The following is a 144179-nucleotide window of genomic DNA, read 5'->3' on the forward strand; positions in this document are numbered from 1 at the left end:
ATTTTATGTACATTTTATTTTAAAAGAAAATAAACAGTCTGTTATTGTTTGGAATATTGAGACAAATATAGCTTGCCAAGCATTGTTATTCATGTTTGGGATATGAGACTATCATATTTTTGTTTACTGTATGTTTATTTAATCCATCTCCATTTATAATTTCTCTCTGTTTCCATTTTTTTTTCTCTCTCTCTCTGGTATGTACAGATACTAATTGCATTATCCTGAGAAGCTGAAGTGGGGTAGAACCCTAGAAGCGTGATTTGTAGACATCAAATATGGTTTTGGAATATTAGTGTTAAACCCCACATTTCAGTGTTATGTTTTACGAGCTGTAACACTGCCAAGCTTACAAATCTAAACACTGCAGTAAGTGCCAGCAGGAATGCCTAGCAAGCAGAATGATGCTAAAATGCCATGAAAGTCCGATATTACCATCTAATCTGTCAGTTTGGAGTTTTGATCAGTGAAAGAATGAACTGCAGTCAGAGGTCAGACTGTTGGAGTGCCGGCCTGCTGACAAGTTGACTGTCCGTGGGGGGCTAATGAGAACACACCACAAAGTGAACGGAACAAAGGCAGACAGATTCAGGAACTGCTTTGTTGACTGGCATCAATAATGTTAAGGCACTTGCTCGTGGATTTCTGGTGTAATTTTGGCTGATACTGCATAAAATAAATCACAAAAGACTTCAATGGCCAATATCCTCAATGTTATGCTATGAATTTTACATTGATTGGTAAACGACACATACCTGGTTCTGAACAAAACAGTCTGAAGATTAGAGAAACTAAAACTTTAAGAGTCTAGAAAGGAGGTAAAATATGGAGGTGGGGGCCCCTTATCACCTTATGCGTGTACACATTAATGGTAAAGACAAGGATAACTGGATTATTATATATAAATAAAACAAGTAGGCCAGACATAGGAATGAAAATGAATGAGCAGTAAATTTAGAACAGTTAAGAAAAATGTCTTTATTCAAAAAGTGATTAGCAATAATCTAGGGAGTAAAGTAGAAGAAAAAGTATTGGGATTATTAAAAATACACACAGATGCCACTATGGGAGAATTAATGATCAAGAAAGTTCAGATTCGATGGGGCGAATGATCTTTCCTCATCCGCAGAGTTTCTGGTGTTATATGTGTCTGTGGAGGTAATCACAGGAAAGTGGAAGAATATCAAGCACCGTGGGCCATGTTCTGAATGGCCCAGCAGCTCAGGTGATGAACAAGCCTTGCTGAGTTTAAGAGTTACACTAGCACAACAGTGTGGGTGGAGAATGGCCAGTAATTCAAGAGTATATGCCTATAATCAGTTATTTCTTATAGCATGTGCACACAGTGCTATTGTTCACAAAAGAACACAGCAACATCAAGCCATTATGAAGCATGCTGTTCTTTGCCTCGGTTCAACCATGGGTCACATGCATTGCAATAGACAGACACTTTTGATCCCATTGAACAATATAAGGTTCTCGATTTCACTGAATACTTAGATCAGTTTATACAATAGAAAGTGCTAAGGTCCATGTGGAGAAAAGAAATCAATGCATTTTTGCTATACAGCAAAAGCTTTCAAAATGTCAAATGTTCCTTTTGACTGGGAGGGGAAAAAAGATACATTTTTGGAAACTTGGTTTCTTCAGCTATATTTTAACCACAAACAGTATCCTTGCTGCACACTGGGGTTGAAAATTCCAGTTAACAAAATATACTTCAGTAAAGGGGTGTAGACAGTGGGGCATATACAGTATTGTGATCCAGTTGTCAGATTTTGACCCACCAGATACTAAGACTTCAATAATTCAATTTTCATGTATTAGTGTATTCCTGTAAACATAAATTCTGGGACCACTGTACACTCCCTTTTACCCAAGTACAGTATGGCTAATGGAATTTCGAGCCCTATGCCTCACTCCAGTATCTTGGTCATAACCATTGGATATGTTACTGAGGTCTTGGCTTTCCTCGAAAGATAAATGTAGAAATATATTACATCCTGATTCATCTATTGTCCTGTAACAAGCAAATAAATGAAACCTGATATCACTGCAGAGCAAATCATGTGGTATTATACCAGTTTGTGTGATACAATATCTCACAAATTCAATATTTATTGGTGGTAGCCTACTATCCATCACTACCTTTAATCATCATACTGTCACCAAGGAACAGAACAGCAAACACATCCCTCTATGCTAACTTTCACTATGCCTAGGAGAGCATTTGCTAAATTATGTGAAGAGTTTGAAAACTTGATGGCATCTTTTCACACCTCATTAAATGCACAAGGGCAGTTATCAGCAGAAGACCAATAACCATATCTAGGGAGACATCAGTCAGTTTCATTGCTTCCAGTGAGCTCTGCAAATTGACATTGTAAAGTGGGGTAACTGTGCGTATTTTGTGGTTGAACATGGCAGCCAATTTGTGCACAGCGATGTCCCACAAACAGCCATGAATTGAACTGCTGTCAAGTGTAATGATTGTGGTTGTAGACAAATGCAGAAGTTGATGTTGTGCATATCAATGTCTCTCAGACAGATATGCTTATCTGGAGGATTGTTGATTCCAACACCAGCAGAAACTCCCTACAACCTGTTTAGCTTTTTAAAACCTACTATTTACAGATTGTGGTCCTCTAGGCAGAGTGACACGAGTGATGCTTATTCACAATTCAGAATTAGGCCTTTTTTTTAGTTCGGGAGCCAACTGCCAGCACTGGATGCCAGATGTACTACACTTCTGGTCAGCGTGGGTCCACAGCCCACCCACACTCTAAGCAAAGCAGCGTTTTACCAGGGCGCATTGTAAGATTCTTCTGTATCTTTCATATTAGAATGACAAGTAGCAAAACAATCAGAATTTTTTTTGCCCTGTGCAATATACATATGGAATAATTTGATATGGTGCATTCCGTGGGTTGCTTCTTGCATACTGCACATTTTGTCTTGGTGGTTCTGTTCCTGCCTGACTAGGTGCTCTTCTAGATTGGGAACTTGCAATGGTGGGTGGCTGTAGAACTCACAGTGAGTATTCAGGGAGCTCAGTCCACTATCTGTAACAGTGATTGAGTATAATAGACTTGTCATGACTTGACTACGGTTACATTATACGTTTGCTACTTCATGCATGTCACTGACAGCGGCATCTCCTCAACATGATCAATAATCTGTATATCCGAATAAACTAGACATGTTCCTTCATGGCTAGATATAACCACTCTCCAAAACAACTAAAGCCAGTGATAATTAAGTAGGGTGGGGTGAGACAATGAAGAGATTTCAAAACCAGGACAAGATCCTACATCTATCCTTAAAGTGACTAATGCACAGATAAAAGTTCCAGAGATTGTGGAGTGAGATAAGAGTTTAAGTGGGCAATGAACCTCAGGGGGATAAAAGCAGTCTTCATGATAGACTGGAGAAAGGGTTTGAAACTTAGCTCTGGGTCAAGCAGAAAGCTATTGTCTGCTTGAGCCAGGCAGGAAAGCTAATGTGAGATTAAATGGAATAGTCAATAATATTATTCTGAACTGGAAAATCCTCATCAGAAGTTGTCCGGCAGGCAGTAGACAAAAATAAATATTCATTATAACTTTATGCAACTATATTTTGGAGGAAAGTGCACGGCGCACAATGTTACTAAATTAGCATGCCAACTGCAGTGAACCTCTCCTGCCTATCAACCAGTGCCAGGCCTGTGTGTGGCTGCCAAGGTTGGCCATAAATGTCAAGAACCTGTTCTTTATGTTTCTGCTAATTAGTAGCTGCAGATTATTTCAGAAGTTTAGAGAGAAGATGTAATGGAGTGTGCATTGGATAGAAAAGACAGCCTGTCACATTCATGCACACACAAACTGCAGGAGGCTTTGCAAGGCTAGACTTTCTACATTTAAACAACTTTGGTGAGCAAACAGCAATGTTACTTTAACTGAACTTGGTTTGCACTTGGAGTAGGAGATTCTGGATGAAGTTTTCAGGCATAGACATTGAGTGAGTGAATGGGAGACCGTGAGTAATAATGTAACTCACACACACACATACATACATATTCACTTTGCTGTGTGTATTTGTTTAATGATAATAATGTAGTAAACTGCAATCAGAGTTGCAGTGTTATGCATGCTGTATCAATACTTCATGGTGGAAGGTTGGATTGCAGATCTTTTTAATTTGTTGTGTTCTTCTGTAGGGTGAAAATCAATTCTCAGAACCGCAAGCATACTAAAGAACAATAATTTACATTTATACAGTGCCTTTCATGTTGGGAAGATGTCTCAAAGCACTTTAAACAGTTGACTGGAAACTAGCAGGGTGGGGATGTGGGAGGTGGGAGATGGGGGGTGGGGGGGGGACAATTAGTGTGGGGGGGAGGGGAATCAATGTAATGGTGCCTCAATTCGATTCAAATGTGCATGTCAAACTTAAGTGACTCAGCATTTTGTAGGCAAACATTTGGGTAGCAGGGTGTCTCACGCTTATTGAAACTGATCAGCATGCTTGAGAGTGTCCAAACCTGACTGAGAGTTCCACATTTGTATGGTACCTGAACATGAAAATTTCCCTGTGTTTGGAATGAAATTCATACTCTCCTGTAAGAAAGCACCCTGCTTACCTTATCCTGGAGACTATTAGGTGCTGTCTTGGGATCCCAGAGTTTGCATTGGGGTCTTGCTGGAGTTTAACCAGTTTAAACTGCATAACTCGTCATTGAAAGCACTGTTTGGCAAGCTTTCTGCTGCTTATCCGGGTAGAACCACTCTCCCTGTTAGGGCTTTGGGTTGCCGGTTAACAGGAACTGAGTGGGAAGAATTCCTGCTTCCAGTTTGGCCCTCCAAGTTCTGCCATTGGAGTCCTGTAGCTCAGTGGTTAGAGCACTCGCTTCGCAAGCGATTCCTGACAGGGTGAAATGTTGGGCAAGTTTCTTTACTCCGCATGCCTCTGTTTACCTAGCAATAAGTAGGAACCCAGTTGTTAGTTGATTGGCGGATCACTTTTCTGGGGGTAATAAATCCTTCAAAAAAAATTGTCACTTCAATCCACAACTATTTTTGGGACACTGCTGTGTGCAATTGGCTGCCACGTTTCACCCACAAATATACAGTCAATTCACTTTACAGTATATTCTGTGAAGCGTTTTGAGACGTCTTGAAGACATGATAAGGCACTATATCAAATGCAAGGATTATTCTTATTCTTATTGAGCCTGACTGGCTAGTCTGTCATCAGCAGTGTCCTGGAAGACAGCACATGCAACACAGAGAATTAACCCAATTCCAACATTCTGTTGCCAACCCACCTGGCTCAGGAGGAGTACCGGACTGCAGAGACTGGCATAGAGGCTAGACTTGATATAAATATTCCATTGTCAAGCATGTCACCTTATTATCAGCTCAGTATCAAAGAAATCCCAATTACATACATCCAAGAAAGATAGTCAGTCACTAGATAATGAAGACATCTTAAGAAAAATAGGTGTTTTATAAATATACAAATAGTGACTCACCCAACCTAAGACAGGAGTGAAAATGTGGACCTCGTTGCCTGAGAACTGGTTGAAGCAGATAGTAGAGATGCATTTAAGAAGAAGTTAGATATACACATGAGCGAGAAGGGAATAGATGAATGTTGGAGGGAGTAAGGAGTGGGCGGAGACTCGTGGAGTATAAAGATCAGCATGGACTGGCTGGGCTAAATGGCTTGTTTCTGTGTTGTACATTCTATGTAAATCAATGTCAACCTTACTTCACGCCTGAAGTAACATAACCTCTTGGGTCCTTAACAGTTTCTGGGTGTCAGTCCATTTGATGATTGGGTTATTTCCACCATTGTGGAAATGTGTGGAACTAATGTCTAATGTGTGGGACATGTTAACAACTCAGTCTAGACATGCAGTCTAGACAATAACTGCATGTGGATGCCCTTATAATTGACAACTAATGAAAAGGAATCCAGAAGCCCCCATGATCCTTTTCATTTGATGTTCTTTATACAGTTAAGGGCACTTGTAATTTTCTCCACATGCGTTTCGCCCACAAAATACAAGGTGAATCCACTTTACAATATATTCTGTGGAGCACTTTGGGACACCACAATGATGTGATAAGGCCCTATATCCAATGCAAAGATTATTTTATCATATATTATTATGTAGTTGCACGAGGTTCATCCAACCGGCAAACATTGTGCATGGGTTGTTGTCATGACCCGCAAATTAGAAATAGTGTGCCACAATTTCATTGTGCACAGGTTGTGGTTGATCATACTTTGCTTGATGCCTATGATGGATCGCTTAAGATTATGAATTTTTGGCATCTCTTTGCCAAAACCTGTCACATCTTGTTTGGGATTGCATGAGACAGGAGTGTCCAATGAATTGGTGGCTAATGGCCACAGAAGGAAATGAAGAAATGGAGCTCCACGCTGGTAGACCAGCAATTATTTCCTCCCCCTGTGCTTAGAATTAAGGTCTGTAGCAGCAATAAATGTGCAAAATACTAATTATTTGTAGCGTGTTACTATTTTTCCTATTACTATTTTTGCATTATTTTTAATTCTATTACCGATCAGCAAATTTATCAGTAAAGGTTTTCAAGGTAAGACTTATTTGAGTTTCTACATTTCAGAAAATTTATAGCAATATCATTGAACAGGGGCCCAAACTAAGCTACATTCTTGAGATTCGATTCCATATTAGGAAGAGGACTTGCACTTAAAAGAGCCCAAACCTCCAAGGCTTCAACAAATGAAGACGATCAAGGAAGAAGCTACGATAAACAGGAAGAGAATCAATCCTGGTCATTTGATTATACGAGAGTCTGTCCGAATGGATATTGAACAGAGCATGTTGATAAACAATTGTATTTTATTGGTTTCAAACCATGACAATAATAATCCTTACATTTGGCATAGTACCTTTCCGTTGCGAGGACGTTTCAAAGCGCTTTACGGGATATACTGTAAAATAATGTGACTGTGTGTTTGTGGGGGAGTGTGGCAGGCAATTTGTATGCAGTAGTATCCCACAAAGAGCTATGAAGTGAAAGATCAATTTATTTGGGGAATTTTTGGACAGGATACCAGGAGAAACTTCCTTCTCTTTTAGACTAGTGCTATGGAATCTTTAACATCTACCTGAACAGGTAGACAAGGTGTCAGTGTGACATTTCATCCGAAGGACGGCACCTCCAGCAATGCAGCACATCCCCGAGCACTGCATTGGAGTGCCAGCTTAGGCTATATGAGTTCCAAATCCTGATGTAGGGCTTGAACACCAACCTTTTGATTCAGAGGCTGCAAACTCAGCAAGGCTGACACATTATATATAGAGTTGGTCAAACCCCTTGTCGGGACTTTGAGCTCATACCCTAGGCTGAAGGTCCGGTGCAATGCTGGAATTGCTGCATTGCCAGAGGTGCCATCGTTAAGATAAGACATTAACCAAGGTTTACCGTCTGACTGTTCAGGTGGATGTTAAAGATCCCATAGCACTATTCAAATAGAAGCTACTGGTCTCCCAGGCAGGGAATTAAGCCCTGGTCTCCAGTGTGACAGGTAGGAATACTAACCACTATATTACCGAGGGCAAAAAGAAGAGGAATCTCTCCTGGTGTCCTGGCCAATGAGATATAATTGGCCATTCATTTCATGGCTGTTCGTGGGACATTGCTGTTTGCAAATTGACTGCTGAGTTTGGCTACAAAATACCCAGTCACTACCTTTAATCGTAAGATACCTGTGAAACACTTTGAGAGATATTTTGATATGTAATAAGACGCTATATAAAACGTAATTTCCCCTCCCCCATCCCAACCTACTTGGTCCCCACCCCTCCCAAATCCAATCCCCTGCTTGGGTGCAAACCCTCGACTCTCCAGCATTTTGGGACGTCCTCCGGACATGAAAGGCACTATATAAATCCAATTTGTTGCTGTTATTGTTATTGTATGGGGAAGAGCAGCGGAAAGGGATAAGAAGAATAACTCCATATGGGGAGCTAGCACCAGCATACATGGCCAAGTGGTCTTATTCTGTGCAGTGAACATTCTATGATTCTAGTTTTTCTGATCTTCATACCAAATTATTTACTCAGATCTGAATGGTTAGAACCAGAACAAAGCACTTGAAGATTTGCTGGTGGAGAAGCAAACGAGCCATCAAAATGAATAGAAACTAAAAGCATAAAATCCAAATGAAGTGGAGGAACATACACATAGATTCAATCCCACGCCAATAGCTAAAAATAGTGACCTTATTGTTACTCCTTTATAATGGGAAATCCCACCATGCCTGAGGGAAAGAAGTAGTTTTTCTTTGCCTTTGGAACCACGCTCTTCCCATAATGTTTGGAAATTACCGTTGAACTGAAGCTTTTTCTCTCTCTCTGACACATGCAGAAACCCATTACCATACATAAACATATCCAAACCAGACTGAAAGTTCCAAATATGTATGCTACTTACACATGGAAATTTCCTTGTGTCTGGAATGGTATACACACTCTCTCCCTGGAGGGATGTATCCTGCTTATCTAATTCCAGAGAGTATTAGGTGCAGGTTGGCAACAGCAAAGGTCTGGGGACACCCAAAGCATTTGGGTACTGCTGGAGTTTAACCAGATAAAAAAATCACATAGCTTACCATTGAGGGAACTGTGTGCAAGGTTGCTGCTGCTTGTCCAGCTAGGGCCACCCTATCTGTTATGAATTTGGCTTGCAGCATTAACAAGAACCAAGGAGGAAGAATCCTTTCCTTTTCAAGTCCTGCCAACAAGCCAGGATGATTGGTCTGTCAACAGCAATTTTGTGAAGTGCTGTAGACCTGCTTGGCTCAGGAACTAGATAACTGAGGCTGTCACATTGACTTGATTTTGTCATTCCATTGGCAAGCACGTCACCACGTGGTTTTAGCTGGTTAGACTCCAGCGGTACCCCAACACACATTCTGGGGTGTCCATGTCTGGGCCAATATGTACCTCAAATTAGGTAAGCAGGACACATCCCTCCAGCGAGAGAATGTGCATTCCATTCCAGACATTAGTAGTGCCATAGATGGCCTGCATAGAACTCTCAGTTTGGTTTGGGTTTCAACATGTGCCAGTCAGAACGCCCCCAAAAGAACATGTCATCCTGGAGTCAGCGCTGGCAACCCTGTTTACCTCCCCTAAAGGAGGATACTCAGAGCAGCTTGAAATAGAAAGGAAGCACAACACTTTTAACAACTGGAATGACCACTGATCAAGATCCATGTGTTGTCAAGGTAAAACTATTGTGATTGACAGAAAAAGAACAAGAAGTTGTAGGAAATGTACGTGAAGTAAACCCAATGTTGGATACCCTCATCTAGCAAAAGTACTTAGCTGTAGTAACTCACCAACGTAGAAGGTTTGATCTGATGAAAAGTAACTACGGGGGTGGTGAAGAACACTCTTTAAGCCTCCCACACCTGGCAATGGTTTATGGTGCCCAAAGTACATGTCATGCGGATTAAAACATTGTTCTTTCACCTCTAGGACCTGAGCTTGAATTTTGCCCAGACTGATGGAATGAAGAACTTTCTCTCTGCTAACTGTAAACACAAAATAATTTGGAGCAGTTGAAATCTAATTTCTACTTCCTCTAAATCCACATTTTAAAACTACCTATAATTCACCACTAATTAGTACTAAAGTGTGACTCTCACTCAGAGAGCTCACAAGGATGGCTGAAATAGGACATTGAAAAGGTCTTGTGGTGTAATCTTATTTACTGTGTTTTAAGTGCAAAATTATTGATTTATGAGGCAAAATTATGTGGGAAGTTGTAAAGCCCCATTTTAAATTACATATAGTTAGGATGTCACTGTGGGCTATTACCCAGAAATAAACGAGATGAAAGAAAGCAATGGCACCCCACAGATGTGATGTTACATAACACTTCCCACTGAATTGCTGTTATGTGTAATCTACTGAACAATAAAATAATTAACACTGTTTGGAGGCACATTATACGAGGATAAAGCTCATGCTCAAACTAATTTTATGCATCATATCTTGACACCCCTACCTGTACACTTGGCTATGGGACAAATTAACTGAAAAAAGGTAGGAATGAAAATGGATGCAAACAGAGAAGTTCAACACCTAATACACTAACTCAAGGAACAAGGACAAGCTGGCTAACACCAAGCTGAGACTGCAACATGGACATGTACTGTATAGTCTTGCGGCACCTTGTTTTAAGAAATACAACTGTATAAATGGATAAGAGGAATGTACAGCAAATTGTGATTAGATTAATTACTTTCAGTGGAGGAGCTGGCACCAGCCTAGGCTGAATTGCTTCTTTCTCTGCTGCAATTTTTATGATTCTTTCTAGCTTTACCAGATTTTTTCACCATAGTTATGAAGAATCATACAAAGACCATTACTCTCTGTAATGTAGGCGTATTATTACATAACCCTTATAAGGTAATTTTCTCTGTTATTTTAAAATAATTAACGGAGCTCCGAAACTCTACCCGTTGATGAAATGTATGGGATAGTGGCTTGATCATTGATAGAGAAAATAAAGAAAATGATAGAGAATATCATTTTTGCTCTCAGCAGCCAAATGGTTAGAATTGCCAACAGAAATTTATAGACCCTTCAACCCATTGTAACAGCAAGAAGTAGTTGGGAATCCAGCAGGAATGACTTTCATCCATTGGTGTTAAAGATCCATGGTACAATTCGAAAAGAAAAGGGAGTTTCTCCCTGTGTCCCAGCCAACAATCCCGCAAATAAAAAGGGGATTCACTCCATGGTTGTTTGTGGGACATTGCTGTGCACAAAATGGCGCTGTGTTTCACCCACAAAATACACAGTCAGTCCACTTTACAGTATATCCAGTCAATCCACTTTACAGTATATCCAGTCAATCCACTTTACAGTATATCAAATGCAAGGATTATATTTATTATCCAACATTGCGATGAGCCTGTCATGGAGTATAAATGTAGCTTTTGATCCGAACACTATGGAAACCAAATGCATGATTAACTTTCTACTTTGAGTCTGTAGTAGCACTGGTAACTCAGTTTGCTCTATGCAGCTTATTTGTCTCGAAATACTGGATTTTTTAAACATTTACTTCTTATACTATTGGAGCTAGAACCTATCACCTCTGAAAAAATGTACACAGGAAGGATCTGAATAGAATATTTACACAATATACACACAGGGAATGGAACTACTCACTCGCCCAGTTCATTCAGTGAGTACTTTGAGTTATAAAAAACGGGACAGTCCCAGTTTTGCATCCTGCTTTGGGCTAAGTTAGGTGATTTTAGAAATGGGCAAAACTAGTAGTGTTACAGTTCAGTCATCCCTCTCATGGTTCGCTCCCTCTCTAGCCTCCTTCAAGGCACATCTCAAATGTATCTCTTTGACCGTGCTTTGGGTTATCTTTCCCCTCCCCATTCCCCTTGGCTCCCACCCTCTGCTTGGGTGGCAAGCCAGCATTATCAAGCATTTTGAGATATCCTGAAAGCGCTTCACAGAATTTTTTGTAAACTGTACTGACTGTGTATTTTGTAGGTGAGCACAGCACCCAATTTGCACATCTAACAAGCATCTCTGAAGCGAGTGAGCAAACTTAACAGCAGGAGGACCAAGAGAAGCTCCATTCTCTTTTCTTTGGTCAGCCTAGTGACTGACACATGCGGAAATCCATTACCATGATTAAGAGTGTCCAAACCAAGCTGAGATAGACTGTTGGAATGGAATGCACACTCTCTCCCTTCTCTTTTTGAATAGGTTCATGGGATCTTTAATGTTCTCCTCAAAACAGGCAGACATAATAGTAATAATAATGATAATCCTTGCTTTGGAGTCCTCGTGGAGTCCTGTAGCTCAGTGGTTGAGCACTCGCTTTGCAAGCGAGAGACCTGAGTTCAATTCCAGGCAGGGCGAAACCTTGGGCAAGTTTCCTTACTTCACACGCCTAATAATAATCCCTCCAAAACCAAAAACAATAATAAATTGGTCATTTTCAATCCACGACTGTTTGTGGGACATTGCTGTGCGCAATTGGCTGCCGCGTTCGCCCACAAATATACAGTCAATTCACTTTACAGTGTGTTCTGTGAAGCGCTTTGGGACGTCCTACCGACGTGAAAAGCGCTATATCAAATGCAAGGATTATTATTATTATATTATTGATATAGCACCTTATCACGTCTTTGAGATGTCTCAAAGAGATTCACAGAATATACTGCAAAGTGAATTGGCTGTATATTTTGTGGCGAGACATAGCCTCTGGTTAATACCTCATCAAAGAATGGCACTTACGACAATACAGTGCTCCCCAGAACTGCAATGGAATGTCAGTCCAGACTATGAACTCAAAGTCCCAGTGTCAACCCACAAACCTTTGGCTCAAAGCTGAGAAGACTACCAACTGAGACTGACGTTCAATGTAAGTCTGTTGCCTCAGATCAGAAGATTTGCTAGGGAAGACCAAGATTCATACTTCAGCGTTAAAAAGAAAAATAGTCACAAGTTTACAACTTGCTGTAAGTACAGGGTAAGTTACTCTGCAAGGCTGAACATGCACAAACTGGAAGAATAATTGCTACAACTAGCATAAATATTATTCACCTATGGTAAATAACTACTTGTTTTTCTATTACCACAATAACTATTCATATTTCCTGTGACTACAGTAAAACAATGCGGTTTGACACTCAGCTTTTACAGTAGTTTTAGTACAGTTTCTATGCTTTTCTTTGGCACAAACACCACATGCATCTTTGACAAATATAAATACATTTGTTGTTATGTACATTCTGTACATTCAGTTTCTATGTTATATCTCCTCCAAAACCCTTTTTGTATAAAAAGCTTTCTCACATAAAATTGTATTTTTGAAGAAACAGGAACCAAATTATATTTAGTATATTTCATCACGTCAAATATGTCACTATAAACAATGGGTGCATTTGAGGGTCTCCACCTGATTTGGGCAGCCACATTCTTTACCGAACAAGTTGTTGCTGGGTCTTCTGTGAATTGTGTGCTCAACAGACTATTTTAACAGCGTAGATATTTACTGTAATAAATGCAAAAAAGAGAAGCACACATCCTCTTGTTCTGTTCAAAGTATTTCAGGCAGTGACATTTTGCCAAATGAGTGATTCCGGTATCTGAGACCTGGCACTCACAACTGACACTGGGGATTTGCACATTTTTAATTTTGTCTTTTTTTGGTCTAATTCATTTTTTCTCTGCCATCTGTGTCTCTCTTTCATTTTAATGTCACTCTTTTAGTTTACTTCTTCATTACTACTGTTCACTGTTTGTCTACAAATACACAGTTACTAAGCTTCACAGTAAAATCCTGTGAAGCGCTTTGAGATACCTCAACAACATGATAAGGCACAATACCAAATGCAAGGATTATTGATACATTTCTCTTACTGTCTAGCTTTTGTTGAAGATAACAAAAGATGTTTGATGAGGAAGTCTCTTTGGCTCATTCTTCCCAAATACCAACCCTACCATCTACCCATTACAATATCAAGCTGTTTCTTAAATGAGTCCAGTGTCCTGGCATCAACCGCCCTTCCTGGTAATCTCTTCCAGTCGTTAATTATTGTCCTAGTCAAGAAATACTGTACTTCCTGGTTTGTGTCCTGAAATTGCCTTTGTCCTCTTGTCCTGCTGTTTCAGTGCATCTGAAAATATTGTTCTAGGTTTATTTAGCTATTAATTGCTCATTTTGCCCATGCTGAGATTAGTGAGCTATGCTCATTCCCCGATCTCTGTTCAAAACTTTGAACAGTGTTTGTTAGGTTATTAAAAACTAGTCAGCTGTGCAACAGCCCAAATCAAAGGTTTGTTTTTTTTCCCTGGGCCCATTGAAAAGGATGTGAAGCAGGCAGTACAAACCTGTCCTCCTTCTCCACTTCACTGTGACCAAACAACTCTATTTCTGGCAGTAGTACTGAAGCATGTAAAGGCTCAGGATAAGTACGAATGTGCATTTTTGCAGCCCTCTTCTTTGTTTGATACCAAGTTACTTGAAACAAACAGCATTCCGCAGACAAACAAACAGGGGCAACAGCTTAGTACTGAGTCCCTTCAGGCTCCATCAAAGACCTGGATAGAACACACTGAAACTTCATTGTAACAATATCCTTTTTATTGCTGTCCAGAGTGCACCCATTAATGCACACTGAACACCCAGTGAGACTGTGGGCAATCCGATATGTTACATGATGTGAGACTTTAACAACTTCAAAGTAAATATTTGTGCAAGCATGATCATAATTTCTTTTATTTTGGGGTTTAATTGTGAATTGTATATAGAATCAATAGGTTGAGAGTTAGCTGGGAATGAGTTACAAGGCTGTAATTATAGAAAAGGCTTCAAATGACATTGTGAACTACAAGAGAATTTTTGCAAATCCTTCAAGCCCTGAAAGAAATTTTAGCTTTTGACTTATTTGAAGGGATTGTTTTATACAATGCAATACTAATTCTTTATTCTAAAACCTATATTCAATCTTTTCCCCATTTTGATCCAGGCAACGAGACTGAGACAGCATGACCTACGACTCCCAGCCGTTCCAGCTGTTACCAGGCGTTCAGTAGAACTTTACTGTGTTACAGCGACTTGGGACATCCTCCTGACGTGAAAGGCGCTATACAAGTGTAATTTTGTATTTTTGTATTACAGTGCTCAGTGAGTATTGGGAATGAACAGCAATGATTGGTTTCTATCTGTATCTTATTGTATTGATGTCCACAGAAGAAGAGAATGGATGGGATAGAACATGCCAAGAGAAAAACTGAAAGAAATCTAGGAGTGTTAGTTAACTCATAGCTCACTTTGTGAAAACAGTGTGAGGCAGCAATAAATGGGGACAACAGGATGCTGGGCTATATTATAATAATAATAATAATAATAATAATATATTGCCATATTAGTTGAATTCAGATCCTCAGAAGTCATACAATATGATGTATGGTTTCGGTCACACCTAGAGTACTGCACAATTCTGGATGAAACAACATAAAGGGGTTGCTGAGGCCCTAGAGACAGCGCAGAGAATGATCCCCAGTGTTAGAGGAATGAGCTACGAGCAACAATTAGACAGGCTAGGACTCTTCAGTCTTGAAACAAGATATCTCAGAGGAGAATGCACAAAGGTATTTAAGATTTTTATATGGGACTGAAAAAATAAACCAAGAACAATATTTTCTGATGCACTGACCCAGCTGGACAAGAGGACCCAATTTCAGGGTTTCAAAAGACTCATTTAAGGAACAACTTGAAACTGCAATGAGAAATGGTAGGGTTGTATTGGGGAAGAATGAGACCAAATGAATGAGGTTGCTGGATTCATTTAAAAAACACCTTGATACAGTCGTGGGAGAGTGAGAGGGTGGGTATTCTGGAAGGGTAGATAAAATAGCCCCATGAAGAGAGGAAAAAATCAGCCAGGGTTCCCGCTAATAATAATAATAATCCTTGCTTCTGATAGAGCACCTTATCATGTCTTCTAGACATCTCAAAGCACTTCACAGAATATACTGTAAAGTGAATTGACTGTATATTTTGTGGATGAAAACAACAACAAGATTGCATTTGTATAGCGCCTTTCACGTCAGGAGCATGTCCCAAGGTGCTGGACAGTGTACAGCATTTCAGACCCGAGCTGGGGTCAAGGGAGAGAAGGGAGGGGAGGGGAAGGAGGGGTGACCAATGGCATGGTCGAAGAGGAGAATTTTGAGGCAGGACTTGAAGGAGGCTAAGGAGGGGACGAGGCGGAGTGATTAGGGGATGGAGTTCCAGAGATTGGGGGCAGAGTGACTGAAGGCTCTCCTGCCAATGGTGAGGAGGGTGGGTCAGGGGACGTGGAGCAGGCCAGAGCCGGCTGAGCGGAGGGAGCGGGCGGGTTGGTAGGGGGTTAGGCGATCACAGAGGTAGGGTGGGGCGAGGCCATTGAGTGCTTTGTAGGTGAGGACCAGGATTTTGAACTGGATCCTCTGAAGGATAGGGAGCCAATGGAGTCGGGGGAGAATGGGGGAGATGGGGTCATGGAGTTTGGTGCGGAAGACGACACGGGCTGCAGAGTTCTGGATTATCTGCAGCCTGTGGAGGGAGGAGTTGGGAAGGCTGACAAGCAGGGCGTTTACATAGTCAAGCCTTGAGGTGATGAAGGCATGAACAAGAGTTTCAGTGGCCTGAGGGGTGAGGTAGTGGTGGAGTCGGGTGATGTTACAAAGGTGAGGGAAGGCAGAGCGGGTAATGGCTTGGATGTGGGGAAGAAAGGACAGTTGAGGGTCGAACAAGACACCTAGGATCCCAGCCATTTGTGCACAGCAGTGCCCCACAAACTGTTGTGGATTGAGTCACCAATTTTTTTAAATTTTTTTGAAGGATTTATTACCCCTGGAAAATGCTATCCGCCAATCAACTAACAACCTGCTACTTACTGCTAGGTAAACAGAGGCGTGTGGAGTAAGGAAATTTGCCCAACATTTCGCCCTGGCAGGAATCGAACCCAGGTCTCGAATCTAGAATTAAGTGACATTTGCTGGAGATGCAAGTGTATTGACATCAGGTGAGGATAGAAACCATTTGACCATGAAGCCTTCCATTGTTCCATCGCCTGCTACCACTCACTGTCAAGACTTACATAGTCTAGGAAATGATCATTTAGATGAGATTCTTGAGGGCAGCCAGCAGCTGTGCAACTACACGACAACCCAACAGAATCAAAAAAGGAGTCACAAGCCTTCAGGAGAGGAGGGAGAACATTGGAGAAGTAAAATTAGTGAGAAAAAACAGTAAATAAAAAGTGGAGAGTGCTGGGAAAACTCAGCAGGTCAGGCAGCATCTATTGAGAAAGGAAAGTGAGTCAATGTTTCGGGTCCACGACACTTCGTCAGAACTGGGGCATGTTGGGAGGGAGAGGCTTTTAAGGGCTAACAGAGAGGGGGGAGGCAGGGCAAGGAAGGCAAAGGAGAAAATGGGGTGGAGAACAGGGACACACCTTTTGACAAATCTTTTCTCTCTTTGGTCTGCCTATTTTGTTGCAATTCCCCCCCCCACTTTGTTTTATATTATTAACACCTCTTTAACCCATCAGCCCCTGACCTCTACCCCATTGTCTCTTGTCTTCCTTGTCCTGTCTCCCCCTTCTCTATTATCCCTTAAAAGCCTCTCCCTCCCAACAAGCCCCAGTTCTGACGAAGGGTCATGCACCCGAAACGTTGACTCACTTTCCTTTCTCTATAGATGCTGCCTGACCTGCTGAGTTTTCCCAGCGACTTCTGTTTTTGTTCCAGTTTTCCAGCATCTGCAGTATTTTGTGTTTAGTAAATAAAAAGTATTTATTTATTGAATGTTTCAACATGCATTACTAAATTATATTTTATAAACTATCATTGCAGTAACCAATATAAACCATCATCTGCACTTAAACATTGCTTCATAATGAAAGTAAAATAACCTGATAGACTCCCTTGTTCAGCTACTTCCTCAAAGTAACTGAGAAGGATAGACACAGGATCCCTATAATAAATAATGATACAGGGATCATCTACTCTGTAGGGACATCTTATGCCTCTCTTTTACTTATTTATTTTACTCCACACCTCAGGCACTGACAGCATCAGCATCCAAGGATACACATTCCACCTCATTAAGCCAGTCTGCAACCTTGGCGTCTTGTTTGACCCTCAACTATTCTTTGTACCCCACATCTGTGCCTTGACCCGATCTGCCTTCCCCGATCTCTGCAACATCGCCCTGCTCCACCACTGTTTAACACCGCAGGCTGCCAAAACCCTCATACACGTATTCATAACATCCAGGGTTGACTGTGCAAACTCCTTGCTTGTTGGCTACCCCAACTCCTCCCTCCATAGGCTGCAGATCATCCAGAACTCTGCAGTCCTCTCCGGCATCAGGCTCCATGATCCTATTACCCCCATCCTCGCCCGACTCCATTCACTTCCCATCACTCAGAGGATACAGTTCAAGATCCTGATCCTCACCTTCAGAACCCTCCATGGCCTTTCTCCCCCCACCTCTGCAATCTCCTAGCCCCCTACCAACCTGCCCGCTCCCTCCGTTCAGTGGACTCTGGCCTGCTTGATGTCCCCCGCCCCACCATTGGCAGGTGAGCATTCAGCCACTCTGCCCCCACCCTCTGGAATTCTATCCCAAATCTGATCTCTCAGGTCAATTGAGGAGGCTGAAATTAATCCTTCCCATCCCTTTTGTGAATATCATAGATTAAACCGCATTCTGTACATTTTGTTTTTAATTTTTTGGTGCTCATCAATTCAAGGCTTCTCAAAGCTTCACATCTGCTCACCAATTATCAACATTAGCCTCTTCCTGCTCAGCTATAGTGCCCTCAGCTGCAAAGTGAAGCTCACTCGATCCTGACCCAGCAATGTGATTGATCCCATAATCAGGACAGGAATACAGTACCACTGTACAACAACAACAACAAGATTCCATTTATTGAGCGCCTTTCACATCAGGAGGACGTCCCAAGGCGCTGGACAGTTAGGTCAGGACCCGAGCAGGGGGGAAATGGTGAGGGGAGGGAAGGGAGGGAGCGAGGAGGGGGTAGAGATTTGAGAGAGGAGCTGAAGGCACGGTCAAAGAGAAAGGTCTTGAGACCGGCCTTGAAGGAGGAAAGGGAGGAGGCGGCGAAGGCACTGGGGGATAGAGTTCCAGAGCCTAGGGGCTGAGAGGCTGAAGGCCCGGACACCGATGGTAGGGCGGTTGGGGCAGGGGATGTGGAGCAGACCGGAGCCAGAGGAACGGAGGGTACGGGCAGGTAAGTGGGGGGATAGTAGGTTGGAGAGGTAGGAGGGAGCAAGGCCGTGAATGGCCTTGTAGGTGAGGATGAGGATCTTGAAATCGATCCTCTGGGGGATGGGGAGCCAGTGGAGGCGAGCGAGGGTGGGAGTGATGTGTTCCCAAGCCTGGTGCGGGACAGTACACGAGCTGCAGAGTTCTGAATGACCTGCAGCGTGTGGAGGGAGATGCCGGGAAGGCCGGCGAGGAGAGAGTTCCCATAGTCAATGTAAACGCAAATGCAAATATGGGGTCTGCACAAGTGCTGGCACAGTGGGATGTACGGTGACCAGAGTTGCCGGCTGCTAGTATAATGTAAACTGTAAACAGTGTGACATTTCCCACTCCCCTCACCAACCTTCATATAACCACTCTGAGATTGCCAGTTTAGTGCCAAATCCGGGATGTTATTTTTGACTGCGGAAGCATGGTGATTAAAAGCTGGGTTGAGACTGTCCAAGTGCATTTTACACAGAAAAGTCTTTCGTTCCATCAATCTGGCCGGGATTCAAATCTACATCCTAGAGGTGAAAGGGCAGGGTGCTTTACCTGACTGGCACTGTTTGATGTTGACAATGGGTGGCCAAAATGGGAAAGCGTTCTGTTTCCTGACATCCCTTGATTTGATGAGCACACGCTACACAGTTACACAGCGAGACGCTCAGTTCAATTGGAGTCATTATATTAGCAGCCGGCAACTCTGGTCACCGTACATCCCACTGTGCCAGCACTTGTGCAGACCCCATATTTGCATTTGCACTGTGCATGTATCAAAGACCGTGTTGCAGTAAGAGTTAACCTGATTTTCAGACACTTGCAACAATATCATTAATGGGGTGTTATCACATTGATTAAATATGGTAAAAAAACAATCAGCAGTCATCACTGGTCTTGGGGATGAACTTTCCCCCATCATTTACTCATGACTATATTAACTGGTTTTGGACCAATATGGTATTGTAGTATCAAAGCCACAATTTCTACTCCATACGTCAAAACCCCACTTATGTGAATTAGTATAATGTCAAGTGCTCAGTGTAAGGTTTCCGAGAGGCTACCTCGCATGAAGAGCGCTGCATAAATACAAGTTGTTGTAGTTGTGCTCTGGAGGCAAAACTGTGTTCCATTTTGGTGGTGACTCAGATTCTGGAATCAGCACTCATTTCGAAAATTGATGCTGGGGAAATAAGGTGGATCTTCTGGGAGAAGGTGAGGGAACTTAAGACTGTGATGGGGCCAGAGGTTAGTCAGCTGAAGAACTTCCGATTTGAGATAATTAACACATAAATCTACGTGCCCCACTCCCCCCAACACCGGAATACCAAACATTCAATGATAAAATACAACACAATATTTGGATAACAGAAAGAAAATGCTTAATAGCAACACATTTGGCCATTTGACATCCATTCTTAATTAATTTGGGTCCTGATGTTTGATGATAAGATTGTATAATGGATTAAATATAATTATTGTTCAATTGTCAGCAACAATAGGACAATATTTTGGCTTCTGAATCTCTAGGCCAACTTCCACTGTTACGCAGCACCACAGAACAGTGAAGTGAATGCTGCCCTAAAGACTTTTATTGGATTGCCAGATGCAACTGGTAAAGTGTTTAAATTTCTGGGAGGTGATCCGAACATGAACTGCGAGCCCTAATACATGATTGATTTTTTTTCAGTCTGGATTAACCAGTAGTTCTGAAACAATAACGGGACCCGAGGTCTCATGCTCTCCGAAAATCTTTGTTACTTGATATGCTTCATGCTGCTGCCCCTGAAATCCTGAAGAACAGCCTTGTGTGCATTCAGATGGGCAATACAATTAGAGGTGCACACAGGCTGTAGGCTCTAACTCCTGTTTGTAGTTTTTAAAGGTCCATTATTTGCAATGTAGAATATTTTATATTTGCCAATGAGGCGATGTGATACCACTAAAATACTGTATGCATGCATGCATACAGTATTTACGTTTTGTATGTGAGAGGTGGAGTAGTGGATGATTTTTACATTAGTTCTGCCCACAGGCACTGCATTGGTCTTTCCCACCTTTGAGATGAGACATTAAACCAAGGTTCTATCTGTGTGTTCAGATGAACTTTGAAGATCCCATGGTACAATTCAAAAAGAGAAGGGAATTTCTCCTGCTGTCCTGGCCAACAATTCCCCAAATAAACTTGGTCATTCAAAATGCACAGTTGCTTCATTTCAAAGTAAATCCTGTAAAATGAATCGTTCCTCCCAAGATGAAAGGTGCTTTATCAAATGCAAGGATTATTGTTATTATTACATTATTATTACTTTATTATTAGAAGACCTAACTCACAATCTGGGCACACTGTGTGTCTGTGTGTGTACGTGTGGGGGAGTGGGGGATGGCGGTTGCTGGGTCAGGGAGCTTGATGTAACTCCCCGAACAGTGACATTTCTGATCATTTGAAATCCCACACATGGGTGAGGGAGATATCTGTAGCTGAGTACTAATAGGCTTGACCTTGTTTGTGCAGATAGGAGTGCGAGTTCTGAGATAACCCAATTGTAGCTGAATTGAGGACTTGTACCTGGCTCCGCATGAGCAAGACCCAAACCTGTTTGTAATCGTTCACACTAGGCAGGCAAGTACATTCCTGAAAAATACTCTTTGTTGACTCTGAAGCAACTTTCATCACACTTGCCTGTGGGATTTTCAACCTTGCATAAAAGGCCCTGGAGGTTTTCCAAGCGTATCTGTTGTCACAAGTGCTGAGTCTCTCTGGATGCTAGTTGAGATTATCCCTCAATGAAGCCTAACGCAACATTATGCTAACAGCAATAGCAATAGTGTGAAGTTGGACAATTTCCAAGCTATGATGGGGTAGGTTGTTTTACGTTTTACATAGTGAGAGTACTGGTTATGTGGCTTTGGTGTTAATGTCACTTAGAACTGATAAAGTGCAATGTGTGGGTTTCCCAACAAAATGTTTTCATTAAGATGGAACCTTTATATAACTCCAGCGCTCAGTGATATCCACAAGCTAGCCATTTGCTCAGTATTTAGAGGAGCTTAGCGCAACTGAATGTCCTCTAACATTAGACAGCTCTCGTGCCAGCTGCCAGACAATAAGCAAACAAAATATCCAGCACGTCCCTTTAGCTAGTCAACCAACACAATTAACGGTAACTCTTCGTCAATTGATTTATTTAAGACTTTCTGATGCTTTCCGAACAGAGGGATGCCCACAGCACTGAGACAAATACCAAGCTCCCAGAAAGCTTTTGAGTGCCAGAGTTAATACAATTAGTTTGAACTCCAAAAACATTTTGACTGCCATAAAAAAAAGATTACAACTATAAAATCTGGTCATTCTGAATAACTAAGATCCAGTGATATAATATTCTATCATTTTTTAAATAGCTACATTGGATGATCAAATACACTACAATACACTTACAATATAATTTATATATTGCCTTCCGAATTGGGAGGACATTTAAAAAAAATTGTTTACAGTGTTGACTGAAGCAAATAGGCAAAGTCGAGGTAAGCAGAACTACACAAAGGCTGTGGACAAAGAGGACTCAGTAAGCAGCAATCTAGGTCAGAAGGTCATGATGAGTACGAGCTGCATGTTTAGACTTGAGCTCCCAATCTTGGCTGCTTCAGCATGGTATTGTACTGGAGGAACGTGCACTGTCAGAGGTCTTGGCCTTTGGATGAGATGTTCAACTAAATCCCATCTGTGAGTTCAGGTAGACCTTAAGCATTCTCATTTGAAAAGAGAAGAGAGTCTCTACTACAGTTCTGGCCAACAATCCTCCCGTTTAATTGAGTATTTACCTCAGGACTGTGTGTGGGATAATGATTTATTAACAAAACAGTCATTATACGTTAATAGTGATAAGCTGGGAAGCATTTCAATGTGATAAGGGCTTGTAAGAATACAATTTACATTTATATAGCACCTTTCACATCCCAAATTGTTCAAAGAAAGTCTTTTATTAGGTTCTGCAAACATATTTCCATAATTTCTATCAATGAGGGATAGAATATTTTCCATAGAACCTGTGAATGGTGTGAGAACAAGCTAATTATAGGCAAAGAATTCACCTGATAGTGTCTAATAAAAATAAAAACATGCTCACTCGCTACTATGCTAGCGTTAAGCATTGGGTTTTATTTCTGATCTTTGGGAATTAAAGGGAAACTCCAGGTTGCACATAACGTATCTAATGCGAGCAACATTCCTCTGATATCTAGTTCTGGCACTAATATTTCTTTATCTTTTCATCTGCACAGGAAAAAACCAAGTAGTGGGGGATTTTCCACTTACTGATTGTTTGGAGAAGTCTTTAGCGAAGTTTATCACGATAGTAATGTTAAAGATCCACACTGTTAACTGATGCCTGATACAGAGATCTCAGAGTTCAGCTTGTTTTTGCATTCATTTCCTTCTGATCAGAGTGCAGGATAGACATTAACACCCAACCTCCTCTTCTGTTTTAAGTATTAAAACAGCCTCATGTATGAAATCTAGTTTAAAAGCACCTTCCTATGTTGACATTTTCGGTTTCCTATGGAGTTTAGCCAACAATATCAAGCTGCCTGACATCATTAGGCAACAAAGAGCTGTTAGCAATTTCTCCAGAACTAAATGGATGTTCTTAGCAAGTGGTGAATACTTGCTTTGATTCTGGACTTTCCTGTTTTATTGAAATGATAAAGCAAATTAGTGCTGAAATTGTAGGAGTAAACAGCATGCTACTCAGAGACTGATTGCTGGATTTTCCCCCTCAAAGGGCTCAGATATGGTATCACAACAACAACAAGTTGCATTAATATTGCGCCCTTCACGCTGGATGGCATCTTGGAGCATTTAACAGTGGCGGAGCCCGATACCAAGCCAGAGGCAGGGGAAAGGTGACTGTAGGCACGGTCGAAGAGCAAGGTCTTCAAGCGTGACCTAAAAAGAGGGAGAGAGGGGACAAGGTGAAGGGATTGAGGGAAGAGTTCCACAGCTTTGAGGTGTAGTGGCTGAAAGCACGGCCGCCGATGGTGGGGCAGAAGGTCCGGGGAACAAGGAGGAGGCCCGGAGCCAGTTGAGCAGAGGCAGCAGGTAGTGGTGCAGGGTGAGAGCAGGCTTGAAAGATACGTGGGTGTCATGGCGTAAAGGTATTTGAATACAAGAGTGTCGCAAGCTGAACACCAACTCTCAAATCTAACTGGGGTAAGGGTGGGGCAGTCAGTGAGGGTTTGTACTAATCTGAATGTCAGGGGATCAGACTGAAGTTACAGTGACTTAGTTCACGTTATGCATTGCAACAGCTGGGGAACCTGGAGTAAGGCAATCTTCCAGCTGCCGTGCTGGGGAGCAATTTTGACCCAAGGAAGTGAACTTGTATTTGGAGTGGATGTGAGGCTTTCACATGGAGATCTTAAAATGACTTAAATAAACAAATAATCTTTGCATTTGATATATCACCTTATCAAGATGTGTCAAAGCGTTTCACAGGATATACTATATAAAGTGGATTGTATATTTTGTGGGCGAAATGCGGCAGCCAGTTGCCCACAGTAATGTACCAACAAACAGCCATGGAATTAATGACCAATTTTCTCTGGGCGATTGTTGGCCAAGACACCGGGAGAAACTCCATTATCTTTTCAAATAACGGATGGGATCTTTAACTTGAACAGGAAGACGGGACTTCGGTTCAATGTCTCATCCAAAGGGCGGAACCTCTGACAAAGCAACACTCTACCAGTACTGCATTGGCTTAGACTATGTGATTCCAAGTCCTGACGTGGGGCTTGAACCCACAATCTTCTGTCTCAGGGGTCACAGTGCTACCTCTGAGCCAGGTTGACACGACCGACTTGACTTACAAGGACTGAGGTGTGAGAAGTCATCTGAAAGTGCAGTCAGCTACCACACTTTTTAACCTGTAAAATAAAATCCCACTTCGTGTGAATTTCTAGTTCTGCTTCTCTCTTTATCCTTCCAAGAGCTTTTCTCCTCATCTATTCTATTAATCCCTGGTTTACTTAAACTGCTTCCAATCTGACCTGATTATTTCAGCACATGTGTTTGCAGGATATAATACAATTCACATTCATATTAAAGCCTTTCATGTCAGGAGGTCATCTCATAGCTTTTCACAGTGCTGGCTGGGCACCTGAGCTGGGAATGGGAGCCGAGGAGGGAAAAGATTTCCTAAAGCATGGTCGAAGAAGTAGGGCTTAAGAGGTGCCATGAATGACGGGAGGGAGGATGAAGTGAAAAGTTTTAGCTTTCCACAGGAAGTGAGGTTGCTCATGTGATATAGAGCTGCTTCATTTCCCCCTCACCCTCTCTTTATCTCTTTTGCTCTGCTTTATTTCCAAGGTGCAGGGACTGTATATGTATCACATGATACAAGTTCCTATGAAAATGAAGAAAAAAGATTGGCAAAATACACTGCTATTTAGCTTTTCAATCTTTCTCACCGACAGCTCAGCAAAACGCCACCTCTGGTGCAATGAGGCCTATAAGGGTTAAATTATCTGAGAGTTCCATCTGACTGTTCTGGAGAGTGTCCAGTAACACAAATGGAGGAAAGCGTAACAATAATATGAAATCATCTGGACATTACATGTTATTTATGGTGCAATTATTCCAGATAACAACTGGATAATCACATTAAACGACTGAATCGCAACCGAATCAAAGATCAGTGTAACTTGGGCCGAGTATAAGTAAGCATATCTTGTAGGCTGAGAAAGCAGTAATTATGGACAAATTAATTTCCTGGTAACACTTCCTGTTTTGAAGGATGCAGTCCTGAGCAACCAACGACTGTTCAAGCAGAGGTGATATGACTGAAAGCTACAGTTATTCTACCCTCCTCCATTAGCGGTGCACAGGAAACTCAGGTTGCAAAAACTGGCAATTTCAATTGCTGTTCTAGATCTCCTAAATACTTCGGCCCCAAACACATGAACAGTGTACAAACCAGTAAAAGACACAATCAAATCTGATGAATAATTATAGCACAGCACCATGAAGTAATCAACATTGTGTTGTGTTTTCCTTGACTTGTCTCCTTGCCTCAGGCTGTAAGCCTGGTTCATTTGGTTTTGATTCTGTCCTCTGAGTCAAAAGGTTGTGGGTACAAAATCCACGTCAGGACTTTGAACTCATAATCTATGCTGATTACTCCAATGCAGCGCTGGGAATTCACTATATTGTTGGAGGTGTCGTCCTTCAGATGATATGTTAATCCGAGGTCCCACCTGCCTGTTCAGGTGGACGTTAAAGATTCAATGGCACTATTCAAAATAACAAGGGAACTTCTGCTGGTGTCCTGGCCAAGAAACCACTAAATAAAATCAATCATTCATTTATGGTTGTTTCTGGGATGTTGATGCATGTATTGGCTTTCACTTTCGCCTACAGAATACATAAGTCACTACACTTTACAATAATTCCTGTGAAGGTACTTTGAGACATATCGATGACTTGATAACGCGCAATATCAAATGCAAGAGTTTTTATTATTATAATTATTATTATTCCCTTTTCTATTTGTTGGTGAACCCTACATCAATAGGACCAAGGAGCAGCTGAATGGGCAGGTGGATATTGGCTTCTGACTATGACGCTGCTATTTAAGGTCATTCAGTAGATCAAAGAGTAACATACGCTTGAGGTTAGATAGACTGATGCTCTTACATTTCCCATGTTAGGTTACCACTCATGGCTAAGACTAGGTGGAAGTTCTGGACTCAGCAATCTAATTCAGCATTTATACAATTAGCACTGACTGGACATGCTGGAAACACCAACATTAGATTTTGTCATCTATCCGAAATAAGCAGTATACAGGAACGTCATTATAGGTCCAATATCTCATGGACTGCATTACAACTGGTAAAATATAACTGTCTTCTGAGTCATAAGGTCACTACTGATGCATCACTGATGTCACTTCCTCACAAACTACACTTGCTCTCTATGCACAGGAAGCCCCACTAACATCACATCCTTTGAGAAGCAATGCTTCCTGGACCATAACAGGATTCTTCTCTATTTTTCAGCACTGACGTAAGATGACTGAGGTGTAGGACCAATCTCCACACTCTACCTGGTCACTGGATCCCAATCTCAGTGTTCCCGCAGTGTTTCAGCGCCTTGGGACGTCCTCCTGACGTGAAAGGCGCTTTATAAATGGAATCTTGTTGTTGTTGTTGTTGTTCCCGATCTTACTGTGTTCCTGATCTCACTATGTTCCTGATCTCATTATACTCCTGATCACACTTTGTCCTATGTTCACTATGTCCAGCACCTTGAGTCATCCTCCCTCCCAATGTGAAAGGCGCTATGCAAATGTAATTTTGTATTATGTTGTATGTTCCAATCTGTGTTCTTGATCTCAAGGTGTCCCTGATCCTAAACTCAGTATATTCCTGATCCCCATCTCGCTGTGTAGAGGTCAGGAAATTTCCCTTGTGCAAATGCACTATCGCTTTGGGAAAGGAGGTCAATGGGGTCTGCTTGTAGCTGAACTGGCTGCAAAGGTGACATGCTTGTCACAATTGACCTCAAGCAAGGTGGGTCCAGGGCACTGCTGATGACAGGCCAGCCAGCCTTGCACATTGACAGCACTAGAGGGCCAGACCAATCACTAGGACAGACATCCTGACCATTCAGCTCCTGTTAACCCTGCAAAGCCCTAACAGGTAGGGTGGACAAGCAGCAGGGGGCATGCCAGATAGGCAAGTATGTGGTTTCAGTTAGTTAAACTCCAATAGTGCCCCAACACATTCTCTGGGTTGCCCAAGACATGGCTCTGGCCAATCTCCACTTAATACTCTCCAAAATTAGTTAAGAAGGGTAGGTCCCTCCAGGAAGAGAGTGCGCACTCCATTCAAGATGCAGAGACATTTCCACGTGTAAGCACATACACATATGAAACTAAGTCTGGTTTGGATATTCTTAAGTATGCTGATAGATTTCCGTGTGTGTCCGACAACCACAAAACAAAATCACTTGCTTAAGAAAGAACTTGCATAAGAAAGAAAGAACTTGTCTTAACATGGTTAAGCTCTTCACAAGTAATTACTTTTGAGTGTAGTGACTATTTTACGGTGAGGAGGCTCTGGGAGAAACTTCTCTTTTTGAATAGTGTCATGGGATCTTTAACATCCACCTAAAGAACAGGCAGAGGGAACCTCGGTTTAATAACTCAAAGGATGTCACCTCTGATAATGTAAAGCTTCCCTAGTATTGCACCAGACTTTCAGCCTAGACTATTAATGCTGATGTGGGGTTTAAACCCACAGCTTTCTGACCCAGAGGAAAGAGTGTTAGCAACCGAGACAAATGGCCTGAGACACAGCGTATAACTTTCAAACTTTTTTTTCACCATTTTGTATCCTACTGATTAATGACTGTCCTGATAGGAATGACGCTTTTACATTGTGTCCAAGAATGCTGAATATAAAGCTCTTGAGTTTCCAGGTCCCTTCTCTAAATGTCTGTGTTTCTGGTTCAGGGGCACTTGCGTTGCAGCAGCTTGGAACGGTGGGAAAGGGCGGGACCCTTAGTCCTGCCCTACCCATCTGATTAGTCAGGAACACAAAACAATTTCCTTCCAATCTGTGCCCATTTCCTCTCTGAAGAAGCTGTGAATCAATGTTTCCTTACTGCCTTCATGTCCCACCCACCCACATCCTGAGACCACCCTTCCAGGCTCAAATGGACACTTAACTCTTCCAGGGCCAAACAAATTACACTGTCCTTCACAGGGCTACTGGGATAGGGGTGATGGTTGTGGGGGTAGGAGAAACATCATTTGGAATATTCAAGGAAGTCCAGTTGTTGAAGTATCTAAAATTTCTATTTTAAAGTCTGTTAAGAAATTGATATCTTACTGCAGCCTTGAGAAGTTAAGGATCCCATTAGTTAATACATAGAGACCGCTCAAACAATCTCATGTCTGTTTCTTTTGCAATGTTAAATGGCTACACTTCATTTTTTCTTTGCCAAATGGAAAGTAAAAGCTCCACCAGCACAGGCACTTAATGCAAACAGCCACTCTCTACATGTAATGACTAGGATGGGGGAGGGAGGGGGGAGGTGGATGTTTGACAGAGGGGAACCAAATTATGGGGATTACTTCCTTTGGGAATTTTATCTTTTTCTTTTCCTGCTCTCATAATATGCATCGGGATCAAAGAGAAACAGAACTCGTTTTTGATTCTCCTTCTGCGGGAGGGCAAAGCTGATGTATTTCAGCTTTTCTTCATCACTCCCCTGAGTTACTTTGCATCCAGTTTTGACTCTGACACGGAAAGATTTATTTGCTAGCGTCAGCTGCTACAAAAACAGACACACCTTATACACAAACAGAGCCAAATAAGACTTGCAAGCTACGCATTCAGCTTATGATTTCCTAACCTTAGAAGTGAGTTCCGTGGGTAAAAAGTTATTAAAACAGAGAGGAGATGGCTTATCTGAAAGGAAACAGTAAATACTGTTGTTTTTTTGTGCTCGCTTCACTCACTGCTTCTGCACAGTCCTATGCTCCGGCTACTGTAACCTGTGCCCATACATGCAAATTAGTATGAAGTGAACAACTTAAGTATTGTACAGTACTGCACTGTATCTTTCTTACAAAAGCTCCTGACAATTCTCTCTGCCTTGCTCTGGATTTTAAAGACATTCCACATTTGCACAAGAATGTTGGAGTTTCTTGTAGAAGATTCATGCAGCTCCCTGAATGAGTTTAACTGACACAGATTAATATTCTACAGCAGCCTGGAGAAAATGTACATAATAAACGGAAACTCTCGCTTCTTTTCAAATAGTGTCATAAAACCCTTAACATCAATCTGAAGAACATGCAGAAGGGACCTCTGTTTAATTCCTCATCCTTTACTAGCTGAGGCTGCATGTCTGACAATGCCCCAGCCCTGAACTGGAGCGTCAGACTAGACTGCAAGCTCAAAGTCCCAAAGCGGAACTCGAACCAACAACCTTCTGACCCAGAGGTGAGAGTGCTACCAACCGAGCACCTTGTTGACGGGGATAAAAATCAAGCAAACCATTTGCTGAGTGCACATAAAGTCAGAATTCAACATCAGTCTGAAAACAAAACCCTAAGTGTAAGAATCAAGTAAATGAAAGTATAAGTGAGTTCATTATAAGAGTGCCTTTTAGTAAAAATCAACAAGGAATGACTCACACTATCAGAGCTGATCTAGTAACAGGTACTGCATTGGTGTGAGATTATTAACTTTTTCTACATTGGCACTAATCCATTTTTTTTAACCTCGCTGCAAGAGTTTCAACTTTTTCACGTAATAACCATTGGCTGAGGAGCGGGGAGTCCATTGACCCGTGCCAGCGTTCGGTCAGGCACGCTTGCTGCCAGCTGATTGATAGCATGGTATTGTCTTCCCGCATTGTGTGCTTGGGTCTCAGCAGTTCCGCTCAGCTTACTTCCTTGGCCAAGGGTCTAGGATACAGCGGTGGGAGGCAGCAGAGGGGAGGAGCCAAAAAGAGAGGTCTAAGAAAAAAAGAAACCGTTTTCAAAAGGGCTCTTAGGTTTAAATGGGGGGTAATTTCATGATTTTGGCACCGATGGCTTAGAGGAAAAAGGATACTATAGCTTTAATCAGTCATTGTGAATAGAAGTGATAATTCTCATCCCAAGATGATCTGCCAGAAACCAGTTTCCTGATTAGGCTGACAGCTTCCCCATCAAGAACAATTGCTCGCCAAATCCACAGAGCAAGATCTCTCGTCTGCCAAGAATCATCACTTGCTGCCTTAGAAAGACTTATTCTTTCACTGAAAACAACCTCTGGCTTTCCCTCTTCTGAACTCTGCACTGTATTTCTAGAATAAGTACCTCCTCTTCTAAGATGGAAATCACTAATGCTTGAGAATCAAGGATCACCTTTATGGACAGAAGTCTGAAGGAGATTTCGAAAGCAATCATATAAATTAAAATGGACATAAAGGTGTGGAATACCTTAGTTTTGGTGGGAGCAGAAAGTCTGATGTTCCGCCAAGTGAGAGAGCAATAAAAATAATAAAAATAATAATAATCCTTGCATTTGATATAGCATCTTATGTCGGGAGAACATCTCAAAGTGTTTCACAGGATTTACTGTAAAATGGAGTATTTTGTAGGCGAACACGGCAGCCAATTTGTGCAGTGCAATGTCCCACAAACTAACACTGCAATAGAGATCCTTTCAGTTCCTACTTCATGATTCCAAATAACATCACAACATTGGAGTGTTTATTTTATTTTACTGAATAACCTCCTGATTGCAAACTTTTGTATTTGTGAAATTTGTTCTTTCTTACTATGTTTGCTATGGTTATAAATATGTTTTGAAACATTCATTTTCACCGAATTAATGTTATACTCATGCTTTAAATTGCAAAAAGTGACTATCCCCAAGAGCCCCATAAATTCATGCATGGAAATTCTTACCTAGAATACCTCCCAGTTGCAGGATTCAGTTTGTCAGGAAATCGTTTTTGTACAATAGGCGATAAAACAGCACAGCTTAAACTACATTCAGTGCTGGAGCACACGATCATGGCATGAAGACTGTATTCAACGTGCTTTCTCCTTTAACGAGCCCAGAAATCAACTTGCTGATATACAGGTTACACAGAACTTTGGAATTCAAACAAATCTTTAAGTCCTGTTCGATTTAACTTAAAGGCAAAACTGCGCCACTCTGTGCCTTAAGCTCCCAATAAGACAACGGAGACTCTAGGTTACAATTACATTTACCACAAAAAAAACTAATCCTCATAAAAATGTATTCAACTTAGTCAGTGCAGCATCACTGAAGAACGACTGATGTAAATGATGTTTAGCCCCACCTTAAACCGAATGAGCCACTGTCTCTCATTAACCTCTGCACAGTCAACATTTGTATTGAGTTGCTCATTTACTCTATTCACATACACCTGATGAAAGGAGCCCTGTGTATTTGTTGTGTTTTTTAATGATCTCTGCAGATTAGTGACTAATAATGCAGTGACTGTAGTTTTGACTCTAACATTGAATGAGATGAGAGCATAACACTGTTCAATAAAAGACATGCATCTTGCTTGCCAGTTTTTTTGGATGTTACTGTGTTTTTAGTATGCATTTGCTCACAAATTACACAGTCACTCATCTTTATAGTGTATCCTGTGAAACGTTTTCAGATATCCTCCTGAAATAAAAAAACGCACTATATTAAATGTAAATATTATTATTAATTTGGGTTTCTTAGTCTGTGAATAAAATGGCTTTTAATACTCAAGTCTTAATTTTTTGTTTTGAATCCTGGTTTGGGAATAATGTAAATGAAACTCTTATTTATAATCTTTACTGCAACCAGACACTACTAGTCACTGGGCTGAAGGTAACCACCTTACCTCCTCTTTATCTATCCCACTTTCCCCTCCCCTTCTCTATGCTTGGTATTCAACTCATTGTGCAGTGCTCCAAGACACTATCCTGTGTGAAGGTGCTATATAAATCCAAGTTGTTGGTGTATTGTAGATCCATCCCCAATCTGTTTCCTAATCTACATGTTGTATTCCATTTAACGCATTAATAGTAAGCCTTATATTTGATATAAGCTTTTCATGTCAGGCAGACGTTTCAAAACACTTGTCAGATATCAAATGACCAACTAGTGACTGTCTTCCTTTAGTGGGGGATGTAAGCAAGGTCTCTTTGGTAATTAGTTAGATCCAAGTAACATGCTTGGCAATGGAATTTTGGAATCAAGTCAATCAAGTGGTCTCGGTGGTTTAATTTCTGAGTCAGACGGGCGAGTCCACAGTATTCCAAGGAATTGACAATGACAGACGAGAGAGCCTGGTAGATCAGGTAGCCTCGGAAGAGCAGACCAGTCACTGGGGGCAGGGATTCTTTCCACTCAGCAACTATTAACTCTGCAAGCCAAAGCCTAAACAAGTTGGGCGGTCTTAGTTAGATAAGTAGCAGGAAACCTTGCCCGACAATGTTTTCAATGGCAAACTGAGCGGTTTTAGTTGGTTAATCTCCAGTAGTATGTATCCTAGTGCAAACTCTGAGTCCCCAAGCATTGGCTACGGTCAACCTGTGCATGATGCTTTTCAGAATCAAGTATCAGGGTGTGTCCCTCTTGGTAAAGAATGTGTATTCCATTCCAGATACAAGGAAATTTCCATGTGTAGCTGGCCCATTTTTGTCAAACTTTCAGTCTGGTTTGGTTAATCTTAAACATAGTGATGTGATTTCACATGCGCAACACAAAGTGTAAGACAAATGCAAATAGTTTGGTGTTGACACCCAAGCACCTTATATGTCTTTGTCTCTGAGTCAGAAGATTGTGGGTTCAAGCAACACGTTAAGACTTTGATCTCATAGCTGACACTCTAATACAGTACTTCAATGCTCCAAGGCTGAAGGGGTCTGTGCTCTAGGTGTCCTTTGCCTGTCTGGCTGTATTAAGGTGACCAACTATTTTCCTCAACCTTGCTAAGCCAGTCCGGAACCTTGAGGTCTTGTTCAACCCTCAACTATCCTTTCTACCCCATATTCGCACCATGACCCGCTCTGCCTTCACCAACCTCCGCAATGTCGCCCGGCTCCGATACTGTCTCAAACCGCAGACCACCGAAACCCTCATGATAATAATAATCCTTGCATTTGAAATTGTGCCTTATCACATCGTTGAGACGTCTTGAAGTGCTTCACAGAATATACTGTAAAGTGATTTGACTGTTTATTTTGTGGGCAAAACGCGGCAGCCAATTGCGCACATTGGTCGTGGTTTGAAATGACCAATTGATTATTTTTTGGAAGGATTATCCCGGAAAAGCGATCCACCAATTGACTAACAACCAGGTTCCTACATACTGCTAGGTAAACAGAAGCGTGTGGAGTAACGAAACTTGCCCAATGTTTCGCCCTTTCATACATGCCTTCATTTCATCGAGGCTCGACTATGCAAACTCACTGCTTGTCGGCCTCCACAACTCCTCCCTCCACAGACTGTAGATTATCCAGAACTCTGCAGCCCGTGTCCTCTCCTGCACTAGGCTCCATGACCCTATCACCCCCAACCTTGCCCAACTCTATTGGATTCCCATCACACAGAGGAAGGATACAGTTCAAGATCCTGGTCCTCACCTTCAAAGCCCTCCAAGGTCTTGCTCCCCCCTACCTCTCCGACCTCCTAAACCCCTACCATCCTGTTCGCTCCCTCCGCTCAGTGGGCTCCGGCCTGCTTCACGTCCCCTGCCTTGCTCGCCTCACTATTGGCGGTGGGCCTTCCGCCACTCTGCCCCACCCTCTGGAACTCCATCCGCAGTCCTTCCGTCTTGCCCCCTCCCTCGCCACCTTCAAGACCTACCTTAAGACCTTCCTCTTTGACCGTGCTTTCGATCTCCCTGCTTCCCCGCCTGCCCGACCCCACCCTGACTCTCAGCTCGGGTCCGTAACTCTGTCTGTCCAGCACCTTGGAACATCCTCCCGACATGAAAGGCACTATATAAATGTAATTTTGTTGTTATTGTTGTTGAAGTTTGGGGCTGGCACTGCCTCACTCTTGCCTCTTTTTATCCTCTGTTGGTTTGATATCAGCTTTATGCTCACCACTCCTTTGGGGCTTTTGCAAATTCCTGCATTCCTCAGTATCTGTGGCGATGTGAAACACGTTACTGATCTTTTTATTTGTTATTTGTTTCCAACCCACACAATGTCCAGTTGCTGTTGAGACTTTATTCCGGTCTCCCTTGCTGTGTTTACCTTTTGTCTTGTGTCTCATCATCCTATCAACTGAGCCAAACCTGTTAACAACTTCAGTGCTTCATTCCCAGCTGCTGAGGTGATGAATTAACATAACGGTGTCTAAATGACTAAATTGTAGCTAAGGCTACTGCCAGCAGTAATTGTTGCCCAGGTATCTCTACAATACTCTGATTGAGAGCAGAACCATGGCAAACATTGGCCATGAGGTACAAACAATCCAGCAAATATGACATTTCCCATCAACTTCCGCAATATTTACCTGTTGTCCTGTGGTTAAAACAGAGTTTGCAGCATTTAAGAGTGTGAATGTCAGTGCCTTGGGACGTCCTCCCGACGTGAAAGGCGCTATACAAATGTAATCTTGTTGTTGTTGTTGTTGTTGAATAGTTAACACATAGGCGCACATTACGATGCAATGCAAACTTTGACCCGTTGTTGTCACCACCAATAAGTGTAACATCAAAGGTAGCCTGTAGCTCAGCTAACTGCAGTACTCAACACAGAAAATATGCAAACAAATTAGCTCTTAACGAATTCAGCAAAAACCTTATCTTTTCACTTCGAATATCTTACCCACTAAGTTCCATTCTCTTGGCTATGGTATTAATATGTGTGTACATTCACAAGTGAATTGCTGCCATCTATCACTCACTCTCTGTGAAATAACACAGTGAGTCACGCAACAGCCGTAGTTTTTACATTTCACGGTGTTTTCGGCTCATCTCTAAAAGCACAGCAGATTGTCAACAAAATGCGAAACTGAAAAGGCCCGGTCTTTGCCACGAAATCCAAATGTAGTTGATCATCTGTGTGCGGAGTCAGCCTGGCTCAGTTGGTAGCATTCTCTCCTCTGAGTCCAAAGGTTGTGGGTTCAAACCCCATGTTGGGATTTTGATCTCATAGTCTAGGTTGATACTCCAAATTAATGCTGGAGAAGCGCTGCATTGTTGGAGGTGCCATCCTTTGGATGAGACAAGGTCTTGTTTGGGTGCATGTTACAAATCCGTGGCTCTATTTGAAAAGAGAAGGGTGTTTCTCCCTAGTGTCCAGGGCAACAATCCTTTGTTATTCACTTCATAGCTGTTTATGGGATATTACTGTGCACAAACTGGCTGCCATGTTCACCTACAAATTACACAGATAGTATACTTTACAATAAACCTGTGAAGTACTTGTAAACATTCTCTTGAGGTGGAAGGCCCTATATTTAATGCAAGTATTATAAGATGATTGCAAATTAAACCTAAAAGAACATGTCCACATTCAATATGCACATGCATACATTTTCAAGCAAGAGTAACTGAACAATGACAGATCCAGGCGCAGTGAAGCCAATTATAGCACCCCATTAACATGTTGACCAAGGTCAAGAAACTTAGCAAAACCGTGGATTGTGCCTGGGACCTTCAAGCCCTATCGTTCCAACCTGTGTTTTACCACCTCAGCCTAAGGAGCTAAAACCTCAGCTATCGGTTCTAGCTGCAATTGAAACTTGACCAAATAATGATTTTCTTTAAGCATTTGAAAATTTCTAGTTAGACTTAAGCAAGTGTACATTGCACCAAGAATTGTTCCCAAGATTATTTAAAAGATTGTTTGATTTATTTCTTTTTGTGGGTATGAGCCAAGTGGAAACATTTTGTCATGTAATAGTAAGAACGCCTCTCATGTTAATGTTTCAGATTACATACTTGCTCTGCCAGGAAATCACACTGACATCTAAACAGAGTTTGTTATCACTGGTAAATTTTTTCTTCTGTGCTCATATGGGATTTCCCATGATATAAATCACTGCTGATCGTAGCCATGCTGTAACTCAGTCAGATAGTAAGAAGACGCCAGCTAACACCCAATGGGAAGTGAAGAATTAGCTTTCCTTGTTTTGCTTATGTTTGTCTATTTACAGTTGATACAAAGTGCAAAACAACACAAATTAACAGCCGCTAATGTACTGCATTTCATTGAAGGTGGAGCCTCTGATCATTTAATATACAGTCAATTCACTTTACAATGTGTTCTGTGAAGCGCTTTGGGACGTCCTCCTGACGTATCAAATGCAAGGATTATTATTATTATTATTATTTAATTTCTTAGGCTACATGTAAAATATGTACATTATAGTATATTATAATTTGTTTTATTATGTTATGAGAAAAATTCTATTTTCAATTACCTTGAATGTCTAGACAATGGGGGCTTCATTTGAGAAATTCGTAAACCGTTACATCAGTATTTTGTTTGCAAATATCAGATTGTACAAATCACAGACGATTTGTAAGTTCTGAACAACAAGAGGAAAAGTCTGAAAAGGGATTCAGTTTTGTTCAGACTTTCCCGGGTTGGGATTTGTAACTTGTCACTTTGCAAATCTTGTGCAAATCTTGCAATCTTATATTCACAAAAAAGAATTAACACAAATTAGATAAACTAGAACTAATTCAAACTAGAACAAGAAAAACTAGAACTAACTCAAACAGACAAACTAGAAATAAGACATATAACCCCCAATGTAATGCAATTAGAAAAGCTAATAGAATGCCAGGATATATAGCCAGAACAGAATAAAAATTGCACTTCAATTAGGCTATGGTTGCACAGTACACTGGTCAGACCACTACTGGAATTTTGTGCTTGTATTGCTCAGTGTACTGCAGAAAGATTTATTTGCATTAGAAATGATAAAGAACAGTGTAAAAAGACTGAACCCAAGAGTAAAGGGATCAGCTTTGAAGAAGGATCGGAGAAAAGTAAACTTTTCTATGTGGAAGGAAGGAAGTTAAACAACTCACTAAAGTATATAACATATTAAATAATATTGACAAAGCAGTTCACTTGGTAACCGCACAGTAAGTTATTAAAATATAAGAAGTACTGTAACAATACAATCATGATTTCAATTAATTATTTTCTTTATCAATCTATATTTTTCTTGTTCTTTTTTGTATTTGATCAAATAATCAAATAATACTAATAGATTGGCAGAGCACAACCCAATGAAAAACTATATGGAAAGTCCGGTTAACAATGAAATGCTTCTGCCAGTCTTAACTTTAACTAAGCATTCAGACTTACAATAAAATGCAATTTACACTTATATACCATGTCAGGAGGACATCCCTAAACACCTGACAATTCTGGCTGGACACAGGAGCTGCCTTGGAGCTTTAGTAAGGAATGAATCGAAATAGACCCAAACGTGTTCTCTTGGCTGTATTATCTTAATATTACAGTAACTGTACAGAGTGGAAGTACATATTTAGGGAAGTGAATTGGTCACAGTTTCATATTCACACACAATAAAACTTGTGAAACAGATGGAATGCTGAATATTCGGCGTCTGCTGAATAAATTGCGATGACATTGATTGCTACAACATGAGAAAGTGCGGTGAGAAAGAGGACAGATCAGTGGTGGATGGCTGAGAATGATTTTGGTCTGGCCCTTCATTATATCCTTTAAAGTACGCACACTTGTAACTTCTGTAATCAAACAGCTTCTTATTATGAAGCGAGATATTCACTTACAGTGATCTTGTTGAGGTTCACAATTGCAGCCATTATAAAGTATAGCCATGCACAACTTGAGCACCAGGTATGCCAACAAAAAAAACTATACTTGAAAGTCATTATCTGTCAAATACTTAGAAACATTTTGACATGTGCTACAAAAGACCAGTTCTTTCTTTTCTTTAGAACAGCAAACTACATATTGCAATTCAGGTGAGATTGCTTAAATTTGCCCACGATCCATATTTAGTTTATTTTAAAACAATCTAGTGGAGGAAGTTTTTTGTTTACATTAAGTAAACTTATACCATTTGAAAGTTGAATTTGAATTGAATTTGTATCCACAGTGAACAAATCTGGAATCACTATCATATCATCAATAGAATTTGGGAGACCTCTGATTTTTGTTGCACACTGACATGTCATTGTGTTATGATGGATTATTTTTTACGAGCAAGAGGTCAAGAAAGTACTGTAATCCAAATCAATGTTATTCAGAACTTCTTTTCAATCTCTATGAATAATCAATCTATTCAACTACTCTGCACAGTCTAGTTTTTCAGTAGTAAAGGGGCATTGCTATTATAGATGTAAACAGTCAGAGTATGGTTGTAGAGTTAGATTTGATATAGTGTTATTACATCGTCAAAACATCTCAAAGCTCTTCAGAGGATTTTTCTGTAAAGTACAGTTACTGTGTATTTTGTAGGTGAAATGCGCCAGTCATTGTTCCATAAACAGCCATGAAGTGAATGACTAATTTATCTGGGTGATTTAGATCACAATATTCATCTGGATGAAAAAGGCCCTTCGGCCCATCTAATCTCATCCTACGATTGGCAAGGACACAGGATTTCAAGCGCCATAAGATCTTTAACGTCCCCCTAAACAGATAAACTAAATGAAACACTTGCCAAATTATTTTCTCAAACATGCCTTGATGTCAACTAGAGGTTTAAATTCTTTCAGTTATCACCATCAGTAGAAGATTAGTTTAGAGATTGCTACAAGATTTTATTTCTGGCGGCCTTTTTGTACTTTGCGTCTCTTTGGTTGATTGTGTTGTTTATTAAAGTTATGAAAATTAGTGCGAGGAAATGGAGGATCCGGCATCAGCTTTAAATACTCGCAAGTCAGATAGAGCATTAAATACTCACAGGTCACGTAGGAACTCTTATCTACACCTTTGTTGCCTTCCGTCTGGATTTCCCAAATGCACTCCTTGCTGATCTTCCTAGCTCAACCATCCACAAATTCCAACTTATCAAAAACTCCACCACCCACACCATCACCTGCAGCAGTTTCTGCATATGTTTCAACAACAACAAAATGCATTTATATAGTGCCCTTCATACAGGGTGGTGGCTCTGAGCCAGGGGGAGGTGAGTAAGCAGTCAAAGAGGATGCTTCGTCACTCGCGATCTGAAAGTGGGAAAAGATGGGGTTGGACGGAGGGATTGAGGGAGAGAGTTACAAAATCTCAGGGCGTAGTGGCTGAAATCAGAGCCACTGATAATGGAGCATAGGGGATGAGGGACAAGTAGGGGGCTTGCCAAGTGGAGGCAGCAGTGGAGTGAGGAATAAGCAGGTCAGAGAAGTACGAAGGTGCCAAGGGCATGAAGGGGCTTATAGACGAGTGTGAAGATCTTAAAGTCGATTTGTTCTGCCATAGTGAGCCAGCGGAGCCTGGCAATGATTGATGTGATGGGGGTTTAGAGTTTAGGGGAGTGTAGAGTGGGTGAGTATATGGGCGGCAGAGTTTTCAATTAATTGGATTTTCTGTCTGGATTTCTTAAATGCACTCCTTGCTGATTTCCCTAGCTCAACCATCCATAAAGTCTAACTTATCAAAAACTCCACCACCCTCATCATCACCTATACCATGCATCAGTCCAGGCTTCACTGTCTCTGTCTCCCAGCTGATCCCCTTCAAGATCCCCACCTCACCTACAAACCCCTTCACATCTTAGCCCCTCGCTATATCTCTGAACTCCTCGTACTCCACTCCTGTGCAGTGCTGGGTTACTCTGTATTGTCGGAAATGCCATCCTTTAGAAAAAACATTGAAAGGCATTCTGAAATTGCAAGGTGTTAATAATAATAATAATAATCCTTGGATTTGATATAGCGCCTTTCATGTTGTTGAGACATCTCAAAGGGCTTCCCAGGTTATATTGTAAAGTGGAGTGACTGTATTTTGTGAGCAAAATGTGGCAGCCTGTTGCGCATAGCAATGTCCCACAAACAGCCATGTTGGAGTCCTGTAGCTCAGTGGTTAGAGCATTCGCTTTGCAAGTGAGAGACCTGAGTTCAATTCCAGGCAGAGGGCGAAACCTTGGGCAAGTTTCCTTACTAAACACGCCTAATAATAATCCCTCCAAAACAAAAAACAATAATAAATGGGTCATTTTCAATCTACGACTGTTTGTGGGACATTGCTGTGCGCAATTGGCTGCCGCGTTCGCCCACAAATATACAGTCAATTCACTTTACAGTGTGTTCTGTGAAGCGCTTTGGGACGTCCTCCCGACGTGAAAAGCGCTATATCAAATGCAAGGATTATTATTATTATTATGTGAGTGACCAACTTTATTTGGGGAATTGTTGGCCAGAAAACCAGGAGAAACTCCCTTCTCTTTTCAAATAGTGCCATGGGATCTTTAACATCCACCTGAACAGACAGACGGGACCTCAGTTTAGTGTCTGATCTGAAGGATGGCACCTCCGACAATGTAACATCCACCCAGCAAGGCACTGGAGTGTCAGCTTAGACTATATAATTTCAAATCCTGATTTGGGGCTTGAATCCACAACCTTCTGACTTAGAGGCGAGAGTGCTAACCACTGTGCCAGACTGATTCGTTTATAAAAAAATAGTTCTTTAAGTGGACGTTTTCTGACAGGTCTAGTTATCAGATCAGCATTTTTCTTGCTTGAAGGAATGTATGTGATGAATCTGTCTGCTTTGTTCCACTATAAACTCTACCAGTAAAGGCTGTGGTCTGAATTGTTTATATACAGGGAATATTTGGCTCCAAATGCATCATTCTCAGCCATCCACTGATCTGTCCTCTTCCAGCTCTGTGTGGGTGAGTGCAGTCTGAAAACACTCTGACCCAGACTGTGATGGTAAATGTTTTGTATTGGGGCTGAGCGACTTGGCATTTTTGGCAAACAAATAAATAAAGTGAAGTTGGGAAGTTTACCTGGACTCAGAGAGAACAGTCTGAATAAGTAAGTACAGGGGCAGACGTGTCCTCATGTAAAATATCGACAAGGTGGTGAAATACGTGGAGGCCGCTGACAGCTGTGCTACAACTCTGAGGCCAGAAAGAGGCTGTAATCATGAAGGGAAACACGCTGAGCTGAAAGAACAAACTCTCTGGACCTGTCTGCCACAGGGGTCAGCGGGTCACCTGGAGCTGGTGTAGGCAGCTTAGCAGATTGGATGCTTGCACTGCCCGTCCAACATCATTTAGACAAACAAGCAGATGGCAGGTGTCACTGGTGACAAAGAGCCATCTGTGCTGCGAGGATTGTCCTCTCCATTCTCTCTCAGACCACTTCATTAAACCATCTTCTATCAACTTCCCAGGGAGGTTGTCCTGCCTCCCTCTGCCATTGGGGGCCCACTGTCATGCTTTAAAAAACAGGCTCACTGCTCTCTGATATCTATCTGCCCAGAGAAGCAGCAATTCTCTGCATTACAGTGTTAACCGATTTATAATAATAATCCTTGCATTTCTGATGCAGCCCTTTTTATGTCATGAGGACATCTCAAAGTACTTCACAGGATTCACTGTGAAATGTAGTGGCCGTGACTTCCCCTGAACGCAATCCTTCAAATAATATTTTACTGAAGTTTTTAGAATGATTAATATTCTGTCAGAGCCCATAAAACTAAAGCATCCAGGGGCTGTGATACCTTCCCACCAGAATCTTTTCACTTTACCCAATTACTATCTACAAGTGCCACATTCTATAATACTTTATAGCTCAAATGAAAGAGAAAGCGCGACATCCATTTGTGAAAGGCTTCAGCCTTGCGATTCAAACGTTGCCCTTTTCACTCCCTTTGACGGTGCACACAGAGCCACAATGGTCCATCCTGCCTGTCGATTTCTGCACTTTGTGACTTGTAGGTGTTTTGTTACGCGAATGAATAAAACTTCCTTAAGAACACTTCAGTGAAGTTTTACAGAATGTTTCAAGGTGGGGGCGGGGGGGGGGGAATTGATGCGGAGTAACTCTGGTAAAGAATGCATTGTTATGCGCACTGCAATTGGACTGTCCAAATCATCTGCAATAATGAGATAGCCTTCTTCTACTGTGTTGAATGGGAAAAGTGAGACAGAAGGAATATTACTCAGAGCCCCTCTGAGAAGCAGTAGGCTTGGGAGTTGCGCTGTCAGGAGCCTGGTAGATTTATGGAGGTGACCACAATTCAGTGTGTCTGAGGGGAAGGGATCAGAAGCTCATCAATAATTTCTTGAAGGAAAGTGAAACCACCAGTGATGGCACTTACAGACTCCAACGAGGTGCCTTAGAAACCTCTTGCAGGCATTCCTGAGAAAATAAGAGCACTCACGGAATAATGGCCTGGAAAAGCATTCGCTTCTCCATGTGCAACAAGGGATCAGGATACGGTCAGCCTTTAAACTAGTTTTCACACTTCATTTTAACAAGTCTGGCTATTCACCCTGGAGTCAGTGAAACAACAGAAGAGAAAAACAAATCTAATCTAGCAAGTTTGGGCAAATGCTTTTGTAGTTGAAATACATTGCTAGGCTCCAATACAATACAATACAATTTACATTTATATAGCGCCTTTCAAGTCAGGAGGATGTCTCAAAAGCTGGACAAAGCTGGATGGGCACCCGAGCCGGGAGTGAGAGCCGAGGGGGCGTGGGGAAGGGAAAAAGTTAAGTTTTGAGACGTGCCTTAAATGAAGGGAGGGAGTCGGAGGATGGAGTAATATACAGAATTTCAATTCTCTTTGGAACTGTTTATCATCTACCCTTAAGTGCACTCTGCTCCCTTTTATTCCTTCAATTTTCTCTCCTGATGGCACTAACACGCCCAGGGCTGAGGTTGGAAGGTGTTTTAAAGTTTGTCACTCGGGTAACTATTCTTCATGTGTGAGCTGGATACTGAGTGTTGGCAATGGGGCAACAACAACATCATGAAGATTACATTTGTATAGCGCCTTTCACGTCGGGAGAACATCCCAAGGTGCTGGACAGTGACAGCATTTCAGACCCGAGCTGGGGTTGGGGGGGGAGAAGGGAGGGGAAGGGGGGATGACCGATCGCATGGTCGACGAGGAGAGTTTTGAGGCGGGACTTGAAGGAGGCTAAGGAGGGGGCGAGGCGGAGTGATTGGGGGATGGAATTCCAAAGGTTGGGGGAAGATTTACTGAAGGCTCTCCCGCTAATGGTGGAGCAGGTGGGTTGAGGAACGTGGAGCAGACCGGAGCCGGCTGAGCAGAGGGAGCGGCCGGGTTGGTAGGGAGTTAGGAGGTGTAGAGGTAGGGTGGGGCGAGGCCATGGAGGGCTTTGTAGATGACGACCAGGATCTTAAACTGGATCCTCTGAAGGATAGGGAGCCAGTGGAGTTGGGCAAGAGTGGGGGAGATGGGGTCATGGAGTTTGATGCGGGAGAGGACACGGACTGCAGAGTTCTGGATTATCTGCATTCTGTGGAGGGAGGAGTTGGGAAGGCCGACAAGCAGGGCGTTTGCATAGTCAAGCCTGGAGGCAAATCCAAATTGAACCTTTTAAAATGATGACAAGGCTTTAACTCTGAAACCAGTACAGAGTGGCACATTCTATTATAGAAGTGGACTGGCATTGGACCCAAGACGTTTGTGACCGAGTTCGGGGGCAGGTTGTTCACCTGTGGCCAAACATTAACTGAGACAATGACCGGGCAGAATTTCAATGATATGATAATTATCACTGGCAATAATTATCACTTTAATGTTTGCAGTCCTTTGTAACAATCCATTTGCTAATATTTTAGACTACGATGTGAAAGTAGAGATTTAACTTCAAATGTGTGACTTCTACCTAGCTTTATCACATAAAATAACAATTACTAACTACATGTACCACTGGATTTGCCCACAAAATAATAGTCAGTCCACTTTACAGTAAATCCTGTGAAGCGATGCAAGGCTTATTATTATTGTTATTATTTTTACTATTATTATGTAGCAACTCCATTCCTCTCTCTCGCTCTGCTCGAACTGTAACATTATACACTTCACATGCTCCATAATATCTCTCACACCCATAGCTCCCTCTTTCTGCTCATATTATAATAATAATTCTTGCATTTGATATAGCATATTTCACTTCAGGAGGATGTCTCATAGCACTTAATAAGATTTACTGGAAAGTGTAATGACAATGTATTTTGTGAATACAGCAGCTAATTTGTACACGGCCATGTCCCACAAATAACCATGAAGTGAGTGACCAATTTTATTTGGGGGATTGTTGGCCAGGATACCAGGATCCCTTCTCTTTTCGAATAGTGCCATGGGATCTTAAAGTCCACATAGAGAAGGACAGACAGTACTTAAGGTTTAACCTGGTTCGAGTCCTATCTGACAAACCGCCTTCACTTTGTCTCTTCAAATGGTTTCTCCTCCCATCTGGCCTCATCACCCCAGAGCTCCATCCTTGGTCCCTTCCTCTTCCTCATTTACATGCTCCCTTTGGTGATGTCATCCGCAGACCTGGGGTAAACTTCCACATTTATGCGGGATGACACACAAGCTGCGACTCCAGGTCTGCCGATGTTCTGTCGGACTGTCTGGTGTACATCAGGGCCTGGATGAGCGCAAACATCTTATTCCTAAATATTGACAAGACAGAAGCCGTACTCCTTGGTTCCTGTCAACATCTTCTGTCCTGTGGTTTTGACCACATCAACCTCTTCAGCCTATCCTCAGACTCACCGAATCAGTGCGCAACCTGGTCAGGCATTAGGTTTGACCCACAGCTGTCCTTCCTTACCCACATCTGGTCGCTGACCAGGATCGCCTTCCTCTACCTCCACCACATTGCCCACCTCTGACCATACCTTACCCCAGACGCAGCGGAAACTCTCATCCATGCGTTCATCTCCTCCCAATTCGACTTTTCAAATACTCTCTTTGCCGTTCTACCCAACTCCACCAAGCAAAGGATCGAGCTAATCCAAAACTCCGATGCCCGTGTACTCACCTGCACTAAACACTGTACCCAAATTACACCAGTTCTAGCCAGGCTCCACTGGCTACCTATTACCGAACGGATTGATTTGAGGATCCTCACACTCGTTTTGAAATCCCTTCATGCCCTAGCACCTCTCTACCTCTCCGACCTGTTTACTCCCCAACCCACTACCGGTTGCCTCTGATTGACTGGCTCCGACCTTCTGCATGTCCCTTGTGTCCTCTATTCCACCATCGGTGGCCACACTTTCACCCATCACGCCCCGAATACTCTTCTTCTATTCCTCCATCTTGCACCTTCCTTCCCCATCTTCAGGTCGGGCCTGAAGACCTTCCTATTTGACCGTACCTCTCCTCCCCCCAGCTCGACGTTGTGCAAGTCACTGTCAAGCGCTCTGGGACACTATCCTGTGTGAGGGCTGCTATATAGATGCAAGTTGTTGTTGTCATCTACCTGTCTGTTTGTCCATCTGTCTACCTGTATACTGGTCTGTCTCTATAATTTCTTGCACATGCTATCTTTCATCTCTGTTCTGTCGTGTGACAAAACAGAACTGTCTATCCAATGCACAGCACTTGCCAGCACAGACACATACATTAGCTCAATTGTTTTGCTGCTGTAATATTGCATTAATGGCTGCTGCTATTACAGACCTATTATTCTTTATTTGAAACAGGCTGCACGTGACTAAGAACCACTACAATAAGTACCAGACGTCTAGTATTTATTGCTTCGACTGAGGTATGTTCTCCAGCCAATAGTGTGGGTGGTTCAGTGCTGTTCAGGCACTTTAATGTACATCTCAGGTACTGTGTCCTATCAGGCCTCACAAAGGAAAGCCAAGAGAGAAGTGTTGCATATCGCTTTAATGACTTAATTGGCAATTGGACATTGACAATGAGAAGCAAGCAAGTATAAAAGGATTCTGGGACAGTGACTGAGCAGATTGTGGAAGAGAGTGAAGTGTAAGGTTTAAATAAAGAAACTAGTGAATTGAAACTGTGTTCTGGATTTACAAACATTACAAGAGGCAACAGCAGCAATATGATGAAGCGAAAGAGATCACACTTAGTAAATCCAGAAGATTAATAAATAATTTACCAGAAAGGAGAATATCATATCACAGATCCTAAACAATGATTCAGAATGATAATTCCTGACCTTTGTCTATTGACTAAAGTTACAGTCTTGACAATAATTTTCATGTTGTCCAAACCATGGCTATTAAGCAGCTCACAGCTGTTCTTTTTATCTGGTCTGGTATCAGAAGCAGGTAAATAAGAGGCAGTCAGCACTAGCAGCAATATGAGACAAAGATGAGAAAGAGGAGCTGCTTTCGACAGCCAGAAAATTTGCTTTGCTCTAACTAGACGGCAGGAAAGCTCAGAGACTGCAGTTCCTGTTAAGACATTGCCCTTGAAAACTACCACACACATATTTACCAATCCGCAATCATTCATTTAATGAAGCTTCCAAAGAATTAATGCTGTGGTTTACTGAAATAAATAGTCTTCAAAAATATAAATATTTTACATCAAGTTATATTAAAATCACTACTGTGTTGGTTTCATCAAGCCCCATGTACTAACAAGCACCAGATGAACAGTAAATGGGATACTGGTAACTGTAATAGCACATAATTATATTGGAGAGGATACGACTCTCTATTTATAGATCCACAGTGCATAGTAATTAGTTGTTTTAACTGGATTGCAACTTTGATGGTTGATTAATCAAAAGAATTGTTCTCCCAACTCGCACTCAGTTCCAAATTTGGCTCCGAGCCACTGTTTTAATAGAAAAAGGGGAAAAAATACACAAATTTACAATTTGCACTTTAAACAAAGCCTGTAAAACTCCCAACATAATTTTTAGCATTCGCATTATTGCACAAAGTTTTTTCTTTCTTCCCAGAATCGCAGTTGTGAATGCTTGACAGGAAGTGAATAGTGATTTACAAAATTGGGCCATTCCACTTAACTCTTGAGCAAAACTGATTCGAGTTATTTACACTGCACTGGTGTCTTTGTAGCTTTGTAGCTATGTGAGACCCGTTTCTTTACTTTGAACTCGCTCAGCTCAGTTCTGATCTGTTTATAGAACCTGGGAGAGAGAAGAGGAACCAGAGGAGCAGCTCCAGTTGATCTCTTGTTTATATTGTGTCATTTAATCATGGTATCTGCCTGTATCAAAAACGGAGTCAGTCTGACATGCCTGTAATCTTTATTTCATAAAGTGTAAATGTTCATTTTTACCTTGGAGGGTGAAAGGTTGTTGCTGCATGCAACATTTATTAGGACCATGTTTTACAGTGCAATAAAGTAGAGCAGCCACCTGGGGTTAATTAAATAGTTTGTTTCAACAACCCCAGATGCAGTGTAAACAGTGTGGTTGCAGCATTTATGAACTGTAAGATGCTGTTGCTCGCCTGTGGCCTGTTGTGTCCTTCTGACTCTGAGCACTCTGAAGCTGCGTTTCTACATTGGATGTGGGGGCAAGCAGCGATTTGCACAGCTCTGACATCCACTCACACGCTCTTTACTGAAATCCCTGACTCTCCAGTGCCTTGAGACGTCCTCCCGACTTGAAAGGCGATATACAAATTTAATTTTGTATTGTGTTGTAAGAGAGGACAGGGTTCCAGCGGCAGAGAAAGGCACTTTCACTTTGTAAAGAGAAAGAAACTTTGGCACACTTAACATTTCCTGTCAATAATAGCTTTTTAAAATGAGTTGAGCTCAGATGTTGGTGTTTCAGCAGTATTCAGTCAAAATGGTGGGGGTGGGAGGAAAGCCTCCCTATTCAGTGGATGGTTGGGTGGGGATGATGGGAGCTCCCTTCAATATGTAACGATAGTATTTTATCACTGATTCTTTGAGGCCTTGGCTAAGATGCTGCTACTAGGCAGGTTTGAGGAAGTGCTTCCGAGTGCGCTGCACCCAGACCAAGCCCCTTCCTTAGGGCGAGCAATTAGCCAGCGCTGCTTGGAGGCTTTTGAACGCCATTTCCTGTGCCACCCAATTACAGAGCCATGGCTTTGTGTGTTCTTTGGACGCTCAGATGGCCTTTGATCAAGGCAGCTGGCAATTCCTGTTTGCCACTCTGAGCAGGGGGAGTGGGAGGGAGAAGGAATTAGGGAAGTGTGTGCCCATTTTATTTTATCCCACACTACACATCAGGCTATCGTGTTCCTACTCAGTGTATCACATCCTGTTTCCCAGGTAACTACCAGTTGCATGAGCAACCCATGCAGAGGTTTCTATTTTTAACACTTGAGGGAGGAGCTGGGTGAGCAATGACAGCACTCAGTTAGTTAAGTATTTTTTATCCACCAAACATTCTACAGTATTTACTGCCCAAATAAAATTGTCATTCTCTTCATGGCTGTTCGTGGGACATGGTTGTGTGCAAACCATGTCTGGTATAGTTTGATAGCACTCTCGCCTCTGGATTAGAAACCATAGCAAAAAATAAGAAAGAATAAACATCATGAATACAAAACTTTGCAATTGGAAGGTTATTGGGGAAGTTAGATTGGTCTGTGGTAATATCCTAATATACATTCCAATGTAATATATGGTATTACATAATATAATAAATAGTCCAATGTTGTAATGTCATTTGGAATCAACTGAAAGGATCTCCACTGCAATGTTATTTTGTGGGATATTGCACTGTGCAAAGTGACTGCTGCATTCACCTACAAAGTCACTCCACTTTATAGTAAATCCTGTGAAGTGCTTTGAGACGTGTGATACAGTACTATATGAAATGCAGAGGATTATTTTTATTAAAATTCCACATTGATGTAAACTTGCACTTTTTTCTCACCATTTCCGATTAGGAGCATTTACCATTCCTCAAAATGTAATTTGTTGTTGTTGATCTGGATAATTCCTTAATTCAGGATTCAGTTTGAAGCTGTTTTTCTGCAGTTTTTAAAGCACCTACATTTAATTAAGACTGAATTCAAGAATTGCCCAACATTTGCACTTTGCTAAAAGCTAAGAAAAAAGTTCAAGTTTAGACCCAGGTGTCATTTCACCTCCAGGTGGTGGTGCTCAGGATCCAATGTGATCGATCATCAGACAAAAGCTTAAACTCATGTATTTTTCAGTCTGTTATAGTTTATTCTGCTGTATCCCAATGTAAACATGTAACAAAAGGGTTGCTGTTTTTTGCAATTCTCACGTGCTAGACACTGATACCTTAAGGAAGCTATCACTTGCATCCATATACTAATTTGTGGTATTGTGTGTCAGTCTGACTCAGTTGGCAGCACTCTTGCCTTTAGGTTGTGGATTCCAACCCCATGTTGGGAATTTGAACTCACATAGTTTAGGCTAAGACTTCAACGTAGTATTGGGTGTGTGCTGCATTGTTGGAGGTGCCATTCTTCAGATGAGACGTTAATCCGAAGTCCCGTTTGCCTGTTCTGATGGACGTTAAAGATCCCATGGCACTATTCAGTAAAAGAAGGGAGTTTCTCCCAGTGCCTTGGCCAACAACCTTCCAAATAATGTTGGTCACTCACTTCATGAATGTTTATGGGACATTCCTGGGTGCAAATTGGCTGCTGTGTTCGCTCACAAAACTTTTCATCACAAAACAAACTTTATAGTGGAGTGTGAAACACTTTAAATGTCCTCCTGACATGAAAGGCCCTATACCAAATGCAAGGTTTATTATTATTATAAGAAGGTAAATCCTGGGAGGCAAATGCGAGTCAGTTAGCTAGTTTTAAAGGTATGTCATACCCATTATAGAATGATTCTTGCATTTTATTTCTGGTGTATTTGTATGTTGTGTTTGGTAGGTGATAGCAAAAAATACATTCAATACCAGGTGTAAAAGGTTATAATAATAATAATCATTGCATTTGATATAGCGCTTTTCACGTTTTCTAGACATCTCAAAGCGCTTCACAGAATATACTGTAAAGTGAATTGACTGTATATTTGTGGGCAAAACGTGGCAGCCAATTGCGCACAGGAGTGTCCCACAAACAGTCGTGGATTGAAGTGACCAATTTATTATTGTTTTTTTTCTTGAGGGATTATTATCAGGCGTGTGGAGTAAGGAAACTTGCCCAAGGTTTCACCCTGCCAGGAATCAAACCCAGGTCTCTCGCTTGCAAGGCGAGTGCTCTAACCACGGAGCTACAGGACACCACAAAAGATTGTAGAGGATCCCTATGATTTCAAGCAGGTGTTGCTAATTTATTAGGGAGGGATTTGTAATTTCCTACAACTCTGCTGTAGTACTGCTGTGCTGTCTACTGGGGAATGCCTGTACTGCAGCAAACACAGTGTACAGAAATACTTCTGATGGGATTGCACATTTCTCAGATATTATCAAAAAAACAAAAATGTGCAACACTGGACTCAATCAGTGATCTATTTGTTTTTGCGCTTGGTTTGTTAGCCGCATATCCTAAAATAGGGTGCATCCCTTCAATGGAGTGAGGGTACATTCCATTCCAGACCCAGGAACATTTCATGTGTAGGTGGCATACATATATGGAACTTTCAGTCTGGTTTGGTTATTCCTAAGCATGGTGATGGGTTTCCTCATATGTCGGACGAAAAAGAAAATTGGTAGAAGATGTTGCATTTCGGAAACCTAGTACAGGAGGAAACCATTCAGCCCATCCAGCCTTCATGTCCACTATATGAACTGGTTTACTGCCAGATGTGGCCCCAGTGTTTCCTGGATTGAACCTCAGCAGGGTTCACTCAGCCTCTTGACACTCCGAGAGGTTCAGCAGTGTAAACTGAGACCCACAAATAGAGGGTTTCCATGCCCAACAGTGAGTGAATATTGTGGCAGTCTCTCTCACTTGGTAATTTTTATAACTAACTTATTGCCAATTAGAAAATGCCAGATGCAATGTTAATACTCATTTAACCAGTCAAGTTGCCACGTTGTATTTTCTAATAAAGACTGAACTGAACAATAGCCGATCACCCTCAAAGGCCACAAGGACTGTGTATTGTGGACTCCCTTCACCTTTTGATGATGCCATTGAGATCTTTAAAAAACACAGCTGAATAGACAGACAGAATCTTGTTTTAACTTTTCACATGAAAATTGATATTTCCAGCAGTGCATTGCTCCCCAAGCACTATATTGAAGGCTTGAGACTGAAAGGCCATCTCCTCACAGGGCACCTTTTTATTCTCCTGCTTTGCTCTCCACAACTGGTGGCCAACCCATGGCCTGTGGGTCACACTAGTCTAGGAGAGTCTATTTAAATCGATATTTTGTTTCTAGTTTTCTCTTGATTGAATATTTCTTGATTTTGACATAAAACAAGAAATATTCAATCAAGAAAATGTATTTTGTTGGCTGACCAAAAGGGTTGGCGACCACTGCTCTACACTTTGGCTGCTTTTAGGTATCACAAAGTCCAATCCTATCAATCAGGACAACTAAGATAGATTTAGATTTGCATTTCCCACTAAATATTGCAAATTACCCTCCCTCTCAGTTGTTCAGAACATAACACCAAGGTCATTAGAAGGTCTACTTTCGCTCACAAATATAAAAACAGCTGAATGGACAGACAGAACCTTGTTTTAACTTTTCAAACACAAATATACAGTCAATTCACTTTACAGCATATTCTGTGAAGCGTTTTGAGACATCTAGAAGACATGAAAAGCGCTATATCAAATGCAAGGATTATTATATTATTATTATTTATACAGTCAATTTGCTTTACAGTATATTCCATGAAGCGCTTTGAGACGTCTAGAAAACGTGAAAAGCGCTATATCAAATGCAAGGATTATTATTACTACTGAATTACACATATATGATAAATAACTCCATTAAGTGTGAGTGATAAAAAGTATTCCCAATTCGATCTACTCAATAGCTGTTAAGCTACAATTAACATTGGCACACATGCACAGACGGCAGTGCCAAGTAATTTATTTGAATGTTTACATGTTCCTGCTTCCTGTATTTTTATGTTTAGTCCATGTGAATGTTCGACTTCTTCACTGCAATTGCCTACGTGCCCTTGTCTGTGAGCCCCAGCATTTTCCTGTAACCAGTTGCAGCATAGCTCTCATAGAAGGAATTAACTGAAGAGGAAATGGGTAATGTGCTGTGTGGGCATAAAGAAGACATCAGCAACACTGTGATACCTGGGCATGGATTGGCATAAGGAGTACACAGATATGTTTTGGGGGTTAGCTGGATTTCTAATACATGTAGAAATGCATCACCATGTTTAAGAACATCCAAACCAGATTGGGAGTTCCATGTATGCATGCCATTGAACCATGGACATTCCTGTGTCTGGAAAGGAATGCATCGCCTGCTTCATGTTCTCTGTCCAACCCACCCCACTACCAGTGAGTGAGCTTTCAGCCTAGAGCGCAGAGTCCTTCTGACTTGCCCCTTCCTTGTTCAAGTCCATCTGAAGACCTACCTCTTTGACCGCACTTTCAGTCATGTTTCCCCTTCCCATCCCCTCAATTCCCACCTGCAACTCGAATGCCCAGTCAATATTGTTAAACGTCTTGGGACATTATCCCAATTTGAAAGATGCTATCTAAATCTAAACTTGTATTGTTGTATCATCACATGAAGTCCGCCACAGAAGATTGATTTAATACCAACATACCACATCACCTTGGAGCCCATTCAGATCCAAGTAGACCTCTCTCACGTGCCACCCCCCCTCCCCCACCACTTGAGGATAGTTCACAGATACAGTATATGGCGTGGACTGTGTATAAACAGATAGACAGTTTACTATATCGTGTTACAGACTTTTGCTTAAGATCAGACTGAATAACATTCTACAATTCTGAGTTTGGAGTCTTACAATAAGGTATTATTTAATGCAGCTCAATACAGAATAGAAAAATACAGGGGAGGAATACATATCAGTTTTGCATTATGTAATTAGCTATTATTGAAGCATCAATATCTCAGAGCCCAAATAAGGTTGGTTTATCTTACCAGGTGAGAGTTTGGCAAATTGTTGAATTCAGTCCTAACCTACAAATGCAACCACTACTCTCTATAGTCCTGTGAAGCGTTTTGAGATATGTCAACCATAAAATTCAAAGATTATATTCATTAATAGCCAGTTCTTAAAATAAGTTACAGAAAATCAGGTTAAAAATTAAAGCCGTATCCGAGATTTGCCAAATTTTGCGCATTCTGAAATTTAGGCCCAGGTATAATTTCTCCTCATGTGCCTATGGTAGCCAGTAGCTGACTTTGCTGGTCTTTGATGAAAGGCAAGCACCAATCAAACATAGATAAGCACTTCCACTTGTTTATCTTCCTTGCGCAGTCTGCCTTATGACTGCCCAAGTAGCATGGCCTGTCTCAAACACAAAACAGGCTCTTACACCATAACAGTGATTAGAACATTCCACACTGCAATAATCCATTCATATTGATTCATATCAGATCATTCAATCAATTTAATTCAATTTAATTCAATCTGAGAGCGTGGGTGGAGTGGCCAATGGCAAGTACAAAATTGCATATTGGATGTCAGCCTGATTTAGTCGCTAGCTCTCTTACCTCAGGACTTCGAATTCAGTCCAGGCTGACACTGCACTACAGTTGTGGGAGTGTCGCATTGTTGAAGGTGATGTCCTTCCGATATGACAATCAACTAAGGTTCTGTCTGCTTCTATTAACCCTTCAAGCCAAAGCCCTTTTTCGGTAGCATAGTCTACTTGGACAAGCAGTGGGAAGCTGCCAACCAACCTGCGCCTAGTATTCCCTGGAATTAGGTAAGGAGGGTGTGTTTCCCCAAGGAAAGAGTATAATAATAATAATAATAATAATAATCCTTGCATTTGATATAGCGCTTTTCATGTTTCTAGATGTCTCAAAGCGCTTCACAGAATAGACTGTAAAGTGAATTGACCGTATATTTGGGGGCGAAATGCAGCAGCCAATTGCGCACAGCAGTGTCCCACAAACAATTGTGGTTTGAAGTGACTGATTTATTATTGTTTTATTTTCTTGAGGGATTATTATCAGGCATGTGGAGTAAGGAAACTTGCCCAAGGTTTCACCCTGCTGGGAATCGAATCCAGGTCTCTTGCTTGCAAAGCGAGTGCTCTAACCACTAAGCTACAGGACTCCACTGTATGCATTCCATTTCAGAAACAAAAATTCCCATGCACTGGTGGCATACATGGAACTCTCAGTCTGGTTTGGATACTCTTAAACATGGTAGATTTCTGCTCGAGTGGATGTATCACCCGGCTGATCAAAAAATACGATTGACTGTAAAAATTGAACTGAATATCTACATTGAATGAAAATGAAAGCTGTAACAGGAAGGACTGTATCTTAATCATGCAGGTGCCTTGTACTGCCTGGAATATCATTACACATGCATTGGCTTATTTCCAAGCAATTTGCCAAATCTTGTCTGAATCATCTTGTCACATTACGTTTGGGGCTGATTCAGTCCCTGAGAACAGCAGGTGGATGTGAGCATTTTGTAATCTTAATAAATTGATAAAATGACATTTATGACGGCCCGAGGAATCCCATTGAAAATCTAATGAAAATGTAAATGAAGAGCAGCAACCTGGTAAAGCAGTTAACCTGAGGCTCCATTACAAGGACTTTTGGTGTGTTTCAGATATATTTTAACGCCTAGAACATTTAAAAAGGAATCAGAGTATAGTCTGCAGAGTTCTGCGCTGTCACTGTAGAAACCTTAGAAATTCCACCTGAGTCTAAGCTGGCACTATTTATGTAGCATTTCAGAGCGTATAGAGTTGGCCAAATTGTTCAATTCATTCTTAATTTTGAAAGTGTTTTTTTCTCGAGTTCTTAAAAGAACTTACAGAAACCAGCTTTAAGACTGTATTTAAGAATCTGGTAAATTCTGGATATCCTGAAATGCTACATAGTCAAACAACAACTTTCTGCCCCTAATAAGGTATACCGCCCCTCATGCAGGTTAGCATCCCAGAATGTTTGACAATGGCGGAGCCTGACACCAAACTGAGGGAAAGGGGGAGGCGACCATAGACATGGTCACAGAGGAAGGTCTTCTTGCACGACCGGAATATGGGGAAGGAAGATGCAAGATGGAGGAATAGAAGAAGTTTGTTCCAGAATTTCAGGCCGTAGTGGCTGAAAGTGCAGCCACCGATGGTGGAACGGAGGACACGATGGACATGCAGAAGGCTGGAACCAGTCAAGTGGAGGTAGCGGGTAGTGGGTTGGGGGGTACGCAGGTTGGAGAGGTAGGGAGGTGCCAGGACATGAAGGGATTTGAAAATGAGTGTGAGGATCTTGAAATTGATCTGTTCAACGATAGGGAGCCAGTGGAGCCTGGCTAGAACTGGGTTGATGAGGATACGGAGTTTAGTATGGGTGAGTATGTGGGCAGCGGAGTTTTAGATCAACTGGATCCTTTGCTTGGTGGATCTGGGTAGAACGGCAAAGAGTACATTTGAAAAGTTGCGTTGGGAGTTGACGAATGCATGGATGAGTGTTTCAGCTGCATCTGGGGTAAGGTACGGTCGGAGGTGGGCAATATGGCGGTGGTGGAAGGGGGTCCTGGTCACGAACTAGATGTGGGGAAGGAAGGATAGCTGTGGGTTGCGCATCGGTTTGGTAAATACCCAAACACACACTCTGGGGATCCAAAACTGTGTCTCTTGCCAACCTGTGCCTCATACTCTATTAGTGCATCCCTCCAGGAAAAGAGTGTGCATTCCATTCTAAACACAGGGACATGTCCATGTATAGGTGGCAGACATGTGTGGAACTCTCAGTCTGATTTGGATACTCTTAACGATGGTGATGGGTTTCCGAATATATCAGTCCAATATTTGGCTGACCAAATAGTGACACTGATCATAGAACCATAACAGCTGAACTCCAGAAGTCAGAACAGTGACAGGGCAGAGACTTGGTGCAAACCGTGTAGTACGTGTAGTAATCTTGTTCACACCATCTTTATTAGCCTGTAAGGCGTGTCTGTAAACATTTTATAAGGATTACCCCTTTAAAGGATCCTAGTAATCTATCCTAATGGGGAGTATAATTTAACCCAGTAACTTTGAATGTTGTAAATTATAAGGATGTAATAACCTCTTGTTGGTCTCTAGGGTCATATGGCCTTATCCTATTCTGTCTTTTTATTATCACCCCCTTTCTTATTTATTTTAGTGCCAGCCTGGCTCTGTTGGTAGTACGTTTGCCTCTGATTTTAGATGTTCGGGTACCACATTAGGACTTTGAGCTCATAGTCTATACTATCACTCCAATAAAGTCCTGTGGGAGCAATGCACGGTCAGATGTGCCGTCTTTTGGTTGAGATATTGATCTGATATCCTGTCTGCCTGTCTAGGGTGATGTTAAAGATCTCATGGCACTATTCAAAAAGAGAAGGGAGTTTCTCTCAGTATCCTGGCCAGTAATCCTCCAAATAATAAACTGGTCACTTGCTTCATGGCTGTTTGTGGGACGTTGCTGTGGCTTCCATAATCTCCTACAAAGACACAGTCACTACACTTTGCAGTAAACCCTGTGAAGCGCTTTGATATATTTGGACGGAATAAGGCACTGTATCGCATATAAGGATTATTATGTTACTCTCTGTTAATTGCCATTCCCATGTCAAAATAACTCCTAATAGATATGCTGTGCATTTCTGAAGTATGTTCATTTCAACATAGGGGTGGAAAAATATGACATTCCATGTGAAAATTATGACAACAACGACAATTAAATCAGTATTATTTTATTCAATGCTCTCTGCCCTGCTTTGCTGATAATTATCGCCTGTGATATTTTATCACATTGTTGGAAATTCTGCCTGTCAGTATTTCGGTTGATCCCTGGCTGAATAGTGAATAATCTATCCGCTCAGGGGCTTGGTCAAACCAGTTGGGCCCAAAACTACCCACAACGGGAATTGAACTTGCTGACTGCTTCACTTCCATGCTGGTTTGTGGAATATTAGCTTAACTCAATGTTTAACTGAACTTTGAAAGTTTATTCAATATCCTGTCACCCAACCGCAGTCCTCGGGCAATTGTTCAAAAGCGGCTGCAGACTTGCTTTGGGCCCAACCACTGTCAAAAAGTGTGTATTGAGGGGACGGGAATGATACATGAATAAGTCCTCAACGTAGAAGTTTATTGATCCTTGCTCTGAAGGCAACAAGTATAATATTACAGCAATTGTGGTTAGTGCACTGCTTCTAATGTCATGTGAAACTAACAATAAAGGACCCTATAATTGCTCGTATTGTCCATCCTGAAACAAATAACTTTGCTATACAACAACTCTTTCTCAACCTACTAATATATACAGAAACATCTGTAGCAGCTAATGAATGTACTATAACAATGACAACAAGTTGCATTTATATAGCACCCTTCTTGCAAGATAGCATCTCGGAGTGTTGCACAGTTGAACGCTGAGCAAGGGAGAAGGGGAAGCAGGGGGTGTGGTTGAAGAGGTATGGCATTTAAAGGTAGATAATAAGTAGGTCAGGCAGAGGGATTGAGATAGGGAGTTCCAGAGGATGGCGGTGAAAGTAACAAAGGCCTGTTAGCCTTGCTATATCCTGTCAATGAGCATTGATAAAGCTGCTTTCCTATCAGGTGAGACAATCTTGTGACTTGGGCAAAGTGTTGTGCTACAATTTCAGAAACAGCTATTTGTGATTTTTCTCTCCATCGATCACACATTTATATATTTCTCGAGCCACAATCTAGAAGTCAACATTCAAAAGCCGGTTCTATGTCCCATTGCCACCTCCCTCCACAAGCTGCAGGTCATTCAGAACTCTGCAGCTCGTGTACTGTCCCGCACCAGGCTTCGGGACCATATCACTCTCACCCTCGCTCGCCTCCACTGGCTCCCCATCCCCCAGAGGATTGATTTCAAGATCCTCATCCTCACCTACAAGGCCATTCACGGCCTTGCTCCCTCCTACCTCTCCAACCTACTATGCCCCTACCTACCTGCCCGTACCCTCCGTTCCTCCGGCTCCGGTCTGCTCCACGTCCCCCGCCCCAATCGCCCTACCATCGGTGGTCGAGCTTTCAGCCTCTCAGCCCCAAGGCTCTGGAACTCCATCCCCAGTGCCTTCGCCTTGCTTCCTCCCTTTCCTCCTTCAAGGCCGGTCTCAAAACCTTTCTCTTTGACCGAGCCTTCAGCTCCCCTCTCGACTCTCTTCCCCCTCCTCGCTCGCTCCCTCCCTTCCCTCCCCTCACCCTGACCATTTCCTCCCTCCTCGCTTCCTGCCTTTCTTCCCCTCACTCTGACCATCTCCCCCCTGCTCGGGTCATGACCCAACTGTGCAGCGCCTTGGGACGTCCTCCTGACGTGAAAGGCGCTTTATAAATGGAATCTTGTTGTTGTTGTTGTTGTTGAGAAGGAAGGGACTGCCTTCTTGAGAAATAATAAGTGGAAGGGATTCCAGAAATCCAAAGGTTGGCGATGACTCACATCAATGAGCTTCCTGTTAAATTATCAAACAATCTGTTGGCGCTACTTGTTTCTTTTTTCACAAAGAACATGACTAACAAAATATTCTGGCATTGGCAGAATTGTACAAAATGAGTACAACAACTTGCTGATCCAGGACTATTTCTTGATAGCATAAAAAAGCAAAGCATTGGTTCATGCTGGGAGTCTCATTACCACCTAACCCAAGCTGGCAAGACTTCTGTTCACCTTCGAACAACTACTTACTTGTGAAAGTTCTGCCAGATATTTTTGAAGAATGCAGACAAAGGTCCCCCACATTTAAAAATACAGCACTGAAAATTCCCCACCCGATGGAAAAGGAGGGGCAAGCCACTCCTCAGCCACATTAAGCAAACTAGTTCTCTCCTGATCTGCCACAAGCATGAACCCAAACACACATGTCTTTATAAAGGTCCCGAAAATGTATGTCTGTCTGCCTCCCCCCATAAGAGGGGGAGCGGCAGGGAATGAGGTAAAGGCTCACTGTCCTGAAAAATGACTAGCCCACCTGTGCAACTGCTTTCAATAGATAAAGTGAACAGAACCTGGAAGGGACTCCGCAATGATGGGTTGGACTAGTCAGATACACCATATACATCTATGGATTTATGTTCTATGGGACGTGTGTTTGGGTAAACCTAGGTGCACATTGGGGCACCATCTGAAAGTAGCAAGTGTGCCTTATCAAGGGTACGAACATGGATAATATAGAATGCAATGGGTACCAGGCTGTGAGCAGAAGGGGTTCTGCCTTCAGGAGAAGGTGTTGAAAAAGTATGTTTAGAGTTCACGGGGTGCAGAGGCACGCTGAAGCATTGTGACAATTCTATGAAGACTAAAATTCCATCTACTCTGTGCAATCTTAAACTTTTAGACAAAATGGTTTTACAGACTGAGCTAAGGTGGAATTTGAGCCTTTAGATCTAGAGATGATGAGATTGAATGTGTATTTTACGTTGATCCGATCACTGCTTTGTACTGTTGTGAACAAGTGAGAACAGGTTGGCTTATCATTTGCTTCACAAAGATGCTGAATCTCTAAAAGGCTTCAAACTAATTTAAATTCAGATTTTTAAAAATTCATCTGGGAATGTAACATTTATTGCCCATCCTTGTTTTCTCCGAGAAAGTGGTGTTGGGGATACTCTTTAAACTGCTCCAATCCTTGTAGTGATGGTGCTCTAACCACTGACCTACAGGTGGAGTCCCTTAGCTCAGCGGTTAGAGAACTCACCTCGCAAGCGAGAGACCTGGGTTTGATTCCTGGCAGGGCAAAACCTTGGGTAAGTTTCCTTACTCCACTTGCCTGATAATAAATCCTCAAGAAAACTAAATAAATAATAAATTGGTCATTTTAATCCATGACTGTTTGTGGGACACTGCTGTGCGCAATTACCTGCAGCGTTTTGTCCACAAATGTACAGTCAATTCACTTTGCAGTATATTCTGTGAAGCGCTTTGAGACGTCTAGAAGACATGTAAAGCGCTATATCAAATGCAAGGATTATTATTATTATTATTCCATCATGGTGTTGGGTAGGGAGTTCCAAGTTTGTGACCCAGCGATGTGGAAGGACCTGCGATATGTGACCAAGTCAGGACAGGACGAAATGATGGTGTTTCCATGTTCTTCTCCAGGATGGTGGAGGTTGCAGGGCTTGGAAGGTGCTGTCAAAGCAAGATTGGTGAGTTGACAAGATCACAAGATTAGTTCAGATGAAAAGGCCTTCAGCTCATCTTATCTCATCCCACCAGACGATGCCTATATCTCACTCATAGTGTAAAACCATATCCCAAACTATCTGTTTTCTATATGCACTATGTATAGCAGGAAATCTTTACAATAGTTTCTATTTAATGTACTCGTAAATACCCTTGAATATGATTCACTGAGTTCAAAGATGAAAGTAAGATGCATTAATGTAAATTTATTAATAAAATACACTTTAACTATGAGCTTGGCTCAATTGATAACACCCTCATCTCTGATTCAGACGATTATGGAGTTCCAGCCCCCTGTTGGGACTCTGAGCTCACAGTCTAAGACTGAGGTAATTGAGTGTACAATGCTGGGAGAGAATTGACAGCAGTGCCAACTTTCAATTCCCTGGCACTCTGCGTAAACAGAGGGAGTTACTCCCTATGTCTTGGCCAACAATTCTCCAGATAAATCGATCATTCATCTTAGGGTGGTTTGCGAGATATTGATGTGCACAAATTAATTGCTGTGTTTGCCGACAAATTCAAATCAATTCAATTAATAGAAATCCTGTAAAGTGCTTTGAAATGTTTTGATGTTATTGGCATTGCACCGAATGCAACAACGACTTGCTGAATTTGTATCATGCCCTTCATGTGGATAGCATCTTGGAGTGCTTCTATATACTGTATGATACTGTATTATTAGAGGGCAACCCTGTTAGGGTGCGGTTCCCCCAGGGTCAAATATCTCAGAAGCTGCATTATAAGTGAAACATGGCCAACTTCCTTTGTGAACTGATGTCAGGGTCACTTCCTGCACTTGCTCACATGTGCAGCACACAGGAAATGGCATCAAGGATGCTATTGCATGTGATGCACAGGAAGTGTCATCGGCCATCAATTTTTTATCGCGAGCCGATGTCTGGGTTAATCTGGGTCCATAGGATACAAGCACTAGAAGCAAGGCCCTGCTAAATCGGGGAGTGGAGCTATACTAGAATTCCCTCTGTATTTTCTTTGCAAATGGTGAGGATATGATCCCGGGATTTTTTTTTGCTATATGTTAAGAATGCTGACCACTCACTCAACACATCCCCTAAAATATATATTTAAGCACTTCCCCCAGGAATACCTTGTATTTATAATTGCTGTATGGTGTGTGCTGATAGCGCCCATGTACTTGTCAGTTCTATCTCTGTAAATCTCAGTGTTTTTCCTTACAGTCATAGGTACTGCCAGATCTGGATGGTAACCGTGGTTACAGTCGACAAGCATTTCCTCACATTAAGCAACATTTCTTGGAAAATTCATTTCAAAGCACCTCAAAAAGCACAAAGTGTTCAAAGAGTTAATGGTCTATAATGTAAAGTGCATTAATAAATCCATCAATTCATATTCAACATTTTGTGTTAGAAATTACCATTATAGAATCTTAAAGAATTTGAATTTGGGTTATGTCTATCTATGCAAATATTGAAAGTCAGTTTCCTTTTTAAAACAAAGCATTGTTTATTCAGCAAGAGCCAAAGTCAATGCGTGTTCTGTGGTTTTTCCTAACAAGATCACTCCCAGCAACAATGCAAACCATTTCCTTTGTTGTTCTTCAAAAACAACCCTGATGAACACAACACTTAACGGATCTTTAATGGCCACGATTAGTGCTTTTCATTGTTTATCAGCTTTTTAAAGAACTTATTTCTTCTCTTTGTACCTTTGCCTGGCATCGCACGCGATTTCCCAGCCATTGCTACACTATGATGCCTTTCAATTTCTCCTTTTTCCATCCTATGGAATACAAGCACTCTCGGTGCCTACTCCTAATGCCTCTTCCTGTCTCCCACTAAGACTGGAAACCCTTAAGGTGGGAATGATAAAGAAAAATGTTTTCCCACCCTGCGTAACAGCAACAATGACTCGTGTTTATCTAATGCCCTTCACACAGGATAACATCTTGGATGCTGATCATTTGAGAAGGCTTGAAGGGTGTAGGAATCAGGATAGATAGCATTGAGTTGCTGGGAGCTGGAGAGTTTGTACTGTTCACTTGGATCAATATCGTGCTGTTTTGTTTCATTATCCTCAGAGGTCATAAGCACAGAACTTTGTTTTCTGTCATTCCAACATGTATGTTATCTCCGTCAGAGACTATGTGGCTTGGGTAGCAGTCATGGTAAAGCACATTGGGATTGAAATGTCAGCCTCTTTAAATTTGAAGTTCCTCCTTCCATTGTGACTTCCAGGTTGTGAGTGAAATTGCAACAGAAATTCGAGCACATTCACTAAAAAATAAATCATAAGCAACATAACTCATGACCTCAAAAGCTGACAAAAATACATTTAGCCGACTTTTTGGATCTTTTCTTTTCTTGGCCAAGAGGGAATCTGAGAGAGATCTTGAGGTGTCAGTTGACTCATTGCTCACCATGCCAAAACAGTGCGAGGCAACAAATAAACAAGACAAACAGGATGCTGGGCTACATTGCCAAATAAATTGGGCTTAGATCCCCAGACGTCATACTCAGGCTATACTGTGCTGTGGTCAGGCTACACATATTTCTGGTGGCCGCAACATAAACAGTTGCCCAAGCTCTAAAGGCAGTGCAGACAACAGCAATAAGGATGATCCCCAGTGTTAGAGGAATGAGCTACGAACAACAATTAGTCAAGCTGGGATTCTACAGTCTTGAGAGGAGACAACTCAGAGCAAATCTTATAGAGGTGTATAAATGATTAAATTGATAACTATTATTTCATGCCCTTAATGATAGGATGATCCTAACTAGATAAGCAACAGGAAACTTGCTAGACAGTGCTTTTAATATCAAGCTGAGGGGTTTTAGCTGGTTAACCTCCAGCAGTACTCCAAACGCACACTCCAGGGTTCCCATTGCCTTGGCTCTCGCCAACCTGAGCCTAACATTTTCTGGAATAGGTAAGCAGTGTGTCCCTCCAGTGCATGGAAATTTTGACGTACAGGTGGCATACATAGAACTCTGTTTGGTTTGGATACTCTTAAGGATGGTGATGGTTTTCTACATGTGGCAGACACATACCCAGATGATCAAAACAAACTGTTGATGAAGGAGCTCAGCCAATATTTCCACTGTAGAAAGTGAGATCCAGTCGAAGGCTTTCACAGTAAAATCTTAATTTCTAAAGTAATTTCACTAAATCAGAGATTTATTATAATAGGAATTCACACCCTCAACTACAGACTATATACTAAAACCCCAGCTAGCCAGACTAATGATGGGGGGAGATCTGGTCCATTGAGCTGGAATTTCCGGCTATGTGTAATTACAATGACATTTACTGGCATTTTTCAGTACTAGGATTATTTTTATGCGCGAATAAGCTATTTTCTGCTCACGGGATTCAAACAATCTGAGTCAAAGTTGATATCTTTGGCAATTGTGAAGGCCAGCAAGGATGGTGAAAAAATCACATGGAATGCTCAGCGTGGCGTTAACTTGTGCTGGAGAGTTGATCTGATGGGAGTCTACACAGGGGCTCATGGAAATTTTGGTTCTGCTAAACTTTTTAAAAAAATTTCATACCCGATCTGGCTAGATTCAATTCTGGATAGCCAGAGTCCAGTAAGCCAGGAGTCTACTGTAGATTAAATTAGCAGCAGATACCCCATCAACATTCACAGTGCAATAAAAACCTGTTAGTCAAGGTGGCTTAAGAGGAGAACATATTTGGATGGTTTCCATGCTGCGAAAATGGGAAACAAGTTGCCCAAAGAAATGTGATGGCACAGAAAATGGAAAGGGTGCAAAAAGATTTGATGCAACAAAGTGTTTGGAAGAAAAGGAACAAAGAGCTAAATATACCGCAAAAGTCAACGAAGTGCAGTGCAGAAAAGTTCCAAACATCCTCAATGGCTAAATGACTTGGACTTTACATTATAGAATGTACAGCATAATATAATTGAACAATATTTTTAAGTTTGCAGGAAGAATTAATTTGCAGTATAAATTATGTATCCATTGTTTAATCATAGGAGACCACTAATTTAATCCTGGCTTTTGAATACACCAGTTATACAGAATTATAAAAAGTGATGCAACATGGAAACAGACTATTCAGTCCAAGTAGTCTGGGCTGGTATTTATAATAACAATAATAATAATCCTTGCATTTGATATAGCGCTTTTCTAGACTTCTCAAAGCGCTTCACAGAATATGCTGTAAAGTGAATGGACCGTATATTTGTGGGCGAAACGCGGCAGTCAAATGCGCACAGCAGTGTTCCACAAACAGACGTGGATTGAAAATGACCAATTTATTATTCTTTTTGTTTTTGGAGGGATTATTATTTGGCATGTGGAGTAAGGAAACTTGCCCAAGGTTTCGCCCTTTGAATTGAATTGGAATTGAACCCAGGTGTCTCGCTTGCAAAGCGGGTGCTCTAACCACTGAGCTACAGGACTCCCCGTAGGACTCCTGGCGGTTGCATGCACATACATCCCAAACTACCTATGTACCATATCCCATAATGTTATTGCCTAAAAGAAAAAGATCTAATCTGTGTTTGAAAGAATCAATAATTCCTGCTTCAACCATTTCCCTAGGGAGCCTGTTCCACAGATTCACTATTCGCTCACTGAAATAGTGTTTGCGTAGATTCCCCCCTTTAATCACAGGCCGTGTCCTCTGGTTTTACTATTCCGGACTAGTTGAAATAGCCAGTTATGATCTATATTGCTAGTCCCTTCAGAATCTTAAAGACAGCGATCATGTCGCCTCTCAATCTTTTCTTTTCCAGCATGAACATGCCCAATTTGCTTAGTCGCTCCTCATAGTCCAGTCCTTCCATTTTTTCAATCATTTTGATTGTCCTCCTTTGTATCAGGAATTGATACAGAAATACAGAATTGATATCAGAAATTGTTTCACCCCTTTAGAACAGCTCATTATAACAGGGACCTATTGTAAATTTATTTTCACAGTGAGCTTGCTGTGACCTGGTTGTAATCAGTAACGGGGTCTGATTTGTGAGACTTACAAAAAGCGATGGGAAATGCTGATTGTTACTTTTGTTTAGTTTGTGATAATTCCAAAATGGTTAAATGCAATCTGCAAAAGAGCAAATAAGAGGCAAAAGAGCAAAACTCCATCTCCCCAAGACTTTGCCCTGCAGACATCCTTTTAACACATATTGGCAGTTCTTATAGTTGTTATAGTAATAATAATCTTTACATTTGATAGAGCGCCTAATTATGTCACTGAAACATCTGAAAGTGCTTTGCAGGAAATACTGTAGAGTGTAATGACTGTATTTTGTAGGTAGTTTATGGAAATTGCAATTCACAAACATCACAAAATGAACCAAAATATTGCTAATGGTTTCACAAATGTGGCATGGCAAATCCCACTGAGGCACTTCCATCTAACTTTCAAACAAGAGGCGTCTCCCTGTCTCTATCTGTTTTAAAATCCCACCTTAAAACCTACCTTTTTGACAGCACATATAGTCACCTCCCCCTTCCCCCTCCTTTCTTTACAGAATCTGTCACTGTGAAGGTTCTCCAAGACATTATCCTCTGTGAAAAGCACTATACAAGTGCAAGTTGTTTTTTCTATCTTTTGGAGATTTCACATTGTAAGACTTCAGGAGAATAGGCCAAAAGCCATTGTCCATCGAGCATAGTTACCAGTTAATTGACTTGAAAGCTCGGAGAGCAGTGGAAAGCAGCAAGACAATCACACATCATCAGGCATCATTAGAGTTCTGTTATGCCTAGAATAACTGCACCTCTGCTATTTATTTCTGTCTGCTTTAGTCAGTGAAACCTCATTTGGACTGAGGGTTAGTATACTCGAGGGATTTTTGTGGCTCATCTAACCAGGAAAAAAGCAATTACAAGAAAATGTGATTCGTAATCCTCGGTTTAAAGTTTAATATTTGCTTTTCAGCTGTTTTTAATTGCTCTTTGTTTTTTCCACTCACCCAATCAAACCCGTGCACTATTTCTGTCTGAAGAGAATGATGTGAACAAAAGCCTTCAGGACAGGTTATGCCGTGCAGCAAGATTACTACTACTACTCCTTGCATTTGATATAGCGCTTTTCACGTCAGGAGGACGTCCCAAAGCGCTTCACAGAACACACTGTAAAGTGAATTGACCGTATATTTGTGGGCGAATGCGGCAGCCAATTGCGCACAGCAATGTCTCACAAACAGTCGTAGATTGAAAATGACCAATTTATTATTTTTTTTTTGGTTTTGGAGGGATTATTATTAGGCTCTGTGTGGAGTAAGGAAACTTGCCCAAGGTTTCGCCCTGCCTTGGGGCAGGGCAAAGATTGACACATTTGCACAGATAATACAATTTCACAACTGGACAGTACATGCACAGTGAGAAGTAATAATTAAACTGTGGTTCAAATATCAAGTAGTACTGATTCTAAGCACTGTTCTGTGGGCTCATGCTCACTAGAAAGCTTTACAAATAAGATTGGCAACTTTTCTCAAGCCTACATTTCTCTTTGTGCCACCATTGGTTCTTATTCCTAGTTCCTATTCCCCTATCCTCTAGAACTCCCTCTCTTTATCACTCTGTCTCACCCTCTCTTTCCATCTTTAAGTCTCACCTCAGATCCTACCTCTTTGAATGTGTGTATTGCCATTTTCTTCTCCCTCCCAACTCCCTTTCTTGGTACCCAAACCCATCCCTGTGAAGCACTCTGAGACATTACTTTATGAAACGGGCATTATATGAATGCAAGTCGTTGTAAATTGAATTGTTCACCTTCAAAATACTTTAAAATCTCTGAAATATTTTGAGACATCAATGCAATAATATTACTATTATTATGGGATAGAGATAGAGGAATAGGTTGGAATCATAACATGACCATTGACATTAACAAAATAATATAACTTAGGAACAGAAACCAGTCATTCAGCCCATCGAGCCTGTTCTCACATTTATTAGATAATAGCAATTCATTTAATCCCATATTGATGCCTTTTCTCCATATCTTTAACACACTTATTTCCCAAGAGCCTATATCTCCCCATCAACCTTTCAAACACACCAATCAAATCTGCATCTATGGTCTTCTGGGGCACTGCATTCCATAGGCTCACAACCTATTGTGTACGGATGTTTTTGATCTCATGTCTGACCAGTTTAGACTCGAAGAGCTTTGTGACAAATTTTGATAACCTTGACAGCTAAAGTTTCCATATAATAAATGGCTGTTTTAAGCATGACATTTGATGTCTGATTTAAATTTCAGAAATGTCAGCACCGACCATTCAAAATATGACCTGTAAATTTAACTCTGAACTAGTGTTTTACTGAATTAAAACCACACAAACTCTCCTGATTTGGGATTTTTAGCAGGTATTGGGCAAAGGACATTTTCAGCTGATTTGAGTTAGATTGAAAATCTGACATGAAACAGTAATGTTACATGCCATCCATCCAGTGTCTCAAGGTTTACATATTCAGTCAAGTAATGTTTTAAACATTAACTTAACTTAATATCTGCTTTAATTTAACTTGACTGTATTTTGTAGGTGAACTCCACAGTCAATTTCCATACAACAATGTCCCACAAACATCAAAGGAGTGAGTGACCAATTTTTGTCTGGGGGATTGTTGGCCAGGACACGGGAGAAACTCCCTTCTCTTTTTGAATAGTGCCAAGGGATCTTTAACGTCCATCTGAACGGGTAGAAGGGATCTCAGTTTTACATCTCATCTGAAGGATGGCACCTCTGACTATATAGTGATTCCTCCAGTACTGTCAGTCTAAATTTTGATCTCAAAGTCAGGATGTGGGGCTTGAACCCACAACCTGCTGACTCAGAGTCGTGAGCACTACCAGGCTGACACCTACATGATACCATTTGAAAAGAGAAGGAAGCTTTTCCCTTGCCGACAGTATTCCAGGTTAATTCACCTCGTGGCTATTTGTGGAAACTTGCTAATACAAATGACTGTCAAATTTTCCTAAAAATATATTTCTTGAGATCACTCAATTGGTTTTCAAGAAAGCTGTTTGGCCCATCTGATCTCATCCTTCCAGAATGTCCACCCTACCGTCATCCCATCACAAAATTGAGCTGCATTTTAAATGAGTCCAGTGCCCTGTCTTTGATCACCCTGCCTAATAATCTGTTCCACTCATTAATTGCCCTTTGATTCAAGAAAAAAACGTTCTGGTTTCTGTCCTGAAATTGGCCTTTGCAACTCTAAACATATGTCCTCTTGTTCCACTGTCTCGGTGTGTCCTAAAGTACTAGGTTCGACTTTTTCAATCTCATTTAAAATTGTATAAATCTCTGCAAGGTCCCCTCTGAGTGTTCTTTTCTGAAGACTGAAGAGCCTTAGCTTGTCTAATTGTTGCTCATAACTCATTCCTCTAACACTGGGGATCATCCTCTTTACTCCTCTGGACTGTCTCTGAGGCCTGGGCTTATCTCCGCACGTACAGTTTTACTACACTTCATGCAATAACTATAAAGTGTGTAAAGACGTTTTGACATAAGATACCATACGTTCTTTCTTTTATAAATAAGAAATAGGGATTGTTATCTATTGACGTTACTGTTTACAGTTAGAATCACTTTTTTCCTCATTTACTAACTGGGAGAGCAGATTCTAAGAGAACCCCTTGGAGCTGGCAAGCCCCTTTAACCTCACATGGTTACGTCAGGGACAGCTGAGTGCCAACATTGTTTGGATTATAGTGCAATGAGTGTTTTTGACATTTGCAACACATCGGAGTTCAAAAGTAGGTGAGTTGATCCTTCTGTGACATTTAATCAATTGCTAGTTTGTGCTCTGTAACTCAATATATTTTTAAGTTTACAACTGCCCCATGGAAGCTCAGGCCATTGCATTTTTTTGTTATGTAACAGATTTTTAGTTGAGCAACTTTTTCCAGCTTCTTGACTGGAATTAATTTGACTCAGATAATGCTCTGACTGTGATATATTTTAATCGTTTGCTGCTGTGCTGGTCTACATTTTTAGCTCCGCACTTCACTGGGAAAATAGTTAAAGGCTGACAGCTGAGGACAAAACTGAAGCAGGAACTCTGGTGGTTACAGGAATCAAAGGCAAGACGCAGGCTGGCACTGGTAATAGTTGCTTACCTTCTTATTAATATTTACAATGCCAATAAGTCATAGCCAATAGTGTGAATTATTGAATGCTTTTTGTTGGAGTTGTGCCTGAATGTTTCCTGATAATGAGAGTTTCAAGACAGCAGGAGAAAATATTCTGCAGCAAGGTGAGAAAGACTTCATGTAAAGACATTGCAAGTATTAATGTGCTTTTTGCCTTTACGAGAGTCCGAGCTAAAATACATTGTGTTCTTATATTGTACTTGTATAAACAGAGACAAGGATTTAGTTACAATTCCTGAATCAAGGTTCCCATGAATGGGACCAGTTGCATATTGATAGAGATCTCAACAATGAAAGAATAGTACAGACGTTAAGTGCAGAGGTTTTGACATTTCCCATCGTAAGTGCCATTGCTCCATTGTCGACACCACTGAACTTCCTAGCAAAATAACTTCCACTTGGATAGAACGATATTTGTTTATTGTTTTGTTATTTTTCTTCTCTTCCCTCCACTCCTGAGGCGCTGGCTCTTGCTCGGCTGTATCTCCGCACCACTTGTTTGCCCTCTGGTAACTTGTCTAAATGGTCATTCATCAATTGTGAACTGAGGCTGCTTAGGTTGATTCTTTTATGATTATCCTTAAGGATAATGAATGTTTTGTTGTGTGTTTCGAGAGCTGTATGTTGGATGTTGGGCATTTGGAAGGACTAATAACAACATCTGAAATTACACTGGAAATAGCTTTGTTGACCTTCAACAAACAGACGTTAAATACATCAATTAGTTGTTAATAGGTAGGTTAGGTGCAGTGTTTAAGTATGAGGCAACATACATCATGGGCTCAGCAGGTATCGATATGTGCCCTGACTTTGAATTCAGCTAACAGGCAAAAGTAAATCCTGTAAAGTACTTTGAGATGTCCTCCTGAGAGTAACTACATCAAATGCAAGGAGTATTATTAAAAGTGCTTGAGGCAGACTGCATATTCGCTTTTAAGAAGGAATTGTGCAGATATCTGAAAAGGAGAAATATAAAGGGTAAATGGAAAACGCAGGAGATTAAGACTGAGTCGATAGCTTTATCAGAGGTCTACCACAGGTATGATGGGCTGAAGAGACTCCTTCAGTGTTATAAAATATCTAAGGTTCTATATTGCAAAAGGGCCACTATTGACTGGAATTAAATCCGGCCAAACTGTGGAACACGGGAGCGGTACTTAACAAAGAAATTCTATTAGCACTGTCCCAAATGTCATGGCTTGGCACCACATGTAAAATGGGAATTGTACACATCCGAGAAACAGAAATCTGTCAGCTTCAGCTATGTTGTCCATTGGATTGAACATTCCTACCACCCCCTTTCCCCTCACTGCCCACCCCCTCCTCATCCACTGCCACCCCTCCCCCCACTGCCCACTCCTCCTCCACTGCCCACCGTTGCCCCTTCTTTTCCCCTCACTGCCCACCCCTCTTCATCCACTGCCCACCCCGACGACCCACCTTTTCCCCTCACTGTCCATCTTTTCTCCTCACTTCCCACCCCTCCCCCACTGCCCATCTTTCCCCCCACTGCCCACCCCTCCCCCACTGCACACCTTTCCCCCCACCCCATTGCCCACCCCTCCCCCACTGGCCACCCCTCCTCCACTGACCACCTTTCCCCTTCACTGCCCACCTGTTCTCCTCACTGCCCACCCCTCCCCCACTGCCTATCTTCCTCCCCCCCACTGCCCACTCTCTCCCCATCCACAGCCCATCCCCTCCCCATCCACAGCCTATCCTCTTCATACCCCTCTCAGCTCTCCACTCCCAGCTCAGGTGCCCAGTTAGCTGTGTAAAGCACTTGGAGATATCCTGCTGACATGAAAGAATAAAGCACTTTCCAGAGTTGGACAAAACTCTCCATAAGCCAATTCAGTTTATTGGGAAACACTTCAGAAAATTAAAGTACACTTTGTGCAGTGTGCTTCGCTGTACATCTCCTGCCTATGTCAATAAAGCCACTCTACCTGATGCATCCAAAGTGTTTCACAGATCAGATTTTATAATTTGCTAAAATGTTATAATACATCTAATTCAGGAAAATGACCTTGGAACACAAGCCCCCAACTGCATTTAAAAGAGAATTGGATAAATACTTGGGGAGAAATTGTTCTCAGCAGAGAGAGAACTCGCATTTTATGTCAAAAGGTTTCAAAGTGTTTCCTGATGTTTCAACAGTTAAAAATAGAAGTTCATTTCTCCATCCCAAATAGAAAGCTGCAAGGAAAGCAGCCACTGTTCCTGCCTTCAATAATGAGCTGTCCTTTACTAGTTAAAGTGATCACCACACCTGGCTGCAGCTTAAGCACTATCCCAGCGGAAGCGGAGGGTGTGATTTGTGGTCTCTCCTGTTTTGTAGTGTGATAGGCACAAAAGAACCACTGCAATCTGTCTTAAAATGGGAACAGCCACTAAAGGGGTTCTAATAAATGAAGCTTTTCTATGTGAGAAACTAGCCATGGCAACTCACTTTTACATCCCTTCGTCACTTACAGCTGTTTTTTTTGGCTGAGTTTTAAGTTGTTTTGTTGTTTTACAGTGAAGTGCTAGTCTTCAGTCTTTGTATGATTCCTCCCCCCCCCGCCGCCAACTTAAATGGCTGTCAGCTTCGCGGCCTGTTAAACTCCTGACATTCACCGCTGCCCTTTGATCTAAATCCCTGAATTCCTTCACAACTCGCTACAGCTTCCTACAAGAGTTTCACATTGCTTCCTGCAGCAGTGAATCTGTCTCCTCACGTCCTTCAGGAAACCGTGGTGCTTGAGTGAAGACGACACATGGGGAGCTGTCAAGGATTCACGCTGGATGGGCTCCTGGGAAAGCAGGACTTTACCTCTGACCTGAACCATTGCTGATTTAGCTCAGCACCAGAAGAGAGATGATGGATTCCACAGCAAGAACAACAAGCTACATCTGTCCCAGTATCCTGCCAGTACCACAGATTCTGCTGTTCCTGGGGTACCAAATTTACAACATTGGCATAGATATGATGATCCCCTGTCACTAAATATATGCTCCTCAAACTAGAGTAGAGCTGCGTATCTGGGGAACCATTAAAACTCCCAGGAGAGATGACTTGGAAATCCTACTTCCCTGCAACATTATCACTTGATGGACTGAGCTGCTACTGTGGCCCTCGCAAGCCACAGGCATCTATCATTCTGTGGTTTATCCACATAACTGTTTTCTCATGTGTGGAGCTCGCAATAGTCTTGTCGTCTTCTCTCCTCCCACTGTAACTTTTACAGCCCCTCTATTGTTGCGCTGCACAGCAACATTCAGTCTTTGTTATTTTAGCACAAGCGACCATCATGCAGGCAGATATCTTAACCTAAGGCTTCTTGGCTGTCTGAAGAGCTCATTGTCACTGGACGTATTCCAGGACCACACACACGTCTAATGTTTTGTCGCTACTGGAGTGTCCATGGAGACCTAGAAATGAGATAATACCAGGAAAGACAGTAACATTTTCTGGAGCTTTTCATTACTGACAGCTGACTTAGTAAATCACATGGAGAATTGCTGTTCTTTAGTTGAAACTATTTTAGAGAAACAATAGCTATTCCAAGGTCAGAGAGAATCACAAAAGTTCTCTTTTAAAATTAAATATAAGGGGGAAACAACAACAACAAGATTACATTTGTATAGCGCCTTTCACGTTGGGAGGATGTCCCAAGGTGCTGGAAAAAGCACTGGATACATACAGCAATATTTTACAAATAAAGAGAAGGAACTAATGGTTAAAAAATGTGACCCAAAAGTTTTCTTGGACCAAAGGTGAGACCTTGGTAGCTAATCCCTTTGGAAGCTGTGGTCTGACAACAGAACACAAAGGGAAATTGTCCAGCGAGCACTCAGGGATGTCCCACCGTACACAGCAGGGGAGACAAAGAGTAGCTCCGTCCACCTAATGTGTAACTACACAACCACAATGAACAATAATGAGGTGCGACACAAAATACAGTGCACTTTTAGCTCTTATCATTGCATCCATGTGTAATAGCCCTTGGGGAATGGGTTATACATGGAAATTTCCCTAAGTAACTTATTTCAATTTCGAACTGCGAATATGTGGGTTCACAGATGAGGTTTGTGAAGGACTCGCAAAAGTAATTAATGTATCGTCTACAGCATCCTGCACCGAACTAGTTTTACATAGCAATAAACAGAATACACAAAAAACCATACCATATTTTTAATAACATCTAATAGATTGCTGCACCAAATAGTTATCTAATTCCCTCTTGAATTTGCTAAGATAATCTGCCTCCCTGGTCAGTCCATTCCACGTATTCACTGCTCTCTCATAATAATAATAATCCTTGCATTTGATATTGTGCCTTATCACGTTTTGAGACATCTTAAAGCGCTTCACAGAATTTACTGTAAAGTGGATTGAGTATTTTGTGGGCAAAATGTGGCAACCAGTTGCGCACAGTAGTCTCTTCTTGATACTGCTAAGAATTTAGAAACAAGTAACTAACGTTTCTAAAAGCCTCAGCTATTGTCAGCTGTATCTCCTGGTATCTGTACACTATCTACAGTTTTGTGTACACCTGGATGTAAACTTGTGGCAGACTGAATGGAACTTTACTATTTGAAATGCCAGTGTAGAATGGCGAGCACTGTGAGCCATTCAATGAGTTTTGATTTAAAATAAGAGGCAAAAAGAAGATACAGGAGGGGCAGGCAACACAAGGTATGATTACCTCTGAACTCCTCTCCCTCTGGCCTTCAACCCTCACTGACCCCTCTTCTCCTCTCTCCCTCCTCCACAATACCCTCTCCTCCACACTCGATACTCTTGCCCCCATCACTTCCCGCACTGTCTCCTACTCCCGCTCCTCCCCCTGGTACACCACCCACCTCCGCTCACTGAAAAGCCAGGTGCGGGCTGCTGAACGCACCTGTGTCAAATCTGGCCTAACGGTCCACCGACAAATCTGGCTGGACCTCCTCAAAATTTACCGCTCCACTCTAGCCTCGGCCAAGTCGTCCTTCTACTCCAGGATAATCCTGGAGGCGAAGAACAACCCCAGGCTACTGTTTTCCACCACAACCCGACTCCTCCGTCCCCCCCGCCACCCCGCGCAGGTCATCTCCTCCAACCTTCACTGCGAGGAGATGCTGGATTTCCTTGAATCCAAGATCAAGGGAATCCGCTCCGCGGTCACTTCCCCTCCAACTTCCACCCACCACCCACCCCTTCCCTCCCACACTCCGACTCCTACCCATCCTCCCCTACACACCTTCGTACCCGTTTCCCCACCCTCTGTCACTGAACTCATCCTATCCCTAAAACCAACCACCTGCTCCCTTGACCCCATCCCCACTCCACTCCTTATCTCCCAGCTCCACTTTCTTGCCCCACATATCACTGACATCATCAACCTGTCCCTCTCCTCTGGCTCTGTCCCCATTCCATTAAAAACTGCCATCATCACGCCCACCCTGAAAAAACCCTCCCTTGATGCGTCGCAGCTATCAAGCTACCGGCCCATCTCCAACCTCCCCTTTCTCTCCAAGGTCTTGGAAAGAGTTGTCGCCTCCCAACTGCGCTCTTTCCTTTCCACCCATTCTCTTTTTGAACCCCTTCAGTCAGGTTTCCGTGCTGCCCATAGCACAGAAACTGCCCTGGTCAAGGTCACCAATGATATCCTGACCATCTGTGACCAGGGCTCCCTCTGTCTCCTCGTCCTCCTCGACCTATCGGCAGCATTCGATACGGTCGACCACGCTATCCTACTCCACCGCTTGTCCTCCCACCTCAACCTTCAAGGCACTGTCCTTGAATGGTTTAGGTCGTACCTTTCTCACCGTCTTCACTTTGTCTCAACGAATGGCTTCTCCTCCACCCCCCGTACTGTCTCATGTGGTGTCCCTCAGGGCTCTGTCCTCGGTCCCCTCCTCTTCACCCTCTATATGCTCCCCCTCGGTGACATCATCCGCAGACATGGAGTTAACTTCCACATGTATGCGGATGACACCCAACTCTACCTTTCCTCCTCTACTCTCAACTCCACGACCACCGATGTCCTGACAGCCTGCCTGTCCGACATCGAGTCCTGGACGAGAGACAACTTTCTTCAGCTCAACGTGCGAAAAACCGAGGCCCTCCTGATTGGCTCACGTCAGCGCCTCCGCACCTCAGGCGCTGACACCATCAGCATCCAAGGCTGCACTCTCCACCTCTCAAAGCCAGTCAGGAACCTCGGCGTTTTGTTCGACCCTGAGCTGTCCTTTCTCCCTCACATCCGCACCACAACTGGCACCGCCTTCCATCACCTCCGGAACATCGCCAGACTACGGCATTACCTCACCCCTCACGCTGCTGAAACCCTGGTTCACGCCTTTGTCACCTCAAGGCTGGACTATGGGAACTCTCTCCTCGCCGGCCTTCCCGCCACCTCCCTCCACAAGCTGCAGGTCATTCAGAACTCTGCAGCTCGTGTACTGTCCCGCACCAGGCTTCGCGACCACATCACTCCCACCCTCGCTCGCCTCCACTGGCTCCCCATCCCCCAGAGGATTGATTTCAAGATCCTCATCCTCACCTACAAGGCCATTCACGGCCTTGCTCCCTCCTACCTCTCCAACCTACTATCCCCCTACCTACCTGCCCGTACCCTCCGTTCCTCTGGCTCTGGTCTGCTCCACGTCCCCCGCCCCAACCGCCCTACCATCGGTGGTCGGGCCTTCAGCCTCTCAGCCCCCAGGCTCTGGAACTCCATCCCCCAGTGCCTTCGCCGCTTCCTCCCTTTCCTCCTTCAAGGCCGGTCTCAAAACCTTTCTCTTTGACCGTGCCTTCAGCTCCCCTCTCGACTCTCTTCCCCCTCCTCGCTCCCTCCTTTCCCTCCCCTCACCCTGACCATTTCCCCCTCCTTGCTCCCTCCCTTCCCTCACCCTGACCATTTCCCCCCTCCTCGCTCCCTCCCTTCCCTCCCCTCACCCTGACCATTTCCCCCTGCTCGGGTCATGACCCAACTGTGCAGCGCCTTGGGACGTCCTCCTGACGTGAAAGGCGCTTTATAAATGGAATCTTGTTGTTGTTGTTGTTGTTGTTGTGATTACAATACAATTTGCATTGATATCAAGCCTTTCATGTTGGGCGATTTCTCAAAGTGCTTAACACAGACTGCTGAGCACCCGAGCTTGGGGTGGGAGAGGAAAGTTGACTAATGTCTTGAGATCACAAGACAGGCAGGTTTAAATGAAGAAAGCCTTTTGTCCCATTTGATTTCATCTCTCCAGAAAACTCATTCTATTATCTTCCCATCACAGAATCAAAGCCCCAAAATTTATCACGGTCTTAGCCTCAAATCCAATGTCCTAAAATAACAATGGTCTCAAAGCTCCAGCAATGAGAATTTTCAGGCCACAAGCTTTCCTCAATTGAGTTCAGTGTCCTGGCTACACACCCTTCCTAGTGATCAATTCTAGCTGTTCATTATCCTTTGTGTAAAGAGATACTTCCTGATGTTTGTCCAAAAATTGCAATTCACATCCCTGAACCTGTGCCCTCTTACGCTGTTGCTTTGGCACAGTTGAAAGTTTTGTTCCAGCTTTACTTTCTCTATCCCATTGCTACCTCTCGTCCCTCGCACCCTCCACCCCACAATCAGAGGTCACGCTTTCAGGTACTAGGCCCCAAAACTCTGGAACACTCTCCCTCAATCCCTCTGCCTTATCCTCTCTCTCCCTTTTTTCAAGTCCCGCCTGAAAATCTTCCTCTTCGACCGTGCTTACGGCCACCCCCCAAATCCCCCCAGCTCAGAGTCAGGCTCTGCCACTGTTAATAACAACAAAAAGATTTCATTTATCGAGCGCCTTTCAAGTCAGGGAGGATATCCCAAGGATCTGGACAGTTAGGTCGGGACTCGAGCGGGGGGAAATAGTCAGGGTGAGGGGAGGGAAGGGAGGGAGCGAGGAGGGGGTAGAGAGTCGAGAGGGGAGCTGAAGACACGGTCGAAGAGAAAGGTCGTGAGACCGGCCTTGAAGGAGGAAAGGGAGGAGGCGGCGAAGGCACTGGGGGATGGAGTTCCAGAGCCTAGGGGCTGAGAGGCTGAAGGCCCGGCCACCGATGGTAGGGCGGTTGGGGTGGGGGATGTGGAGCAGACCGGAGCCAGAGGAATGGAGGGTACGGGCAGGTAAGTAGGGGGATAGTAGGTCGGAGAGGTAGGAGGGAGCAAGGCCGTGAATGGCCTTGTAGGTGAGGATGAGGATCTTGAATTCGATCCTCTGGGGGATGGGGAGCCAGTGGAGGCGAGCGAGGGTGGGAGCGATGTGGTCGCGAAGCCTGGTGCGGGACAGTACACGAGCTGCAGAGTTCTGAATGACCTGCAGCTTGTGGAGGGAGGTGCCGGGAAGGCCGGCGAGGAGAGAGTTCCCATAGTCCAGCCTTGAGGTGATAAAAGCGTGGACCAGTGTTTCAGCAGCGTGAGGGTTGAGGTAGTGCCGTAGTCTGGCGATTTTCCGGAGGTGATGGAAGGCGGTGCCAGTTGTGGCGCGGATATGAGGAAGAAAGGACAGCTCAGGGTCGAACAGAACGCCGAGGTTCCTGACTGGCTTTGAGAGCTGGAGAGTACAGCCTTGAATGCTGATGCTGTCAGCGCTCGGAGACCATACCGTGCGTGGAGGGTGCTATATAAGTGCAAGTTGTTGTTGTTGTTGTAACACCTTATATATCCTTATAGAGTCCCCTCCAAGACTTTTTCTTCTGAGCCCTAACTTAGCTGGTCATTATTCAGAGCTCATCCTTCTGATTTGAGCCTCATTGCTTTCCTCTGCACTGCCCCATGGGCCTGGGCGGCCCCCTCATGTTGCGGCAAACAGTTCAGCTTGAAGTCCCTTATTCTAATATAAAGCACAGGCAGTGTTCCTTTGGAGCACTAGTAAATAACCAGCAATGTACCTATTGAGTTGTGTCAGTCAAGCTCATTGAGCTTTTACCATCGATTTAATGCCCATTCTATCAGCCAGGAGCATTACTAGGATTCAGTAACCTTTGCATGAATGTGACATAATAATGCACAGTGCCAAGCAGTAAAATATCTACAAAAACAGATATGTTTGTATTCAAAAAGTGACACCAGAAAAAGCAGGATGAATGCGAAGGGGGTAAAGTGCAGCGTGCAGTAGCCCAGATACTAGGAAGGGCATTGTGCTTCTTCAATGGCTGCAGTTATGCATTGACAGAGTTCAGAAAAGGCCAAGCGAATTGTAAAGGCAACAAAATGACTCTTCACTGTCTAATTTTACAGCATCCTCAAAAGTCTTTACATTTCAAGTGAATACGCCTAAAATCCCACAGAGCTCAATAAACTTCCTTTATGATTATAAAGCTAACAGGGCATCATAAACATGCTTCACAGTGTTCAGTGATTTAACAATCACCCCTGAACTATGTTGATGTTCAGCACTAACCAGAGAGACCCATTTATGTAAGTTATTCTGGTACATTCTTTCCTCTCATAAAATGTACCATCAGGATCCACTCTCTGAGGATGAATCATATAAACTGCTGTGACGATATCATCAGGAGTACTTCAAAGAGTCATGAGGACTAGAGTTAGTGTTTATTTTCAGAATATCATTGGCCAGCAACCAACTCATGGGCCAATGATTTGAAACCTGGGCTATGAAGTGGGGACAACAAATTATTCCCTGTTAGGGTAAAGGCACTCTGAGCTCAAATGTCAAACCAGTACAATGGGTTTGCCACTGTTAAACACTCTGAGACGCTACCCTGGGTGGAGGGTGCTATATAAGTGCAAGTTGTGGTTGTTGTATTTCCCTATATTAAAAAAATTACACAATAATCATAATAATCCTTACATAATAATAATCTTTACATAGTAATAATCCTTACATTTGATACAGTAATTCTCACATTCAGAGAATGTCTCAAAGCGCTTCACAGGATTGACTGTGCAGTAGATTGACAGTGTATCCTGTGGGTGAACTCATATTTCCGTAGTTGTTAAATTTTGGCTTCCAAATTAAGACTGAATTTAATAATTTGCCACAATTCTGCGCAATCTTAAATTATAAGAGAAAACTTACTGGCTAATACTAGGTGGAATTTTGACATCAAGCATAATCTCAATGGAGATCCTACTTTGAATCCAGTCAGTTTCCTATCTTCAGTATCTAACCAGGTGCAGTAAAGAATTATGTTCATGGTGTGGCCTGGTGTGGAGTGATGAACATTCCATCCGAAACAACAATAACTAACTTACATTTATACAGCTCCTTTCATTTCAGGAAGACGTCTCAAAGGGCTTAGCACAGCAGACTGGGAATCTGAGCTGGTGGTGGGGGGAATTGAGAAGAGTGGGGGCAGAAGATGACCAAAAGCACGGTTGAAAAGAATGGTCTTAAGGTGAGCTTTAAAGGTGATGAGGAGACGAGGCGGAAGGGGCCATGTGATGGAGTTCCAGAGAGTGGGGGCAGAATGGCTGATAGACCCCAGACGGGTAGAGCGGATGGGGCATGGAACATGAACCAGGCTTTTATATTATTATTAATATTTTCAGAAATCCTGGATCTGTCAAGCAATAGCGTATCATAGGCAAATCCAGCACAGATCTAATGGACCAAATGTACTTCTATATGTAAATTTTCTATAATTCAATAATTACAGAGAGGATCTGTCTCATGCTCAGAATTAGTAAAGTTCCATACAGAAGAGTATTGTTTTTGAGGAAGATTACCCTGCTGTGGAGTCCTGTAGTTTAGTGGTTAGAGCACTCGCATCTCAAACAAGAGGACCTGGGTTCGATTCCCGGGCAGGGCAAACTGTTGGGCAATTTTCCATACTCCACATGCCTCTGTTTATCTAGCAGTAAGTAGCAACCCGGTTGTTAGTCAATTGGCGGATTGCTTTTCCGGGGGTAATAATCACTTCAAAATAAATAAAATAAAAATAATTTGGTCAGTCAATCCATGACTGTTTGTGGGACACTGCTGTGTGCAATTGGCTGCCACGTTTCACCCACAAAATATACAGTTAATTCCACTTTGCAGTATATTCTGTGAAGCACTTTGAGAGGTCTCGAAGATGTGATATGGCATTATATCAAATGCAAGAATTATTATTATTATTATTGTCATGTGTGATTGAACTGTATGCCCTGCACTGGGTTATTACTGGAGATATACGAGAACACTTGCTAACTCTTAAGGCACAGGGTTATATGAGCCCTAGCAACATGAGAGAAGTGTAGCTCCACCTCAACACTCAGTATCAATCCAAAATATCCACTGTAGTAAAGTCACAATGTGCCTGTGTGCAACGTTCTCAGAAGTGTTGTTACCTGAAACTCTGTCCTTTGTGTGCAGAGGTTTACACACAGAGCTAAGGAGCACTTCTTGAAGCAGGGATGCAGGAGTACACACATTAAGCCACATCACATCTGCAGCTTGTCCATTTGTAACTCTGTACATTTCTCCTCGTCTTTTTGTGCTCCTAGCAACCATGAGAGCCAGTGTTGTGCGATGTCTGTCCTTGTTGTAGCTATCACTTGTCATTGTTATTATGCCAGCCAATATTAAAAAGAAAGCTTTAATGTATATCTTATCTGAACTGATTCTATGTTTATTCACACACTGCAGCGACTGTTACTGATAGCCTAGTGATATTGTTTTAGCCAAGATAGTGAATAGCAAATAGTTACAAAGGTTATTGATTTTTATTGAGAAGTTGACAAAATATCATATTACTTCATTAGTAACCCTTCCGTCCCAAGAATCAAACAATCTTGATGGTAAATACCTATCAATGTATTTCTGCTGCTTTTACAAGTGTTATATCTTAGACCTCATCCATTCCCTGGAAAAAAAAAGGATAAAATCAAAAGATTTTCTAAATGTATTGTGCATTAGTTGAAGTATGTCGATATAGCATGATACTTTATGTAGCATTCACAAGGCCTGAGAAAGCACTAAGAATCACCAAACAGAAGTATTAATAGGATGACAAACAGTTTTTTGTGATGTGGTAATTTTCACTGGTGCTGCTTTACTCAGTTATTGTTGAGATGACAACCACAATGATTGCTCCAGAAAGCTTTGAGGCAGCTTTGGCCTAAGCATTGTGCTGAGGTTGGAGGTGGGTCTATTCACCAACAGGAACCAGTCAATGTTGATGGAATGGCTAGCCTGCAATTTCCGTTAATTATCACATGACAGTTCAGATATTTCACCAAAAGATTTTTTAAAAAATCTTCAATACAAGAAACATTTGCACTTATGTAGCCCCCATCTTCTATTTTAAATATTAAAGTCACAGTGATAAACTGACATACCAGATCTGGAAGCATATTGCGTCTGTTGGTGTGATGTACCATTCACATTGAGTCAGAGCAGAGTTTCTCTTTGTTAATTTGAGGTACTATTTGTGATTTGAAAACATTATGAAGGAATCTCATTAGAAATCCATGCAATTTAGACCCCATTACTGGACACAATTCTGAGTAAGCTCTATNAAAAATTATAAGATCACAGAACTTTCAAAACAACAATTCAACGACTTGCATTTGGATAAAGGTCTTGATGGAGTTATAGAGGTGATGGGGATCACTGAACAATGAGAAAAGGAGGGTCTAATGATGTTACACAAAGATGTTACACATTTTAATGTATATTTGTGGGTAAATTCAGGAGACAATTTGCACACAACAATGTCCCACAAATAGCCATGAAGTGAAGGACCAATTTTATTTGGAGGAATTGTCGGCCAGAGCACCATGAGATAATTAACATCTACCTGAACAGGCAGACGAGACCTCTGTTTAACATCTCATCTAAAGGATCAACTTAATAACTTAAGGCTTGATGACCAACGGTGGGATGGAGGGAGAGAAGAATGAGCAGCAGTTTAGGGGTGAAAGAGTGGAGGGCACAGCCAGGAGAGTAGGACAATAGGAGATTGCAAAGCTGGAAGGGAAAAGATCTTAAAGGCATTTGAAAGCCAGTATCTAGCAAGTAATCTGCAAAGATACTGGGAGCCAGGTAACAACAACAAATTACATTTACATCTAGCATCTTGGGACGTCCTCCCGAGTTAAAACGCTATACAAATGAAATTTTGTATTGTATTTATATAGCGCCTTTCACGTTGGAGTCACGAAAGTATGGAGTCAAAGGTGTGCAGAGTCTGATGCAGGTTAGAGTTGGAGGTATGAAGTGTGATGCTAGGAAGGCATTGGAGAAACATAGTCTTGTGGTGCTAAAAGCACAGTTTAACGTGGCAGTGGAATATCTTTTAAAAGAGAACAGATTGCAATCTCAGTTTGATGCTGGTACGTTCAGAGAAATAACATACAAGATCATTATATCATTATATCATCATTACATCAGTATTGCAAAGACATAACCAAAACATTGCTCTACTTATATCTGAGGTTTCTCATGTACATTAATATCTTTTTGGATCTGGGTTTCTAAGCAGACCACACACTAAATAAATTATTTTAATAGGAAGCAGCCAATTGTATGAAAAATAAAAAAAACAGGAAATGTACACTTTACATGTGTCTCAGGAAATTGACGCAGCCACCACTGAAAAAGTTAATGCTGCATTCGTAATGCAAGGATTAATAAATCCAAGGATTATTATTCTAATTTTGCATTTGTTATTAAAGAAAATTAAACATCTTGGCTAGTAGTCTTAAAGATAAGCAAGTATTTCTAAATGCTAATTCATTTATCACATGCGTTGCTATTTAAGTAATAAATAATCCTTGTAATCCCTGCATTTAATATATGCTTTATCAGTCATCATTCAGTAAACTAATAGGGATTTGATGCACCCACCACAGCTTCTTGCGGTGGTGGCTGCATCAATTTGCTGAGACACGTGTAAAGTGCACACATCTTGCTGTTGTGCTGCAGAGCAGTCTAGTGAGATTCCACAATTTCAAAGCTTGAAATGGTTGAAAAGTAAATTTGGGATAAACTGTGAGCTAACCAAATTATAATTTCCTTTTTATAGAATTCACTCTTTCCTATTGAAATCAACTGTATAATAATAATCCTCCAAAACACAACTGTTTGTGGGACACTGCTGTCTGCAATTGCCTGCTGCATTTCACCCACAAATATACGGTCAATTCACTCTACAGTCTATTCTGTGAAGCGCTTTGAGACGTCTAGAAGACGTGAAAAGTGCTATATCGAATGCAAGGATTATTATTATTTACTGAGTTTTAAAAGCCTCTCCCTCCCAACATGCTCCAGTTCTGACGCAGAGTCAAGAACCCCAAACATTGCTTCACTTTCCTTTCTCCATAGATGCTGCCTGACCTGCTGAGTGTTCCCCCCACAATCCCTAACTGCTGCCTTGGAGTCCTCTGAACTCCTCTCCCTCTGGCCTTCAACCCTCACCGACCCCTCTTCTGCTCTCGCCCTCCTCCACAACACCCTCTCCTCCACACTCGACACTCTTTCCCCCATCACCTCCCGTACTGTCTCCTACTCTTGCTCCTCCCCCTGGTTCACCACCCACTCCGCTCACTGAAGAGCCAGGTGTGAGCCGCTTAACGCACCTGCGTCAAATCTGGCCTAACGGTCCACCAACAAATCTGGCTGGACCTCCTCAAAATCTACTGCTCCACTCTAGCCTCGGCCAAGTCATCCTTCTACTCCAGGATAATCCTTCTGCTCCAGGCTTCTGTTTTCTACCACATCCCGACTCCTCCGTCCCCCCCGCCACCCCGCGCAGATCATCTCCTCCAACCTTCACTGCGAGGAGATGCTGGATTTCCTTGAATCCGAAATCAAGGGAATCCGCTCCGCGGTCACTCCCCCTCCAACTTCCACCCACCCCCCACCCCTTCCCTCCCACACTCCGACTCCTACTCATCCTCCCCTACACACCTTCGAACCCGTTTCCCCACCCTCTGTCACCAAACTCATCCTGTCCCTGAAACCCATCACCTGCTCCCTTGACCCCATCCCCACTCCACTCCTTATCTCTCAGCTCCACCTCCTTGCCCCACTTATCACAGACATCATCAACCTGTCCCTCTCCTCTGGCTCTGTTCCCATTCCCCTAAAAACTGCCACCATCACTCCCACTTTGAAAAAACCCTCGCTTGATGCATCGCAGCTATCAAGCTACCAGCCCATCTCCAACCTCCCCTTCCTGTCCAAGGTCCTTGAAAGAGTTGTCGCCTCCCAGCTGCGCTCTTTCCTCTCCACCCATGCATTATTCGAACTCCTTCAGTCAGGTTTCCGTGCTGCCCATAGCACAGAAACCGCCCTGGTCAAGGTCACCAATGACATCTTGACCACCTGCGACCAGGGCTCCCTCTGCCTTCTCGTCCTCCTCGACCTATCGGCAGCATTCAATACGGTCGACCACCTCCTCCACCGCTTGTCCTCCCACCTCAACCTTCAAGGCCCTGTCCTTGAGTGGCTTAGGTCGTACCTCTCCCACCGTTTCCACAAACGGCTGTTCCTCCACCCCCCGTACTGTCTCGTGCGGTGTCCCTCAGGGCTCTGTCCTCGGTCCCCTCCTCTTCACCCTCTATATGCTCCCCCTTGGTGACATCATCCGCAGCCATGGGGTTAACTTCCACATGTATGCGGATGACAATCAACTCTACCTTTCCTCCTCTACTCTCAACTCCACGACCACCGATGTCCTGACAGCTGCCTGTCTGACATCGAGTCCTGGACGAGAGACAACTTTCTTCAGCTCAACTTGCGCAAAACTGAAGCCCTCCTGATTGGCTCGTGTCAGCGCCTCCGCACCTCAGGCGCTGACAGCATCAGCATCCAATGCTGCACTCTCCACCTCTCAAAGCCAGTCAGGAACATTCTGTTCGACCCTGAGCTGTCCTTTCTCCCTCATATCCGCGCCACAACTGGCACCGCCTTCCATCACCTCCGAAACATCGCCAGACTACGGCACTACCTCACCCCTCACGCGGCTGAAACTCTGGTCCACGCTTTTATCACCTCAAGGCTGGACTACGGGAACTCTCTCCTCGCCGGCCTTCCCGCCACCTCCCTCCACAAGCTGCAGGTCATTCAGAACTCTGCAGCTCGTGTACTGTCCCGCACCAGGCTTCGCGACCACATCACTCCCACCCTCGCTCACCTCCACTGGCTCCCCATCCCCCAGAGGATCGAATTCAAGATCCTCATCCTCACCTACAAGGCCATTCACGGCCTTGCTCCCTCCTACCTCTCCGACCTACTATCCCCCCACTTACCTGCCCGTACCCTCCATTCCTCTGGCTCCGGTCTGCTCCACATCCCCCGCCCCAACCGCCCTACCATCGGTGGCCGGGCCTTCAGCCTCTCAGCCCCGAGGCTCTGGAACTCCATCCCTCAGTGCCTTTGCTTTGCTTCTTCCCTTTCCTCCTTCAAGGCCGATCTCAAGACCTTTCTCTTCGACCGTGCCTTCAGCTCCCCTCTCGACTCTCTACCCCCTCCTCGCTCCCTCCCTTCCCTCCCCTCACCCTGACCATTTCTCCCCTCCTCGCTCCCTCCCTTCCCTCCCCTCACCCTGACCATTTCTCCCCTGCTTGGGTCCTGACCCAACTGTCCAGCGCCTTGGGACGTCCTCCCGACGTGAAAGGCGCTCTATAAACGAAATCTTGTTGTTGTTGTTCCCAGCGACTTCTGCTTTTGTTTCGAAAACATGATAAGGCTCTATATCAAATGCAAGATTATTATTATTAGTGATACATTATGGAGCTCAATATTATCATTTCAATATTTCTCTTTGCCTTTTACTGAATCAGATTATCAAAATAAATATCAAAATGTAATATTATTCTTGTATAATATGGTAGAAGACAATGCCCAAATCAGGCTAACAGCCTACAGTCAACTCCATCTGCATTTGCTGTATATTGGGGTTTTGTAGCTTAGTGTGGAGTCCTGTAGCTTAGTGGCTAGAGCAAGTAAGTAAGTAAGAGATCTGGGTTCAAATCCTGGAAGAGCGAAACGTTGGGCAAATTTCCTTACTCCACACGCCAGTTTTCCTAGCAGTAAGTAGGAACCCGGTTGTTAGTCGATTGGCAGATCGCTTTTGCGGGGTAATAATTCCTTACCAAAAAATAATAATTTTGTCACTCAATCCACGGTTGTTTGTGGGTCACTGCTGTGCGCAATTGGCTGCTGTATTTTGCCCATGAAATATAGTGAATTCCTTTTACAGTATATTCTGTGAAGCACTTTGAGACGTCTCGAAGACGTCATAAGGCGCCATATCAAATGCAAGGTTTATTATTATTTCAACATGGAGAACGTATGTACATATATTACAGACATGAGAGAATAATATTCATATATATTATCAAGCAACAAAGATGATCTGTTTAGAAAATATTTCACATTAGACAAATCATTGTTAAAACTGTGTGTGAGGGGGTGGGGTGGTTGTGGTGTTCATACGTATTAACTGGTCAAGCAATTCATTAATGGAATAGCCCTGACGTGGTGCAGCCCACAGTTCATGTGTCATACTTGGTTGTGTCCGTAAGATGAATGGTAAATGTTTTGTTCCACTCATCCCAGTATTACAGCTGTAACAATTGCAATTCTAATTTAAAAGAAATAGGAAGTCTTATAGGAAATGCATTTGCCTCACTGTACTCTTATTTATCCAATAGCTATTCCCCTTCCCTCCCCCTCACAAAGCTTGTCTTAAAGTTAACATTTGACTGGATAGACTCCCATCTCTGACACCTTCTGTGAGGCTTTTGCGTGGACCATGACATTCAAGATCTCTTTAATTCAGAAACTTGGAAGTACATCATGCTGAGTCATGTAAACTCCTTCTGACTCAATAACTTAATAACTCTTCAGAGCAGAGTTCCCAGTAGCTGGGCGGTGGCTAACTGGTGGATTTCCTGTTGTCCTCAATGTTGATTTTCTTAGTACTTCACAAGTCAGTAGTTCCATTTTCTGAACCATGTTTACTTTCTATTATCTAAACTGTGTTCCTCTTTTGTTGGCAGTATCCCTGAATCTTATTTTGTCCAAATTCTAGTTTAGTGGCTGTGGGAGGAGAAATTCCACCTGGGTCGAGATTAAACTCTATTTATGTAACAGAAACAACAATTTGTACTTAAATAGCGCCTTTCGCGTTGGGTAGTGTCTCGGTGTTCTTAACATTGGCGGAACCTGATCTTAAGCCAGGGAGAGGGGGAAGGTGACCATAGGCCCAGTCAAAAGGGAAGGTGTTCAGGTGTGATCTGAAGACAGGCAAGGAGAGGGCAAGGCAGAGGGATTGAGGCAGAAAGTTCCACAGTTTCGAGGTGTAGGAAGCACGGCCATCGATGGTGGAGTGGAGGGGATGAGGAGATGTGCAGGAGGACAGAGCCAGCTGAGTGAAGGCGGCAGGCAGTAGAGCATTGTACGGTGTCCAATGTTTAACAATAGGCTACTTGAATGAAGAAGGTCTTTGAATGAAGGTAGTCAGGATATCCACCATCCTCCCATTACTGTGCCCACAAAACCCACAGTCACTGCACTTCACAGTGTATGCTGTAAAGTTCTTTGTCCTCCCAATGTGAAAAGTGCTACACCAAATGCAAAGATTATTATTATTATAAATAAATAACTTGAATACAGCCTTAAACACAGAATTCTTATATATAGCTTTAAATTTGAAGCCTGTTTCTCTTGAGTTATTTTAAGAATTACAGAAAACTGGCTTCAAAGGTAGGACTGAATTCAAATTCTGGATGCTCTGAAATGCGATATAAATAGAAAAAATTTAGCCCCAGCTGGAATTTCACTCTGTTTGTGTTTCAGCACCTGAATGTTGTTTCTGAAACTAAATCATTTTTTAAAAAAATCCCTGCGAGCTTGGTTTGTGCTTCTTTGTAATTTAGATTTTATCAAAATAATTGCAATATGGCATATTGGTGTCAAGAGCCTTGGGCAGCGGTAACTGGCCTTATGCGAATGTTTAGCAGTGTGAATGGGAATAGCAGGTAAGTGGAGCAGTAATGGGCGTTCAGTGCTCACTCAGAGGCAGTTTTAAACTGATAGAGCCACATTAAGAGCACAGTGTGTCATATAGGCTTAACAAATTGTCTTATTACTCCTAGCTAATAATAATAATATATATATATTATTGATATATAGTGCCTTATCACATCTTTGAGACGTCTCAAAGAGTTTCACAAAATATACACTGTAAAGAAAATTGACTGTGTATTTTGTGATCGAAATGTGGCAGCCAATTGTTCATTGAATGGCCAATTTTTTTTAAGTTTGAAGGGATTATTACGCCTGCAAAAGTGATCCACCAATTGAGTTAACAGCCAGCTTCATACTGCTTGGTAAACAGAGGCGTATGGAGTTAACAAACTTGCCTAAGGTTTCGCCTCGTCTGGGAATTGAACTCGGGTCCTCTCACTTGCGAGGTGAGTACTCTAATCAATACGCTACAGAACTCCACAATGAACTAAGGGACAAATACTAGATCTCTCACAAATCACAGCCAGTTTGCCATTATTTATAAGATTTTTCAGGGTTCACTTGCAGTATTTTTATATGGTACTAATGTGGTTTATTAATGTAGTCTACTCTGATACTTCAATACAATGCTGGGGGAACGCTTCGAATGAGACATTAAGCTGAGATTTTGTCTGTCTGTTCAGATAGAAGTTAAAGACCCAATGGGACTATTCAAAAACAGAAGTGAGTTTCTCCCAATGTCCTGTCCAACAATCCTCCAAATAAAATTGGACATTCACTTCTTGGCTGTTTGTGGGACAATGCTGTGTGCAAATTGACTGCCACATTTCCCATCAAAATACACAGTCACTAAGTTACAATAAATCCTCTACAATAACAGGGAATCATGTTAAGAAATGCTATAAATTACAGTCCATTATTTTCTTTCTGCATTTTTCCTACTGACACTATTTCAGAATCTCTATTCTCCCCATCATCTCTTCTCAACCTTTGGTGCCATACATATGTGGAACACTGTCAGGTTTGGAAGCTCTTTAGTATGATGAGGGGTTTCTGCATGTGCATGACACCTTGCTGATAGGTTAAATGGTGCACCAAGTGAGATAGGATGACTTCATTCTGACCTATTTCAAGCCCAAAACTGTCCTCCATTAAATCCACACTTGTCCACCCTTCTTTTTATATGGATAATATGAGTAAATCCATTGTGCAAGCTTAAGAGTAAATGAAGGAACAGATTCACCTGATTCTGTGTGTTTGATTTGACAGTTTGAAATTCAGTCATCTTAGTGAACCTCCTTGGACCCATCTCGACTCTCAATTTACCGCCCCATCTCCCACTTCCCTTTCCTTTCAAAGATCCTGGAATGAGTTGTTGTTTCACAGCTTCGTTGCTTCCTCTCCTGCCACTCTCTTCACGAACCCCTCCAACTGGGTTTCCAGTGCCGTCCATAGCAGAGAAACAGCTTTGGTCAAAGTGACAAATATCATTTTGTCCATCTGCGACCAGGGCTTCCTCTGCCTCCTCGTCCTCCTTGACCTCTCTGCTGCATTGAATGCCATTGACCACTCTATCCTCCTCCACCGCCTCTCCTCTCACTTCAACTTTCATGATTTTGTCCTTGAATTGTTCAAATCGTACCTCTCACACCATCTCCATTTCATCTCCACAAACAGTTTCTCCTCTAGCCCTCGCACCGTCTCCTGCGGTGTTCCTGCAATCTCCTAACCCCTTACCAGCCTGCCTGCTCCCTCCGCTCAGTGGGCACTGGCCTGCTTCATGTCCCCCACCTTCGGCCACTCTGCCCCCACCCTCTAGAACTCTATCCCGCAGTCCTTTCGCCTTGCCCCCTCCCTTGCCTCCTTCAACACCCGTCTCAAGACCCTCCTCTTTGACCGTGCCTTTGATCACCCTCCTTCCCCCCCCTGCCTTCCACCCTCTCCGATCCCATCCCCAACTCGGGTTGGGTGTCGGGATCAGAGAGGTGGAGGGCACACTGATTGTCCACTGCTTTGGGATGTCCTCTCAATGTGAAAGATGCTATACAAATATAATTTTGTTTGTTGTTGTTGAATGCACAAGTGGAGACATTTGCAAGGGAGCTGGAGTCTTACCTTTTAAGATGCCGTGGTGGCCAATATTTGTAAGAGCTAAAGTGGCACAATCCCAGCGGCAGAGTGTGAGGAACACAAAGAAGCACAGACCAAGATCAAGATACAATCACACAACCAGACGTGCAATCACTTGCATTATAAAATTACTAAAGGGCAGGGTCTCCATGAAAGAGTGCGTGAGAAAAGCTCACTTTCATTTACAGACTTGTACTACGCCATGATTTCGATCCAGATTGTGTCAAAACAAATGACCAAGTTACTACACTACTTATTTATTGTTGAAAAGTTTTGGCAAAGAGCCAAGACCTGTAGAATACGATACCATTGAGGTGGAAATGAGTGGGAGTGAAGACAAGATAAGATAAATAAACCAGTGTGGGCAAATTGCTTGATGTTAACAAAAGTGACAGCTGTTGGGTGCAAATCACCAACCATTGGGCATTAATTCTTCATAATGAAATTTTTATATTGGGATTTCCTAATTTAAAGCTCATATTCCATGCTTCTCTCCTTCATCAATCAAACAATTGCCAAACACTGTGAAGAACATTTCATTGATGAAACCAGGTTGTGATCAAAGCTTAAATTTACATGTATTAATGTCAGGAATGTTCTTCATATCAGATTTCGAGAGATAGACTTCCCCATAATTTCATTTTCCAAGTGTTTTTTTAACACATCAAAACACACCTCCAGTAAAGGTAGATTGATCCATCATTACATGTTAAGCAGTGAGGGGTAGTGTGCTAACATGTCAAACTTAACTAAAAGTAATTTTTCTGTTGAGATTAATTTTCTTTAGTTTCATTAACCAGCCAGGTGTCTGACACTATGGAAACCCATCACCAAGCTTAACAGTAATTAAAGCATTTAAAAAACATGTAAAAAGAAGGTTCCACATGAATTTGCCACCTACGCATAGACATTTCTCTGTGTCTGGAATGGAACATGCATTCTCTTTCGTTGGAGGGACACATCGTGTTTATCAAATTCAGGAGAGTATTAGGTGCATGTTGGCGAGAACCAAGACTTGGGGACCCCAGAGTGTGCATTTGGGGTATTTCTGGCTAGTGGAAACTGCATAGCTTGCCGTTGAGAATATTGTCTACCAGCTTCCCACTGATTGTCCAGCTGGGACCATCCTATCTAGTAGGGCTTTACTTTGCTGGGTTGACAGAGCCAACTGGAAAAATTCCCTGTCCTCACTAAATCTACCTCTCTAAGCCTGCTAATGAGCCCTGTTCTGTCATGTGGTACTGTGGACCTGCCTGGCTCAGGTACTCAAATACCAAAACTGCCACAGAAGATTAAATCAATTCTAACATCCCTTTGACCTTCCTAAGCAATTAAAGCATGGGCAGTGATGATCACCCAATCCGAACTCCACGTTTGAACTGGCCAAACGGTGTATTCTGTTGTAAAGCAATCAATGCACGGGGTGGGGGGAGGTGTTCACACCTGAAAACAGTCAAAACTAAAGACCAGTTTGGTCCTCAATTTTTATTGTTGTGATAATTAGAGCCAGTGGCAATTATCACAGCAGACGCCTCAGTTTCTTTCTCTCAGATTTTGCACAACTCCACAGTTCACATACCCCTGTGGTCTGACAGCTTCAGCGGAGTGTTTTCATAGCCTATGTGGGGTCATGCTCTGGAAGGTTTACCAGAACTCAGCTGAAGCCATGTGAACTGATAGACTGCGATTCTGCCACCATGCACGCAAATGTGAATTCGATTTGATCTCGTACATCTGTATGCAGAAATCAGATTCGGTGCAGTGAACTGGAAAGATAAATATAGTAGCTGTGGCGTGTTGCAACACACAAGTAACTGCAGTTTCAAACAGAAAGTCACAACTGAGTAATAAGTTTGTCAGCCTGGTTCAGTGGTGACATTCTCGCCTCTGAGTAGGAAGGTTGTGGGTTCAAGCCCCATGTTGGATCTTGGAATCACATGAAAGCTGACACCTATGCAGTGCTATTGGTGGGTTGCATCATCGGAGGTTCCGTCCTTCTGATGAGATGTTAAACTAAGGTCCAGTCTGCTTGTTCAGGTGGACGTTAAAGATCCCATGGCACTATTCGAAAAGAGAGGGTGTCCTAGATAATAAATCCCCCAAATAAAACTGGTCACTCACTCCATGGCTGTTTGTGGGACATTTCTGTGCATAACTGGCTGCTGCATTTCACCCACAAAATACACAGCCAAACCACCTTACAGCATATCCAGTGAAATATTTTGAGATGACTCAGAGATGTGATTAGGCATTAATAATAATAATCCTTGCATTTGATGTAGCGTTTTTCATGTCTCCTAGACATCTCAAAATGCCTCACAGAATATACAGTAAAGTGAATTGACTGTATATTTGTGGGCCAAATGAGGCAGCCATTTGCGCTCAGCAAGGTCCCACAAACAGTCGTGGATGAGTGACCAAATTATTATTGTTTTTTTTTCTTGAGGGACTATTATCAGGCGTGTGGAGTAAGGAAACTTGCTCAAGGTTTCGCCCTGCCAGGAATCAAACCCAGGTCTCTCGCTTGCAAGGCGATTGCTCTAACCACTGAGCTACAGGACTTACATTATATCAAATGTAAGGATTATTATTATTATGAAAAATTGCATTCTAAGTTAAAAAATGGCGCAGTGGTGTGCTGCAGTTAATGTGATTATATTGTTTTATCACAAGTGTTAAAGCTCGTTGAAGCTTTCCCCAGGGTGGGGTGGGGTGGGGGGGTGGGTGAGGGTTGACAAATTTGCTTTTTCTTCGTTTATCAAGTGTTTTCACTCCAATATATTTAAAAAATATTTCACTGCAAGATTAACCCAGTGGCTCATAAAAGCCAGTATGGGGTTGCCCCATGTAATCCCCAAGAGGAAACATAAAGCAAATTAAACGCATGCCACAATTTGTGCTTCTTACACTTTTTGCGGATACAACAAATTAGATCCCAATGCTTTCATGGGACACTCAGGATTCAGAGCACTTACAATGTGCCTCAGATGAAACGTAAAACTGAGGCCCTGTCTGCTTGCTCAGGTGAACATCAAAAATCCCAGTTTCAAAAAGAGTCACAGAGAGTCCTGGCCAACGATTCCCTAAATAAAATTGATCATTCACTTCACGGCTATTTGTGGGACATTGTTGTGCGCAAATTGGCTGCTATGTTTCGGCACAAAAAAAGACAGTCACTACACTTTACAGTAAATCCTGTGAAGCACTTTGAGATGTACTCCTGACATAAAAGATGCTGTACAAAATATAAGGATTGGTAGTATTGATAGAACAAGGCCTCAGATCTGCACCTGAAATGCTTGGCTACTACTAACAAGTGTCTGTTGAGAAGACTGGTTCTTGAATTACAGCAGAAACCAGCTAATGGGACAGCTCACTCACATACAGCAATATGTTTGACTCAGTATTACCTCTGAAACACGTGTGCTGTAAGCTGGCTACATTCTATGGCCACCATAGCAGAGGAGGTGATATCTGAGAGCAGGGCAAGCTGTGTTGATGATGGAAGAGCTGAACTTAATTGGTCTAGCATCTTGGGGTAGTTGCAACAGCTGCATAAATGGTGCTAATTCTCTGAGTAAACGGTGCACACCTCCTGCACAGATAATGCCTGGGCGACCAGTGTTAATTTTATGTGATGCTAACAGGAAGCCCCTCCACTCAATGATATTTGGGATAGCATGTAACTTATGAGCAGCAGGAAATTGCATGGGACACTGGCCCTGGTCTCAAGGCTGAAACAGAGAGTGACAGTGTGGTAATCCCCGCCGCTGTAATTTGATGGTTATAAATAATGTTTATTCACTCATTCCTCCAGACAGAGAAGGTGCTGAGTTTTATTACGCCTCTCCTGTCATCACACTTGCTGATTTGTAGTCCCAGGCCGCAGTGTTCTCCCCTTTCCCGAATGCCAAGGGTTCAGGTTTCATTCATTTCAGGGGCTGATAGGGCGTGACCCTGGCTTCTGTCACTTACTTCCTGTTTCCTCTAATCGCCATAGTGTGGGAATGTTCCCAGTACCAGACCGTTTCAAAGGAATTGACGGACCTGCCCACTAAAAGCCAGCCATGCAAAGTGGTCTGATCTCTGTGAAAAAAGGATGTTACAGTGGCACGTCTGGAAAACACGTTTCAATAGCCGTAAGCCATCCAAAAGCATGTCAGCGGTCCTGTGTCAGACAGGGACATGGCAGCACTTTTTGGACGTCTTATGGAGTCCTGTTGCATAGTGGTTGAAGCGCACACCTCACAAGTGAGAGTACCCGGGTTTGATTCCCAGGTGGGGCGAAACCTTAGACACCTTACTCACATGTCTCAGTTTACCTAGCAGTAAGTAGGAACCCGGTTGTTAGTCGAATGGCAGATTGCTTTCTGGGGGTAATAATCCCTTTAGGCACACTGGGATGTACTACATAAATGCAAGTTATTGTTGTTGTGGCCCGGAGTTCCAATGCAGCACCAGCATAAAGCTGCAGCATATTCATCTTGCAGTGTCCAGCCATACACAAAAGCTTGGGAACTGCTGAACTGAGAATACAAATTGTGAGTATGCAGTACAAAGCAGCACTTAAACTGCTTGTGCATTTAGGACCATCCTCTGTTAGGGTTTTCAGGTACAAATTCATACCTACACCTCCAAATTGCACTGGTGCCTTAGGCAGACTGGTCTCTCAAGGCTGAAGCCAGCCAAGCTTTTTTTAAGTATTCCTCCTGGGTTCCCAAGGTCACTTGATTGTCACTTGACAGTCAAGTGACCTTGGGAACCCAGGAGGAATACTTAGAAAATAATTTTAAGTTTATTAATCTTGAGAGGCTGAACCCAACAGGATTCAACCCCAGAACTGCACCAAAAGGGATAGAAATTCTCCCTTATGTCTAGAGTTAATCTATTGTCTTATGGTTTCAAAATGTGCAGAATTTAGAAGATGGTTGAATTCAATCTTAACTTTGAAGCCCTTTTTTCCTGTTTATTTTCTTAATTTTTTTTACAGAAAGCATGCTTCAAAATTAAGGCTGCACTTAAAGATTTGCTAAATTCTGGACACTCTGAAATGCGATGTAAACAAAGTAAATCTAGACCTGGGTGGAAATTCACTCCCTTCAAAAGCTGTACCAGCTGAGCTCCCCAGGAAGATTGCTACACAGAAGAGCAGCCAGCCCTCTGAACAATGCAGGTGATGAGAGAATCAGCAAAGTGGCCTTTTCCTCCATAAGTGTAGTAATAATCACCATGAGGTTTACGTCTTATTTTCATCACATGCCAGTCACTCCAGAACTGTCACTAATGGGTGAAGTGAAATCCAAGTAGCTCCTCCCACTCCCCGCTTTTTTTATGAGCATTCTCATCAACTTGTCATCACGTTTAATATATATCTTGACTTCTAAACTCAGACCGTGTGAGAATTGGGCATTGTTGTTCATTAACCGCCATATTTCCACTCGGCTTACCACAGAGAGCTAAGTGATCAATTTGTGCCTCTCTGACATGCAGTTCTCAAATGCCAGGCCATAGATAGCACATTTGCACCTGACTCTGTAAAATATTAATGAGGTTGACAGCCTCCCTTCCTCTCTGAACAGCATGTTTCAGATCCCAGTCTGTGGGACAGGAGCCACACTCATTACTACATTTGTCTGGTTAATGAATTACAAAGTGGTCGATTAGTGGCGCATTCGGTAACAGTTTCAGCAATTCTCTCATCAACGCAAACAACTCAGCCACAACTCTCGGACATCTGCAAGCCATTTCTACCATTTTCTGACTTTAATGATATAATTCCGTACAATTACAGGCCTCAAACCAGCAAGGGCCCCAAACACATCACTAACATCTGAAACTCATCTCCCTTACCATCCATTATTTTGTGTAATGCACATACAGTTTCTTTCTTGGTAAATATAAATAATAATCCTTGCATTCAATATAGTGCCTTTCACGTCAGGAGGATGTCTCAAAGTGCTTCACAGGATTTATTGTATAGTATTGTGTATGTTGAAGATGAATGAATGCAGCAGCCAATTTGCACACAACAATGTCCCACAAACAGCCATGAAGTGAATGACCAAATTTATTTGGGCAATTGTTGGCCAGAATACCGTGAGAAACTCTTCTCTTTTTGATTAGTGTTATGGGATCTTGTGCGTCAGCCAGTTTCTCACCTCTGAGTCAGAAGGTTGTGAGTTCAAGCCTCACGTCAGGAATTGGAACTCATATTGTCTATGCTGGCACTCCAATCCAGTGCTGGGGGAGGGGGGCGTTTCATGGGTTGGAGTTACCATTCTGTAGTTGAGATGATAAAACTGCTCAGGTGACATTATAGATCCCATGCAGAATACCAACAGGGAAGAGAGTTTCTCCTGGTGCTCTGGCCATCAATCACCCAAATAGAATTGGTTGTTCACATCATGGCTGTTTGTGGGACATTGATGTGTACAAATTGGCTGTCACGTTCACCTACAGAAATACACAGTACTACACTTTACAGTATATCCTATGAAACATTTTGAGACATCCTCGCAACCACAAAAGGCATTATATCAAATGTAAGGATTATTAACTTAAGGTATGAATGGGTGTTAAATCAGACATTATGCATCTGACTGTTCTGTCGTGTTTCTAGTATGTTATTCCTAAAACATTAAAGTTGGTAGATTGGAAGCTAAAACATACATACATGACTGAAAAAGAGCATTGTGACCCATCTGACCTGAAGTAAAACAGGCTTAATACCTGTGGCTGCTGTTCACAGGCCGTGTTTAACCTTAAACTTAAAATCTAGGCTAAAGTCTGCTGACTGTCAGGTCATGACTGTTTGGTTTTGATCTCAGTGATTTCTTAAACTGAACCATTAGAGGGGTTGTGCAAACAAATAGGAACAATGTTAAACAATGGGGTTTAAAAAACGTTTGACACAATCCCATTAGCAATTTGCTGCAAAGCAGGTTACATCACAGGGGTGTTTCCACAGTAAGTGTGATGTACACTCAGTTATTTATCTTTTAAAATCTTTTCATCTGTGTTTTCAGTTAGCAACCATCACACTCAATATGCACGCAGCAATGTCCTACAAACAGCTATGAAGTGAATGAACAATTTTGTTTCGGTATTCTTGGCTAGGAGAAAGTTCCTTGTCTTTTCGAATAGTATCGTGGGATCTTTAATGTCCACCTGAACAGGCAAATAGGACCTCAGTTTAAAGTCTCATCCAAAGAACTACACCTCCAACAATGCAACATTTCCCCATTGGTGTGTTAGACTATTGTAGTGACTGTATTTTGTAGGTAAACACAGCGACCATTATGTAGACAACAATGTCCCGCAAAACAACCATGAAGTGAGGGATCAACTTAATCTGGAGGATTGTTGGCCTGGACAGTTGGCCAGTCTTAACTGTCATCCAATTACTTGCAAGTGCTTCGGGTCACAGCCAAATACTTACTCACTACCTTTACTAGCTTTCAGAATAAACAATTCAGCATTTCCACACTTTACAATTGATATCCCAAAACAGGAAATCACAATTAGCACATCAAACCCACTTTGCAAATATCACAGAATAGACCCAATGAGAGAGGTGTATGAATTGATCACACTTAATCTGGACGACAACTCAATGGTTGTAACCATTCTGCCTGAGGGAGTGAAATTTATGTCAACGATCTAAGACTAAGCCTGACTAAGAGGTCATTCCAGCCAAAGATACTGACAATAAATACTGTAATAATAACCTGCATTTATAGATCACGTGGCTTGCTGTCAACACACGTTCAGCACTGCTTTAATCGGCTAGTGGTTTCATCTACTTGGCTGGGAATCTTGAGAAACAATTGTTAACTGAAATTGTATGTTGTTGCCTGAGGCATGGTAGACCTACCCTCTTGGAGAGAAGGGTACCATTAGTTAGTCTTATAATGGACATCATCAGGAAGTGGTTAGATTTCCTCAACGCGCAATAAGCAACAATGCCAAGCAACAATCACTCCTGTTGAAACCAAATCAATGTGGGGGACATCCTGAACTGATTGTGAAGCACTTTGAGAGACTCTCCAGACGTGAAAGGCGCCTTATAAATGTAAATTGTTGTTGGTGTTGAATCCCATGGTTATTTAAACTTAATAACTAAAAGAAAGAGCAGACAGAAGCCCTGCGTCGAGACCACTGGTGGCACCAGCTGTAAGCAACCACCGGGAACTATGCATGACTCTCTCGCTCTGATTTTTCTCTCTCCCCAGGGAAATGCTCTGGTCTTTGCTTTAAGCGTTCTCATGGTCATGTGGCTGAGATCTGAAGATCACCAGGAGTGGGTATTCAGAGGCGCAAAGCCACGTATTACTATTGTAGCACAACGTGTGATGACTTCAGCATGTGCCCTCACCAAGCTACCCTACTTACACTATGGGGAAGCCATATGGGCACTAATTGGACGACAGAGTGTGTTGTGGATGAAAGAGTATGTCAAGCGTGACATAATAGCCCTTTTGTTTCCAGCAGCTTGTCACTAAGGACTGTTAGTCATTGTACATTATACTGAGAACAGTTCTTGGGACTACAGTTTTCTAAACTCACAGATTGTGCAACGGCCAGTACAGCATTCTGCCCCTCATTTACTCTATATGTACTGGAGTATGTTAGCCAGGTGCTCCACTATTTACAGTTGAAAGGAAAATTGCTTTTCTATGGCTGTATCCATCATTTCAATTTTTATTTAAGAAAAGCATTTTCTGTTTGCGTTACCTTTGCTTCAGCCAAAAATGTGTCCTGGTCAGCAATCCCCCAAAATAAAATTGGTCACTCACTCCAGTTGTTTGTGGGACATTGCTGTGCGCAACACTCCGCCACGGTTCGCCCACAAAATATACAATCCACTTTGCAGTATATCCTGTGAAGCTCTTTGAAACATCTCAACAACGCGATAAGGTGCTATATCAAATGCAAGGATTATTATTATTACTATTATTAATTTGGGCAAATTTACAGAGCCTTTACCTGTTCTATTAGGCACCTGACTGTGATCTCAGCTTTATCATCTCAACCAAAGAATGGTACCTCCAACAATGCAGCACTCCCTCAACATTGCTTTGAAATGTCCGCCTAGACTGTGCATTCAGTCGTGACATGGGGATTGAACCCAGAATATTTGATTCCATGGCAAGTGTTACCACCTGAGCCAGGCTGACACCAATGACAATCTTAAAAAGAACCTCCGAAAAACAGCTTCCAAAATTCTGCGTTATCTTCAGTTTTAATACATTGAGTTAAAGCTAAGACCACACTGAGTTTCCAGCCCTGAATCACTCCCTCAAAATGTCAATGGTGTGTGCCGTCAACCGCAATGAGGTGTGTGCCTTATATAGTTCAGTGGCTGTTTTCGTGGGCAAATATGGCAGCCAATTTACGCAAGCAAGATTTTACAAACAGCCATGGGTTAAATGACCAATTCATCTGGAAGTTTGTTTATCAGGATACCGGAAGAAACTCCCTTCTGATTTCAAATACAGCACTGTCATGTGATCTTTATCCTGAACAGACAGACAGGACTTTGGTTCAACAACAACAACAAAATTATATTTGCATAGCACCTTTCACATCGAGAGCATGTCCCAAAGCGCTGGACAATCAGTCCTGGGGGTCGTGATTGGAGAGTGTGGGGGGTAGCGGGAAATTGAGGGTGACTGAAGGTGCTGTCAAAAAGGAGGGTCTTGAGATGGGTCTTGAACATTTCATTCAAAAGATGCCACCTCTGACAATGCAGAACTGACATGTAGTGTCAGCCTAGCCTGCTGCAGTGTAGTGTCAAGTTCTGACATGGGGCTCGTACCCAAATCCTTCTGACCTAGACACGAGAGTGCTGAGCAGAACCAAGCTGACATTTAAGCTCATTTCACAGGCAACATTTCTGAGATATGTGAATGCTCTTTTATGACTGGCTGCTAACAGTTCTGTGTAGCTTACAATTCATTAATGTCAAAGCTGCTCAAAGAGCTTTGGCTAATGTATTTCTAGTTTAGTAATTAAATTTAGTAATTTAATAATTCTTGTTGTTGTTTAGTAATTAAACCCCTCTCCAGTTTTTGTGCTTATACAAATGTAATCTTGTTGTTGTTGTTGTAGTACATTTATTTCTGCAAATATGTATGTTAGAAGCAGAGTGAAGGGAGGTGCATATCCAACTTTCTGTGTTAAAGTTCTGTGTTGCTATAGTGTAGTGTTAAAACTACAGGGGCCTAATAGAGAGTAGCAGTCAGTCTTGTTGGACTGCTGTCATCAGGACCGGGAGTGTTTAATGAATGGCTGTTTATGTTGCTCCTTGTAAACTGGTGCTGATAAGAATGATTTCCTGGGTGAAGGGGTGTGGCGGGGTCAGTGCAGTTTGCCATCCTGGAAACTGATGTTTGTCAGGCTTGTTCTCACTTCTATCACTGACTCTTCCTTTTGACTGACAATCCGATGATTGTTTTTGGATCAGAAAGTACTTTCCCAGGCCACTCACCTCTGGGAACAGTGAGAGGACACAGCCAGCAGCCTGACGAATGACCCTCAGCCATAGATCAAACAAATGGTAAAAATTAGCAGTAATTGAACACCCACTTCCCCGCCCAAACCACACACACACACCCATATACAATACTGATATACAGATTATTTCAATTTCAGCAACAGTGCTACTATCATACATAAACTATGCATTCATAAAAAATATATAGTTATATATTCTTTAAAATATTTGTTTGGTCAAGTGACAATAAATCACTTCCCCTGGATTGCCTATGCCCTTTTGTGCACAGAGCCTGAAATCCTGCTCTTTTCTCCAATGAGCTCTAAATACTCTCTCTCTCCCACTTCCCTCCATCTCACACTCTTCCCCCTCTACTTTCAAAACATTTCAAAAAATCTTACTTTTTGAAGGTCCCTTCGTCTCCCATCATGTCTCTATGAAGTGCAAAGGGGCTCCATGAGTGCAAATTGTTTTAGTTGTTGTTGAGCCCTCTCTCTTCCCTGTCACATTTACCAAACTTGCTATGTATAACAATGCAGTAATATTTCCAGTGGATATATTGACATGCACAGCCTTATTTTCCCAAACCTAATAAAATGAGGTCACTCACTTCATGGCTGTCTGCAGGGCATTGCAATGCACAAATTGTCTGCTGCCTTTGTCCACTAAACTTTACAGTAAATGTTGTGAAGGATTTTGAGACATTCTCCTGGGCGTGAAAAGTGCTGTATCAAATGCAAGAATTATTATTATTAATAAATCACGGTTTGGAATTTTCCCATCTTACAACAATATACAACAGAAAAAAGAAACAGTGAAATATTCATTTCTGCTCTTTTTCCTCTGAACTAGTGCACCAATGATGTAAAGTAGAGCTCAGAGAATGTTTTCTTTGGAGAAAGTGAGACTAATCATAGCACTATAGAAATCTGTCAATTGGGTCTCTTTAGTGTAAATTATTCTGGTTTTGTTTTACTGTTGATAAAGAATATCTTCAGCTGTAAATGAAAGCCACTGGGATAAAGAGAAGGGTTGTCCTATAAATAACTATCCCCATTAATCATGCGTTTATTGATTGGTGTCAGTGGGTTTTTGTAATATCAAGATTATCAACATAAATGGTATGTGCATGCTTTTTAAATGATTACCTCAAGGGCCGCTTCAGTGAGGGCCCCTCATGTTATCTAACCCGTTGACAAGAAATGCTCCAGTCAACTGATTAGAAATTGTTGCTAAACTCTCTCATGCATATCGTTGCCAAGTTTGGCACCTAATCTGATGTAGACTGATTTGTACTAACAAACCATTGGCCAGACTTGGGAGTGTTACTGGAAGAACCCTGACATCCACCATGTATGGGCAGCCAAGAATCCCAGCATCCAACTTAGTCAAAGAACCGTGAAATCAACTGAGGCCGCAGAAGGGTGACTTGAGGAGACATGGGTCAAAAAATCTGTGGTTTTGCTATGGGATTGACCAAGGCAATTTAGAATCAATATCAGAGAATCCTGGTAGGGGTAACTCGCCAACTCACACACTCCAGTATTCAATTAGATCTTAGACTATATGAGTTTCATGGCGCTCTAGGAAGAGATTGTGGGGTTCCCCAAGTTGGCCATGAAGTTAGAGCATTCACTGGAAAGATTCCATGTTAGGAACTCTGAGCCACTATTAGTCTAAGCTATCACACGAAGAGCAGAACAGAGAATTGCTCCTGGGTTTTTCTTTATCCCAGATCAAAGGGAGATGAACTTTGCTATAACCCTCTTCTGTCAGCACTGAGATTTACATCTCAACAGCAGCTGAACACAATTAACAACAAGTTACCACCTGAAGTGTCTGCGTTCTCACAAGCCTGAATAAAAGGGCCCTGGTTGTTGGAGCTGGACTTGCCCATCATGTCATCTGTTCGCAAATGGCTACCATGTTTCGCCCACAATATATACAGTCAATTCACTTTACAGTATATTCTGTGAAGCGCTTTGAGAGGTCTCAAAGACATGAAAAGGCGTTATATCAAATGCAAGGATTATTATTATCATGTCTACCTCAAATCCGTGATAAGAGGATTTCCAAAGCAGTACACAAGGTGCCCTTACTTGTTGGATAAATCCAGTTTTTATATGACACTGTCATTTAAGAAGAATGTTCTGCATGAAAAAGCAAATGGCAATAAAAGATGTTGGTGCAGACTTAGATCTCATAGAATTCTCAAAGTGAGAGGGATATCATCCTGCTCTTCTCTCTCAACACGTTGCCATGACAGTCTTGTCACTTTTTACGTTTTGTCTTCTTAAGAATTTAATGGATCCATCTGCATACTTAAATTGGTTGGGTTCCAAGTGCTTTGGTATGTTTTGGTGTTATATAATAATCCTTACATTTAGTTTTGTCCCTTTCACAGCAGCAGGATGTCTCAAAGCTCTTCACAGGATATCTTGTAAAGTGTGTGTTTTGTGCTCGAATGCAGCAGCCAATTTGTGTACAGCAAAGTTCCACTAAGAACCATAAAGAGAAGGACTAATTTTGATTTGTGGGAGATTGGAGACCAGGAAAAAATTCCTTCTCTTTTCAAATAGTAGGATCTTTAATGTTCACCTGAACAGGCAGACTGGGCCTTTATTTAATGTCTCATCCAAAAGATGGCACCTCCAACAATGCAGAACACCCCAGCATCACATTAGAGTGTCAACCTAGATGATATGATTTCCAAGACCTGTTGTGGAGCTTGAATACACAACTTTATGACTCGGAGGGGAGAGTGTTATCAACTGAGCCAAGCTGACACGCAAACGTTTATACATGAACTGTATGAGGCTATTCACTCCACTTTAAGAGCAGTACAAGGGGCCTTTATGGTTTTTTTTAAACAAGGAATATTACATAGGTAAATAATCAGGATAGAGCATAAGTAAGTCCCTAAGGCCCATTAAATTTGTTTCAAGGAAAAAAATCTCCCCCAATTCATGTCCCTCACAATATTCACCTATACATGAACATGTGTTTCAGTCTGGCTCACAGGTAGCATTCTTGCCACTGACTTAGAAGGTTATGGGTTCAAATTCCATATCGGACTTGTACTCACATAGTTCAAGCTGACACTCCAATGCAGTGCTAGGGGTGCATTACATTGTCAGAGGTGCCGTCCTTCAGATGAGACGTTAAACCGAGGTCCTGCCTGTCTGTCCAGGTGGACTTTCACGGCACTATTCAGAAAGAGAAGGGAGTTTCTCCCCGTGTTCTGGACCAATAAATCCGGCAAATAAAATTGTTCACTCACTCCGTGGCTCTTATATCTTTATAATGGGAAGATAATAATAATAATCCTTGCATTTGGTATAGCGCCTTTCATGCTGGGGAGACCTCCCAAAGCACTTCACAGGATTTACTGCAAAGTGGAGTGACTGTGTATTTTTAGGCGAATAGACCCCATTGAATGAAAAAAATGAAAAACAGTGCTTGTCAAGAGAATTGTCACTCAGTATTTCTCAATTGAAAACCAACATATATACAGTCAGTTCACTTTACAGTATATACTGTGAAGCGCTTTGAGACGTCTAGAAGACGTGAAAAGTGCTAAATCAAATGCAAGGATTATTATTATTATTATAAGTCCCGCTGTACACTCCAGTGGCAGGATGGGTGGTCTCACTGATGATTCTGCCAACAGGCAAGTTTAATAAATAATAATAATAAACCTTGCATTTGATATAACCCCTTATCATGTCCTTGAGACGCCTCAAAGCACTTCACAGAATTTCCTGTAAAGTGAATTGACTATATTTTGTGGGCAAAACATGGCAGCCAATTGCACACAGCAGTGTTCCACAAACAGTCATGGATTGAGTGACCAAAATGNTTTTTTTAAACAAAACAGAAAAGCGATCCCCAATCAACAAACAACCAGATTCGTAAACAGAAGCGTGTGGAGTAAGGAAACTTACTGTCCGCGAATCAATCTAGGTCCTCTGGCTTGGGAGGCGAATGCTCTAATCAATGCACTCCAGGATTCCACACTTCTGATCGCGGGGACTGTTCTCTTTACTAAAAGCCATGAGGAAACAATGTTGTTATGACTAATTTATTTGTTCTCCTCCACTGTATGTAGCCCTGCTTTTCGCTCACTATCCTGTATCCTCAATGAAGTATTCATGTGTGAGCCATGACAATAAGTGTTAGCAGCTGTTTGACCGCAGAGGCATCATAACTGAACTTGATCATGTTCTCACCTACGTTCACACACATACATCTTCGAGCAGGATGTTCTGGGAGTGATCTGCTGTAATGGGAAGCTGGCTGTGGGACTAATTGTAGTGCCCCTACAGCCACCCCAGCTGAGATTATTTTACAGCAAAGACTAGGATTCTAACCTGTCTGTGTTGTAGAAATTGCACCTGGTTCTAGATTTATTCTGTTTTGTTCGCATTTCAGTGCATTCAGCAAAATCCTAAATGTCGTCTTAATTTAGAAGCTATTTTTCTGGGAGTTTCTTTTAAAAGCTACAGAAAACTGGCTTCAAATTTAGTTCTGAAATCAAGAATTCACCAAATTATGGATGCTCCGAAATGTTAAGAAAAGAGAATAAATGTAGAGATTCCAAGGTGGAATTTCTCCTTCCTGTATATTTTAGTACAGTGCTGGCCACATTTTGTACCCACTAGGCTAACAGAGAGAGTCTCAACTTCTGTTTGAATTGAGTGAAATGTCTCTACTGCTATTCATGTGCAAATTTCATACCTCATACCAAACACAAAATCTATGTTCTGATTAAAGTTGGATTGAAAGGCTGTTTCAGCCATTTACTAATGGAGTGACATACTTTATGCCCATTTTATGCCTCAAAATAGTATTCCTTTCCCTGAAGTACCCTACTTGCATTTCTTTCTTTCTCCCCATCTATCTGTTGCTATTTCCCAGCAAAGTGACCTGAAAGTGCTGGTCTGGACCTTAGTCAGGGTCACATGCTAAAGCAGTGAGTGGCCAAGGAACTTTCAGCACATTTCAAATTTCTCACATGATATGTGGTATTCCTGGGTGGGGGAGTCCACAGGAAGCTCATCTCGTGTCAGATTCCAAAAATAGTCCATCGCAGATTTTCGTGGTGTTCCGTTGTTCATTCAAATTTTATTTTAAACGTAACTTCACTGTAGTCAGAGATTTGTGTTAGCCTTAGGATTGAGTGATTGTAAGTACAAATGGAAAAATGTTCTACTAGAACCAAGAAATATATAAAACAAATCTGTGTTCTGATTAAAGTCCGAGTGATAGCTGTGATGGAAGGCCATTTGTAGACATAAATCTAACTTGAAATCTCGTGAAAATTGTCACCTATTAAGCGCAGAGGTAAAATCATTACAGTAGGCTCAATGAAGAATGAATTGATCCTTCTCTCTACTGATGGCTCTGAATTTCTTCCTCCCACTACCATCCTGTGCTTTTAGGACAGACACCAGAAACAATACAAATTAATTTGCAGAATTTCATAAAGAATCTTTCAATAGGAAATGTGTAATTCCTACAAAATGCCCAGTCATTATACTTTATAGTAAATACTTTGAAGCACTATATGATGTGAAAAATGCTGTATCAAATGCAAACATTATTAAGAATTATTATTAATAATCTCTATAATATTAAATATGCTGACGAGTGCATTCAATAATGTTTCCAAAATTCACTGATGCAATCTTCTGTACATTCAATGTTTTGGAAGTTCATAAATTACCCATTTCTGTTATTTAATATTTAATAAAAATCCATTACTAAATACCTTGGATTAGACCCTTATTTCTCCACACAGCAGTAGTTGTTGATCAGTTGGAACGGGCTAGCAGGAAAGATGGTTATGGCCAAGACATTGGACTCATTTAAAGAAACAGTTAAATGTTGTGTTGATATGCAGGAAGGATGAAACGAAAATGAATCAAAGTTTCTTCATCTAAATTCCCCTTCCCATTCATTCGATGAAGCCCATCTGGTGTGAAACAATGGACACGTTCCAAAAGCGGCTTGATCCTGTGAAAGGAGGATGGTAGAGAGGATGGAATGATGCGATTGGATTGGCCAATTATTCATCCAAACTAATCTTGTGATTTTATGATGAATATTGAAAGGAATGGTACTGCATCAGGAGGGATACACATTACAATTCAGCGTTACACATGATGTCTTTAGTGATGTCAGTAACTACTGGAAACTCCCCGTAATTCTGATTGGAATGTTTTTCCCCAATAACTCCTTACAATACAATTTCCATTTATTTAATGCCTTTCATGTTGAAAGGATATTCCAAGTGCTTCACACCGAACATCTGGGCTGGGGGTGGAAGCTGAAGAGGTTAGGGAGGGGAAGACGATGAAAAGTGCAGACAAAGGTCTTGAAGCAGACTTTGAAGTTGGTGGGAGTTGCGGAAGAACACCTAACACACAACTTCTCATAACATATCGTTGGAGCAGCTGGAGGAGAAAGCAGGTACAACAAGACAGCTCTCCTTCTCTTGTAAAAGAAACATTATTTCAATGAAGGCATTTTACTGCGCTAGAGATATAGAGATGGGCGAAGTGTGGTAGAAGTAAATCTGTGATCCATCCAGGCCTCCCAACCAATTTCCCACAAGATTCCTTTGATATATCTCGCGCTAGATCTAACAGCACAACATCCTTTTGGTTGACAGGAAGTTGTCTAGTTCCCTTTTGAAACCCTTTGTAGTTTCTTGTTCCACCACCTGTGCTGGTGGTTTGATCTGCATCCTTATTGCCCTTTTCACTAAAAAAAAAACACTTGCATTTCCTACTCTCTTTTGTTGTTCTTATTTAGCTATGTTTCCTTGTTCTTGAATTATGTTCAAGGCTCAATCCAAATTTTCAAACCCTTTATAATCTTAAAGATCTTTATCAAAGCCCCCACAGTCTCCTCTGTTTCAGAGACTAACGTCCCAAGACAGCCAACCTTTCCTCATGTATCTGAAAAGCAGTAATGTAAAAGAAATCAAACCAAGTCAATCATTTACCCTTTCTTCTTCACATAGGACCTATGATACGTCATGATGGCACTTCTCAGTACACAGGAAATAGTTCCCCTCAAACTGCTTCTTGCACAATTTGCAGCAAACTTTATTTGTACAATTATACATAAACAAGGAACTTAAAAGGTAACAATATAAAATTTCCCAAGACAGGAAGCGCTTCCTGTGGAAGACAGGAAGTATACAACAATGCTCAAACGATAAATACTGTAGCATCACCCTGGAAGCTGGGCATACAAATTGGGAGTGAATGAAACCTGTCACTGAATTGATCCCCCACAAAACTGCTACAATTGTGTGCTAGGTTCAAATAAGCAGACTTAAGAACTTTAGTCAAGTGGTAGGAAATGTGAACTAGGACAGGAAAGACTGAAATGGCCTGTTGTAAAATCAATGACTGGGAGGGTCAGGATGAACCAGAATCTGCCTACGATGCTGCCAATGAGTAATGCCACATTCATAGGAATGTTGCAACAGAAGGAGGCTTCTGACCCTATTTCGCCAGTTTATTCAATCATGCCAGATCCTTTAATCCCTTTTCCGCATACGTTATCCCTATACTCTTACTTCCCCAGTGTCTTCTGAGTCCCTTTTAAACACACCAATTGATACTGTCTCGATAGTCTTCTGGAGTAGCGCACTTCAACTCTCATAACTCTCCGTGTGATGAAATGTACTCTAATCTTACTTCTAACCGGTTTGGCTCTAAATTTAAGATTATTTTCCCTTGTTTAGCATCCTTCCACCAGAGGAAGGAATCATACACTGTCAATTCCATTTATAAATTTAAACAGCTCAGTAGGATCATCCCTCAAATAATGTAATCCAAGTTTACCTAGCTAAACACACAGGCAATGTGTACTGATGAAATTAAATTACAGAAATGAAATTAAAATAAAATGTGCAATAAATTATTTCTGTCTCCCTGGGCCATGATTTCTTCTCAGTGGGCAGGAATATTGTTTTGTGATAAATTCATGATTTTACCTTCAAAACACTAAGATGTGGCTTTATGCATTTGACATTTATGTAGCTTATTAAATACACGGACTTCAAATGCACTGTTTCTTAATGAATGAGATATTTGTGTGTCAGCCTTGCACAGTTGTAGCACTCTCACCTCTGAATCAAAAGATTGTGGATTCATGCCCTGAAGCAGGACTTTGAATTCATATTGTCTATGTTGACACTCCACTGCAGTGGTGCAGTGGGTATGTTGCATTGTTGGAGGTGTTGTCTTTCAGATGAGACATTAAACTGAGGTCTCAACTGCCTTTTCAGGTGGATGTTAAAGATTGCGTAGCACTATCCAAAAAGAAAAGGGAATTTTTCCCAGTGTCCTGGCCAACAATTGGCTGAAAAATACTGGTTATTCACTTCATGGCTGTTTGTAGGACAATCCTGTGTGCAAATTGTCTGGTGCATTTCCTTACAGATACACAATACAGCCACCACACTTCAGTAAATGCTTTGAAGTGCTTTGTGCTAACCTCCTGACGTGTAAGGTGATACATCAAATACAATATAGTACAATGTAATTTACATACGGCCTTTCACGTCGGGAGAATATCTCAAAGCATTTGAAATGTAAGAATTAGTATTATTATATCACCTGAAAACAACAGAACTTGATCTCTATATCCAGAGGCTGGGAATTTTCTGGGTGACATCCAAACCACACATTAAGATTTCATAACTGTTAGCTTTCAAGCCATATTTTACTTGTCTGCTGATTTTAATGTTGCAATTTAAAGAAACAACTAGCATTTTGTATAGCACCTTGTCACATCAAAATGTCTTGAAGGGCTTTCACGGGTATTTATTGTCAAGTGTAGTGACTATTTCTGTAGGCAAACAAGGCAGCCTCCTCTTTTTACTTGCCAATGAGAGGATAACAATAGTAATAATAATAAACCTTGCATTTGATATAGAGCTTTTCACGTCTTCTAGACGTCTCAAAGCGCTTCACAGAATATACTATAAAGTGAATTGACTGTATATTTGTGGGCAAAATCACCAGTTTATAATATATCAATTAATGTGTCAAATGGATGTTATATGGATTGTTTGACAATATATTTGCCTACAAAATACATGTCATAGGACATTCTCCCAATGTGAAAAGCTCTGTATTAAATGTGAGGATTATTATTAATAATAATATCAGAATGATGTCTGTGGAGAGGAGACTGCTGCTTACTACAGATATATAATACCCATAAATAATCTGACTGGCACTCATTCACTTACATTGTAATAGGGAGGCTACCATAAGGGAAAATGAACCAGTTCCTGTAAATCGTCTCACAGAGCTGATATTGAAAGAGTTCATTGAAGGGTTTCCCATCACATTAACTCACAGTGGAATGACCTCACTGTGAATGTATCACTGAAATTTTAAAGCTCTAAAAATATGGATGTTGAATTAATATTGACCTTTGTATTGCGAATAACTCTGATGCTCTATATTCAAAAATAATTCATACAGTGAGAATTTCCTACAGTGTGATATTGCAGGAAGATACAAGGCAGATTCATAGGATACAGATGTTATCCAAAAGCTGGTGTAAATGTGAGAGATTTATATATTGATATGAATCATTCAGTGAGGGATGTGGACCTGCACATTAGAACTCTTGTCCTAATCACTAAACTTTGCAGATGTGCTTTGGGGAGAATCACATTACAGGAACTTCAACCGCCTGTTATTGACCCATAAATAGTATAACTACCACACTGCATTCCTATTGATTTGCGTTCCTACAACATGGCTCTTCTTTCCTTAATGTCTACATGATGGCACATTGGGAGACGTTGTCAATCCCTCCGTGGATGTTCTATGCCAGGTTAAATCCCCCAAAGCAGACAGGCATTCCAGTCATCAGGAGGCGTAAGCTCATTGGGGTCAATGTAGTGTTACATTCGATACTTAGCGCATCGAATGGACTTGGATGTGAGTAAACAAAAGAATCAAAATGCCAGGATCCCTCTAACCTGCATTGAAAGGCCGTGATCCGAGGGGCCAGTGCAATGCTACAAGTCCAGCTTTCACAGACTTCACTATTGAAAATAATGCCAAGGGAAGAGAGCCGTAGAACATACATCAGGGTCAATTTAATGTGCCTAATATGAAATGGATTGCTAAATTTACTCCAATAATATTAATGATAACCCCTGCTTTTGAAATAATACCTTTCACGTCAAGAGGACATCTCAAAGTGCTTCACTGAATTTACTGTAAACTGTAGTGCCATGTGTTTGTGGTGAATGTCTGGATGTACTTCCACTTAATCCATTGAACGAATGAACAAATGAATTAGACCAGGAGACATAACCATTCTGGGTTCTGGCTCATCTCGGGGTTCAGATCAGTCCAGGGTCCAGATCATCCTGGGTCTAGGGCAGCTTGAAATCTGGGCCAATCTGGGGTTTGGATTAGCCTTGGATCTCAATCAGCTGTAGTTTGGGTCAGCATCAGGTTCAGATTGGTCTGGGTCAGGATCAGTCTGGGGTCCATATCAGCCTTGTATCTGGGTCAGATTTTGACGGGGAAGTCCTCTCTTATACTATCTACTAGCAGTGTTCCCATTGGTCAATGAGAATTCTAATGAGATTTCTTAATAAGAAACCCGTTAAGAATTGCCTTAAGTTTGATCCTTACATCTGCAGAATCGTAAATGGTTTGTGAAGATAAGATTCCTCTCTGTTCCAGTATTAAAAAATGAGTGAAGGTCATTTTAATGCATTCCTTTCAAAAAGGCCTTGCCAACCTTCACATAATTGCTACACAGAAATCAATATTCCAATTCTTAATTTTACAGTATTAGGAAAGTAAAAGCTATTACACTAAAAACGGTATTAATACACTGTAATGAAAATGGAGGATTAAAAGCATTACAGCCAGATACTTTGAAGCGTTCTATTAAGGTTAATTGGTAAAAGAAATATATTGATTCACGCCATCCGGCTTGCTTTTATACCCCTCAGATATATTGTGAATCAATATGGACTTCTCAAGTTCCCCCTATCATGTGATTACAATCCTGCAGAGTGTCCATTAGACTATCAGATTGCTACAGACAAGCATTACTCACAGGGAACCTTGTTTTTCACATAATGTTTCCTCTCTGATTTGGAACGATCAATGCACCCGCCGCAAACAAAGACCTATTCTTCAAATCTTAGTTTGTAAACATTTTATTCATTGTAGATTTATAGCATGGCCAAGATATCACAAGAGTTTGTTCAACAAATACAATTTTGCTGTCGTTCCAAAAGAGTGATGGGATTCTAAACTTTCAGTTAGTTGTGTCAAATTATTATGTAGAATTAACTCAAGAATTCAACTAGTTCCCTTACATTGGCTCTTAAGTGCAGTAAGAAATCTGTTAGTGGTTGAAGTCTAATGTGCAAAGACTTTCAGTGGTATGTTTGTTCTTGTGTTTAAATTTAAGCTTCCTTTCAACAAAGTGCAATGAATTATGTGATGTAAACGAAGCACCCCCTAAAAATACACATATACACGCACACATTCGCGCACATAAAATGTTAGACTGTTAGAATACAATTAAATTAGAGCTCTCATCTACTCCACATTAGTGAAGTGTTGAGTAAATAACCATCTCTTTAATATTGATAAAGAGCTCACACTCCATTCCATATGGAGAACAGGTACGCAACCCAGTGACTGAGTACCTTGTGGTAATTTGGAGGAAACATCTGGTTGGACTTTGTAATAGAAGTATTTAATTTAATGATGCACCACTTCAATCCACGACTGCTTGTGGGATACTGCTGTGTGCAATTGGCTGCCGCATTTCGCCCCCAAATGTACAGTCAATTCACTTTACAGTATATTCTGTGAAGTACTTTGAGATGTTTACCAACCTACCAACCTGCCCGCTCCCTCCGTTCAGCGGGCTCCGGCCTGCTCCATGTCTCCCGCCTGACCCACCTACCATCAGTGGCCGAGCTCTTAACCTCTCTGCCCCCACACTCTGGAACTCCATCCCACAGTCCCTTCGCTTCACTTCCTCCCTTGCCTCCTTCAAGGCTGGTCTCAAGACCCTCCTCTTCGATCGTGTCTTTGGTCCCCCTCCCACTTCTCTGCCTTCATCACCCTTACCCCAAACCTCCCCCATGCTCGGGTCCTGATCCCTGACTGTCCAGCACCTTGGGACGACCTCCCAACGTGAAAGGCGCTCTATAAATGTAATTTTGTTGTTGTTATTGTTGTTGTTGTCTAGAAGACGTGAAAAGTGCTCCATCAAATGCAAGGAATATTATATTATTATTTATTATTGTTATTATATATAACATGTAGTTTTAAGATTCAGAAAGATCAGAGAATAAGATCAATACATGCAGTGTAAATTATTATTGTGGCATAGATTTAGTGCTATAGAAAATAATTGGGTGAGTATCTGCTTTATTGGATATTGGGTATAGGGATAGATGCATTATATTTAGCCATTTAGAGAATGATGGAAGTGGGCTTCTGGCATCTGAGGAACCATATGCTAGCAAGACTCACCACTATTGGTAGAAGGGGAGAAGGTATTTGGAGGAGCCAAAGTGATCATGAAGTGATCATTGCTGATGGTGACTGAGTTCACATGCACAAGGTGACTGTTAGAAAGGTGCATTTTAAACCCAAAAGGCCTTCATGGGTGATTTTCACCAGCTTGCTTTGGGTCTTTATATTACTCCCTGAGAAAAGGACACCTGAAACAGATGGCACCAAGTGTGTTGCCCACAGGTTTAGTCTTGCAAGCCTGTGTGGGCTTTCACTGTTGATGAGAGAGGGTCAGCGGACAAAATGGTTGTGTCACAATTTAGAAATACCAGCGGGCGTATCTGTTTGCAATATTTCCATGGAGTCTTAGACTCCATTCTTCAAAGTAAACAGAGTCGAATCGAGGTGCCAGCTTTGCGTTTCTTGAGTAGCCTGGGTGATACTGAGAATACAACAACAACCAAATTACATTTGTATAGCGCCTTTCATGTCAGAAAGATGTCCCAAGGTGCTGAATGGCCTGAAGGTACAGTGCAGCCTAGGAAACAGGGCTGCTAACTTGAAGGCTAGGTGATGCTTCAGTATAATTCAATGTGGTTTTGTTGTCCTGTGAAAATGGAAACAAACAATGACAAGGCGATTGAAGTGCCTGCTGAAAATTAAAAGATGCAAATGTTATCTCTCGTTCCAAAGAGTAAACCATTAACATCATTAGCCCATAATTTACAAGATCATTCCTCTTCACATTGTGCATGTAAAGCATTAACACACTGGAAATAATTTATTTTATACCAGAGTGCCGAAACCTCCAAGCACTAATACCATTAGATTAGCTGCTGTATTTGCCGACATAATAACACTCACTTTATTTCCAATCAATTAGATTTTTAAAGCACTTGGAGACTTTTTCTTATGTGAAGGGAGCTACATAAGTGCAAGTTATTCTTATTAGCACCAGCATTGCATTATCAAATTGTTCCAGCTCACAGGCTATGAAGCTGAATGACTTATATTCAAAATTCAATTATTCTATTATGAAGCTTTTACTTTCATAAATGTACATTTTCCCAATAAAGGTCAGATTTAATTTTTCAAAGCACACATGCTCAATTCACGCTATATTCTGTGAAGCCCTTTGAGACATCCTCCCGACATGAAAGCCACTATGCCAAATGTAAGCATTATTATTATTATAAATTATTGCAACATTTTTAGGTGTGCTTGCATCACAAAACTGTCCAAAATGTGATTTTATAAATTGTCAGTCTCATTCAGAAGGGCTATAGAATAACTGGTGTAGGAAATGGAAATGTTACGTTGATACAGTAAAGGGGTTCTTCAGAGATTGGGAATGTTTCTCCCTATTGCTAAGTACAATTAATACAAGGGTTTGGAGAGTATAAAAAACAAAACACCACATGTTGTCAACACACTTTAGGACTGATCAGTTGGAGCTCAATGGTCTTTTTCGATCTCATATTTTGTTTTCTTCCTACGTTTGATTTCTCGGAACAAATTGTAACAAGTGCAGTTACCTTTTACACAGCACAGAGAGGATCAGCCATTCCACCTTGGGTGAAGATCATATTCAAAGACTTTTTATGAAACTAGAAAGCGAACAATACCTCTGTCCATGACAAAGAACTTTAGTCGTCAACTGTCCTTTGAAGTGCCTGCATATTAACGTTAAAGGCATAGAAGCCTCCCTATCACTAAAGCAACACATAAACAACCAATAAAACAAAGCAAGCCTGTATTGCGTTAGTGTAAATCCACAGCAGCAGATTACTGTATCAGTCGATAATGTTCACTTTTTCCTCTTGTGCTTGATGACCTTGTACGTTCTCACAAGAATAACTGAGTAATGATGATGGATTGCTGGGTACAGACATTGAAAGAAGACAGAGCCACAGAATCCGTAGGAAAAAGACTGTGCAGTAAACAACCTTACCTGGTTACAGGCAGAACTCACTGAGCAGGGGCATGGGAAGTGAATACATAAAATCAAAAAGAGTAATACAGAAACTTCATTAAAAAAATGGTAAATACACAGACAGGGAAAAATCATGAGACATGGAAAATGAAAGCAAGAATAAAATCGGAATGGCCCTCGCTCGCGCTCTCTCCCTCCCCCCCCACAGACACACACAACACGCAGTCTCACACGCTCTCAATACGGTTTGCAAGACTTACAAAGAGCAGTTACCACCAAGTTGCCGGGACAGAAGCACATCATTCTACGTTAACAATTAATGCACAAAATAAATGGATGGGCCTGGGTTCAACACCCTGCTAACCATGTAAACAACAGTGTTGTAAACATTTTGCAGACTGTGTCAACAAACCAAACATCCAACCCAAAAACATGACAGGGCATGACACCAGCGTGCCACAGAGCCGTGATGGATACAAGAAGGTGCCTATTAAATGAGACGGTAACTCAATGGCACCATTACAAATATTTACTCCTGCAGTTCCTCTCTGCTCTTAAGCTTATTTTCTAAACTGTTTGTCCGCAGAGTAAGGCTGATGTCACAAGCGGAGTGGATACACCTGAGTAAGGCAAGAAGATGAGTGTTTTCTGCAGCTCATCTACTCCACAGCACTCTACCTGTGTTTACAAAACTCAGGTGATCACAGGAGAGGTGGGATGAAGAAGGCTCCCTGGCCCATTTGATCTCCACCTTCCAGAGTACACACCCTGCCATTATGTCACTTGAAACCAAAAAGACAATGGATGCTGNTTTTTTTTGTGTCACAGCAAACTATTACAATCCTCTGAGAAACGTTCATCTGAACGTTTCCTTTTACAATAACAACAACTTGTATTTATACAGCGCCCTTCACAAGGTAGCATCCTGGAGCGCTTGACTGGCTCTTGAGAGCATCTGACCTCCCTGGTCACAATGTTGAATTGATGCTTACTTATCCTCAAATCTTCTACCAGTTCCTACAAGAACTTTGAAAAAGCGGCTTTCAACTTAAGACTATAATTTAAGAATTTGTCACATTCTGGATGATTTGAATTGCAACTAAAATAAAGCAACATCTGGACCCAGGTGGGATTTCTACCCTAAAACCTCTCTTCACAAAATAGGTCTGAAATATAAAAAATATTTGTCCTCATCCATACTAGCTCCCAGAGAGGAAGACTCACCTCCCTCTTATTTAAACAGCATCGTTAAAGTCTCTACAATTACACAACTGGCATGGGACTACCCTTGGTAAAACTCCAATTAAGCAGTAGTAAAAAATGTTTTTCTCTTTTATATAAGAGTGTATTCTGTTCAGCAAGCTAAACATTTCCTCTATATCCTCGTCTGAATTGCTACTGATGGATGATCTGGCCCGAAATTTCAACATAGATGTAGTCTCGTTTTGAAAGACAACATTGTACCAGTTCTCTGGTGCTGAGCTCACCCCATCTAAATAATTTAAAATGAAACCTGATTCTTTTTGTTATTTCAATGTGAGAAAGCACTTTGAGGTTTAGGCACCTTTTAGAATATTTACCTACCCTAATTGAGAAAGAGAGGGTGAGAGATGTAGCTTATCTCCCCAAATCCAATGCTGTGTTGTAGAAGTAAAGATCCCATGGCACTATTCAAAAAGAGATGGAAGTTTCTCCTGGTGCCTGCTGTGTAGTCCTGTAGCTCAGTGGTTAGAGCACTCACCTTGCAAGTGAGAGACCTGGGTTCGATTCCCGGCAGGGCGAAACCTTGGGCAAGTTTCCTTACTCCACACGCCTGATAATAATCCCTCAAGAAAAAAACAATAATAAATTGGTCACTTCAATCCATGACTGTTTGTGGGACACTGCTGTGCGCAATTGGCTGCTGCGTTTCACCCACAAATATTCAATCAATTCACTTTACAGTATAATCTGTGAAGCGCTTTGAGAAGCCGTATAACAAATGCTACTATTATTATTTATTAACAAAGGTCATTTGATCTATTGGGCCTATCCCTTTCACAGTCCATCAACAATCATGCATTCCGTCCGCTTAATCATAGAAGTAAATTCTGTTTTCAATTTGACACCACCTTCTTCCGCATGATAGTTAAGTAGTCAAGATAATCTCCACATCAATCTCCACCCACATCTAACATAGCATCAGGTTTCCACAGCTGACATGTCCATGGTCCCAGCAATACAGGAGCCATCATGTTCCTTGCAGTTATTTAATTACCTGTATACTCTTCTCCGGATAAGCATCAATCCATTTGGTTATCATATCTATTCTCTTGCAGGGCAACCAACACACATCTCAAGCGGGTACATTTTATTTAGGCTTCCCAATTTCTTATTTTAATTGGTAAAAATTGATATTTGTCTGATTTTATCCAAATTGGGGAAAATAAAATTCCAACATTAAATATCATTTCTTTCACATAATTTTTTAAAATCATTTTTTGAGCTATAAAAAGGGCCGACCTCTGGCTCTTAAGTTGCCATGGATTTCACTTCCTATATGCAGTTACCAGGCAGAGCTGCTAACATCACTTCACACTGCACAGGAAGTGTTAACCGTGGCAACCCCTGACCTAGACGTTGGTCATATTTGTACTCAAAAAGATTGCTAAAAATCGGAAAAAAATGCCCCCAAAATAATCAGGGTAATCTAAACATCGATAATTACCATCCAAATTCAAAAGAAATCAAAATCAGGCAAGTCTAAATCTAGTCAATAAATTCCCTGAGAATCGTAGTAAAGTAAGATACTTATACTTCATTTTTTCCATGCAATGAAGAATCCTCACTTTAATTCAGTGTTTGGGTCACATTTGTGTTATTCCACTGACCACATTCTCATCCGCACCAAACTTTGCATGTTCAGCATCGCAGTGGTTGCCAGGCACCCTGTCTCTCCTAATCGATTTCAAGAATCTCGCTTTCACCTATAAACCCCTTAATGCCCTAGCACCTCCCCATGTCTCCGATCTCCTCCAATCTTACTCATCTACTCGCACAATCCATTCGACTGATTTAGGTTTGCTGCGGATCCCCCATCCTACTCACGCCATTGGCAGCTGAGCTTTCTGATTCTTTGCCCTTAAACTCTGGAGCTCCCTCCCTCAACCCCTCCATCTAGAGTTCGCTCTGTCTTTAAGTCCCACCTCAAAGCCTATCTCTATGACCATGACTATAATCACTTCCACCTATCCCCTCCACACCTCCACCCGCCCGCCCGCTCGGCATCTGTCCCCGCTACTGTAAAGTACTCTGAGACATTATTCCATATGAAGGGCGCTATGTAAATGCAAGTTGGTGTTGTGGAATGGGACAGAGTAGATCCATTCTGTTCAGCGTGATGGAGACTTTGTCTTGATAGCAGATCTGGATCTGCTAGACTTCAGGGCAGCTCAGTGCTGACTGAGTATTGTTACGCACCAATCTTTTCCACCTTAGTTGACACTCAGTGCAATCTAACATTCCAGATCCCACTCAGCTGCATGGAATCTCTTTCTCCCCTCCTTAATCTATGTCACAGAGTAAGAAGATAAGATGGTGGGATGGATTCAGAAATGAACTCACTTGAGGGAAAGAGCTGAAATATAAGAGTCTACTACTACTCTTTGAATAAGATTACTTCTGCTACACTTTAGTTCTCCTTTAAACTAACCCAGTCTGCTTTTAAAACAATTGTAGAGACCAGCAACAGAGTAGCCAGGCACTTAGCAGATGCTTAGAAGAGGATTGATTCAACCCTTATCCCCCCATCCCCCACCCAACCCAGGAGCTGCGTGCAGGATAAGGGAACATGAGGAGTGGACAAGTGATACAAAATGAGGGTGAGGTGGCCACATAATGAATAGTGTTTTCTGTCTGTTCAGATTGAATGAGTAGAATCTCCGTGAATGAGGGGGAAGGTGCATTGACCTTGGTACTAAGCAGCAAATGCAGCAGTTTGGACAAAGAGGAAACAAAGTGCTTGAAATGCCGACTAGGCATAAACCAGTCAGTAAGAACAGCAATGCTCAACGCTTTAGTTCTGCTTCTGCGAGGCAGCAGACTTACGAATGGATGAAATGTTCCAGGTCTTCAACCACATTTGGAATTCTTGCTGAGCAACACTACTTTTGGCATGGTAACTGATACAAGGCGCACACAAACAAAACAAACCTGAAGTACGCTGCCACCAAACAAGAACTAAAGCTCTTGACATCAGATGCAGCTGCAAGTCCTGGCCTCAGTTCATCTGCTCCAGGGGAATCATGTTTATTGGCAGTGCACGCTCTTTTTCTGCTGTTGAGAGTTTGTAACTGTACATTATAAATCAGAAAACAAAGTAAATCACGTTCCAGCAGATTGTTAGTCACGATCGTCGCATCTTTTATGTGGGGGACAGAATTATTTATTTCATTGTGACTGACAATGAAAAGACAAGATGTACTGTATTACTCATTGGGGCAGCACAACCTGTTGTTCCATTGTACAGGGCCAGGTGAATCAAAGTGTGAGGGTTCTCCACCAAATAGCAAAGGAATGATTGGGAGAAGAATCAAAACAGTCAGAGAGGAGGAGGTGCGGGGAAAACCTCTGTATTGCTAAGCATGATTGATGATGGGAAATAGCAAGTAAAGACCATCTTTAAGTCATGTAAAGGCTGACATTTGGAGTATGGTGCTCTTCTATGCTATACAACAACAACAAAAACATCTTGCCCTTATATAGCGCCCTCCACGCAGCGTAGCATCTCAGAGCATTTGACAGTGTCAGAGCCTGACTACAAACCGGGGGGAGAGGGGAGAGGTGGCCAAGGGACGAGCAGGAGGCCGGTGCCAGTCGAGCAGAGGGACCGGGTAGTGGATTGGGGAGTGAGGAGGTCGGAGAGGTAGGGAGGTGCCAGGGAGTGAACAGATTTGAACACGACTGTGAGGATCTTGAAGTTGATCTGTTCGGTGATGGGGAGCCAGTGGCCTGGCCAGAACTGGTGAGATGAGGTACCGAGTTTGGTCCGGCTCAGTATATGGGCAACAGAATGCTGAATGAGCTGAATCTTTTGAATAGTGGAGCAGGGGAGATCGGCGAGTAGTGTGTTTGAGTAATCCAGGCGGGAGGTGATAAACACATGCACAAGGTTTTCGGCTGCATTTGGGGTAATGTACGGATGGAGGCGGGCAATGTCGCGGAGGGGGAGGAAGGCGGTCGTGGTCAGGATGTGAGGGAGGAAGGACAGCTGGTGGTTGATCTGGACGCCTAGATTGTGCATTGGTTCAGTAAGTCTGAGGAAGAGTCCAGGGAGGTTGAGGAGCTTAGATCCGCAGGAGTTAAGATGTTGACGGGAGCCAAAGAATATGTCTACAACATCTCTATGCAATTCTGAGGAGTATTATTCATTTTGCTCGAACATCCCTAACTTGAATTTGTTGCCAAATACTTATCTATTTCCGTCTTGACACAAGGCTGGGATCTTTCTGGTTTGTTAGGTTCAGTATCATGGCACACCGTGTTTATTCACTATGCTGCTCGATTCATTTGCCTTTAACTGTTGGAAGTACTTTTGTGTGTGGGCAAGAATACTGGTAACATCATGCAGATTATTCTGTTTTGTGCACTCAAGGTAGGAAATTCATTTCTGTGTGCTATTCTGATCTGTTTGATATGTTTCGCAATTTTTTCCCTGAACTGTTTATAAATAACTGGAAGGCAACAACATCAACAACAACAACAAAATTACATTTGTATAGCGCCTTTCACGTCGGGAGGATGTCCCCAGGCACTGGCCAATCAGTGTTTCAGACCTGAGCTGGGGGTCGGGATCGGGGAGATGGAGGGTAGGGGCAAAGGAGGGTGATCAAAGGCATGGTCGAAGAGGAGGGTTTTGAAACAGGTATTGAAGGAGGCAAGTGAGTTCCAGAGGGTGGAGCAGAGTGACTGAAGGTGGGCGAGGTGGGGGACGTGAAACAGACCAGAGCCCGCTGTGCAGAGGGAGCGGGCAGGATGGTAGGTGGTTAGGAGTTTGCAGAGGTAGGGGGTAGCAAGGCCATGTAGAACTTTGAAAGTGAAGACCAGGATCTTGAACTGTATCCTATGTGTGAAAGGACGCCAGTGGAGTCAGTCGAGGATGGGGTGACAGGGTCATGGAGCCTGTTGCGGGAGAGGACACAGGCTGCAGAGTTCTGGATGATCTGCAGTCTATGGAGGTAGGAGTTGGGGAGGCCGACAAGCAGGGAGTTTGCATAGTCTCGCCTGGATGTTATGAATGCATGTATGAGGGTTTCAGCGGCCTGAGATGTTAGACAGTGGCGGAGGCGGGTGATGTTGCGGAGGTGGGGGAAGGCAGAGTAAGTGATGGCACAGATGTGGGGTAGAAAGGACAGTTGAGGGTCAAACAAGTGCCAAGGTTCTGGACTGGCTCAGTGAGGTGGAGTGTGCAACCATGAATGATGATACTGTCAGTGCCTAAGGTGCAGAGACAGGAGCCAATCAGAACGGCCTCAGTCTTGTTGACGTTCAGCTGCAGAAAGTTAGCTCTCATCCAGGACTTGATGTCTGACAGACATTCTGTCAGCACAGCAGTGGTCCTGGAGTCGAGGGTAGAGGCAGAGAGGTAGAGTTGGGTGTCATCTGCATGTCTGCGGATGACGTCACCAAGAGGGAGCATATAGATATTGAAGTAGATGGAACCAAGGACAGAGCCCTGAGCAACTCCTCTAGACAGTGCAAAGTCTGGAGGAGAAACTATTTGTGGCAAATTTAAATGTATGATTTAATTTCACATTCATAGCATAATGTGAAATTTGAAATATCAGCATATATTATTTATAGGTTAACACTAATCCCTGTTATTTATACGTGTGCAACAACAGCAACAACAAGATGGACAGTTGGGTCGGGACCCGAGCAGGGGGGAAATGGTCAGGGTGAGGGAAGGGAGGGAGCAAGGAGGGGGTAGAGAGTCGAGAAGGGAGCTGAAGGCACGGTTGAAGAAAAAGGTCTTGAAACCGGCCTTGAAGGAGGAAAGGGAGGAGGCGGCGAAGGCACTGGGGGATGGAGTTCCAGAGCCTAGGGGCTGAGAGGCTGAAAGTCCGGCCACCGATGGTAGGGCGGTTAGGGCAGGGGATGTGGAGCAGACCGAAGCCAGAGGAACGGAAGGTACGGGCAGGTAAGTAGGGGTATAGTAGGTCGGAGAGGTAGGAGGGTGCAAGGACGTGAATGGGCTGGTAGGTGAGGATGAGGATCTTGAATTCGAGGGGTGCATTGTAAAACTTACTTAGACCAGACTAACAAAGCCACATTTCATCATAGAGTCCTCGAAAACTGAATAACTTCCATTGCTTCTGCAGTTGTTTTGTGTTCTATGTAAATGATTGGAGATAGTACATTGAGGACTTATGGATAGGTTTTTATTGCAATTAACTCACCAACCTTGAGCTTCCTCACACTACTTACACCAACGTTATTTGATTTCACACTATTTGTTTGCTCTCTGGAATCAGAAACATCCCTTATTTGCCGAATATGATTTCTGCTGGATTATCGCAGCAGAAATGTCAAAAATACTGTTTTGCAATGTGTCAAGTTCACAAATCACTGTAAAACTATGTAGATACCTTGTTAAATGTGTCTGTTCGTCTCTATTACGCCTTGCTGTTATAGCAATTATCTTGTCTCTGTGTCCCATATCTGATAGGTGTTGAAATCAGTCCAACTAAAATCTCTCGTAGATTCTCTATTTGGATTCCATGCCACTTGTTCATCATTTGCACCTGCTTAATCCCACCAGTGTTGTGCCAAAACAATATCTATCCTTATTTCAGAATATCTGTGTGTATAGGGGATGAAATGACACCAACCTGGGTGGGCAGATGCCTAACACCAGCCTCAAGCACAAATCATCTTTAAGATGTATTGCCTTAATAACACAAACACACATACATTACATGTAGAAGTAAAAAGCTGAGGTCAAGAGCTAAAGGGCAAATCACAGGTTTGTTTCTGGGAACGTAAAGAAGACTATTCGCCACAGCAATTCTTACGCTACGTTTCAGCGACACACTAAAGGTGGTTGAAAACCTGAAGTTACTGTGCCTTAAAGGGGCAGTGGATCCATGACAAAACATATTCCAATTCTTTGTGGAGAGAGATGTGAGTCATTTTTGACGCAATGGAATCTTTTTCTGCCTATTTCAATAAAGATAACCAAGGCATTGTTAAACGGCTACATGTGTTGAACTGAAGTGGTAGCAAAAGTATCAGTGTCAATGAGGTAGACTGTTTACTTGACACTGAAGTGTAACTAATATGTGGTCCTAGTTGCTTTTTAAAGGCTGCAATTGGTTTTGCCTGAAGAAAAGCACTGGGTTTGGGTAAGGAATAAGTGGATTTGCCTTGACTGGGAGTCAAGGCTATTGTTGGAAAATAGTGTAACCGGTGTGTGTGTGTGTATAGGGGAGGGGGTGGGGAGAAGGCCAGCCATGTTGAAGCTTTCAGCCATTGAAGTGAGCAGATGAAATGGAAAACTGTTACATCTGTTCTATGAAACCTTATATTTCTTGTTCACCTGGGGGGGTAACTGACATAAATCACGGGCAATGATGTATGCACATACAAACAGAAATTCAAGAACATTTTCTGTCTATGTTTAATCAGCGAATCTGATTAAGCTACAGAGGAGTATAACGCTGGAACAATTGCAGGGCCCGAGGAAAGCAGGTGAAAAACATACGTCCATTAAGAACCATTATAGACAATGATCTAATGAAATGAAGTTAAAAATGCTCAAAGGCTTTCTGTAGGCCAGATAGGTGCCTGACACATGAGGAAACCAGTCACCATGCTTAGTTAAGAGTATCCAAATCGGCTCAAGGTTGAAAAGTGTGCAGTGTATAGAGCAATCGCCTTGCAAGCGAGAAACTTGGGTTTAATTCCCGGCAGGGCAAGTTTCCTTACTCCACACGCCTCTGTTTACCTAGCAGTAATTAGAAAACCGGTTGTTAGTCGATTGGAGGATCACTTTTCAGGGGGTAATAATTCCTTAAAAAATAAAAATTGGTCACTTCAATCCATGACTGTTTGTCGGACACTGCTGTCCACAATTGGCTGCCGCATTTCGCCCACAAAATATAGTCAATTCACTTTACAGTCTATTCTGTGAAGCGCTTTGAGACGTCTTGAAGACATGATAAGGCGCTATATCAAATGCAAGGATTATTATTATTTATTGTGTGGAGGTGCGATTTTCAATGTGATCTGATCACAGGTGATATGGTCACATTGGTAGAATTTGCACACTCTCCATGTCCCAGTCAGTGACTGGCCATGGGTGAACCTCCCATGAATGTGTCAAAATAATTAGGCCGAACTGCTCGCAGGGAAGAAGAGTAAAGTAAGTAAACCTGCCTAACGTAAGTAAGTAAACTTCCCTCTTGTCTTCTTCAACATTGTGCCTTGGCCCCAACGCTCAGAGGAGCATCCCCTCTTTGTACCAATGTGATGTTTTTCATATCCCTCATTAACTATCCTCTTTCCTTTCCGAATGAGAAACATTCAAGGCAGTTTTAGGACCTGGAGATGAGACTTATTTTACATTGGACCTGAATGCCCAGTTTGAACTGTGCTTTTGGCATAATTCAACATGTAAATACCACCAAATCAATACAGGAGATTTGTGATTCTGAAGTGACCACTGCTGGGGGCTGTCTGCTTCTCCCTGAAGGAGGAGGTTTCATTACACAATAGTTATAGATGTAGTATAGATGGAAATCAATTTGATCTCCCCTCAAATGGAGTCTTGTAGGTTATTGATTAGAGCACTCGGCTCGCAAGCAAGAGGACCTGGGTTTGTTTCCCGGGCAGGGCGAAACGTTAGGCAGATTTACTTACTCCACACACCTCTATTTACGTAGCAGTAAATAGGAACCTGGTTGTTAACTGATTGCGGATCGCTTTTCCAAGGCTAATAATCCCTTAGAAAATATGTAATAATAATGTTGTCACTCAATCCACGACAGTTTGTGGAACACTGCTGTGTGCAATTGGCTGCCGCGTTTTGTGCGCAAAATATCCAGCCAATTCACTTTGCAGTATACTCTGTGAAGCGCTTTGAGACGTCTCGAAGACGTGATAAGGCACTATATCAAATGAAAGGATTGTTAAATGTGGTCTTTAACAAATCTTGATGAGCTGCCCAAGAAATTTTTAGGGATGCCTTTAATGTTACATGTTAAGAGTTGGTCACAATCTCTGGTTGTTGCTTACCATCAGTTAGTAAAGCTGTGCACATCCATCCTGTTCTTCTCAACCCCCTGCAAATACAATGCTTTTTCTTGCTGCTAACAAGCAGAGGAGGTTTTTGTTGCATCAACTCCTGACTCAGAGCAATAGGTCAGGGTGCTCATCCACTGTGCCACCTACATTCCTTTGTGTAACGTTTCTGAAGGTATTGTGAGTTGTTTTGGAAAATGCAGTGTGAAAGCCATTCAGAGCACTGCACACTCCACAGGCATGACTGAAATATAGATAGCTTATCAGAATGAAGCTGCAGTCAGGAACAAGTAAGCATTCAGGCCGAGCTGAGAGTTCTGCAGAATCACAACTGGCCAGCAACTGGGTGACTTGTCAGGAGTAAAATAGCCCAAGAGCCTAAACCCATTATAAACAGTCTGTAGAACATATTATAACGGTGGATCACAGGACTGAGATGTGGAAGGTGTATTTACTATGATTCAGAGTCATAACAGTCTTAAAACGTTTGCCATGCATGTTACTCATTAGAGTTTACTTCAAACAACACATTGCCATGCTTCGGGCCAAACATACGTAAATGAACAGCAGAAAATCCTGAGTTACCTTTTGCCTGCCTGGCCTCACTCACCCCAATGCACACATGGGTGCTTTTATTATCTATAAACTTTTGACAACATAACAGATTAGTTGATTTCAAAATAATGCAGGTGTATAGCATTTGCACTAATTCTGTCAACTTAAATTTTCACTTTGCTTAAAAAAACCTAAGGCATATCACTTATCCCTTGATGCGATGTCAGTATTGCATTTGGAAAGGACTTGCCAGTTCTTATTTGCTTGTGTTTTCCTTTTCTTCTACAGTTGTCTATGTGTTCTCAGGGTGTAAACAATCTATTCAGATTAAATTAATGAGACTGCAGGCATCATCTGCATACAGCCGCTGGCTGTGCTTGCACAGGACAGCTGTGCAACCAACATGTTACTATTTAAACAGCACGGCTACACTGTAAGTACCATGATGACATACACTTGATGTATTTACCTTTTTTCATATATAGGAATAAGTGAATGCATGTTATAACTATTATTAATAATACATAAAACTATTAATAAATAATATTGATAAATACATTAGAATTACTAGGTTTTAATAACTATTACAATGGTTTAATACAATTCTACTCATAAATATCCACATTCAGTCACGGTTATAATGTAAGGATTATTATTATTTATTATTGTGACTTTTTTTTACCAATGCTGAGCCACATGATAAGAGATACAAAAGGATAATATTAATAATAATATAATCCTTGCATTTGATATAGTCCCTTTCACCTTGGGGCAATGTCTCAAAGGGCACCCCAGGATTTACTAGCGCTTCACTTGTTTATTTGTAGGCAAATGATAGGATGATAGCAAAACTTGACTTGAATACCAGTCTGCTGCAGGGATGCCACAGTAATACAGGCTGCTTTGGGTCCTTACAGAAGCATTGACCAACATTCTGAATGTCTTTAGAAGGAAGACATATGTGTCTCTTTGCTCAGCCCTTGTGGAGCTGTACACATTCTCAGAGATTGCGTTATCAGCCACATCTGAATGGAAGAAACCTCATGTAAGACATCTTTCAGAGCAGTTTATGACTCAAGAGGAAGATAGACCTTCACACGAGGGAGAGTGGAATAGAAGCATATGGGAGGGAGTAAGGAATGGGTGAAGATTCACGAGAAAAACAGTATAAACCCTGGTATGGATTGGTTGGGTCAAGTAGCCTGTTTCCGTGCTGGATATTCTTTGGTGAATCTTTGTAGTGTCCTGCAATATGTTAATAATGATCTTTGCAATTGATTAAACACCTACAAAATTGAAATATCACAGTACTTCACAGACAATTGCTGTAAAGTGTAGTGACTGCATATTTGCAGTCGAACTCGACAGACATTTTGGGCACAGCAAAGTGTCTCAAACAGGCAGTAAGTGAATGATCAATTTTATCTGGGAGATTGTTGGCCAGGAAAGACTCTGAAAGGAACAATGATTCTCTTGCTGAAGTGAAAACATAGGCTACATAAATAATCATACATGTACACAATGGAAACCATTATTCTAATTACCAAATTCATGATCAATAATCTTTAACTAGTTATTCTCACTCTACCTTTTAAAGCCTGTAACTCCATTGTCTTAGCCCCCAAAAGATTGTTTTGCCTTAACATATAAGATCAGAAATGTGAAAAATTCTTAAATTCAGTATTAAATTGGGAACTGTTTAAACATTCTGTCAATAAATAGGATCGTTATATGTTGAATTGACATTACTGTTTATTGTCACAGTCACTTTCTTCTCATTTACTAACTGAGAGAGCAGATTCCAAGAGAACCTTGAAGCTGACAAGCCCCTTTAACCTCACATGGTAACATCAGGGTCAGCTGAGTGCCAACATTATATGGATTATAGTGTTTATTGTGGATTATTGTTCTGGATTTACTTTTTGAATCCCATTTAAATTGATACATCTCTACGAAGTCCCCTCTGAGATATCTTCTCTCAAAACTGAGAGATGTGTATTATTCTGCCTCGTAGAGTCCTGTAGCTCAGTGGTTAAAGCACTCGCCTCACAATCAAGAGACCTGAGTTCGATTCCTGGGTTGTTAATTGATTGGTGGATCGCTTTTCTGGGGTAGTAATTCCTTCAAACAAAATAGTAAATTGGTCCTCAACCCTCGACTGTTTGTGGGACACTGCAGTGCGCATTTGGCTACTGGTTTCGCCCATAAAAATATCCAGTCAATTCACTTAACAGTATATTTTGTGAAGCAATTTGAGAAGTCTTGAAGGCATGATAATACGCTATATCAAATGCAAGGATTATTATTATTATTATTCTCCATCATTGTGGCGAGAGAGTAGGTGGTATACATTTTCCCAATGTGCGTTTGGCACAATGGTGAAGTCTGAGGGAATCCCAGATTTAAAACTATTTTTGGGACGGAAAGTTGTGTTTCAACCCCACAGACAGGAAACAAACTAAATAAAGTCCATTTCCTGTTACTTTTGTCCTGATTTTACTGGAGCGAGTGTGAGGGACGGGTCTGTTTACACAGACGACAATAAGGAATAAGTTTGCAGCATTCGATGACTAGTTTCTTGTGATCACAAGAAACAGGTTATCAAATGTTGCAAATGTTCACCCAGTTTTACTATCAAACAATAATACTACATATCTGTTCCACTTCTGCACAGCCCACACTTACTTGCCAGAATTCTACTCCATTGCTGTTGCACTTCTGCACCTCATTGCTGCAACAAATACAGCCACCCACTGTAACCTTGGTTATGCCTTCATTATCCTTAACATAACCTACAACATATTTCTCAGTGTTTCCTTATCTATCCATGGCTAACCTCATTGAATATGTATATCTCATTGATATCTCCCCTTCCCACCCTCTTAAAAAATAACATTCGTTGCAATTGCCTCCATTATTCAGTCACCAACATCTGAAATAAAGCCTTGATTTCTCAGTTTCTGATAATGCGGTTACTTCAGACCAGTGAACAGGAATTGACTTTCGGGATTAAATATTCCTTTTTTGAAAAAAAAACAAATGGCAGTTAACTTTGGCTATTGATAACTCGTCGCAGAGTGACGTTGGCAGCTATCGAGCGAAGCTGGGACTTGAGAGATAAAAAAGTGCCCAATTATCTGTTTTATATGGCTTCAAAACCCTTCAAAATAACATCTTCAAAAAAAGATTTTTTTAAATTGGCCACTCGCTCCACGACTGTTTGTGGGATACTGCTATGCACAATTGGCTGCTGCATTTTGCCCATAAAATATACAGTCAATTCAACAACAATAACAAAATTACATTTGTATCGTGCCTTTCACATCAGGAGGACATCCCAAGGTGCTGGAGAGTCAGTGTTTCAGACCTGAGCTGGGGGTTGGGATCGGGGAGGGTGGAGGGCAGGGGTGGGAAGGAGGGTGATCTAAAGCATGGTCGAAGAGGAGGGTCTTGAGATGGGTCTTGAAGGAGGCAAGGGAGGGGGCGAGGCGGAGGGACATGGAGTTCCAAAGGGTAGGGACAGAGTGGCAGAAGGCCAGCCCGCCAATAGTGGGGCGGGTGAGGCAGGGGTCGTGAAGCAGGCCAGAGCCCGCTGAGAGGACGGAGCGGACAGGATGGGTTAGGAGATTGCAGAGGTAGGGGGGAGCAAGGCCATGCAGGGCTTTGAAGGTGAGGGCCAGGATCTTGAACTGTATCCTCTGTGTGATGGGAAGCCAGTGGAGTCGGGCGAAGATGGGGGTGATAGGGTCATGGAGCCTAGTGCGGGAGAGGACATGGACTGCAGAGTTATGGATGATCTGCAGCCTATGGAGGGAGGAGTTGCGGAGGCCGACAAGCAAGGAGTTTGCATAGTCAAGCCTCGATGTTGAGGCTTAACTATGCAAAATATGAGGATTTCGGCAGCCTGCGATGTGAGATAGTGGCGGAGCTGGGCAATGTTGTGGAGGTGGGGAAGGCAGAACAGGTCTGACACAGATGTGGGGTAGAAAGGACAGTTAAGGGTCAAACAACACGTTAAGGTTCTGGACTGGCTTAGGAAGGTGGAGGGTGCAACCATGGATGGTGATGCTGTCAGCGGCTGAGGTGAGGAGGCGCAGATGGGAGCCAATCAGGAGAGCCTCGGTCTTGTTGACGTTCAACTGAGGAAAGTTAGCTCTCATCCGGGACTTGATGTCTGACAGATATTCTGTCAGGACAGCATTGGTTCACAGTATATTCTGTGAAGCACTTTGACATGTCCAGAAGAGGTGATAAGCTCGGTCCATCGTGTCCATCAAATGGAAGGATTATTATTATTATTATTTTACATATATACACCTCTCATTAGACTTGTACATACTCATATCGCATTGGATTTACACAGATATGTATACATCTGATTGGATTTATACATTCGTAACTCTTTGGATTTGCACATACAGTACAGGTATCTCATTGGATTGCTTTATTTTATGCTTCTTCAACTCTCAGCTCCAAATCAATCAGTCATAGTGACCTAATTGACTGGATTTCTCCTGTTGTCTTTTTATCTTCTTCTGCTTCCCGCAAGGCAGGATAGAATTTGTCTTTTATGGCACTCTTGAATAAACTGCTGACACTCATTGCCTAGACGTCAGGTGAAGAATGGTCACTTAGATGAGGTGCAGGAGAGTACCCAGCTCCTCAGTGACTTTAGGAGAGGAAGAGAAATGGTTAGAGGGAAAAAATAAGACCCCCATATACTGTGCGATGGCAAGGTTACTTTACCTTCTCCATGGCTGTGGCCCAAAGGTTGGTCATGAATCCATCACAAAGTCTAAATCATTTGCCTAGAACGTTTTCCTAGAACATTTACAGCAATTACCTGCCTAGCCTATTGAGATTTTTTAATGTAATGGTTGCTATATCAAATACAAGGATTCTTCTTATTAGAGGACTGTATACAGTACAGGATAAAAGACCCAAGAGTTTGAAATCATGAACATTAACAGCAGGGGGAGCAACAGTCTGAAAAGCATAATTGAAAGGACTAGATAATATTTAAGTTCCAACTTATTATGAGTTAATTTAGTTAACAAGGCTAAATCATAGAATTATACAATACAGAAGGAGGCCATTCGGTCCATCGTGTCTGTACCGACATTTGTGAAATGCTTTGGGACGTCCTCCCGATGTGAAAAGCGCAATATCAAATGCAAGGATTATTATTATTATTAAATAATACTTGTGAAATAATAGAAAAGAACATAAGAACATAAGAATTTGCTAGGCAAAAGAAGACCAAGGTCCATTTAATTTGCCTTTCACCATCCTGACAGTCACTTGACATGTTGTGTCCCAAACTATATACTGGATCCCGAGATATTATTTTCTTGCAGAAATCTATCTAATTTGTTCTTGAAACAAACAACATTTTCTGCTTCCACTGTCTCTCTAGAGAGTTTGTTCCTCAAGTTTACTAAGAAAAGAATGAATACATTTAGCGTGAAGTGACCGATGGTGATATTGAAATGAATTATTACCACAGGTGACTCTGAAACCATTTCACTATTTCTCTTTCAGGCAACATTTACAGAGTCCAAAGGTTGAACCATGAAAATAAATGCAACCAGATCTCAAAATGGGTTTCTGGTATTTGGTATTGACATTTCAGGTGAACACTGTTTGAGCTACCTGTCTCTGTGTTTGTTAATGGTTTATATATTGGCCATTAGACAACCTATGTAACTCAGTCCACTGTGAATTGTGCATAGATGCAGAAGGTTGGGAACATGGCTGGAAGCCTGGTAAAGCATTGTTGATTACAAAATAGATATCTGTGTGAAGGATAAAGATTGTTTAAATGACTCATATAAATATGATCCATCATCAGCTAAGCTCCATTTGCACCAAATTAATCCTCCAAATGCTTTTATAGATCTGTGATAGTCCCAGAAAAATCATTACAACGTAGATTTCATTGATTATAACACACACAATGATCCATTTATAACACAACAAACATAATAAACTGAGGCTCTGCTGCTCAGGTGTTACTGCTGCTTCTCATTTGTCTACAAATCCCTTCAGGCCCTGGCATCTCCCCACCTTTCTGACCTGCTTTCTCCTGACTCCACTACCCACTGCTTCTGCTTGGTTTGAATTAGCCTACAGTAGGAATACAGCAGAAATACCTCCTGCTAGAGCTGGAGCAATCAAGCTGAAAAGGTTGAAAAGGGCCCACAATTACATCTGAGTGATCAATAAACATTTGTTGGTTACTGTTAAATAGTTATTGGGCTGTTTTCTTCTGGATAAAATGTTTCCAACTGCTACTCATGCAGATGGAAAATTTACACTAACTCCAGCCAAATATGGCCAGAGAATGCACACAGATACATCATTTGACCAAATGCACGAAACATGTTGCTTGGACCTGCCTGTGATAATAATAACCCTTGCATTTGATATAGAGCCTTATTGTGTCATTGAAACATTTCAAAGTGCTTCACAGAAATTACTGTAAAGTGCAGTGATTGTATATTTGTAGGCAAATGTGGCAGCCAATTTGCACACACCAATATCCCACAAACAGCCATAATATGAATGACCAGTTTTATTGACCAGAACACTGGGAGAAACTCCTTTCACCTTTCGGAAGGATCTTTAACATCTACCTGAACAGGCAGACGGGACTTGATACATGATCTAATTGTTAATGAATGGTATCATTCTTGATAAACTATGCTGATTTCCAATGTTACAGTATGCAAAAGATACATGAAATTCTCAATTTGGTTTGTATACTCTTAAGTATGGTGATGGGTTTCCACACGTGTCAGATTCCTGGCTGACCAAAAAAAACTATACATTTTTGACCCAAGGTAATTTTCAATGCCTGATATCTGAGGCTGACACATGACCAAAATTTCTCACACAAATCTTGCTTTATCCAACTTGTATTGGTTACACAGATCTTGAGGAGCCCAAAACTGGAGTGTGTCTGCCAAAGCTATATTACTTGGGGTAAAAAGGTTCCTATCTATGAATCGAAAACTAATCAACTGCCAGCAGGTGCTGATTTAAACATTATTATTTACGCTTTAATGATGTGCAAAGTACATATGACAGGAAGCAAATTGGTGCACTGCACTTTATGTAGTACAGTAGTACAGTACCTTCAAATATGTGTGGGCGTAAAGAACGTTTGAGCCTAAGAGACAACCAGCACCTGCCCTTTTATTTCTTGTAGTTATGTGGCCTGGAGATCAGAGTACATGAGGAAAGACATCTTGAAAACACAGGGTAGGGAATTTATGCAACTCACTAAATAACACATGGAGCTGCCTATCATTTTTTTGATCCTGCGATATTTCTTAAAGGGGATGAAGATTAGGAAAAAATATTTGGATTACTTGCTATCAGTGTGAGGTTACCCATTTTGGGATGAAGAAATCGGAAGTGCAAGTATAAGCTAAATGGTAAGAGTTTAAAAGGAGTAGAAGAGCAGAGAAACCTAGGGTTTGACATATATAAATCATTACGGAGAGACAAAGCTGTGAAGAAATCTAACAGGATGCTAGGTTTTATAAAAAGGGACATAGAATATACAACCAGACAGGTGTTGCTGTTTAACCTGTAAAAATCTTTAGTTGGAAATCATCTGGGGTATAACGTTCATTTTTAGTCACCTTACTTTAGGAAGGATGCCAGGCTTATAGAGGATGAGATTTCCTAGGATGATACCAGGGATGAGTAGTTTAATCCATGAGCAGAGACTGGAGGAACTGGACCTGTTTATAATAATAATAATCCTTGCATTTGATATAGCGCTTTTCACGTCTTCTCGACGTCTCAAAGTGCTTCACAGAATAGACTGTAATTAGACTGTTCCATTGGAACAGAGAGGGTGGGGAAGGGGTTGTAGGGAGGTGACTGTAGGCACATTGAAGAAGTAGGTTTTTACATAGCATACTATATTTAGGTTTTCAGAATAGTCACAGCTCGTGTTAGAGAATCGCGACTGAGGAAAATCAAGTATTTTGAGCTACTGTATCAGCATTGTCAGGGCAGTGACTCAACAACAACAATGACGACAACAAATGACAACAACAACAACTTGGATTTATATAGCACCCTCCACGCCGGACGGCGTCTCAGAGCGCTTCACAGTAACGGATCCCGGGTCCGAGCCAGAGGGAGGGGGAGGAAGGCGACCAAAGGTGCAGTCGAAAAGAAAATTGTTTAGTGCCTTTCACATCAGGAGGACATCCCAAGGCATTGTAATCTGGTGTGATAAGCAATTCATCACTCTGATGTTGCCCATATTTTTGACCCATGGAATTCTTAGCTTGGTTTGGATACTCTTAAGCACAGTGATGGGTTTCCGCATGGGTCAGACATCCAGCTGACAAAAAAAATGAATAAATATTTTTGACCCAAGGTAATTTTCAATGCCTGGTAACTGAGGCTGACACGTGACTAAAATGTTCACCCAAATAATGTTTTGGTAGGGTGGATAAAGAATGGGTATTTTCATTGATCAGTCAGTCAGTAACAAGAGGGTATAAATTGAGGATTATCACCAGAAGAAAAAAGGGGTGGTTAGAGAAAAAATTACTGGAGGATTCTGAGAATGGGCTGCTTGGTAGAACAGCCACCTTTTAAACTTTGTATGATATTTTGGTTCAAATAGCTTAACTCTGCAGCCATTGCAAAGGCATATACTCTACTCAGCCCCTCATGCCGAGGGACTCTCATGTTATATCACAGATGGCTCAGAGTTCTGGGACAGTGCTAACATGTTACTGGTGATGCCTGGCTCCATTAACTGGAGCTGCCATTTGTCTTCAGGCTATCAAAGAGTACCCTGCTTTACTCCTGATCACTAGGATCCGTCACTTCAATAGAAACCTAAGTTGAAGTAATGCACGTTGATGTCGTCAAAATAACATGCTTAACATGCTTTAATTCCGCCTCTGGTGATGTATGGTGATGGTTATGCATGTGACTGAACCTGGAAAGTTGATAGTTTTCTGACAAACTAAAACTATTTTCTTAGGACAGTACATTGTGCTGGAGAACCTCATAATGAAACTTAACTTGTTCAATCGTTTGCTGTGAGTGCACAGATATTCTATATTTAGCTGTCATTAAACATTTTGAAGCAGCCAAAGTCTCTGATGTGAATTCACCCTGAACTATGTTGGAATCTGAATGAAAACATATTATGTGAATGAGCGAATTACTTTCACAGCCAAGACCAGCTTCCAGTGTGCGTTCTGAATGAATGTGATTGACAACTACAGCTGATATTTCTGGCACTTGACTTGCCCTCTGGAATATCTCTGACAGATGTTCTAATCTGCTTTTGAAAAACTTCTCCCTTCTCGGACTCAGTGTTAAAACATCTGTTTCTGTTTAGAAAGAGCGGTATTTAAAACTGAGCAGGATGTGCCACACACTGGGAATTGTTTAAATGGCCCTGGTGTTGCTTACATTTTACCAGTAAAGCAATTAATGATTTATTGCAGCTCAGTGTAGATACGTATAACCCATCTGAAACAATGAAGGATTAGCACAATGCCATTCTAGTGCAATTTCACATTTATTGCCCTCAAAATCTTCAATCCATGTAGAACCAGTCAAAGAGTGCCTGAGGGCTTTGACAGCTAAGAAGACTTCTGACAGCAGGAGCACCGCACAGTTATTACCAAAGCTTTCCTCACTGCGAATATAAAATACTTAACTTGAGAAAGGGGCTGGAAAATGCGGGTTTTGCTACCTAGATGCATAAATAGCAACTCCTGACCTTTACCAGAAGTATGGCTCACTGACCCGAGATAACTGGTCTCTGGATGTACATCGCTCCTGGTTATTGGCAACAGTCACTACTTACAATCCAGGTTGTGAATGCTGCATTTTCAACTCCAAACCTTTAGAACCAACGTTTACAGCAGAGTAAAGTTTGTGCTGGTTCTTTGAAAAGAACAATCTATGTGCCTCTTCCATCACACCACCCATCAGTCATCTTTCCCTTCTTACCCACTCTCAGCTCCCACCACCAGCCAGGGTTTTGAGATGTTCTCCTGATGTGAAAGGTGCTTCATAAATGTAAATTTGTATTCTATTGTATTTAGTCTAATTTATCTGTCCTTTCCCAATTCCTCTACAAATTATTCCTTCTTAGACGTTTACCTAATCGCTCTTGAAAGATAATATGGATCACTGACATCACTGCTTTTGGCTCAGTCGGTAGCACTATTGCCTCTGGGTCAGAAGGTTATGGGTTCAAGTGACACATTGGAACTTGAGCTCACACTCCAGGCTGACACTCCAGTGCAATGCTGGTCAGCGCTGCGTTTTTAGAGGTGTTATCCTTTGGATGAAACATTAAACTGAGGTCCCACCTCTAAGGTTCTTCAAGTGATTGTTAAAAATCCATTGATGCTATTTGGACGAGAAGGGAGTTTCTCCTGGTCAACAATCTTCTAGATGAATTGCTCAATCATCATGCAGCTTTATGTTTGACCTTGAGTTGTGCAAATTGACTGCCGTGTTTACTTGCAAATACAATACCTACATTTGACAGAATTTTGAGGTGTTTTGACATTATAAGTACTGTATCAAATGCAAGAACGTATTCTATATTACATCCTTTGAGTCCTTGTCAACCCTTAGATGGGACATTAAACCAAAGTTCGGTCTGCCTTTTCAGACGGATGCAAAACTATTGGAAAACAGATGGGAGTTTCTCCTTGTGTCCTGGCCAATAATTTTTTTAATTCACCCCATGGTTGTACATGGGAACTTGTTGAAAAATGACTCCCACATTTGCCTACAAAAAACAATGACTATACTTGACAGTAATTACTGTGAAGTTCTTTGTAATTCAATTGTGAAGACGTCTCAAAGATTTTTATTATTCAAATAGTAAAGGTGCTATAAAAATGCAGGTTACCTTTTCCTCTTTTGCTGACCCTCCACAAAACAATGGTAATTCCCCTATAAGAGGTCCATTGTCTTCATGAGAATGTAATTTGGCAAACTCTTTATGTTGACATTTTTGGGAGGAGAAAAGAGCCAGAAAAATCCAACATTGTTTTCCTAATAATGATATCACACACCAGCGACCGAGTAATGACCCGAAATTCCATCTCATCTCAGCTTGTAAGACCATTTTGTGTTAAAGTGTAAGATTGTGCAGAATTGTGGAAAATTCTTAAATTCAGTCTTAATTTGGAAGCCTTTTTTGGCCCTGTGGAAAAATGGCTTTCAAATTGAGACGCTTTCACAATTTTAATTTTTAAGATGGAATCGTCTAACAGGCTAACATTAGGCGGAATTTCAGACCAATATGTGTCTTATGTGATTTACAGCATTGCCTTTGTTTGTTTAAACAAACAAAAATAAGCTTTAGCAAACACTTCATCGTGAAAACAGTGATAAAGTGAAACAAAAACAGGTTCATTAAATTTACTGTGATGTAATCTTGATGAGGTTGTAAACACTTTAGTCTTCACTGGACAAATGAGGCAAACACCATGTTTATACTTGCAGCAAAGAGAGCTGCAGAAATGTGGAAAATTCTAAACATAAACTGAATCTAGAAGTCAATTTTCCGCAGTTGTTAAAGACAACCAGCTTCCAATTTAAGGCTGAATTGAAGAATTTTCCATAATCTTAAAGTTTAAGACAAAATAGGCTGAGTCAAGGTGGAATTTCAGATCTGTGGGAAATTTTGATTTAAACATCCTGCTAATTCATTCCCATTGGGCAGAAGGGTTCATTTCCTGATCTCTGACTTTTGCATTTCTAATTGACTATAGAAGATCTTGTCAGGGAGCAGAAATGATTTGCAGATTTTGGGTTTAATGGTATACAATATGTATCATGTGAAATGTGCTAGAGGTAGACCCCCTTGCCATCCCTGACACTGTTCTCAACTGTACCACACGTGAGGCTGAGCCTATAGCAACAGATTTGTGGCTGATTAACAGAACTCAGCTACTCTCAGTATTTAGTTCAGTGTAAAAACAGTACTGAGAACATTGAGACGAGGAGTGGGGAGTAGGTGAGGGGAGGGACATCTTCAGGATATTCAATGTGTTAAAATATAATAAATATCGAATGTACCATTATATTGACTCCACCATTTTTATACTGAGTCAATGTGCTGCTGGGACCATCTCCTCAAGGTGGTCTCGGCAAAGGGGCTCCAGCGCAAAGTGCAGTCTAAACACGGCACTAAACTGCATGGCAACAAACTCCTAACTGTTTACTTGGTTTAACTTCCTGAGCACTAGAGGAGAGTCACACACAGAAGGGAAAGGTATCGTAAAAGACTGACCCACGAAAACTGAGCTTTGATCTGGCTGGCGTAAGGGATAGCTGTCTTCTCCTCACCCCCGCCCCTACCACCATTTGCAGCAGAAGCAAGTATTGGAGGCTAGAAGGTTCCAATGAGAAGTCTTCTATCACATTCAAGATCATTTTTCTTTCCCGAACGAGATTCACATTTGCTCCAGGAATACGACACGTATATCTATTTGAACGTGCAATGGGTATGCAGCACCTCTCTGCTGCTCTGTGGTCACTGTTCCCCCAGCACCTGCCTAGATGTAGCGCTAGCTAACATAACACAGCCCTCTGTACACTTGCCTTCATGTAAAACGGCTGAAACGGGCTACACGGGTTATTATTATTATACTGTAGTTCACCTGCACCTTTGATAACCTCCCATGATGGTGGCAATTGCATGCTGTGATAGAGATCCATAGGCAGCAGCCACCCCCGGCACCTCGCCTGACTGGTCACGTTATTGAGGGCTCGCTCATTTTGAGAGCAGCTGCTGAATACATTGAAACGTCCATTAGATTATCACTGTCACAAAGCAGAGCTGTAAGGTCAAAAGTGTCCAGAGGGAAAGATGCTCAATTCACTGGCCAATGTTTATAGATCTTCTGTATGATATTCCTAAACATAATAATCCTCTAATTGTAAACCTTGCATTTAATATAGAGCCTTTAACACTGAAAGGACTCCAATGTTTCACAGGGAATTTCTGTGAAGTAACAGTGCATGGCACACAATTTGTACACAGCAATGCAGTCTTCCACAAACAGCCATGAACAATTTATACAGAGTCCACACAGGTAGAAACTCTTCTCTTTTTGAATAGTGCTGTGGAATTGTCTGGTGTAACATCACCATTTGTAACATTTTCCACACTTTAAATAAAATAAAACTTCTTCAATGTTTGGACCATAAGGTGTTTTGCACTTAAGGGTGCTGGCTCTTATATATCTGTGTAAAGCATCATTTGTAATGCCCATCACAAACAGAAATACTAGGTTTAATGCCCTCTCAATGTTGCTGTGGTCTCGTCCCCATAAATCAACAGTGGTGGGAATCCCACTCCTTTCTAACACATAGTGCAGAGTTCAGGCTTGTTCACTTGGCAGCAACAAGTGGCTACCATGAGGAAATGATGGGTCATGAGAAAGGTCCCATCGTGTCTGTAGTAGCACACACTAAACAAATAAAGCCACATGGATGCAACAACTCTGGCACACAGTTGAAAAGTGCCTGAGGGAATAGCCATTCAGAAGTTCAGTGGGTCTGGGGCAGGCAGACTCTCATTGTCCTGCGCTGAGCTTGTTTAAATTAAAAGCTAAGTAAAATAAATCAGCAGACGTTCCTTGGTTTAGCAGCAACGTTTGAAAGCACGGAGTGTAATGCAACAGTTGCTTGACTGCCCTTTGCCTCCTCTCGGCAAGTCGCGTCATGGCATCCAGCGGTTTGGTTTGGAGAAACTGAACAAATAATCAGAGACAACCTCTGCTGCTGACATCCTTCAACATTTTCCTTTTCTGAGAAACATATGATAGCACTGACCGAAAACATGCACTTCCAGTTCAATCCTACGTGTAGGGTTACAAAGTTAAAAGTATGGGATTATTAGCACTAATGCAGATTTTAAACATTTATTCAATAAAGCACAGAATCCTTTAATTGTTTGTGCATGACAATTATTTATTTATATTGGTTCCTCTTCAGTTCCCACACTGTTGCTCCTGCTACCACACTTCCTCTTTGATGGAGGGGGAGAGAGTCTGAGCTGTAGACCCAGACAGGAGGTTTACTGATCAGTGGGACAGTTTTTTTCTCACCCTCAGAGGTAGTGCTAGGCTGATGTTCCTCTAGCGGTCAGGCCGAGAACTTGTGGGACTGGTCAAACAAGCCCAGCGCAGATCAAATGACATCAGTCACTGGGATTTGAACTTGTGACCCTCGGGATGTGAGTCCAGCCCCCCTACCACTGGAGTTAATGGGCCCCCCAAGCAGACAGCATTTAAAACAAAATCATCACACCGATTTCAAAGAGGCACCGTGTTTCAGACAGGTCTTACTAGCAGAATATTTAACATTGTATTTCTGCAGAAGCCACTTGCTGTTTTAAACTCACCATATTTAAGCAGTCTGAAATGCTGCACGAGGGGTGCTATATAAATGCAAGTTGTTGTTGTATTCTTTCCCCAAAAACATGTTATACAATGAAGTTGTGCATCCTCATGTCCCCGGGTTCACTATTTTATATTTGCTTTCGGCTGCACTTGCTACAGCCTGTCTGGTCTTCATATATTCTAATAATATATGAAATTCTAATATATTCTATATTCTAATAAATAATAATGTTTACATTTGACATGGAGCCTTTCACGTCAGGAGAATGTTTCAAAGTCCTTCGCCGGATTTACTGTAAAGTGGAGTGACTGTGTGTATTTGTACACAAAATGCAGCAGCCATGCTCCACAAACAGCTGTGAAGGAAATAGCTAATTGGATTTGGGGGATTGTTGGCCAGGATATCAGGAGAAACACCCTTCTCTTTTCAAAACTCATGGGAACTTTAACGTCCACCTGAACAAGCAAATAGGACCTCAGTTTAACGTTTCATCCAAAAGACAGCACCTCCAACAAGACAGCCCTCCCCTCCTCCCCATGCACTGGAGTGTCAGTAGGCTATGAATTCAAAGACCCAATGTGGAGATTTGCAAGCTTTTGACTCCATCTGAGCCAGGCTGACACACAAGGAAGAGGCTCCTTCTTGTGTGTAGAGGAAAAAAATACATAGAAGACAATATCTCAGGGCAATGATACGAATCTCAGTTATGTAACACGACACAACTTTAATACTTCGGGCCTGTGTGTAGACTTTAAGAATGGCAGTAGATCCTATAGAATGAATGAGAGATAGCTGGCATTAAATAACCGAGATTTGTGTTGTTACATAATTAATCTTGAGGGCAGGACAAAAAGAGTAAGATATTTAATAATAATAAAATAATAATCCTTGCATTGTATATAGCGCCCTTCATGTTGGGTGGACATCTCAAAGTGCTTCACAAGACATAATGTAATGAAGCTTGAAGTGCAGATTCTTTTTAAAATAACTCTTTGATATATCCTTACCATTCAAGTGTGGTCTAAATATAATTCCCCCTATTCATCATATTTATTAATCCATTCAGGAAGCAATTATACTTAAGTACAACAATTAGCATTTTATTACAATAAAGATGACACTCAGTATTTAGAGGAAGTGAAATGTCAAACTCTGCAGCCACCCCAGACAACATTCCCATTTCAAAATGCGAGGGCAAATGAAAGCACCAGATGAAAATACCAATGCTTCATAACAGATTTCATAACAGATACACTGTGGTCACATTGAGCCGGTTAATAAACATTCCATTTTCCTGTTCCCAAAACACACGGTCATTGCACTTTATAGTACATCCTGTGAAGAAGCGCATAGAATCGTCCTCCTGATGTGAAAGCACATAACCAAATGTAAGGATTATTAGAATTATTTTTTAAACCGGCAATGAGAGCCTTTTTGATTCCAACACCTTTTTCTCCTGTTCTCCCCTGGAACGCCATCAGATTTCGATTACAGTGGCCTCATGACAAGGTGTGCCTTTCACTGAAACTGGAGTCAAAATTGTGGTGTCCCAAAATACATTGTGTTCCTTAATTACTGCCAGTGATAATTTCAGGAAGGAATGCTTTTAGAAATATCAGAATTCTGACCATTATAAAACATCGGAAGCAATTTTAAATCATACAATATAGGGCCAACAGGAGCAGAGCCAACATGAACGGACTATCAAATACAACACTTCATATGTTGGAGGCCTGTGCCTTTTGGTAAGAGGAACTTAATTAGAGCATTGTGCCCTGACCTGCCTTTTTCTCCACTCTAGGGTCATGCGTGTGTTACCATTCAGTCAACTTAGCAAAAGGCTTAAACCCTTTTGACAAATCACAGTGCCTAATAATCCTCTACAGTGTTCAGCTCTGGCCTCTTCAGCAATCTGTTCCTTTCATTACTATTCCCATTTTTTTTCTTGTCTTTTCTCCTGGCCTCAACCTGTCTGTCCGAAATCCACGCTCTGCTGTTCAGTCAGGAAGGTTCAAGGCTTGGAGACCTCCACAGATGCTGTTCATGTCATCCCTTGCCTGAACCAAGGCATTATTTGCAAGTAGCAAAGCAGGTACCGTGGAAATCAATCCACTGAAGCCCAGAGATTTGCATGATTCTCCTTTGCCCTTAGTGAGCTTTGAAAGCAGCCTCTCCAAGTTTATTCTCAGAAAACCACCCGAACTCAAATTGAATTAGTCCAGTTTCCCTCCCAGTAATTTGATTTGGTGACTCTTGCGCATAATGATGGGTTTCTGTGTGTCAGGCACACACTGACCGGCTGACCCAAACAAAATACCCTGAATAAGCTTGGACTGGTTGTTTTTGGTGCTCGAAATGATCCTCAATACACAGAATTCACAAGTCTTTCAAATTGGGTCTGAGTTCTTCTATAATTCAGGAGTTGGGCTGGAGGAGGTATTTCAAAAATGTTTAACAATGGTCCTTCAATTAGTACTACCACGATTTTGGCCAAATGATTTCTGTCCGGTTAGTAAGATGCCAACCCATGTGAAGGACTCATATAAATGCAAGTTGTTGTTGTCAGAGTTGCTGGTGTCAGAGTTATCTCTTTCTCTCCTGCCCAGGTGTATAAGGTATAAGGTACAAGCCTTTTGTATAAGGTGTCTTTTGTATAAGGTCATCTTCACCTTCCTGCAGGAAAGCTGGGTAAAAGAGCAAAGACTTGAGCTGTACAGAGTCTTCAGTCAGACCCAACTCTTGTTGAGAATCTGAAAGTTATTCATTGGGAATAAGGGCCCTAGAATTCATTGACTTCTGGATGACATTGTGGAACTGCTCCAGATTCCACATCAGTGGCATTCAGCACTTCAGGGTCAAAATAGGTCTTGGGTATATTAGTGGTAATATTTTGCTGATAATAAGAATCAATAATAATAATAATCCTTGTCTTTGGTACAACACATTAGCACTTTGAGTTGATTTTACTGTGAAGTGTAGTGACTGTGTATTTGTAGACGAATGCAACAGCCAATTTGTGTACAGAAGGCACTCTGAGGCGATACCCTGAGTGGTGGGTGCTATTTAAATGCAAGTTGTCGTTGTTATAAATAACTAATTTTATTTGTGGGATGGTTGGCTAGGTTACCAGGAGAAACTCTCTTCTCTTTTCAAAATCAGCATGAAGTGAGTGATCAATTCAGTGCTGTAAATTTCTATAG

The sequence above is a fragment of the Callorhinchus milii genome, unplaced genomic scaffold, assembly GCF_018977255.1.
Source record: "Callorhinchus milii isolate IMCB2004 unplaced genomic scaffold, IMCB_Cmil_1.0 Scaffold3, whole genome shotgun sequence".
Classification (NCBI taxonomy): Eukaryota; Metazoa; Chordata; class Chondrichthyes; order Chimaeriformes; family Callorhinchidae; genus Callorhinchus; species Callorhinchus milii.